Below are 108,638 nucleotides of genomic sequence, written 5' to 3' on the forward strand. Positions count from 1 at the left end.
TTTATTCGTGTAAGTTTTTCTTTTTAATTATATTACGGAGGGTAAATGTCAGAAGTAAGATTTCGGAGCATCAGTACAAGTATTAAAGTAAGAACACAGAACCTTTTGAAAGCTGATGACTCACAGTCTTGGAGACATCTAGAAACTCAATAAACACGTGCCTCAGCAGGCTTGTTGTAATACAGTTTTTGCCAAAGTAACAGATCCTAAAACTACAGATGTGTCCTATAAAATGTTTTTTCACATCTAATTATTTTTAGTTAACTACATTAACCTTGCTCTGGGGAACCCTTCCAAACAAGAACCACACTTGTTCAGCTTTTTCTGATCGGACCATAATGATCTGTAACATTTAACATGCTAACTGAGGCCTCTAGTCTCTTAGATTTCAAGTTTCTCAGAGCATTGCAGAGTCAGTCCTTGGGCAGGACCTCGTTGGGACATTTCACTACTGGGAAGATTGGTAAATGTCTTGACCGTATTCCCACTTGTGAATAATCTCTCGCTGTAAAATGACAGACTTTTTTGGGGACATTGCCTTTATGTATTTTCCCTGCTAGCTCAAATCACATAAATATCTTCTGTGTTTACCTGGTTTCAGTCATGAGAGTTGGACCATGAAGCGTATCTGAAATCGTGCTACTTTTATGCATTTTGTTTGCTGAAATGTGATGTCGTTTACAAATCTGCTTCAGTAGCTCAGATGCATTTTAGCAGCAATTTTCAAAATGTTCAAAATGCATTTTTCTGCACCTTAAGGACATCACCATTGTGGATGTTTTTCATCATTTTTAGGAATTATTTGTTATTGGGGGATGAAAAAAAACAAGAACAGCCAACGATGGCTTAAGAGTTACCAAACACCTTCCTCTGCTTACTTTACATTAATTATTAAAGAACAAGTAATGCCTCTCCTTCTGTTTATAAGATTGAGGAAACCTGCAGTCAGCTGAGACTGAAGAAGTCACTTGGATGAGTGACGAAGTGTTTCTCCCACTGAAAACGCTACGTCCACATGAACAGTATCAACTTTTGGAGATTCCTCTCCTTCTGTTCACATGGAGATGACATGTCCAATGTAACTCCTGAAATCTACACATATGCTTAAGCAGGCGCCGCAGTCAAGCTCCACAAACAAGGAGACATTTTTGACAACTTAACCAAAACAAAAATATATATACACAAAACAGACACGGACAAAACATCTGTCACACATATTTATTGTAAAAAATACATATAAAAACAATTTGAGACATACAAAAGATCGGAGCTTAGAAACAGTATATTGAACAGACAAGGACCAAGCAATTTTCTTGAATTGTATTACATATTTACAATTTAATAAATAAAACTCAATTTGTTTGTTTTATACCAGAGTAAAGGCAGATTGTCCATATCTTGGGGATGCAGATACTGCTGTGGTGACATTTTAAACATCGGTCTGTAATCACAGGGCAGGCAGGGAAATGGCGCCCTGTGATTCGAAACCAAAGACTTGAGAATATTTATACAAAATACATCCTTGGTTGGAGAGGGGCTAGTTTGCACACAGAGCATTTAGCTAGCATTGGTAAAAATTTGAGGTATTGCACCGCACAGCTTAGAGGGGGTTAAGGAAGTAAATCAAGAGTAACGTGGCGGTTTTGGATTGTCTGTAATCTTTATTGACAACCCAACTGCCACCAACACCCCTCTGAACACACACACACACACACACTCACACAAACACCCCCCCTTAAAACCCTCCCAGCCAAAGTATACAATATCATAACTTATCACCACGACAAATGTAATCTGAACATCTAAATGATCAATGCGCCTCCTCTTCTGCCCTGTCCCCCACAACAACACAGACCTAAATGCACAAACAAACTATTTTTGGCTTTATTTTTCTTTTCTCCAATACAAAATAAGAGAAACATGCACAAGGCTGCCCTCTAATGACGGGACAGGTTATAGCACCGCAGACTGCAGAACATTGGGGTGGGGGGAGACAGAAAAGACCAACAGAGGCTGGGGTGAACAAACCTGTGAGCATGGCTCACCTCTTGGCCAACCTCTAAACCGCCCCACACCACTGCAGCGCTGAAAGGTAAACACCTTTAGAGCAGGCAGCAAAAGCAATCAGTTACAATATATTTTTTGTTCTTACTGCTAGTTTCCACTGGCCTACGTACGACCTGTATCAGGCAGCATCTGTTGAGCAGCCTTACTGTTTCGGCTTCCACTTCAGCTCAGCCCCCAAAAACGACACCACAAATACCTCTTTGCACAAGAACCCCTTCACCAGGCAAAAGGCAATCAACACACACACACAAAAAGAAAGGCCAAGGATAGCCATTTAACACATTTAGCAACAAACATGAGCATTGTGATAATAAAATAGCCTAAATAAAAAAAAAACAAAAAAAAAAAAACAAGGGGAATTGGGGGGGGGGGGGGGGGGGGGGGCTGCTTATGTAATAATTAACCATCAGCTGTCCGTAGCCTCCAGTGTTATGGATCGAGGCAGATACCACATGGTGTACACTTGCTCCAAAAATACATCTGTCCCTTTATCTCCCCTCGATCTGGCATTTGTGTAACCAGATGGCGAAACTGTTGCGTGGTCCAAAAGCAGAGAGAAAGAATCCAAATTACACCCCAGAGGACAGAGGAGGCAGGGGACAAAAACTCAAAACAGCTTTCAAAGTAGAAGTTTCGACCATGTGAGCCGCCATGTTGCGTACCAAATACAACATTAAACAGGAAGGATGTTGAATGCAGTTAAGCCGGTTCACCAAGCAGACTTCTGGGCAATTTACAGTACACACACACACACACACACTTACAGTCGTGCTCAGGACATAGTCTGTCCCTGGTTGTTATCTAAACGTGCACACGCATACAAACAATCTTATCCTGGATCTTATGGTTTAAACTAAAACAAGCCTGAGGGACAAAAGTGCACAAGTTGGTGCAAACACCAGCGCTACTATGGCCCTATAAAATACCTACAAACCCTCCTCAACGCTCACCAAGTAGCAGCACATTAAACCCACCGCTATTCAACCACCTACAAGTCTGACCTACCAAAAAAAAAAAAAGACTTATTTTTCCACTCCCCAAACAGTTAGGCCCCCAAACATCCCCTGAAATGTTTACATGTAACAGGAGAGGAAAAACAAAAAACAAAACAAAAAAAACCCAACACCTAATGACGGCAGCCCCCACTCACCAAATACAAGTCCTCAACCTCCAGCTCAATCAAAATAAAGCAATGTTTACATAGTAACAGTTTGCGCTTTCAGTGTGAGGTTGGTTCATTTATGGGGTGAGCCGAGAAAAGAAAACATTCATCCGATGTATGACATGGAACGATAATCGTTCTGTTTTGGATTTTGTCTTTTTTTTTGCAAAACACTTGATAAAATAAACAATCCCGTTGGGAGGGAGAGAAAATACACAGGAGAGGATCCAGAGTCACAGTTAAGACCATTTTTTCTTTTCTTTTTTAGCACCCCCCTTCCCCCGCAGCCAGGTTTAAGTTCGTTCTAGGATGATAATATTTATACGTTCTGCAGTTTAAAGCCAAGTGCGCAGGATAGACAGATAAACGCTGTCGTTTCTGTTCCAACCGGGAGGGGATGTCTCGACCACGGATTTTTGAACTGTCGGGAGGAGTTTGGCTTGAAATGGTCAAGCTCAAAAGGGAGCGATCCCAGCAGAGAGCATCAGGTGTCTTCACGTGCAGCTTCCTCTTAGGATCGTCTGTTCTCCGCTCATGTATTTGTAGTCTGTGTCCAAGAGTGACAGTGGGCTTTCGTTTGTTCAATTACACATTTTTTATTGGGGATTTTTCGGATTCAGTGTAGTCTCCTGTGAGGGCAGAAAAAGACACGAAAGAAGAAGAAGAAGAAGAAGAAGAAAAAAAAAAAAGATTCATTAATACAGGCTGTGGGGACTGTGCTGAAAAACAGACTGCAGCAAAGACAGAAAAAATGTGAAAATTTATATCAATTCTATATCTTTTTTGTTGTTGTTTTTGGTGTTTTACAGAAACGATGTGGCCACAGGCAGAAGTTCTTTGTGCTGCCAGCATTTATTTTCTATTCAAACACTATTAAGTTCAGCACTGACGCAAAAAACTTTGAGGGTGCAGTTTCTCCCAACCCCACGCACCCACTCACACACACAGTGTTTTGTGAACACTGAGAAATCCAGAAACATCCATGTAGATGCTAAAAATGACAGCCTCAACATGGCATTTAATCTGTTAGACTCAATTGGCTTCTCTCAAACTGTAAAAGAACCCACCCACCACTTTAATCACACTCTAGATCTTGTGTTAACATGTGGTATAGAAACTGAATATTTAACAATGTTTCCTGAAAACCCTCTCCTGTCTGATCATTTCCTGATAACATTTAAATTTACAATAATTGATTACACAGCAGTGGAGAGTAGACTTTATCACAGTAGATGTCTTTCAAAAAGTGCTGTAACTAAGTTTAAGAATATAATCCACCCACTGCTATCATCTTCAATGCCCTGTACCAACATAGAGCAGAGCAGCTATCTGAACGCTGCTCCAACAGAGGTCGATTATCTTGTTAATAATTTCACCTCCTCACTACGTACGACTCTGGATACTGTAGCTCCTGTGAAAACTAAGGTCTCTAATCAGAAGTACCTGACTCCGTGGTATAATTCTCAAACACGTAGCCTAAAGCAGATGACTCGTAAGCTGGAGAGGAAATGGCGTGTCACAAATTTAGAGGATCATCATTTAGCCTGGAGAAATAGTTTGCTGCTTTATAAGAAAGCCCCCCACAAAGCCAGAACATCTTACTATTCATCACTGATTGAAGAAAATAAGAACAACCCCAGGTTTCTCTTCAGCACTGTAGCCAGGCTGACAAACAGTCAGAGCTCTGTTGAGCCAACAATCCCTTTAACGTTAACTAGTAATGACTTCATGAACTTCTTCACAAATAAAATTTTAATCATTAGAGAAAAAATTACCAATAACCATCCCACAGATGTAATATTATCTACAGCTACTCTTAGTACCATTGATGTTAAGTTAGTCTCTTTTTCTCCAATTGATCTTTCTGAGTTAACTTCAATAATTACTTCCTCCAAACCATCAACGTGTCTTTTAGACCCCATTCCTACAAAACTGCTCAAAGAAGTCCTGCCATTAATTAATTCTTTGATCTTAAATATGATCAACCTATCTCTAATGATCAGCTATGTACCACAGGCCTTCAAGGTGGCTGTAGTTAAACCTTTACTCAAAAAGCCATCTCTAGACCCAGCAGTCTTAGCTAATTATAGGCCAATCTCCAACCTTCCTTTCATATCAAAAATCCTTGAAAGAGTAGTTGTCAAACAGCTAACAGATCATCTGCAGAGGAATGGCTTATTTGAAGAGTTTCAGTCAGGTTTCAGAGCTCATCACAGCACAGAAACAGCTTTAGTGAAGGTTACAAATGATCTTCTTATGGCCTCTGACAGTGGACTCATCTCTGTGCTTGTCCTGCTAGACCTTAGTGCAGCGTTCGATACCGTCGACCATAATATTCTTTTAGCACGATTAGAGCACGCTTTAGGTATTACAGGTACTGCGCTGCAGTGGTTTGTATCATATCTATCTAATAGACTCCAATTTGTTCATGTAAATGGAGAGTCCTCTTCACACACTGAGGTTAATTATGGAGTTCCACAGGGTTCAGTGCTAGGACCAATTCTGTTTACATTATACATGCTTCCCCTAGGCAGCATCATTAGAAGACATAGCATACATTTTCACTGCTATGCAGATGACACCCAGCTCTATCTATCTATGAAGCCAGATAACACACACCAATTAGTTAAACTGCAGGAATGTCTTAAAGACATAAAGACCTGGATGGCCGCTAACTTTCTGCTTCTTAATTCAGATAAAACTGAGGTTATTGTACTCGGCCCTGAAAAGCCTAGAAATATGGTATCTAACCAGATTCTTACTCTGGATGGCATTACCTTGGCCTCCAGTAACGCTGTGAGGAACCTTGGAGTTATTTTTGACCAGGACATGTCCTTCAACGCACATATTAAACAAATATGTAAGACTGCTTTCTTCCATTTGCGCAACATCTCTAAAATTAGAAATATCCTGTCTCAGAGTGACGCTGAAAAGCTAGTTCATGCATTTATTACTTCCAGACTGGACTACTGTAATTCATTATTATCAGGATGTCCTAAAAACTCACTGAAAAGCCTTCAGCTAATCCAAAATGCTGCAGCAAGAGTACTGACAGGGACTAGAAAGAGAGAGCATATTTCTCCTGTTTTGGCTTCCCTTCATTGGCTTCCTGTTAAATCCAGAATTGAATTCAAAATCCTGCTCCTCACATACAAGGTCTTAAATAATCAGGCCCCATCTTAGCTTAATGACCTTGTAGTACCATATCACCCCATTAGAGCACTTCGCTCTCGCACTGCAGGCCTATTGTTGTTCCTAGAGTATTTAAATGTTGAATGGGAGGGAGAGCCTTCAGTTTTCAGGCTCCTCTTCTGTGGAACCAGCTTCCAGCTTGGATTTGGGAGACAGACACTCTCTCTACTTTCAAGATTAGGCTTAAAACTTTCCTTTTTGCTAAAGCATATAGTTAGGGCTGGACCAGGTGACCCTGAATCCTCCCTTAGTTATGCTGCAATAGATGTAGGCTGCTGGGGGATTCCCATGATGCATTGAGTTTTTCCTTTCCAGTCACCTTTCTCACTCACTATGTGTTAATAGACCTCTCTGCATTGAATCATATCTGTTATTAATCTCTGTCTCTTAGAAATATGGTATCTAAGCAGCATGCGTTTCATCATCACCCCAACTGGTCACAGCAGATGGCCCTGCCCCTCCCTGAGCCTGGTTCTGCCGGAGGTTTCTTCCTGTTAAAAGGGAGTTTTTCCTTCCCAAAGTGCTTGCTCATAGGGGGTCATATGATTGTTGGGTTTTTCCTCTGTATCTACTGTACAATATAAAGCGGCTTGAGGAGACTGCTGTTGTGATTTGGCGCTATATAAATAAAATTGAATTGAATAAAACAAACTGTTTCTTTCAATCTGATTATTCTGTTTTAGAAAGCAGGATTAACCAGGGTATGCTGGGCATTGTCTGATGACTTATTGAGCTCATCTTGAGGTCTCAAAATAGAACCCATAAAAAAAATGTTTTAAAAAAAAATTGTTCCTTTCATCTTTTATATTCTCTATGGCTCAGACGCTAACGCTAAACTAAAAGATTCACATTGCATTTCTTTACTTTTCTGAAAAGTACAACTAATAAATCCATCTTGAAAAACACATTTTGATGAACAGTAAATAAATCTATAACACATCCACTGGGAAATTAATGTGCATACCAGACTAGCATTTTACAGACATTGTTGGCATTTATCACACACAATAGCTAATCAAGAAAGCAATCACTGGATCCGTCAATAATGGCATAATTAACAGTCGCAGCTCTTTGTCTTGCATCAATTTCACACTCAAGGTGGGGGCCTGTTTCCCTCCAGAAAACAAATCTAACCACACATTTTATTTTTTTAAACAACTTGCCAACAACTCGTGGATACTGGTACTCTTATTTGGTGCTGGCTTTGTTGTGGCAATGTCTCACTTCCTGTTCCCGTTGCAACGCACCGCGGTGCTTATCTGTAGTTTAATCTGTAGCTTGGTTAATTACAAGCATGCACAAAGCGACTTATTTCATTGTGTAACCTACACGTGGGTTATCGGAGCACACTTTCTGCAAATTAAATTTACAGCTTAATGTGTCGTCAGGGGTTTGAAGGGCTTGTAGTTCTCCGTCTCACCAGCACTTTCCTGCTCAGTGTAGCCAATGTTTAGTTACACCTAAGCCTCCTTTAGTGCTAATAGGACTCATAATAAATGTCGTTCTTTCATAGCTTTGAAGGTCTGGTTCTTCAAAAACACAATTGCTGATGCAAAAAAATCCACCAGCTCGACTGTAGTACTGGCAACATTTTAAATGACTGTGTGACCTAAATACATTACACTTAATAATTGTAGTTATGCGTAATTTAGTGTACCACAATTGTGTCAATTTGCGTATGCATCCCCTAGGGGGGTGCAAACATTCTCCACTGCAGTCCTCCAAAATCCCAAATGCATGCTGCTGGACACGGATGACGCCGTGCATCGGTAGAAAGCTGAGTGGTTGGTAAGAGGGCCAGAACAGGGAAGGGAGCAACAGCAGAGTTAAGCACGAAAGTGAGAGGCATTGTCTTCAAATTCAAAGAGCTGAAGTGAAACAGTCTGTTATAAATTTGCTTTTCTCCACAGCTCGCTGATGGACCAACGGTAGCACAAACAGGGGAAATCCACAGACTGGTTGTGCCACATACATCACATGCTGCCCCTATTGAAACCAGGCGCTCTGTGCAAGTAGGCACTCCGGATTGCACACATGCTACCACTGCTGAACCATAATGTCACCATTACTCTTCACTGCAGGCAGTACTAGCTGCACGTTTTGGTCATTTATCAGGTCAGCAGTGCACGTACCTGAGTCAGGTTGGTCACGGCGTGGGATACATGTGACCCCATGAGTCAATCAAAGGGATGTTCAGGGCAGCAAGGCTTCACCTTTGACCAGGAATCAATGCAGCTGCAGGGAGACAGAGCACACTGAGAATGTGGAGACACCAAGACGATATACTTGAATCAACTCATGTGAATGTGGGAGAAGCTCGAAGGTCTGCCTGTGGTTGTAGCGTCTCCCACAAGGCCTAATCCACTCACAGGAGGTGTGAAACCAAAATAAAAGGGTAAACATTCAGCAGTTAATCCTTTAAGGCCTCGTTGACTCCCTGAATACAAATGGAGCAGAGATAAGACGCCTGAAGACCTCGGGGCCTCTTTTGGCTGTTTGCCTTTGTCTTTTTGTTTTGAGTTGCAAAAGTCTGTTAGGAGTTTTTTCCCCCCTTAAGTTAATGGCCTCTTTACTTTTAACTCGTGCCCTCACCTCATGTTTTTCAGATGGTAATGACTTTTATTTTTATTGGCTTTAAGTCACTAATCTGGAGCTGAGACAAGCAGTCGATACTTAATGAGCCTGGATGGGAGAAAAAAAAAAAAGAAAAAAAATGGTGTGGGGGGGAAAGCATTTACCAGCAGGAGATTTTAGGTTGTGCTCCTTTCTCTCTCCTTTTTTTGGATAATTAAACTGAATGTTTTGGGTGATGCTACTACTAAAACAAAATTAAGTAATTGCATTGAGCGTTGGGTAAACACATTGAATAATGAAAACCGGTGTAAGATTAATCAACAGTAAAAAATAAAATACTTGTATAGTCTTGTATAAACTGTTTAAAATGATTGATAAGAAACTCAATCAATACAAGTAGTTTTATATAAGACACACACGATGTATTCACATAAGTAACCGACTGACTTTCTTTATTCAGTAGAAATAGTCAATGATTTTGGGTCTGTTAGCAGTGTAGCTAGTAAAGCACAAAACAACATTATGGCAGATTGTCCTCATATACCTCAGACCCGATTAGTGATCCTATTCGTCTCCCGGCTTGTGACCGGCTCTAGCAGCGCGTTCCGTTTGAAGTTAGAAATTTTCAAACGTAGAAAGCCGGAGCAGCCTCACCGACCCAGACTTAACAATCCGAGATGGCAGCAGCAGTGCATGTAAACATTCATAAAACTGCAAAACTTGCAATCTGTACAACTAATGTACATTTGTTATTCACCAAATGAGCCACACGCAAAGCACTGACCAGACTCCATCCATGACTGTGCTTACAGTGTTTTTAGTCCTGCGCTCTACTTTTAGTGATGCATAAAGGCCTGCCTTACTAAGGAGCAAAACAAATCCCACTCAAAACGCTACGTCCAGATGAACAGAATCAACTTTTGGAGAACTAATTATGTTATCTGTAATTTTTTTAAAAGTTATAAAAAATACAGCAGGCTGGATCTTGAGTGATCGATTACCTAATCTTGGTAAATCGGCTGTACTGAGATTAAGGGGAAATCAGTGGCTTCTTGGAAGCTGGGCAAAAATCAAGTGATGAACATTACAGTTTGTTTTAAACTGTCAATGTGGGTTTTTTTTTGTTTTTTAAATAAATTGGCTGAAACATACAAAATACAGGATCACAGTAAAAAAAAAAAAAAATCTCCTAGAAATGTCATTAATTCCTTGGAAGTTACAAAAAAATAAAGCGTTGAACATTACAGCACGTTTTAAAAATGTCAAATGGGCTGAAACACATTATGAAAGTTGATAGTCATTTAGTTTTTTCCTAGAAATGTCATTGCCACTTAGAAAACACTGTGCTCACATCTGTCAAATTAAAATGCAATAATCCTGCATGTGTTTTCACAGTTGTTAAAGCTCTTACTGAAAAAATATTTAAAGTCTTCCCTTTTTTTCTGTCACATATTTATAATGGAGGATGCTCTTATTAAACGTGGCCAAAGTTTAAATGAATTAAATACATACAGCAGGAAATGAGCATAATAATAAGTCAAAATAATGTGAACACATGTTTGGCTTTAATCCATTTTATCTCAAATTTCAAAACAAGGCTTCCCAATTCCATCACTTTAGCAAAGATTACAGAGTTGAGTCTGGCACATCCTATCTGGGACATGAGCAACCGATCTGTAATTCTCAGAAAAGTGTAGCTCTATATACGATACACACTAGTACAGAACAACTTTTGCATCCTTGTTTCAGATAGATGTCAGCTCTGGAAACCACCACATTTGCCCAGTGAGTTTACTTTTAATGTCACGTTTTGTCCCAAGCGAAGAAACAAGCTTATCTGCCCTACATTTTATTTTAATTTCATTCATACCTCTTGTGGTAGACGCAGAGGCAGGCCAGTCTGGCGATGGTCTCTCCCTGTACCAAATCCTCCAAACAGATGGAACACTCTCCACTGTCTTTACTGAGCACATCCGCTGTAAATGCACAAACACACAAATCAACAATCAGGGTTTTTCCAGGCTAAAAATGGCCCTCTGGGGAATGGCAATGCATGTAACCAGTCCATATTTAGCAAAGGCAATGAGTCTACAGAAGTCTGAATGTTCCTCTTATTATGTTAAGTTTGATGAAAAAAAGTTTTTTGACTTGATTATATTAAAGCCTACTTAAAAATAAAGTGTTGCTCATATTTTTGTCAGAGACTTTGTGATCTTCTCTTCTGGAAAGTTCAAAGGGCACTTTGATGAGTGCCAGAATGTGTTTTTTTTAATGCATAGGGAAAAACCCTGACATTAAGTCACCAGCCTTTTAATAAACACAGCTGTAGGAGTATTTTAGTGGCACGATACTTACTGTTGTAAGGTAGAGGAGGAGATGTGAGGCAACTCAACAGGTGATCCTCAATCCGACCCCCCGGGAAAGGCTTTGAGCAGAAAGGACAGCGGATATCTGTAGAGGGCACAGACACAACAGACCCAAGATTAACACTGTGTGTCACAGCACGATATAAATGATAGATGATGCGCGCTGAGCACAAGTGCTGTGTTTGGACATCTAGGTTGCACAAGCTGAAACCGCAAACCAAAGAGCAGCCTGAAACACACATGCTAAATGAGGCGTTCCCATGCCTGAGATGGTGAGAAAGACGTTGCCCTGAGTGTAACTGACCTGAAATAACGTTATTTGACTGTACTCACTGCTCAAAACACTGACTCAGTCTTGAGGGATGGCCACTGCTCGAGCCATTCGTAGATAGGAGAGCCAGGCAGAAACAGTGCCTCGCTGCCCTACATTTGCCTCCTCCATCTATGATTCGCTGCCAGCAGTGAGCAGGCATGTGCAGTTGTGACCCATTTCCCTACACTTGCTAGAGGGCTGGCCTGGGAAATCCACCACACTGCTCTGTGTTGGCTCAAAATGTCACGCTTGCCGTCACATCTCCACCATCTCTATTCATCTGATTATCTAATGCAGGCCGAGACAAGTGCAAAATTTTTTTTGGCTTCCTCTGCACACTAATGTTCCAATTTTAATGCAAGTTCTTTTTTAAAAATAAAAAAAAAGGCAGTTTGTTGCTTAAGACTTTCATGCTGCAGGATTTACCACGGACAGCCACTGTCAGCAGGCCTTGTGAACTGAATGGACTTGTATATCATCACTTCCAGTTTTATGCCACAGGTCTGCTTCATACAATAGGTCCTCTGATTATTTTAGTCAGCATGCGAGCAGGAAAAAAAAAAAAGATTATCTGTCCAAGAATGTAAATTCCTCAGCAAATCCATTTAATTCCAGACTGGCTTGATTGAGGGTTGCACTGTGGCATTTATGATGTCGTTATATCCAAAAAACATGTCTTTTACTTAAGGATGCAACAGTTGCATTTTTCTCTTAGTCAAGGTTTTAATAGCCCTGTGTTATTATTTTGTCTGACTTCAGATTAACATCAGCTGTCTAATGAAAGCACAGTCAACCCCCACATTTTCCCCCCTTCTCCTCAGGTATTGCGCAATCTTTTCCCGTCATCTTCAAGCTCCAACACATCCATGGATTTTATGTAGCTTCTGTGGAAAAACGCCTAGCTGTATGCAAGCCAAACCACAATTACTGGTGCAGACCAGCCCCGTTACTAAGGAAATGTCATTTATGTGGCGCAAATGCTAAAGATTGTATTTTTAAAAATATATATACATATCTATCTGGTGCTGTTTAGATGTTAACTTACTGCCGTGGCGATTGTTCAAACGGTAAAGGCCGATCCAAGCCTCTGACACCGGCCGCTGGTGTGTGCTTCGAACACGGGCGGACCTTGCGCCAACACGGGTGGCAGAGTGCCGATTCCCGGGCAGCCGCTCGGAAAAGGTGCGGTGTGGTGTGCGGCCTGTCTCCTCAACCTGCTGGTGTTCTGCGTCGACGGGAGCCTCTGGGCTAACATTGCCGTCTTCCTCGGGTTTCCCCTCGCTGCTGTCGTCGTCCCCGGGTGACGCCTGGCCAATGCTAGAGGGGATGCTGTGGTGGTCAGCAGGGCTGCCGTCCGCGCTCGCTCCGAGCTGCCCCGGGTCCGAGTCACTACCCTCCTCCGATCGGCTTCGGTTAGCCTCAGTGTCATCGAAGCTCACCGAAAAGTCGACAACGAGGCTGGTGGGCCTCGTGCAGCGAGGTCGCCGACAGGAATCCCGCTTTGTCCCATCTTTCCCGAAAGCTGAGGAAACCGTGTCTTCGTGTAGGCGACTCGTTCTCGTCCCCATCTCTGGTAGGCTAATTGAGCTGGCTAGCCGCGCTGCTTCCTCAAAACAAACTACCACAGAACGAGGTGGACGGATTAACTTCGAAACGACCCGTAATATGGTAAAATACTCGGATGGACAGTTTAAATAATCCCAACTGCCCAGTAACGTGGCCTTGTGAAAGGAGTAGTTGAAGTTCGACGTGTCTCCTCCGGCCTCAGTTCGTCCTCACTATCCACATTTTCCTTTCTTTTTTGATGTACCCGTTCTGGCTGCTGCAGCGGAAATAGAGCGTTTGCGTTTCCTCTTTGTGCCTCAGTCCGGCATTTACGGTAACTTCATCATCCATAATGACTTTATTATTTGAACATTAAACAGCTTAGATATGTTTTATGGTGTTATATGTTTATCTAAGATTATTATCTTTTTCAAATAAATATATCTGAATTTATTGCGCGTGACAGTTGTTCTTTTCTGGTCGACACCCATATGTCCGGTATTACGGTAAAAAAAAAAAATCGTATTACGAACACAGTATTCTGACCAATCACTGGTCTTTTGATAGCCGGCTGACAGGACAGGTGTTTGTATGACAGCCGTTTACAGGAAATCAGTGGTTACTCTTGACTTGAAGGGGCTTCGAAACAGAAAATAACGTCTGACGGAAACGTTGTATATCAAACTCTCTACCCACGGAGTTGAAATTGTGGGTTTTGCGGTGAGTTTCCTGTGTCTAGCAATCGTCCTTGTAGCTAACCACGCCCATGAAAACTTGAGTCACTACAAAGAACGAAACATTTGCTCCCATATTGAATTCAGCTGCAAATGTTGTGCTGTGTTTGCATTTGGCAGTTCATTCATTGCAGCTAATGTTCTTTCCGTATAACTTATATCAGTGTTTGTTTTATTTCTGACTTTGGTGGCTGATTTTACTGCCCTTATTCTTGTTGTTTACACATGGATAATTGTCAAATCGATGACATAACATGAGTTGTTGTTTTTGTTTTGTTTTGTTTTTTTTAATCCAAAACAAACTCTGGAGATCACCGCACCAAGTTTAAACGTCGTAGTCCCAATTATGTGTCAGTTTAGCAAGTTTTACTTTAGTTTCGAGCTGCGTTTGCGGTCTGCTTCAAGGCCCATTTATATTTGTATTTATATTTGACAGATTTATATTTGTTCACATTTCTGTATGTTATTCATGCATTATTCTGTATGTTTCCCAATGACACTATCTACAGTCTGTTGGGCATCATGTTTTCAGACTTTGTTCCTGTAATATGGTTCACGCCCTTAGATACAATAAAACAGTGCTTGTTCAAACAGTAGAAGGAATCCTGCCACTCAATACTCTGTGCTCTCTAGGATTATATGGCTTGTGACTGAGAGGAGAGGAGTGGCTTTTGACATTCTGATCTCTTTTTCTGCAGATGAGTGCTCTGACTTTGCAGTCAGCAAGCCTGGCCCCAGGAGTGCAGAAGCAGCAGCAGGCAACATGTGGGAGAAGTTTGACTTCAAATTATTCTCCCCCAAGTCTGGAGAATAAGTTCTTAGCTCAAACCTCCACAATAATGCCCCAGCTTTCCTCCCCACTCATAGATTTTGCAGCACAGCCTTCCTCTTGCTCCTCTCTCCAACCCTCCAAACTATCTTCCACCTCATCCTCCCTTCTCTCCACTTCTTCCTTTGCAGCCTCCTTCACTTCTCCCCTCCTAAGCACCCAGAACAAGCTCCTAGACAGTAACTTATCTCATCATTCTTTTTCCTTGACCTCCTCAGTCCCTAATGACTCTTTGCTCCCCACATCCCTGGCCAGTGGTGCTCTACTCACTAACTTTGCTCAAACTCCTTCATTCTTCCACCATGATCTCATGAGTAAAGAAGAGAAAAGGGATGATGGAGGGGATCCAGATGAAAGATATGAGATATCTGAAGTGATGCCTTTCAGTTTTGAAGAAACAAGTGTGGTACATGAGATATTCCTCATTCCTCTTTAAACATAAAATCATAACACATCAAATTTTATTAAAACTTTTGTTGCATGTCATTTGTAATTTAATTTGTTCTGGACAAGCAGATTTCTGAGGATGAAGATAATGAGGCTGAAGAAATTGATGCTGAGAAAACTATGGACTTGCCTGTACTGGAAACAGAGTTGATGGAACAAGAATTTGAACAAACCGAGGTTGTCAGACAGGAGGAATTTGGAGAGGTCGAAAGAGGAAACGAGAAGGCCGAAGAGGAGCTGAAAGACAAAAAGGTTATAGAGAATAATTTATTTGTGTTGAACTCCTGGGTGCTGATTAAAGTGACTCCTTGTCTTTGTCTGTCCTTCAGTATTTCCTCTTGAACATTGTATGTTGCTCTCTGGTCAATGAGAGCACAGCTCCAGGCCAGAAGGACTGGGACTCAGAGGACAGTGTTTGGACCAGAATCACAAACCTGGCAAAGGATATTTCTGCCTATGACCCACAGTTTCTTCTGAAGGTATGCATGGGAACTAAATTTTTAATATTTTAACTCCACCAGGACTCCATTATCATGTCAATGTGGTAGAAAAGCAAATTAAAAAAAACAAAACAGATAAACACTCAACACCATGTGACAACGGGATAAATCTACTATGACTGCATATATCACAGGCAATATTAAATTGTTGCTCTGTTTCAGGAAAATATTGCCTGCACAAATGTGTTGTTATAAATGAGTGCATTAGTAGCTACATGCAAATTAGCTAACTCTTTTACAGTCTCCTCATGTAGGTCATGAGGAGATCTGCAAAGACTTTCCAGACCAATTAATTCCCACAAGCCTGTATTGTTGGTTGAATTTATGAATGTCTTTAGTTCAACCCAAGATAAAAAAAATAACATGGTTTATCACAAGGTCACACAGCTTCCAACATGCAAATTGTCAGTTTGCATTAAGGTGTGCCCAACATGTAACAAGAGCTTTACTTTCTTGGATGTTCAGAATATTTTCATAGACTATTTCACTGTACTCATGCTAACTATTTAGAGCCAGAAATGATCCCATTTGGACAACAGGATAGAGCATTGAAATACCAACTAAAGGTAACAACCTGGTTTGCAAACTGCATCGAAAAACTGTACAGATAAGACTATACTGTTAGCATTCAGATGCTAAAATCAGACTGATCAAAACTGAAAAAGAAATATCCTCCTCCTACACCAGATCATCTGCCTCCATCTCACCCTGTCTCTAGCATCCCCTTCAGTCACACCAGCCCATGTCCTGCTTCACGTCATTCACAAATCTTACGGCAGCTGCTTATTGCACATCCTTGGTACACTGTATCTGCTATCCTTCTTCTTCACGTCCAGACTATCTCAGCTTTGCTTCTCTAACTTTGTCTCCAAATTGCTCAGCTCAGCTGATATACTCATCTCTAATCCTGTCCATCCCGGGCACTCCTCCTGTCTTTTTGTCAGTGGCACAGACTCCAAACCATACATCATAGTGGGTCTCACTGCCATCTTATAAATCTTGCTATCCTATTGACACAAACGACTCCTAACACTCATCTCTCCACCTACTGCACACTGCCTGCACTCTCTTCTTCACCTCTCTTGTGCACTGTACATTGCTTTGGATGGTTAAAGTCAGGTATTTAAACTCATCTACCTTGACCACTTCTTCTCCTTTCAGCTTCGCTGAACAAGCTGTATTATTAGTGAGATAATGTGATTAACAATGCTCAAAGTTCCAGCAGCAAAACATGGTAGAGCAGTCCAGTTCAGTGGCTTAAGTTAGCAGAGATAAGACTTAGAAGATGGCAGTCAGCTATAGCTGTCTATGTTTGCATACCTAACTGTAAGTCTTACCAATATATCTTCAGATGAACTATGAACCCACTGAACACATGTTGTGTTTTAATCAGATAAGCCATAAAAAATTTCCCAAAGGGTCCAACAGGGTAAAAACAGTAGAAAATCCAGTTTAATCACTCATATCAGAGGTCAGGGATAGCACAATCAGTTTTAGCTGCCTGTCGATTAAATTAGCCACGTCCCTAACTCTATCAAAACGAGCGAGTTATAAAACAACAGCAACAAAAATATCACCCCTCTTAGAGTTGTTATGAAGAAGGAAATTACTCATAGAGACCAGAACCTACTTTTTAATGCTAATAGTTGAGCTTTTTTAGTGAGAGTGAATTGCTTCTGGAGCCAGGCTGAAGGGCTCATTGAGGGAACTGCAGTTTTGGGGGGGTTTTCCACTTTGGTGTTTGCTTAATTTTTCAGCCCTGATGCACACACATCAGGTATTCTCAAATAACCAATTTAAAGTGGTGCGTCATGAGAGTAAGCACAGCTAATGAATGGTACACATAATCATGTATGTCATATATTATATGGTCTGTCTGCTCCAATCTAGGTGGCACTTTACACTCGACAGAAGTTAAATATTCGGATCACTGCGAACTTCTTATTGGCTCTGGCTGCCAACCTGCCGCCCACCAAGCCACATGTCCGCAGATACTTCTGTGCTGCTGTACAGCTGCCGTCTGATTGGCTGGAAATAGTCAGAATCTACAGTACAGTAAGTCATAATGATTATCTGTTGTACGGTCTGGACGATCTGGATGTACCAAGTCTGTCTTCACACTACAATCTGATGTTTCCAGTGCTTCAGCCGCTCTCTGCCGATGTGCCTGAAGAAGGCGATGGCTGACAAGTTCAAGCAGTTCAGCGAGTATCAGCTGGCCAAATACAACACACGCAAGCACCGCTGTAAGCACAACCGCAACAAGCGCAAAGCAAAGGTACACATTCAGTGATTATGTTCTCTCCTAAACTTTTAAGGTCTCAATGTGGAAATTAAGGCCTAACCAAGTAATACTAATTTCACCACCTCTTTAGTGGGGAAAAAACTTTAGTACTAGAGATGAACACTTTGCTTTTATTGTTTTGTTTTTGTTCTGCCTCACTGACTCAACCAGAAAAAACTGCTTGTGGTTTCTGTGTTTGTGTAGCTGACTCTAAATTCACTTCTTATACATACATGCTTTAAATATCTGTATCTGACCACACATATTATGGCATCTGTGACTTCCAGAAGCCAACCGATAAACAGATCAAGGAGTGGGCGGACTTGGTCAGATCAAATGCATCAATTCTGAAGAACTTTGTAAGTCAATACACTTTACTGTTGTGTCACTAAATAAGGCGCTTCCTTTCAGTTCCTTTCTGTCTTTCTATTTTTTTTAGTTACTGTTTAATGAAGTGCTTTCTTAAAACAGACCTATTATGCTCGTTCTTATTTCCTGTCATATATACAAGGATATAACCAGGCTTTACTAATTAGTGAGGCCCAGAACTTTATTTTCTCTTAATGTTTTATATTTAAGTCATAGTGCTTGTGCTCCAGTGACTAGCAGAAAAGGCTACACTTTTGAGGAGACAACATCCTGCTTTTTCAAGAGTAACTGTATATATAGAAATATGTATATGGAGTTTTGTGTGTATAAAACAATTAATTAAAACAAAATACAGATTCATTCATTCACTGGAAAATAAACTAGCACAAGGGAAAAGTTACTTAATCCATATTTCTGTCTCTCCTGTGCCGGTGGCTCACTCTTCCTTCCTAAACCAACCAATTATCCATTCTTATGAGTCATGCTTCAACCAAACCCCCCAAACACAATCCAGTGAGAGGAACACTACGGTGGGCTGTAACTCTTTAGAATTTCCATGGAGTTATTTTAAAGTGAAAATCATCTTGAGCATCACACAATGATTCATGTTACCAACTACTGTAATAGGCATATTACTTGCTTGCTAGCACGCAGTTGTACCGCCTTTTGCCTTGAGCACAGAAGCTCCACACACCTGCTGTTCAAACCAGTTTTTGACAAACGACCAATCAGGAAAAAGTTGACTTAAAATGAGAAGAGCTAAAACAACTTGTTTCAGAGAGAGTATGAGTTGTTCTTATCATGAAAATCTGCTAACTACTAAGAAATTGCAGCTTCTAGCCTTCCAGTAGTGTGCACCTTTATGATTTTATGAGTGAAAACTAAACTAAAATGTGTGTTTCGTTTTGTCGTGTAAATAATTATATTTTGCTGTTTATGTCAATTTTCTACACGTCTTTGCTGAGCACGGTTGGATGTGCACCTGCTGCTGCAAGCTTCTGTGCAATGGGCTTAATCATAAACGTAATGGATCTCATAGATTAAGCAAAGTCTTTTCTGACCTAAAGGGAAAAGTGCTAAAATATAAAAAGAAAGGACAAGATTGTGAGATCATTTAGTGCAGATTGAGTTGAAAAAGTTCCTGCTAAACAACTGAAAAAATGAATGACTCATTCATCATTTTAATATTGCTTTTGTTCTCTTGAAGAGCCGTTTTTCTACTCTTGTTTAAACGTCGGCTATGGCTGCTTTATTTGTGTCTGTGATTGGATGCAGTTGCAGTTAAAGGTGGTGGATAAGAAGCAGAGCGAGTTCAGCATAAAGAAGATGATCAAGAGGCTTCACATCAAAGAACCGGCTGAACACGTTATGGCCATTCTGGGGAAAAAGTAAGACCTGCAGAATTGTGCTTCAGAGTTTGTTTCCTTTCACGTTGCATAAGCACATAAAAAAAAAACATGTAATTCTCATGCTGTTTAATTATGCTTCGTCCACAAGTCCTAATTTTTTTCTGGTGATTGACACCTTGTATCTGTTTAGTTGTATGTTTACAGATGCTTGTCATCATATCTGTTCGAGAACCATTTATTAAAATCTTTCTGTACTGGCTATAAATGCTGGAGATAGGAAGTTAAAGTCTCGCTAAAAATATAAATGTATGCAGTGTTTTCATTTTTTTGCACTAGAGGTGCATTATCCTTTCTAATTTATAAGATAGCTGGTATGTCTCAGAGAAATGAATTTGTACTCAATTCTTTGTAAAAATGCAGCACATTTTTGTTGGAGTTCCTGTTTTGACCCTCTTTGATATTTATTCTTTAGAGAAATGAAGGTAGAAATCAGGTGCATATAAAAATGCAGTGTTTTTTGTTGTCATCAGGTATCCAGCTGATGTGAAGGCATTCACACACAGTGGAATGAAAGGCGTGTGGGACAGGGAGAGAGCTGGGCAGCGAATGAAACTTAAGGAGCCGCAGACGTGGGAACGGCTGCTCAGTATGGAGGGCAACAAGGCCGCCACCTGGGAGAAGCTCATAGGTCTGAAAAACAAAAAGCTTAGGCTTTCTATTGAACTGAACAACGTGCACGGGCTTGTTGACCACAGCAGTGCAACCACTGAATCACTTTACCAAGCACATGATGATAGGAAAAAAAAATGCATCATCTTTCCCTCTGTGTGTTCAGTGTGTTTCAGAGGTTCATTCCTTCAAGTTAAAAGCCCTCAATCACTCTTTACAACACATCAATGAATTTTATGTTTAAATTAGTTATTTAATATTTAGTACAGCAGACTTTAAAGTAGACAGAGCATGCGTGTATACATAACCTGCAAATACTCAAAGATAAACATGATTACACACACACAGACAGATAATGTCTCCCCTTCGCAGACACCAAGTCTCTTCCATTCATGGCCATGCTGAGAAATCTGAGGAACATGATTACTAAGGGCATCAGTGAGGCTCATCACAACAAGATCCTCAGCAGACTGACCAATGAGGTGAAACGCACTATAAATCTTTATTTTAAAGCATATAAAAAGCGAGTAAAAGATGAGTGAAATTGTTTTGCTGTTGAAATTAGCTCATCAGGTTCTCTGTAACTGTTTGTAATTTGTTTACAGAAAGCAGTTGTTCAGAGCCGACAGTTTCCTTTTAGATTCCTTGCTGCCTACAAAGTCATCATGGAGCTCTACGCTATGGGTGAGATGCACTATAGTGCAAAAAACGTTCCATATTCATTATTAAATCAGTATTAGTCTATATTACATCAAATAGGCTAAAATTTAGATGATTCATTGGAATGTATAATTTGGATCAAATATTGGGTGTAATGTGAGGGGAGGCAGGGTGACCCTACAGTCACAGCTGGAATATTTGGGATTTTTTTTTTTTTTTTTTTTTTTTTTTTTTTTTTTGGCCAATTGACTGCTATTGACTCTGCCAAGATAAGATAAGATGACCTTTATTAGTCCCACAGGTGGGAAATTTGTTTTGAAATTTGTTCAATCAGGTGATTAATTGGCACCTTATATTAGGGATGGGAAACAAGAACCAGCTCTTGTAAAGAACCGGTTCCTAGTAGTCCAATTTCTTGGAACTGTTAGTCTGCTTGCCTATCAATTCCCCTGCTATCAGCTGATTTCAGTTCATGTGTCTAAGAAGGAAAAGATTGGCGCAGTCTGCAGCGTAGATATGGACCTTGCTTTTATTTTTATTGCACAAAAGGATGAGAGCACGATGGTAAAGTGGAAACTGCATTATGCTGCTAATAGAACCTCAACTTATTTCAAGCACTTGCGCTGAGAGCATGCTTACACTAAGCTATTCAAAAACCCACAGTGATGTTAAAGCTGAGTGAATGTCAACACAGGCCCAGCAGCCTGACCCTGAACTTCAACAAGTTCACTGATAAGCCGTAAGGCTTCAGCCTCCTTTTCTATTGGTTTTTGTTTCTACAGTAGAATTACTGTGGTCATCTCTGCTGGTTTTCATCATTGCTTTGTGTTCATATTTAAATACTAAGAGAAAATCATATGTGTGTCATTATTAGGATAGGGATTTGTGTTTGTATGTGGGGCTCTAGGCTAAGGTTTATGCTATTAACTGGTTATTATGTGACAGTGCGTTTCAGCATGAAAGTTGCACGAAAGTAACGGAACGAGTAGTATAATGAATTACTTAATTGCTCACAGGAGAAGGTAACACACTGCATTACTTTTAAGAAAAGTGTTCTGTGTGATATGTGTAATACATTACATTTTTAAATAATGATCACAACACCATTTACAACGAAGACAGCAAATACCTCCAACATTCACAAACATTTGACCGCAGAGCATGCAATTTATTTGCAAAAATGCAATGTCTTTGACATACTGCTTAGAGATGGTGGTGGCTCTCAAAGCAGAGCCAATGAAAATCACTAAGAAATCAAATTGATAATTGATATTGACAATGGAATTGCAATTGCTGAATTCATATCAGTTCTGATCTGGTTAGGGCCTGTGCTATAGGGCAACTTCAAGCTTTTACTCCCCAAAACCAAATTGCAGCATTATTTGAAGTGAGCCCTAGGACCATCTCCAAATTGAAGGCTAAGTTTCAACGGTGGATGTCAGAGATGGGCCATGAAGAGGGCATCCCAAGAAGACAACAACACAGGAAGACAGTTTCCTCATCCTGGCAGCACTAGGAACTGTAGGCAGTCTTCTACAGTCTTGGGGGCCAATTGGGAACAGCCAGTCTCTAGTCTGAGAGGGCTGCCATGTCTGCCCTTTACTGTTAGGCCCAATTGTACTGATGTCTGCAACATGTGGACTGTAAGTAATGAGTTTACAATCTGAATCAACTTCAGGCATCCAATCCAATAAACTACACCAAGCAAGAGTCAATAGCAGAATAAGCTGTTTGTGATTAGCAGAGAAATTTTGGGAGGTTACTCAACTCTGCTGCTCAACCCACAAATACGTTTTCCTTACAAAAATAGGACCATTTAAAGTGAAATAAACAGGCTTTCCAACAGTTTAAGATTTATTGCCAAGAGCATTGTTACAACTAAGAATTAATCGGCCACACAAATTTTCATACTTTTTCTGCTAAGTTTATGTGACCAGTTTTAAACTAAAATATGTCAGCAAAATGACACAAAACGTAACCCTCCATAGATGAGGTGTAAACATCTGTGAAAAACAAAAAAACACACATAGCACTTCTCCTTTCAATCTTTTTTTCTTTTAGCCTCTGCAGTACAGCAACAACTACCCTCTGCCAACAAGATCCTGATGGACATCCTGAAGAAGATTCCCAAAAGCCAGCGCTTAAATCGGCTGACGTGGGAAACGACTAAAAAGAGCAGGATCAGGCTGACACTCAGGGTGCCGTTTATCTCTCGAATGTATAGAATGAAGAAGGCCCAGCTCATAAAAGCCAAGTATGTGAATGTTATTTTTGAGTTGGTGATAATTACTTTTCCTTTTAGCTTTAGTTAATTTTGGAAAAAAACAAAAACATTCCTGGTTTGCTAATCTTTACACTGCATTGTTTGGATGTTTTCTATATATAATTTGCTTTTGCAGTGATGCACAGGTTACAAAAGCATCACATGAAGAAAATGTAAATATATACTGCCACAAAACTGCTTATAATGACATCGAAAATGTTTTTATGTTGCAGATCGGTTCAGATTAAAATGTATTTGGTAGTGAGAAAAAGAATCAATCTGCACAGAGTGTAAGACTAAAGTTTTCTGTATGTGTGCAGTCAGAGGAACTACACTGTTGCACTGTTGGACCGTTACCGTAAAGCTCTGGAAACTGCCGTTCAGATCTCCTGTCGTCACAACGTGCCTCCGCTCCCTGGACGGACACTTATCCTGCTCTCTCCGGGCATCTATTACGATCAGTCTGCGATCAAGAAACTGGACTTCTGCCTGCCTCCTGACCCAGAGGAACAAGAAAATGAAGAAAAAGAGGCAGAAAACCCAAAACCGAAACGCAGGAAGACGAATATCGAGGATCATGACAAACTCACTCCAAGTGTAACTCCCTATATTTTTATTTATTTATTTTTTTGTGTCTGGAAAAAGTTTGGTATATTAAAATGACGGAGCCTGTTAACCTCTCCACCCATTTATTTATCATGTATCTTGACAGAAGATAGAGGTTGCAGTTTTGCTCGCTCTGATGATCTCCAGCAGTACAGAGGATTGTGAGTTGTGCATAACTTATTCCAATCAGTGGGAAGAAGCAAAGCTGAAGTCTGATGTCCTGTTGGAAAATGTCAGAAGTGTGCTCAAGCAAATAAAGGTCCATATTCTGTTATAGCATCTTAATCTTTATTTGTTTTTGATTTGAGAAATGAAGATTATTGCTATTAGTATTGTTCTTAAACCAAGCATGGTAAACTATACTTATAGTTGTTGATAGAGGACAACTGTGCAAACTGCTATAAAGTTTGCTTTCTTTTGCAGAACATTTATGAAGACAACTCTGAAGAATGTGACACAGCTTACTTTGACAGAATATTAAAGAGCAAAAAGGTTAGTTTTTTTTATGTGTAGTTTGTGATGATGCGTTTGCATGCAGAGGTGTAACACAGGAGTTGTTTTCACCTACACTTTCAGTTTTCTGTTTCACGCTTTCACTAACATCTCTCTGAACTGTATTTTCTTACTCTCTGCCATATCGTTTTGAGCTATTTTTATAACAAAAATATTTAATATGATTAGTTTTTAAATAATCCTGCTGTATCCCTACTGTTAACTTCACTCCTTTCACTCGCAAACAGCAGCTTTAATAATAGACTTAAGTTACTGTTTTCATTGCCTGGATGGGTCATGAGCTTTACAGTTGCAGAATTTTTCGTGCCTGTACATGGCACAGATGAGTATCTACAGCTCCTGTAAGAAGGTGGCACAGTACTGTTTTTCTGCCTGCTTTTCAGGTTCACTCACATAAGTTTCTTTCTTAAATTCACTTAAATACTTTTGAAACCTCAGGTGAGCAACATCATCGTGCTGTCTGAGTCCTGGCTAAGTACAGAAGTCAGCTTTGTCATCAGGAACTACAGGACGGAAATAAACAGCAGTTCCCTTGTAGTGCACATTTGTTCAGATAGGTAATGGTGGGTTTTTTTTGTTTGTTTGTTTGTTTTTATTTATTTTTGCTGTTCTGTCAGGAACAGCAAAAACGGTCATCACTGGGATGATAAAACTCAAATATGCAATAATTTGCAATGTTTGGTTTTAGTGATGGAAACTCAGAAACCCTCGACAGGAACCACATAGTGCTGACAGGCTTCAGTGAGCAGGTGCTGAGGTAAAATGCATAATTTTTTATTATTCATATAAACGATATAAATGTTGCATCCATTGGCACAGTAAGGTGTTATAATAATATTGATAACAACAAGCGTTTATTTCACTTGATGTTTAGTCATCGTTCATCTTTTAGCCAATATGATTATTTACTTTCTTGCCACAATGAAACCATTGATGCCACTTCTATATTTTTTTGGTTGAGTGTGAAACTGGAATCAACAGCTGGTTAGCTTAGCTTAACACGAAGCTGGAGAAAAAGAGCCTCTTGAGTAAAATGTAATATCACATTTGTTTAATGTCCTGAAAAACTAATAATAATAGCAGCAGGTTACTCTGTTAAGCCATTATCTCAACACTATTATTAGAGTTACAGTGGAAAGATGCAAAATATATGGGAAGAAACATCATAAAACTCCAGCTAGGACCTGTACTGAGCACTCACTGTTGAAGATAAGAGATAAGACAAGATAAAACTTTATTAATCCCTCGGGTGGGTTCCTCTGGGAAATTCGGTTTCCAAAAGCACAGCACCGACAGAAGTTACAGTTACAGAATATTATATATATATATATATATATATATATACATATACACACACACATATAAATACAGAGACATATATAAATAAAATATACGAAGGGGATAAATAGAATAAATAGGAATAAAAATACAAGTGAATTGCACATTTCATGTATTGAGGTCTATTGCACCATTGACTATTAACAAAAGTATTGCACAAAAGGTATTGCACAGTGAGGTGAAGAGGCACTACAGCTTAGTTGTTCCCCCCTCCTTTGTCCTCCTGTTTCCCCTCCCTCTCCCCTCCAGAGAGGAGTTAAACAGTTTGATGGCGTGTGGGACAAAGGTTTTTAAGTCTGTTAGTTCTTGTCTTGGGGAGAAGCAACCTGTCACTGAACAGACTCTTCTGGTTGTTAATGGCCGTGTGCAGAGGATGCCCAGCATTGTTCATAATGTCCAGCAGTTGTTTTTAGTGTCCTTTTCTCTGCCACTGTCACCAGAGTGTCCAGCTTCATGCCGACCACAGAGCTAGCCTTGTTTGTCAATGAGGTTTGTCAATGTGCTTCTGGAAGCAGGTTTTGCCACATCACAGGCATCTGGAAACACCTCGAGGAAGCATAAGTTAAATGAACTTTTATTTTCATCCTGATGTGAAAATTGCACGTTTTCAGCAGTTAAACCAATTTAAAAGGATCCTTATAAGTTTTGGATGAGATTAACAAAGCTTATAAGGATTTTTATTGTATGTAATGACAGAATATAAGGTTTAAAAAAGGTTTTTCCACTGGAACGTCCAGTGATGAAGTGGAAGGGGCAGCTGGTCACACCGAAAGTGTGCCCCTCCCATAGACAGAACCTGCCTTTAGTGTTCCTTTGTTTCTAGTTGTCGCTAAACTAAGATGACCAGCTGCATATTATTGTATGGATACAACAAAAGTTTATAGTTATCAAGAAAGTCAATAAATATTTCCCCCCCAATCCTTTTTTTCACTATTTGACCAGGTTTGTGGCAGAGAGAGGATCTTCCAGGCTGCTCGATCACGTGGAGCATTTGGACAAATTATATAACATTCCTCCACCAGAGGGGGGTCAACACTCTCAGACCACGAGCAATCTGGTCTCAATACCAACAAGCCCAAAATTAAGGTATGTTTTACATTTTAAGATGTTTTTTTTCCTCCCTATTTCTCCTCATTAGTTTAACTGTAGTTCCTCCCTCCATCCTCAGATGGCAAGGTGTGCGGGTGTTCATCTCCTCCACATTCAGAGACATGCACTCTGAACGCGACATCTTGGTGCGGAGCGTCTTCCCAGAGCTACGCCGGCGCGCTGCACCACACTGCCTCTACTTGCAAGAGGTAGAACTGCGTTGGGGTGTGACAGAGGAGGAGTCTGAGCGGGCCTCAGAGTTATGCCTGTCAGAGGTGTGTCGCAGCCAGATGCTGGTGGGAATCCTCGGGGAGAGATACGGTCAGGTGCCCCCCAAACCTGACCTACCAGACCTCCCACAGTACAGCTGGGTAAGACTTATGGAACAGACGTAACAGGACAAGCTCTGTAAATGTGACCGGGAAAATACTGGAAAGTACAGAACAAACAGAAAAATATTCTGACCAAACCTGTCACACCGACACTAAACTTAAATGGATTAAGTTATGATCTTTTACAAGAAATCTTTGTAATAATTAAGGAAATGACAGTTGAGTCTAACAATACAAGAATAAATTATAATCCTATATTCCAGACATTAAACAACCAGACTTCTGCCTACATGAATTATAACATTTGTAGAAAATGGTACCAACTATCTTACTAACAACTTACTTTATGCCATATTTATATACATATAAAATTAGATGTTAAATTTTAGATAACAAGAGCAACATATTATAAAGGCAGTCTCTGTGAGAACCAGTTTGCCTCAAAGTGCTTTATATTGTAAAGTAAAGGCCCTAAAATATTACAAAAAAACACCAACAAGCACGGTGGCACGGGGGTTAGCACTGTTGCCTCACAGCAAGAAGGTCCTGAGTTCAATTCTACCATCAGTCAATGGTAGTCTGTGTGGAGTTTGCATGTTCTCCCCGTGTTTGCGTGGGTTCTCCCTGGGTACTCCGGCTTCCTCCCACTGTCCAAAGACATGCACTTAGTGGGGTTAGGTTAATTGAGGTCTTTGTCTATGTGTTAGCCCTGTGACAGACTGTACCCTGCCTCTTGCCCTAAGATAAGCTCCAGCTGACCCTGAAAGGGATAAGCGGAAGCAAATGGATGGATGGACCAACAAGCACCTGATCCTCTACAAGGACGAACTTAGTGACTGTGGGAGGGAAAAACTCTCTTTTAACAGGGAAAAAATCTCAAGCAGAACCAGGCTCAAGGAGATAAATTAGCACAGTAATTAACTTCATTGATGATAGATACTTCGATAGGTGTTTAATAACTTTATATAACTATTGTGAAACGCGTGAACATTCATATTAGTGATTACATGAAGGTTAAGAAACCTAAAGTGCTGTAGTAGTGCATAACATATAACATTAGAGACAAAAACATCAAGCATAACAATAAATGTGTCACATACCTGACATGTTAAGATGTACAAACTAAATTTAATGATGACTTTTGTTTTAAGTTATAAATCTGAGTTGAAATGAAAGATGAATAATGTATTCTTTGCAGCTGGCCTCAGCCCCAGCAGGTCTGTCCATCACAGAGATGGAAATCCGTCAGTTTCAGGCTCTTTATCCCGACGTAGCACACCAGCGAATGCTTTGCTACTTTAGAGATCCGAACATCATCAAGTATGTATTTTAATATTTTAATTTGATGTTTTTATACATTTTATACATGTTGGGTTTTTGTTTTTTGGGAGTTGATTTAAGTATAGCAGTCCAACAGCAGTATAGCAGAAATGCATCACATTACTTTATCCAGTATTTCTATTGGTGTTCAGTTCAGTTCCTGTGGCTTGGAGATCACATTTTGCGCCTGAATCAACGGACGCTGCACATAAAATGGCCTCTCTGAAGGGAAGACTCTTGTCCGGTGATGTCAAGGTCACAGAAAAGTGAGTCGTCTCAATCATGCTTATAGCACTAAAGCCATAATCTAAGTAGTTTAAAAGTATGCTCTTTCACTGTATGCTCTCTGCTTTTGTTTTTTGGTCTTAAATGTTATGTTTGTACCAAAGTTAAAAGCCTTAAAAGATGAGCAGGTAGGGAAAAGGTCTGCAAATTGCACCAGTTGTATTTTACTTATTTATGTGTCTCACCCCACAGACCATAATAAATAACTAATAAGTTTGATGTGTTGATGTTAATTATTGTCAAATTAGAGTCATAAAGGACATCTTTTATATGAACAGAGTCGCCTGGAAATGTCCAGGTTTCTGTTCGGATCTCTATTGGATAAATTAAATATTTAAATTTAATTAAAATAAGAAAATTAACTTGTTTTGTTCCTGCTTTTCAGTCCTGAAAAAGTCACATTTCACTAAATTTCTCTGTGGTATAGTTATTCGTGTGAGTGGGGAGGCGTTGTGGATGGGAAACCATATCTGAAAAACCTGGAGGACTTTGGCAACGCTGTGCTGGAGGACCTTTGGATGGCTGTCAAAAAGCTGTTTGTCGACGTGAGTCTGATAAGCTCTGATTTTGCTTGTAGAGGTAGAATCTTCTGATATGATCCACTTCAGTATCTTTATTCTTAGATTTTCTTCAATGCTGCACCTTACTAATCGACTCAATAAACACTTCATAATTATACATCTCACAGGAGGCTGAGGAGGCTGAGGCTGCATCAGAGGTGTTGGAGCAGGAGGTCCACCAGGAGGCGATGCAGAGGCAGTTTTTTGGCAGGTCGAAGCTTCTGTCTAACGCTGTGGATTTGGTGGAGCAGGCCCGGACCAAAGGAGGGATGATTGTGGTGGAGGGAGGACCTGGAGAAGGAAAAACTGTCTTCATGGTAAATTTCTGAAAGACTTCTAACCTGCTGCATGTGTAGGAAGTGGACATAATGAAAGAAACACCACATGAAGGCATCAAAATTGATTATGGCGTCTGAACTTTTTGAATGTTTTAGAACGAGGTAGATTTTCTGGCATTTTTGCTTGTAACTAATTGATTAATTGATTGGGAGTTTCCTCTCCAAGTTGCATAACAAGCCAACAGTCATTTATTATCTTGTGCACTTCTCAAAGACTCAAGCTCAAAATCTCTAAAAACACATAGTTAGATTTTTAACCTGTAACCTTTTAGGTAAGGAAAGGTTTCATTCTCTCTACCAGGCAATCCCAATTATCATAAGAGGCCAAACATCTTCAGATTTTCAGATGAACGGAAATGAAAAGAAATGCGTTTGAGTTCACGTACTTACTTAGTCTTTACTTTCCAGCTAATTTTCCAAGCGGGCTTTTTAGAGCAGCGGTCCCCAACCCTTTTTGTGCCAAGAACCGGTTTATGTCCGACAATATTTTCACGGACCGGCCTTTAAGGTGTTGCAGATAAATTCAACAAAATAAAACCAGTACCGGTATCAAAAAAGGAAGATTTATTCATAACACACGGGAAAAGACCCAAGGAAACCGAGTTAACGATAAAAACGATTAAAAAAATAACCATAAAACCCCCGAAAACCATAGAGTTCACACCCAACCCTCAACTCGAACTTTGTTTCTTGATATTTTTATTTTGTTTCATTATCTTTTGAGCTGGTATTCAGAGCTCATATGGTCAAATATATTCTGGCCTAAATGTAAATTTATTGTTTCCACACACAGGCTGCTCTAGCTGAGGCCCTCAGGACTGGAGTTAAGTCCAGGAAAAACCTCGTCTGCGATGTAATCTCTTACTCTACAGCCGCCAGCCAATCAGCACACTCTGTGGAAAAACTCCTTCGGTGTCTTGTTAAGTGGCTGAGAAAGATAAAGGGCACAGAGGAGGAATCGCCTTTTCCTCACTCGTATAAGTAAGTAACTTTTTGGTCATGTAATCTGTTCCCTTACAGTGGTTTCCAGCTGTCTGTTTCATGACCGATTTTTTTTTTTCCTTTTCTCAGAGATTTGCTGTCAGAGTTTCACTCCACATTAAGTAATATAAAGAGGAACAAACCTCTGGTGCTGCTAGTTGATGGGGCAGATCTTGTCCAGGATGGCAGAGGTCAGGTCAGCTCTGATTGGATCCCACAGCAGCTTCCACGGGTCACCTGGGGAGAAAAGGTGCTTCATCACACATAAAAAAATAGCAAAGATTTGCAACTCGGATACATTTATTTCAAGGGACCTGCTGCAATTTTACTTATTATAAGTTCAGATATAGCCCATGTTAATCAAATGGATCCTTTTATCCTCTGGTGTGCACAACTTTTATTTTGCATTAAAATATTTGAAAGTTGATGACCTGCAAAAACGAAATCTTATGTGCAGGCGATAAACTCTCCATAATTTTTTCATCCCTGTCTTCATAAACTTTTTTTTATATGTGTAATGTGCAGGGCTGCTCATCCATTTATTTACTTTCGTTACGGTATGTTTCAGTTTTAACTGCACTTAATCTCAAATAATCCTGGTCTTAACAGGGTGTCTGTTTGGTGGTGAGCATCACGTCTAAAGCAGCTCTGTTACAAACACTAACCAAGAAAAAAGGGACGCTCCTGTTTACGCTGGGACAGCTTACCTTGCCAGACCGAAAGGAGATCGTTCAGAAGGAACTGGATGCATTTGGCAAGAAACTCAGCGACTGTGCTTTCAACAACCAGGTTCTTCTTATGATATCTTTGAATTCAAAACATTCTCTGGATGGTTAAATTTGTCTTTTATATCCACCTTTACACTATGTCATGCTTGTGTGTGTTTGTCCAGCTCCAGACACTAATATCCAAGAAGGGAGCAGTCAGTCCTCTTTACTTGCACCTGGCTTGTGAAGACCTGAGGAATTTTGCTTCTTTTGACAAGGTTCAAACTCACTGCTTTAGCCCCCTTCTCTCTGGTATTTTAATTTATGTGACAATTTTAATCTAACACGTAACTACAATAAAGGTAATAAAGAAATGCTGAAATATTAATACAGTGTTTGGTGGAAGATTACTAAAATACTTGAATATTTATTTAATTTTACATATAGGAACATGGAGGTGGGTAGAAAAGTAATTTAACCAGTAAATCGACACATTCACACTCAGCTCTCTCTTCCACAATAAACCAGTGCAGGATCTGCTTGACTGCAAATGAACTGTTGTGCAAATTATTTTGCTTGGTATACATTTCCTCTAAACTTTAGACTTCATTGTCAGCCTCCATATCTGTTCCCACATTAAACGGTCTTCAACTTGCCGGCTCCTTATACCATGTGATGTCCAGTAGTCCATTAGAGTAACCAACTGCCAGGAGAATTTGTTGTTTACCTGTTTGCCCTTTATCCTGCCACCTCCTGTGTGCAGAGGTAGCTTCTTATGTACACACTAGTTGCATCCTATATTTAAGAAAAGGCATCTTTGTACATCATTGTCTGGAGTTCATGTGTGAAAGCGGCTTCTGTGTTTGCGTCCTAGCTGAAGGAGAGCCTGCAGGACTTGCCGCAGTCTCTGAGACAGCTGGTGCAGTACAGCCTGCAGAGACTCTGCTCACAGTACAGAGGCATGCTGGGACTCCGCTGGGCCCTGGCTACACTCACTGTCAGCACCACAGGTATGATTGATGTCCCAATATCATATGTTAACTGCACATTTATTCTTGAATAAGAATAGATAGTAGGGGTGCAACAATACACAAAATTCACGGTTCGGTTTGGTTCGATACTTTGGTGTCACGGTTCGATATTTTTTCGATTAAAAACAAACAAACGTTCATGCCTTTTTAATTTGTCATTTATTAAATTTTCACGGCACATTCCGCACCACATCTCTGTGCGTTCATCATTTGTTTGAAGCCAGCTCACCTCCTGCAACTACTTTTCCGAGAATACGTGCTTCTTTTGTGGTTCGGACTCCTTCTGACATTTCTTTGGAGGTAGAGGAACATCACAGTAATTGCTTAAAGGAGCTTGCTTCTTCGACATCTTTAAGAGTTCTAAACAAATGTCTGTCCTCCTCCTGAAAATCTTATGTATGCAAACACGCGTTGCAACTTCTTATCTTGTGCCCGTTTTTTATTTTGACAGCGAATGCGCACCTGCGGACCACTTATGTGCAGCCCTGGTTATTTCGCTTGTCATATTGCAGCCACAGAAATTATTTTGTCCATGAAACCATAAAGCTGCACTTTCTTTTTGCCTTACAGTCTGATTTGTCATAACTTTTCCGTTTTGTGGCAAGCTTTTCTTTGGCTGTCACTTCTTCACCCTGACCTGTCTTACTTGGCTCAGCAGAACTAAAATATTGTGGTGAGCTCAGACAACGAGGAGACGGAGGTATCGTTTGGTCTTGCTTCCCGTGAGCTAGCCAGGGAGCACAGCCGTTTATTGACATCTGCAGAAGAACACTGCCGCTAGCTAACTGCTCAGCGCGGCAACAGCACAGCAACAACAACACACAGGGCGCCCTCTGACCCCGGAAGAACACACCGTCGCAGCGAGAGGGCGTCACCCGTCACTATGGCAACATAAACAAAACATAACTGCACAAACAGAACCCCGAACAGCCCTGACCCGCTACATAGCCCCCACCTAAGGGGTCAGTCGTCCCCGACGACCCCATTACCCCACACAAAGTCCTGCAAATGTCCAGGTGCCTTCTTTTGGCACACCGGCCGGTCACGACCGGCGGGGGAAAAGTCACTCGGGTCAGAACATGGGGTGCCACCATCATCCCACTTCTGACACCAATGTGGCGAGCTCAGACAACGAGGAGACGGAGGTATCGTTTGGTCTTGCTTCCCGTGAGCTAGCCAGGGATCACAGCCGTTTATTGACATCTGCAGAAGAACACTGCCGCTAGCTAACTGCTCAGTGCGGCAACAGCACAGCAACAACAACAACAACACACAGGGCGCCCTCTGACCCCGGAAGGACACACCGTTGCAGCGAGAGGGCGTCACCCGTCACTATGGCAACATAAACAAAACATAACTGTACAAACAGAACCCCGAACAGCCCTGACCCGCTACAATATGTATCCTGCTGCTTTTAGCACTCACATAACGCTCAGCGATTCTCTGCGCGATCAACCTCTCACATGTTTAAGCTTGCTGCGGGAGATTTCACTTGTCATGTTTGCATAGTAAGCTAACAATTGATAAGACTATGTCAGAGGAATTGGTGCGCAAATTATCATCACTCACCAATCAGTGCTGTCGCTCTCTATACACAGTTCGCAGGATTGCAAAGTGAAAGCAAAAAACAAGCGCAAATTCAAACGCGATTTCAATATGTCACATATTGACAGTCGCTCACCAATGCCAATGACATAATTACCCAGCTACATTTCCGAAAGAATGCAAAACCATTGGATAGCCTGACGGGCAGGGCAGAGATAGATTTTGGTAGCCCGACTGGAAAAATCGGGATGTCAGCGATTTTGCGAACCCTGTATCTGATTGAGGAATCACTCATCTTTGGAAAAGAGTTTATTACAGAGAAATGGCTCTTTCCAAAATAAAAGCTATACTATACGCTTCTTCTGGGCTATATTCTCAGCAGCATATTAAACATATCAGGTCCCCATAAGAAGAATCATGTGCTAACGGCTGTCTAAATGACTCGGGTAAAGTTTGTAGCATGCGTGCTTGTTGTTTTTGTCTGCTTCCACTTGTCTTTGCACTAGGATGATGTCGGTGTAAATGTGCAGTCATATTTGTTGTGTTCCCACTAGTGCTGTCAGCGTAAATCTGGTTGAAATGACGTTAACGCCACAACACGGAAAATCTCCGTTAACGAGCTACCCGCCCATGCATGGGGCTGGACGGCCAACACCTTAACAAGCTAACTGCGCTAACACACTAGCTCCCACCCATGTAATTGAGCATTGCGTGGCACATCCAACATACTGTTTTACTTTAGTCCATGACGCGCTTACCTTCAGGGTCATACCTCACATGAAAACCAAAATAGTTCCAAACGCCAAATCTGAATGAGGGTGGGGGAGGTTCAATTTGCCATGTTGCAAGGAGAGCTTAACTTCTGTCTGGCTAGCTTGCCCTGCGCTCAGTGAATCTGCTTTCGACTACTCCGCCTAGGCTGCACTGTGGAGCGCAGATCCACTGAGCGCTCAACACAGACAGCATCGTCAGAAGGAAAGTTGATAAAATAAATATAAAATTTATTTTGTATTGTTCGATACATATGGGTACCGAACCGAAAGCACTGTATCGAACGGTTCAATATCGATACGAGTATTGTTGCACCCCTACAGAGTACATACACGGTGTAAAATACAAATTACTATCGTATCATCATGTTTTTACAACACCATAACTTTTACCTCCACTCATCAAAGTTAAATACCTCCACCTTTGGAAATTTAATTGTAAACTAAATATGAAGTAGTAACTTAGTAAACAGAGACATTCATTGAAATTCACCATTTTCCTCTTTCTATCTTATTAGTCGCCTAATAACCTCTTTTTTTGAGGTCATTTATGTTTGGATACAGCGTCAACTCCACACTTAAACTGTTTCACAGGCTCTGTCCACACACAGAAACACAAATCTTTTCCTGGCTGTATACACATTGAATGCAGTGTACCTTTTATAGTTGTTGCCTCAGACTTTTGGAAAACACTTCAAATAAGATGAAACCTTATTTAAAAACTTGTTGCTGTTGTTGTTGTTTTTAATAATAATAACTTTAATAAATCTCATCTTATATGTATAATAGCTCAATCAATGTTCATACACTCCTTCTAACCAGAAGTCTGATTTGAGGAGTGAGCGTAAACTAAAGTGACCTACTCTGCCTCAACATTTCCTCCTTTTCTTCCACAGGCCTGAAGGAGAGAGATTTATACTCTGTGTTGAACACATGCAATGATTTGTCTTTACGGGATGGACAAGTCACATGGCAGGAAGTGCTGCAGTTGTCCAGAGAGCCCAAAGGACGCATTCCTATGGCAACCTTCACCCGCATAGTGCAGAGTTTACAAAGGTATAAGCCCAGAGCATATAAGCATATTATTTAAGTTTTATGACATATTACGTTGTGTTCATGGAAAAAGAGGCAGTGGTCTGTGTGGTTTCTTGAGATTCCTTTAATAATTCATAATACTGTATTGTTATTATGTAATTATTTGCATTCTCTTTCTTTACAACTCAGATATTAATAAGAATAAACAATATCCTTTATTTTCCCTTTTCTTCCCTTTAAGTTTTTGTCTCAGGTTTCGATCAGAGTGTGTTTAGAGTTTTAAGCCATATTACAAAGTTTTAAATAAGCATTACACTTGAATCTTTTCCTGCAGTCTGATTGGTCCATCTCATTGCCACAATACTGATGACCTGCTGGCTTTAACCAATCCGGAGGTGAAGCAAGCCTTTGAGGACTTTTTTCTCCCCACAGAAAGTGACAAAACCAGAGCTCACCTCACACTGGCAGGTAAAGTACTCATAATTAGCTTTTAGTACACTGAGTGTAAACCGCTGTAAATGTATTGGTGAGTTTTTTGGGGTTTTTTCCCACAGCTCATCTGTGGACACAAGCTGACCCTCGGGGCCAAAATACCTTCCTTCATTGTGAAGCCAACTCTATCACGCACCTGCCTTCTAGCCTGGTTAGGAATCTTCCATCATTAATTCATGCTGCGCAACATGAATATTAATAAAATTCAGCAAAAAAACCAATACAGTAATTTATTATAATTACCGCAGATAAAGCACAATATATTGTATTGTATAAGTCCTAATCTTGTGGGAATCATAGCTACAGTTGATATTTCTTGAAGATTTTAACTTCTCACTGCTTTTGTTTGGCTTTGTTTAGATTCAAAGTGGACAACTGGGGGAACTTTCTTTCCTGCTTTCCAGCTATTATTTCCTTTACGCTAATGTGCGCCACGGCTTCCTGCACCACCTCCTGGAGACATACAGCTGGTATGGTGAGTAACTTTCTGAAGCCTGTTAGGTGGGTTTCCTTTTAAACTTTTACATCTCTTCTGTGTGCAGCTGTGTATATTTTAAAATGTGTTTTTTTGAGATTACACTCCTCAAAAATTCCTGATATTTATATCCTGTAATTTCTGCAGATAAGAACCAAGAGTCTGCACCATCATGTAAGTGCTTAAAAGTACTTTACCCACAAATCCTTGCCAGGTGTTTGTTTTATTCATTCCAGTTTCTTTTTGTCCTCTCAGCTTCCATCCAGGACGATTTAAAGGATTGCCGTAATTTCTTGCGGCGTCACGCCTCCACACTCTCCTCCTGGCCAGCTCTTTTCATTCAGCAGGCCCTCAATGAACCTCAAGAGACCTCTGCTCACACCTGGGGAAAAGGCATGGTGGGCAAAGGAGGAGTGCGGGTAATTGAGTGTCTGAACATTGATGGGAACAGTGATGGTGAAGAAAAAAGGTAAGGGGTTCTCCTTCAAGGTGATTTTTTTTTTTTTTTTATTGTCAGTAGAAGAGTTCTTGATGTCTCTTACTGTAATAAAAGTGGTCATGCAGCACTTTAAAAATATATTAAGACAAAGGTTTTAGCACCAACATGAACTTAAAAGTATAACAATAAGTTTCACCCGGAGAAGTCATACTTTAAAGCAGGGATGGGGAACTCCAGGCCTTGAGGGCCAGTGTCGTGCAGGATTTAGATCTCACCCTGGGTCAACACACCTGAATCAAATCATTAGTTCATTACCAGGCCTCTGAAGAACTTCAAGACATGTTGAGGAGGTAATTTAGCCATTTAAATCAGCTGTGTTGGATACAGGACACATCTAAAACCTGTAGGACACCGGCCCTTGAGGCCTGAAGTTCCCCTTCCCCTGCTTTAAAGGGATGTGCTATTTTCAGATATATTTTATACAGAAAATGAAGATAAGGTTCATAATTCTGTGTTAACTGGGGTCTAATCCTCTAAAAAGAACGGAAAGTCCATTGTGTTGTACCGCCATGTTTCTGCAGTAGCTTTGCAGAACTTGATGGTATCTCCTGACCACTAGAGGTCACCAACTGAAGTTTTTTTTTTTTTTCCTGAAGGCTTTTTGCCTGTTGTCCAAGAGTACATATTTTTGGGGCTAAAAATAAAATAATCTTTCTGCATCTTTTCTGCAATGTATACTGTAAATTGTATATGCTTATATTATAGGAAATGGTAAATGTACTTGTGGGATCAGTAATACCAGCAGAAGTACAAAACAAATAAGATATATGTGTATGTTGGATAATATAGTCCATATTGTTTTATTGTGTTGATATTCTTGTGCGTTTGAACTCCTGAACTCAGCGAGCTGCTGTCAACCTTCCCCTCGGAGCCCACCTCTCTGGTTGTGAGCCAGGATGACCAGATGATGGTGGTTGGTACTGGCGAGGGAACTCTACATTTCATCCACACGCAGACTGGGCAGGTACAAATGTGTTTGTTTTAAACACATTTTATAACGTTGTGGATCAACTCAGCAGCTTGTATTCATGCTTTGAATTTGTGAGATCAGTAGCAGACTGGATTCATTGACCATGTTTGTGTGTAGTTAATTTCCAGTTGGTATTTATTGTCATTAATGTGAACTTTATGCGTTTGCTGTTTTTATTTCTAGCTGAGACATTTTCTACCCTGATTAAACAAAAATAAATTCATACATAAATAATGTGCTGTCACACTTGCTGAGAATAAGAAGCCTTTAAAATGTCTAATATGCACTTTCTCCTGGCTGTGAGCAGGAGGTGAAGTCTCTGATCAGCAGCTGTGACGGCATCTCGAGCTGTGTCTTCCTGAAGGACTTACGACTTGCTACCACCTCCTTTGATGGGCGAATAGAAGTGTGGGACATTGAAAATGGATGCAGGTGTGAGAAGGGTTAAAAGATTGGTTTAGATTTAATTTTTTACAAATATAGCACCGAATCTTTAAAGTCATTTTACTTGTGTTTCTGTAGGACTGACGTTATTGATGGCCACACTAATATGATAACAGGAAGTGATGTCACTGCAGACAAGAAGCACCTCGCCACGGTTTCCCTCGACTGCATGATTAAAGTAACACTAAAAAGATGTTTGTGTTTTTCTGCCTCGACTTCTGTCTTGATTCAGTATCATGTGAAATAGGACCTCAGGAATGCCAGCGCATGTGGATCAAAAACAAACAGTGTTATGTAATTTAGTTTTGTAGAGTGTTCATTGAACGAAATAATCTTCAATATCAGCTAGATTGTAATTAAGGTTCACAGAAAGGTAGAATATGTCCACTATTTTTCCAGCGTCTGTGTATAATAATGTTCAACACTTATGATTATGAGTTTAGCCAAAGTTGAGCAGCCCTTATGTAGCTACAGTTGCATAAAAAAGTAACTTTGCTTTCTTTTTTTCATAATCATTGGAAGTTGAAATTGTTCTCTAGCTCTAGTCTGTCTCCCTGAGGGTGAAAGTGATGATTAAGTGATGATGTGTTGTTAGTCATTTGTTATGGTTTACAGCCTGACGCTGCACTGCCAGGTTTGACATCGTTCCTCGACTGTATTAATCAAACCTGTTTCTTCTCTTCAGGTGTGGTCTTCTGATAAAGGTACTGAAGTGTCCTCCGTGCTCAGCAGAAGCCCTATGAACTGTGTGACCTTTGACCCTAAGGGTCACCTTCTGGCTGCTGGCTGCTGGAATGGAAATGTGATCATGTGGAACTGGCTCAAGAATAAAAAACTAACAGTGAGCTCAATGCTGTGAATGTTGCAATGTTATTTCATTTTCACCATGAATGTATGTTAAAGATACATAATCAGTTCTACTAAAGATCTACAGGAGAAAAAAAATTGGACCATAAATATAACTGAAGTATGGAATATCGGAACCAATGAAAACATGTGTCTACAAAAGGGGGTGTGGTCTATTGAAACTGAGATATTTATTTTTAATTTCAGTTCTTTAGCAGAATAGGGCTTTTTTGAAAGTATTATTATTATTATTATTATTATTATTATTAGAGAACAGCTGAAAGAAGAACTACTTCAGATAATGCACTCACTGTTTTTCTCTCTCTCCATCAGTCCCTGTGCGGCCACACACGATCAGTGCGCAGCCTCTCTTTTTCTCCCTACTCCTCCATGCTCTGCTCTGGCTCTGTGTCTGGGGAGGTGAGGGTGTGGTCAGTGCCCACCTCCACCTGTGTGGGATGTTTCCAGGCTCACTGTGAAGCCACAGAGTCCCTCACCTTCCTGGAGGAAGGATCCATGCTTCTGAGCGCTGGCTCTGATCACATGGTGAGACATCAGTCAGCACATAATAAAGCTTCTGCTTTTCCCTTCAAATGTTGCTTATTTTAATAACCATTTGGTTTTGTATAAAATAACTTTTGGTTTAAAACGTCTTGATGCATTCTCAATCATCCAGGTAAGTAAATCTCCGAACGTTGATTCTGTTCATCTGGATGTAGAGTTTTCAGAAAACTCTACGTCCAGATGAACAGAATCAACGTTCGGAGATAGCCTTTTGTTGTTTTCTGATTTATCTGAGATGACTGATATGACACTGCTGTTTATTTTCTCAAAAACGACCTCAAAAAGCACCACCTCTGAAGCAGTCATAGTGCAGTTATCAGGAGAAAGTCAGTGCAGGAACAGGCACCAGTATCTTCTCACAAACAAAGATTTCAGTGATTATAAAGCTAATCATCACCACCTCCCATTTCTGTTTTTTCTGTTCAAACAGCTCAACCTCTGGTCTGGAGGACTTGGACGTTCTGTCACTGAATTAAAATGTGATGATGTAAGTTCTAATATTTTGCTGGACCCCTTTTAACTTTAATGATGCTGCACATTTACAAGGATCTTGTACTGATGATGTTAAGTGTTAAGGTGGGGCTCTATTGATGTAAAAACCTGTTCATTCATATATTCATGAATTTCAGCATCTTCATGTTCATGTTTTTTTTGTTTTTTTGTTTTTTTGTTTTTTTTTTTTCTTCTTCGTCAGTGGATGCAGGAACCACCTCTGAAAAAGCTAAAGGCTGTAACGTCTCAGCCTGCTGCTCTGTGTGTGGCTGTGAATGGAGACTATGTTGCTGTGGGATACCACGCTGATGGCATCAAACTTTTCAGCCTCAGATCAGGTGTGTTGTGAGCTACGAATGTTTCAAAAATGTTTACCAGATGGAATCACTACAAGAAAGTGTGTGTGTGTGTGTGTGTGTGTATGAAGTGGGGCCAGTGGCTCAAAAAAGACATCTCTGGCATTAAAATTCAAAGCATCTCCTCTAGGTTTTTTCCTTTCTTGCTCTTTTTAAGTGTGTGCACTATAAAAGAAACAAACTGTACCAAAATTTATTTTTCAGGTGAGAAGATTTGGGCCTCCGTGGACCTGGACGTGTCTGTACCGTGCATGCTGTGGGTCATTTTAGAAGCAGAGCAGACCGACACTGATCTGCTGGTGTCTGGAGGAAGTGACAAATTTCTGCGGGTGTGGAAGAGAAAACAAGAAGAGGAGGGAATGACGGAAGTCCTGGAAATGGTGGGAGTGTTTGGTGTGCAATCGGGCACCATCCAGGCACTCGCACAAAACTCCACGTACCTGGCGACAGCTTCAGGTAGGTGTGATTGGTGGTAGTGATTATGCTTTCTTCTCAGGGTATTATCAAAAGTTTCTCAAGTTCCAGTCAGTTTGACTTATGTCTAAAAATGTTTTACAATGTTGCTCTTTGAATTAGATGACTTCACCATTGGGCTGTGGTTATTGTCTGATCTGACCTGTGACCCTCCGATCCAGCCAAATTCAATACTGAGGGGCCACAGTGGCGGAGTCACGTGTCTGGCTTTCAGTCCAGATGGTGCACAGCTGCTGTCTGGTGGAAAAGATCAGGTACCTGTAACTCTTCCCCCCCTTATGAACCTTATGAGAGTACCTCAATAAAAGGTTACAACTGTGAAATCAGTATGAGAGGGGGAGAACGTTGTCTCATTTGAGAGGGTGAAATCATGAATTCTGGGTTATTCTTACTTAAAAAAATAAAATAATAATAATATTAATAATGATATCATGTAGTTGCAGTGCTTCATAGATTCAGATTAGGGATACTGCCTACTGAACATGTAAGATTTTTTGGTACACTTAAATTACCTTATAAGGTAACTAAAACTCCATCCATCCATCCATCCATCTTCTTCCGCTTTATCCGGGGCCGGGGATAAAGAGCTGGTCCAGTGTTTCGCGACCAGGACAAAAACTGCATTGTTCCTCCTGTATCTGAGGTTCGACTAGTGGACAAACTCTCCTTTCCAGCACCCTGGCATAGACTTTCCCAGGGAGGCTGAGGAGTCTGATCCCCCTGTAGTTGGAACACACCCTCCGGTCCCCCTTCTTAAAGATGGGGACCACCACCCCGTTCTGCCAGTCCAGAGGTACTGCCCCTGATCTCCACGCAACATTGTAGAGGCTTGTCAGCCAGGACAGCCCTACAATGTCCAGAGCCTTCAGGAACTCGGGGCGGACCTAATCCACACCAGGGGCTCTGCCACCAAGGAGTTGTTTAACTGCCTAAGTGACCTCTCCCCTGGAAATTGGCGGGTCATCCCCAGACTCTGCTTCCTCCTCGTAAGACATGTCAGTGGGATTAAGGAGGTCCTCGACGTATTCCTTCCACCGCCCGACAATTTTCTCAGTCGAAGTGAGCAGCGCTCCACCAGCACTATACACAGTGCAGGTAGAGCACCACTTTCGCCTCCTGAGTTGCCTGACTGTTTGACAGAATCTCTTCGAGGCAGTCCGAAAGTCTTTTTCCATGGCCTCTCCGAACTCCTCCCCCACCCGAGTTTTTGCTTCAGCCACTGCCCGAGCCGCATTCCGCTTGGCCTGTCGGTACCTGTCAGCTGCCTCCAAAGTCCCACAGGCTAGCCAAGCCCGATAGGACTCCTTCTTCAGCCTGGTGTCCACCATTTGGTTCGGGGGTTACCACCACGACAGGCACCAACCACTTTGCGGCCGCAGCTCAATGCAGCGGCTTCGGCAATGGAGATGCTGAACATGGTCCATTCGGACTCAATGTCCCCACTCTCCCTCGGAATGCTGTTGAAGCTCTGCCAGAGGTGTGTGTTGAAGATCTCACGGACTGGGGCCTCCGTGAATCGCTACCTTATCGTGGTGGAGGGGTTCCCATGGGCTATGTTGTCCGGGGGCTTTTGCCCCCGATAGGGTCTCCCATGGCAAATTGGTCCTGGGTGAGGGACCAGACAAAGAGCGATTCAGAAGACCCTTATGAGGAGAACATTGAAGGAACAGTTTAGCCTGACGGGATAGGGTTATCGGGCCCCGCCCTGGAGACAGGCCTGGGGAGGGTGCCCGAGGGCGAGTGTGCCCGAGGGCGAGCGTGTGGTGGCCAGGCCTTAGTCCATGGGGCCCGGCCGGGCACAGCCCGAAAAGGGGACATGGGCCCATCCTCCCGCAGGCCCACCACCCGCAGGTGGTGCCGTAGGGGTTGGGTGCATTGTGTGCTGGGTAACAGCCAGGAGCGGAGGCCCTGGCGGACTGATCCCCGGCTACCAAGACTGGCAATTGGGAACTAAAACTCATGTAGTGTAATTAAAAGTGTAGTGTTTCAGTGTGGAATGCAGAAAAATAAAGCACATAAAACATAAACACTAACAGTAGCTGATTAAATGCACTTGTTATATTCTACCTCTGGAGAGAGCTACATTGGTTTTCTCTTCATCTGTTATCATAAACATTTGATTGTTTCAGGCTCTGATGGTGTGGGATGTGACTGCTCCTGCTGTTCGTTCTAAGACTCTGCCTCATGCTCACCGAGACTGGGTCACAGGCTGCGTTTGGACTCCAGATTGTGTGGTTGGTCTTCTTTTTCTTTTTTCTTTTCATATTTTGTTTGTGTCATAAAGCAGTGGTTCTGAAAGTGGGATCTGTGGTCCACAGCCAAGAGATCAAATTAATTATATATACAAAGCTGTGATGTTATATTAAAATGGGGATAGAGGCATGTCGAGACCAACCAAACAAGCGTCCTTTGTCCTTTACTACAATCACAGTTATTGTAGGACAGTGGAAAGAAAAATACAAATAGTGGCCTTTGCCTGATCCTTGTCGGGGTTATGAGTGGTGCTTTGAAAATTTTCTCCCCTGTTTAGTGTCATTGGTGCTAAAATGTCTCACACCTGACTCCATATTGCACTGTTACCTCACAGTACAACAAGATCAAATTCAACAGGGCAACTAAGGAAAAGCAACAGGTGGCATCACAAGATTTCATATAAAAATTCTTTAGTCGTATGAACTGTATTCATGATAGTTAAACTGTTTATGGTCAACTCTTTCAATTTAAAAATAAAAAATAAAGAAACTTAGTCAAGAATTGCTGTACAGCTATATTGTAGAAAGGTTTTGTGGAAAAATTTGGCTCATTTAGTTAATAAACAGTGTATCGAAGAGGGTTGCTGTACATGTTTGGGTTGTTTTTGTTGTTGTTGTTTTTTGGGTGGGTGGGGTCTATGTGTTTGTTTGTTTGTTTGTTTTTAAACTAATTTTCTGTTTTTCCTTTTTTTTTTTTTTTTGGAGCCTAAAGTGTCCATATTTGGCTAAGAAGATGGAGTGTTAATTTATCAGCTAAGGCTAGCAAGCTTGGAAGCAATGCACAGACACGCATATCTGATAATTACATCTAAGTAACATACAAGTGCTTTCAAAAATGTGTTTTTTGTTTTTGTTCCAGTTAAGCTCTTCAAATGACGGCAGACTTTGTTCGTGGGACCTTCAGGTTGGGCAGTGTCTGAGGGAAATCTCCTGGACAAGTCCACTTACCTCTGTCTGCTGTCTGGTGAGTCACTTATGCAGCTTTAAGTAAATAAGCTCTCTATATTGTGTACAATGTAAAGAACTGTTTAACTATAGCATGAAATTGTCTTTTTCTTTGGTTTGATAAATTATTTTCTTTGTTGACCTGCTCTGTCGTGCTTTCTGTGGGCAGGGACAATATGTGATAGCCAGCTGTGCAGAGGGGGCACTGCATGTCTGGAAGTGGGAAACAAACACTGAAATCTGCCATATTTCTGCTCACATGAGACGCATACACCACTGCTCTCTCCTCCCAAATACAGGTACCTGAGAAAACATGCTGGGAAGTGATTACACACATAGTCTCCTCCTCTTTCCATCATTCAGTACGCTGTATTGAGTTAATACTGCATATTCTGAAATTAATATTTGATATTTCTAAGCCCACTCTTTGTTTTTAAGACAAAGGGAAGGAAGTGAAGTCAGAAGAAATGTCCGTTTTCACAGCGTCTGATGATGGCACAGTGAAATTTTGGAAACCCTTACAGGTCTCTCAAACAAATAAAAAAAAATCCTCTGAATTTTTAAAGTGCCCTGCTGCTTCTTCAGATGTATTTTCTCACTGACTAGATATGTCGGTTTATTTCCAGGTGGAGCACTTTAGCACCTTTCGCGGTCACAGCGGTGCGATTCATGGAGTCGTTTGCAAGGAAAGGGTCCCACAATTCTTCACTGTTTCTGAAGACCGCTCGCTGCGATGCTGGACATGGGCAAGAGGTAAAAAAAAAAATTGGTTTAAATTGAGACTTTAATTTTTTTTACCATTTATATAAATGATACAAATCATAATTATCAACTCACAAGTGTCTACAAATCTGCTGGGAAGGCACCTAAAGAAAGCTCAGCAAAAACCCGTAGTGATCCCGTATGTGTCAGGAGTATTGGAACAGTTAAACACAGTGTCTCTGTGGCTTTTAAACCCCAACTCTCTGTGAATGGTACTCATGGCTATTGATCAGTGGTCTTTGATCAGTGGTTGTTGACCAATCGTCATGACAATTTGCATGATCAAGGAACCAATCTCCCAACCCATTGTTCCTTCAGTGGTGCTAGTTTCAGTCACTGTGCAAATGTACTGTGTATAAGATTTGGGAAACCTGCAGTCAGCTGAGACTGAAGAAGTCACTTGGATGAGTGACGAAACGTTTCTCTCACTGAAAACGCTACGTCCAGATGAATAAAATCAACTTTTAGGGAGCTACAAATCTCTCATTTTCTTATTTTAGTACCAACTGTTTGGCTTCAGCTTATGTTCCATAAATTGGCACAGTAAGCCAGTAGAAAGATCTCAAATTTGAAAATGGATTTAACTCTCGTTATTTTATTTTTTTACTGTATTAAAAAGTCAATATTTATCATCTGCAATTAGGTAATGAACATTTGAAAATTGGTTAACGACGCATTATTATGTGGCCTTTTGCAGCTGTAAGTGCTTATGAGTAATGATGTTTAAAATGCTCCCCTTTTGTGCACTGATAAGGAGGACGTTATATAGAGAGATGCAAAAAGAGAGGTATTATGTTAAATATTAATGTCTTTAATTATTTTTCCATGTTCCCATTAAATTTCTCACCAATATTGTGCAAAATTAGCTACTTAAAATGTCTTTAAAACTCCTTATAATTTTCATTTCCTTTCAAGAAAAACCCTTTTTATGTTTATGCACGTCTTCTTGTGTTAGAGCCCAGACTTCATTTCAGGAAATCTTGAACCAATTAGCTGCGATGTCCATCTCAGTCATTGTGTTCAAAATGGTGTGCCCACAATCCAGCACACAAATCTATGTACTTATAATGACTGCATTTAAAGTTTACGAGAGTGCATCATTTTGGTTTCAGATGCAATTGTCAATGTCAACAAATCAATGTGTCTTTATGACTACAATATTCTTTTTTTATATTTAACAAAAAGCCTCAAAAAAACTTATTGTACCTTTTAAAACATAAATGAATGATGGTGAAAAAGATTGGGAGATATGAGTATCAATTAGAATTTCTTCAGTGTTGAATTAATCAAAGAAGATTTGTTTTAAATCTAAAAATAAAATAAGTACTACTGAACACGTGCTGGGAGCTAAACTGGTGCCCTATGTAGCCTTATCTTTAAAGTAATTACAGTGTTATTAAGGGTCCTTATACACATTTTGTTATGAAAACTGTGTTTCTTCTTTTTTCCACAGCAAGTCCTCCAAACCTGAAAGGCTCGGTCACAGCTCTGTGCTTCTGTCAAAATGATGACCTGCTCCTCGCTGGGTATGAATCTGGTTTGCTCGAGTTGTGGCAAAACAACTCAGTGGTTGGCCACAAGCAGGTGAAGAAGTGTACAAAGAAAAATAGTTTTTTTTTAACTCTTTTTAAATCTGTTTTGTTTTGTTTGTTTGTTTTTTGACCATGCCATCCATCTTTTTGTGTGTGTGTGTGTGTGTGTGTGTGTGTGTCTATGTGTGTGTGTGTCTATGTGTGTGTCTATGTGTGTGTGTGTGTGTGTGTCAGGTATTTGATGACCCCATTACAGCGGTCTGCTCCATGCCTGATAGTCAGATCGCTGTGGCGAGTGTGAAACTTATTGGTGTTTGGAAGCTGGTGTGGAATAAAAAACATGACACAGCAAGGTAAACACCAACAGCTAATACATAAGATGCCCAAGCACTCTCATCTGCATTAGTCCTATAAAGTTAAAGACAATAACTAATTTTGCCTAGTTTGCTTAATAAAAAAACAATCATATGACTGTCTAAGCGCTGTGGTAAACTGGCACGTGAAAGCTGTTTTGTGTTGATTAAGATTGTGAAGTTTAACTGATTCTGAGCTTCAGTGCATCAGCAGTGGAGGGAGACATCACATGAGGTATTATGAGTTTCAGTCTTCACACTAACTAATTCTTTAATTTTTGTCTCTTGCTTCCAGCTTGGTGAAGGTAACCACCTACACAGTCAGTGAACCAGTGGTGCGCCTCTTCTACTGCACTGCTTTATTTGGGGTGAACAAAACTGGAGAAGTATTTGATGTGGCACCCAAGAACAATGAGGGCAGCTGGCACAATAAAGTCAACAAGTAATGTATTTTTCATGCTTTTTTTTATTTTTTAAATCAGCCATTCAGCATAATAATCCTCTCATACTGGACTACATTCTAAAACAAGCTGTTTTAGCTTCTTTCCTCAAACTATAGCAGACCTTGGATCAAAATGCTTATTTGATATTTGCATGACCAAAATCCAGTTCAACAGCTCTTTGATGGATTCCTTGTTGCTTGTTTTTGGTAACTCTAAATGTGGGTTGTCTCTTGTTATCAGTTGGCACTATGAAGTTGAATTTCACTGCGTGATCCACAATGATAAGAAAAGCGTGTGGCTGGTGGGTGAATCAAAGGGAGAGATTTACATCGGCTTCCTTGTGAGTATACGAACCAGCATTACTCCACATTAAGCGTTAATTCACCATCAAAACCATTCTGAAGATGAAAAGAATTGGTATTTTAGGAAATAATCCCCTCCCTTGAACTGTGGACACTCATCATCTCTTGTGAACAGATTTAGTACATGTCTATAGGCAGAGATGGGCAGTAACGCGTTACTGAAATCCGATTACTTTTTTAAAGTACTGAGTAATGTAAGGGATTACTATTGCAAAAAAATGTAATTAGATTACTGTTACTTTCCCGTAGGCACACTGTGTTTCTAAACCCTGATTTTTGTTTGTGAGAGTGTCTCATGACAACGACGTAAGCGCGTGCAACACCCGTGGCAGCAACAGACGTGTGTATATCAACAATGGAGAGAGTACGACCATGCAGCGTTTAAAGCATGGAAGTACTGACATTGGTAAATGGCCTGTATTTGTATAGCGCTTTACTAGTCCCTAAGGACCCCAAAGCGCTTTACACATCCAGTCATCCACCCATTCATGCACACATTCACACACTTGTCATTAGGGCTGCTCAATTAATCGAATTTTAATCACGATTACGATCTGGGCTTTCAACGATCATTAAAAATGACTGAGCCGATTATTAGCCCCTCCCTCATTTATCCGCGACACCTTAAAGGCCGGTCCGTGAAAATATTGTCGGGCATAAACCGTCCGTGGCGCAAAAAAGGTTGGAGACCGCTGATTAAGAGGACCCGAGGGAAGCTCGGAAAGCTAAGCAGAAGTTATTTGGAGAGTGACTGCCGTTGGTTGAAAAGAGTTAAAAAAAAAAAAAAAAACTTCAGTGGTGTTGCACACTATTTTATATTATTTTTTTAAAGTCATTGTTAACCCTTTAAAGCCGGTCAGAGCAGCACGCTCCGTTTTGCGTAACTATTTTTAAATCCCTGTAGAACCTGAACCGTGTAAGCTAGCGCAATAATTTGTTTTGCATATGAAACCGGAGGAGTTGTACTTACATCTTATGCCATCAGCTTGTCCTCGGTCACGGTTTCGTTCCACATATAGCTTTGCAAAAATTGCATAAAAAGCGCTTGCAGGAACAAAAACATAATATTCCAGAAACACGCTTTGCCGTTCCTATCAGCTGTTCGTAACACTTCCCACAGTGAAATGATGCACATGCTGTTTTCTTTGCAAATTTGCATCATAGGATTGTTTTTTGTTTTTCCTGCAGTATATAAAAATTGCTGTATCTCCAAAATAAAACTATGAAGACACTCAAAATAAATTTCCTGTGGTGGGAAACTATTTTTTGCAACTTTATTGTATTTAAAGTTTTGAGGGATAAACCTCTTAAACTTCTCCAAGTAGAAATATATGTAAACAAAACAAAAGCGATTTTCAATTTTTTTTTTAGTTTATTGCACTTTTTTGCAATTTATGTAATTACTATGCACTTAATGCATACATATTATTAAAATATGGGCTATAACAGTTGTATTGATGTATAGCAACTTGAAATGCTCCCACAAATGGCACTACAGCATGTAAAAAAAAAATAAATAAAAATAATATAAGCTCTGGTGGACTTGGTTCTATAGTAGGTCTTAAAGGGTTAAATAAATATCGTCAAATAATCGTGATCTCAATTTCAGTGAAAATAATCGTGATTATCATTTTTGCCATAATCGAGCAGCCCTACTTGTCATGGCAAGCTACATGTAGCCACAGCCACCCTGGGGCGCACTGACAGAGGCATTACTTTGAGTTTGATTCCATAAAAAGTGACAAAAACATTAGCATCCATTGTGCACTCTTCGTGGGAAGAAAACTTCTTTCTACAGCAAAAATTTTAACTTCAAATCTGAGCAACCACCTAGCACACTGCCACAGGAATGTGAAAATCACAGAGAAAACCCCGGATCCCCCCACTGACATGACCGTTGAGGCACCGGTGATAACACTGAGTAATAAGACACCGATGAAAAGACAGCTGACAATCATATCCTCTTAATTTTCAGTTTCCCATGAGTCGGGAAACATCCCTTCAAAGAGCTTTCAGTGAACTGAACATGAAATGTGACGAGGAGGAGGGGAAGAAGAAGAGGACCCTGATAACAGCTGTGATAATGGATAACGGTAAACATCAGACCTGGAAGTAAAAGATGTTTACTTCAGTTGATTTTTCATGCTAATTTGGTCTCAGAAAAATAGTCAAGATATTCACTTTTCTGCAGCATATGACTAAAACATTGTATTCCTATGCATCACTGCCTAGATTTTGCACCCTTGCTTTAAAATAATGGTCAAGATGATGCAGGGTATTCAAATATTGTAAATAAGAAGACTGTTAAGTAGAATTCCACCACACTGTTTTGCTTCCTGTTGGTTAAATTCATAAGGTAACTAAGCAAATAAGGTAACTAGGCAACACCTCTGCTCTCCCATACCATATATACACATATAGAAAATGTCCCAATGATCCCAACAGCCAATCAGAGGACTACTGAGGTTAATCTGATTAATGAGTATCTTGGACACGTGCATTAGGAGTCAGACATCATTAGAAAATCCATATAACTTCCAAACTCTGAAAAGTTCAGAGCACAAAACGAAACTTGTTTACACATGAAAACATTGCAATATCAAGCATGTTCTATGTGTATATGGAGATTCTGTCACACCTGAAATGTTTGTCTGTTTTAGATTTTGTGGTGTGTGGAGATGCGGAGGGCAACATGTGGTTCAATCGCCCACCAGAGCTGTCCTCATGGAGCAAAAGAAAGCCTGTAAGAGTTCAAGAGTGAGAGAAGAGAGTGACTGACATGAACATGTAAAACTGAACATTTCAAGCAGTATGAAACCTGAGTTTTTGGCTCACATTGATTATTTGGGCAAATGGTGACCATACACTTAATATCAAGCTTCACTATTGTAAAAACATTTTCTTACTTTCTTCCTGTCTGACAGAGAAAAAAAAAGAAAAAAGCTTAATAAGTTCCCAGTAATGTCTGAGGTCTTTTAACAAAGCAGAAAGAGAGAAAACTGCCAAAAAAAAGCTGAAAATTCTCATATTTCAGCAGGTAAAATTACAAATCTGGCAATTTTTCCTCTGAATTTTTAAAATTTATTTATAGACAAATCAAATTTGGTCATCTTGATTTAAATGTACAGAGAAAAGAAAGCAGACAGCAGACATGATATACAACTTTCCTCCTTGTAATTGTGATACTTTATCTGCAGGCTCACAGTGACAGGATCAGTGTGCTGAGACTCACTGACAGCACCATCATCTCAGCCTCCTATGACCGGACAGTGAAGCTGTGGGACAGAGACACCAAGAATCAGGTACTCTACAAACTCCACAAAACAATCTGGTCATAGATTATGTTTGTCTCCTTATCACATTCTTGCTAACTTACTGTGTTTACAGTGTTTTTGCAGCTGAAAACAGTACCCAGCAAATACATTTTACAGTTATCTCTACTAGTAAATTACAGTCTCTACTTGTGAGGTGTGTTAAATCTTTTAACTTAATTTCCTGAATAGGAATAAATTGTTTTATGCCTCAGCTTTCCCCTATAAATACAACATTTGATATTTTCCCCTATACCAATGATGCGTTTTGACATTTGATTATATATATGAATTAAGACCTGGTTTGACAACCATTAGAATAGTTTCTGGGTTTTTCCAAGAGTAGCAGCAAAGTTGTAAGATTCCTGGCTTTATATTGTAAAAATTGTGAGATTAATTGTCAAATTATTTTAACTTCTCTTAAAGCAAGGATGATTTTCTTCACCCTGTCTCCTTTTCTTTCTGCAGGTGGGCTTGTTTGTGTGTGGAGGTCCTGTTCTGATCTTGGAGGTGAATCCACAAAGACCCACTGAGCTGGTCTGCAGTGACGGAGAAAGAAAGCTCTACTTCCTCTCTTGGAGAGAGTAATTCTCTCTGCGTTACACTCTAAGCTTTAGGAATTCAGGATAGTGTTGTGACTTGTTACAAACTAAGCAAAGACCAATAGGAATGCTTTCATTTTGGTGTCGTATGTACAATAAATTCATGTGAAGAAAAAAGAAAGTGAAATGTTTACCTAGCCACATTTGACCTACCTTTAATTTAGATGGAGAAACTTGCAAACATGACAAGCAAGGTTAATAAAAAAAAAAAAAAAAGCTTCAAATGTTAGAAAGATCTCTTTAATTAAAAATTCAAGCAGAAGAAGAGAAAAATGTGTTTGTGTCTTTTTTAAATTCTTCCCATTGTGTTATTTTGGGTGTATTTTATTAAATATTTTTACATATTTTTCAAGTGTTTACATGATTTCCCCTTGACAGTTCTTCAAGCGTTAGATGACAGCAGATATTGGTTGTTTGTTTTGATTTTAATTACTCGTTATTTCAGTTGTTTTACCTATTTAAAAAAACACATTTTATTTACTCACGTTTTAATGAAAGTTCTAGCAGAGACCCCCGGATATTTTTAATTAATGTTTGTACAGTGACTTCTTTTGACCTCCTTAAAGAGTCAGTATATAGAGGGATCAAAAGTGGTGTCGGTATTAATGATTTTCAACACAGACTATTCTTTTTGAAGGGATTTTCTCTAAATGTATCTAAGTTTTAAGTTTGGAAAAAACGCACCGTATTTAATGAGCTATATTTTGTGTAAATTTACACAAATTCTAAAACGCCAAACATTGTTTGAAGTAGCTTTAAATGTCACATATTGATTAAGAAAAAGGTTAAAAGGTACAGTAAGCGTGCTTGCCACAGCTGATGATAGTATAATAGGTGCTTTTATTTTTAGTACACAGACAATTTTTTACAATTATTTGAGAGACATTAACTTAAGTACTTAACCTGCTGATATCCTTCTAGTTGTATTTTTATACCCTAAGGCTGTAAAGGGAATTTCCGAACTGCTCCCGAATGCAGCAGAATCGGGTTGACCGCTCCCAGATGAGACGATCACTCACCTGGACCACGGGGTGAAGCGGACAACCTCCGCCAGTTTCAAGCGATAACCCAGATCTGGGGGAAGTATTCCCAGCCAGTTTCTTTTTCCTTCTGTTTTGTAATTTTTTTTCCTACAAAGGAGGGAGAATCCTGAACTGGTGTCAAGCCAGCCTCCAATTCGAGACTTGCAGTCAAGCCAGCCTCCAGTTTGTTTTACGTTCCCTGTGTATTCAAAGTATTACGGGAATGGATGTGGAAACCGGATTTCAAAATAAAAGCCAACTTCGAGTGAATTAACAGATATGTTAAGAACATAATAACATATAATTTAGGCTTTTTTTTTTTTTTTTTACAAACTCTAATGTTAGATCTATATGACACAGCCTTGTACCCTAATTGTGCCCTGTCACTATCAAGGCCATCTTATTTTGGATTTCAAAGTAAAAGCCCTGTGAATCTTCATTTTTGAACTACTCTTTCAATGACTTAATAATGCTCTTAAAAGCAAAAGTCGTATTTCCAAATACTATTTGAACTTTATATCAACACTTTCCAACCACAGTCTTTTTACAGTGATACCATATCAATATCAAGTCAGTCTGATTTTGCCTTTCATAGTAATGGCCCTTTGAAATTGTCCATAATTGACTTAATCTTCTAACGATTCAAAATGTTTTAAAATGGAAATTTCCTGTTTCCACAGGGTAATTCCACTTTAGATCAACAGTATACAGCCCCACAGTGATACCATATCAATGTCAAGTCATTCTGATTTTGCCTTCCAAAGTAAAAGCCTTTTCAAATTGTCCACAATTGACCTAACTTTCAGTGATTTCAAAATGCTCTAAAATGGAAATTTCCTGTTTCCACAGGGTAATTCCACTTTAGATCAACAGTATACAGCCCCACAGTGATACCATATCAATGTCAAGTCATTCTGATTTTGCCTTCCAAAGTAAAAGCCTTTTCAAATTGTCCACAATTGACCTAACTTTCAGTGATTTCAAAATGCTCTAAAATGGAAAATTCCTGTTTCCACAGGGTAATTCCACCTTAGATCAACAGTATACAGCCCCACAGTGATACCATATCAATATCAAGTCATTCTGATTATGCCTTCCAAAATAAATGCCCTTTCAAATTGAGCATATACGGCCTACTTTTTTGACGATTTCAAAATGTTCTTAAACAGAATTTTGCTGTTTCCACAGGATAATTTCACTTTAGTTCAACAGTATACAACCTCACGATGTTACCATATCAATATCAAGTCATTCTGATTTTGCTTTCAAAAATAAAAGCATTTTCAAACTGCCCATATCTGACTTGATCCTGGAACAATTTCAAAATGCTCTAAAATGGAAATTTCCTGTTTCCACAGGGTAATTCCACTTTAGATCAACAGTATACAGCCCCACAGTGATACCATATTAATATCAAGTCATTCTGATTTTGCCTTCCAAAGTAAAAGCCTTTTCAAATTGTCCACAATTGACCTAACTTTCAGTGATTTCAAAATGCTCTAAAATGGAAATTTCGTGTTTCCACAGGATAATTCTACTCCAGATCAACAGTATACAGCCCCACAGTGATACCATATTAATATCAAGTCATTCTGATTTTGCCTTCCAAAGTAAAAGCCTTTTCAAATTGTCCACAAAGATGTCATTCTAAATAAAGAAATTACAAAACAGCTTGCAAACCAACCATGACATCTTTCCACAGACTTAAAATATAAACGTACTATCAATTACAACCTAGTGGCAATTTCAGCTTCCTTTTACATCATCTTTATGATTCAATTCTGTCATAATCAATTGAGTCTGATTTTGCTTTTCAAAATGAAAACCCAATATGTGTTGAAACAGCAATTTTCATTTTTAAAACATTCTGAAATAATTGAAAGAGTATATCACATATGGACAAATTCGACGGGCCATTAATTTGAAAGGCGAAATCAGACCAACATGAAATTTACATGGTTTTACTGTCGGGTTGGATACTGTTGATCTAAAGTGGAATTATCCTGTGGAAACAGCATCTTTCAATTTAAGAGCATTTTGAAATCGTTAAACGAGTAGGTCGTCTACGGGCAATTTGAAAATACTTTTATTTTGGAAGGCAAAATCAGAGTGACTTGATCTTAACATCGTATCTCTGTGGGGCTGTATACTGTTGATCTAAGGTGGAATTACCCTGTGGAAACAGGAATTTTCCTTTTTAGAGCATTTTGAAATCACTGAAAGTTAGGTCAATTATGGACAATTTAAAAAGGCTTTTATTTTGGAAGGCATAATCAGAATGACTTGATATTGATATGGTATCACTGTGGGGCTGTATACTGTTGATCTAAGGTGGAATTACCCTGTGGAAACAAGAATTTTTCATTTTAGAACATTTTGAATCGTTAGAAGATTAAGTCAATTATGGACAATTTCAAAGGGCCATTACTATGAAAGGCAAAATCAGACTGACTTGATATTGATATGGTATCACTGTAAAAAGACTGTGGTTGGAAAGTGTTGATATAAAGTTCAAATAGTATTTGGAAATACGACTTTTGCTTTTAAGAGCATTATTAAGTCATTGAAAGAGTAGTTCAAAAATGAAGATTCACAGGGCTTTTACTTTGAAATCCAAAATAAGATGGCCTTGATAGTGACAGGGCACAATTAGGGTACAAGGCTGTGTCATATAGATCTAACATTAGAGTTTGTAAAAAAAAAAAAAAAAGCCTAAATTATATGTTATTATGTTCTTAACATATCTGTTAATTCACTCGAAGTTGGCTTTTATTTTGAAATCCGGTTTCCACATCCATTCCCGTAATACTTTGAATACACAGGGAACGTAAAACAAACTGGAGGCTGGCTTGACTGCAAGTCTCGAATTGGAGGCTGGCTTGACACCAGTAATCCAGACCTGCGCAGCTCGCTGAGTGAAAACAACCGACAGTATCAACAAGCAGAGGACACAAAGTCCTTCTGAGGAGCGGGACTTTTATATTTATATCCGTTAACCTCTGACAACAAACGGGACAAGTTCACCTAAGGGAGACAGCAGTTCCCTGTAATTGTACGTTAATGGTACGGTGGCCGTTACACGTCTCGCCCTTTATGGTGAACGCCTTTATAAAAATAGCGTTGATACAGTAAATATGTAACCTGTCTGTTACAGGAGCGGTACGGTAACCTTGATTTGGACCTGGAGTGTGACGGAGGAGCTGTCTCTGTGAGTACAACTTTAGTTTGTTGATGTTTGTTTTGTTTCTTCCTGAAGTCAGCTCGGTAAGCATGTTCAACACTTTACTGACCTTTACCACAAACTGCGACCACAAACAGACGCATAAGTGTGCGGAGAGTTCACGTTGGCTCTTCATCGCAAAGTAACGCCTGCGAGGTTACTTTAAGGGTTTATTTTTAAGGGACTGTAACTTACTCGGGTTGATCGAAGGCGAAAATAACCCTCCGGGTCCCTCGTTAACTCTGCCTTTCACTGTTAAACTTCCATACTTTTAAGGTTTGTCCGTTAGGACAAACTCATAAAACTCATTAAAAATAGTGAGTAATGGTAAAAGAAAATCTGCTTAGGTTGCTCAAAGCTCATGATTTTTTTTTAATTCAAAAGTTTTCTCACTTTTTTACATGAGAGATTGTTAAGCACACCAACACCAAGACGCAGTAGTCTGCTATCAGTCTGCAACTGAACAGGGTCAAGTTGGCAATTGCATACAATCTGTTTCTGATAATTTAGATATAAACTATTTGTTGAAAATCATATCTTGCTACGTGGACATAAATTTGCATTTAACAGAAATTCACGTGAATTGTCGTATTTGTACACAGCAACCTTTCTGTTCTATGGGAATATGACCATAATACAACCAGTTGTCTGTCAGCCAAAATGAGCCCTCTTGTTCGTAGTATCCACAGAGTACTATTTTAATATATTTAATAAAATATTGATGTTTGGTCTCCCTGCGTCAATACCATATCTCCATGCAAGATATCGTGATACTGTTCTAAATCAATTCTTTGCCCTGATCCTACAATTATGAGACGTTGGTTTAAATGTCCTCTAACATTACCCCAGTGAGTATGTACCATTCACTAAACTAGTGATGTTTAACTGAAAGAATAGCAGTCCAAATCTATGGTGACTATCACAAAAGGTGGCACTTGTATGATACATGATCCTGCGTCATGCCCAATAAAGCGAGTTTCTTACAACAGCTGACCTTGGAATAATATCCTCCCTCTGGAATAAATAACTGCCTGAATGTGTCACCAAGACGGCATGACTTGCCCAGAAGGACCTTGCCCCAACTAATCTACAAAGAGCACATTCACAATAATGAACAAACATGTTTTTTCTTTTTTCCTGTGACGCAGAAGAATATTTCCAGGCCTGCTGTTTTCTTCAGCCAGAACATTCGAGTAGATCCACTGGGCTCATATCCAGCACTATATTTGTTTTCGGACTCTAGCGTTTTATTGTGTAAAATAATGCCCATTTTCCTTATCGGACTTTTTCAAAACTCCAAGTTGGGGCAGTGACTGTGCATGTTCCCACGATTGGTTGAGATATAGTTGTAGTACATTCACATTCTAGTCTTTAATATACTAGCACATGTGTGTCCATAATATTTGATATAGATACATACAAATTACTTAATAAAGATTTTAAGTTAAAATAAATTAAACTTATAACAAAAACTGTTAGTAATTATTCATTCTTTTGTTTATTATTACTTTTTTCTTTCAAAATCAAAGCCTTCTTTATAGTATATTTGATTTTTGACGCTTTTATGGTTTTATGTGCTACTAGTGTAATGCACAACTTGGACAGTAGGAAGTTCTGTACTAAACAAAGTAGTTCAAAACACGGAAAATGAATAACTTTTCTCTGACATGTCACCTGTAATATACTGGAATAAATATTAAACAATCTGATTATGTCTGAGCTGCTCGGCAAATTTACCATGAGGCCCAAAGGAAGACTTTGCTTCACTTAAGTGGTCGGAAGCCAGAAGCATTGTGGTCCACTTTTAACTTGTACGTACACATGCTGTAAATACAAAAATCACTCATGATGTTTTCCAAGTCCAGACATGAAATCAGCTTCAATTCCAGATTTTAAATTCAAACATGAGATTGGAGTGAGATCTTTAAAATGTGTAAGTGCATTAGTAACAATTGCATTAGTTAAAATCTTTTCAGTTTTGAGTCCTGAGAGCAGAGCTGTAATCAGCGAGGCATTTTTTTAACTGCAGATTTACATCTTTTAATGGCAATGTTTCTTTGAGATGGATTTCAGTAAATGAATGTCTCTCTTTTTAATTTTCAATCAGCAAAAAGCCTCATTATTCAGTGGGATATTCAAAAAATCCTCCAAGTCTAAAGAACTGCTTCCATCTGCACAGGTAATGTTGCGGCTTTAATTATCCTTATTATGCTTATTTGTTTATTTTATTAATTTTGTTGTCTTTTCAAAAGCTTGGATCGAGGACTGACTTCCAACAGATTGCAGCAATTAGCTGTAACTAATTTTAATTAATTAACTTGAAACAGTCAAATTTATGTATTTGTAATCAAATTTAAAGCAACTTTTTTTTTTTTTTATAATTTACATACTTGTATCTCCAATTAATGATATATTTGTGGTTGTAATTATGCTGGAATGCTTAAAGGAATGCCTAAAATCTGCCAAAGAGGATCAGACATGACATTATACTACAAATGCAAATCCTGTCAAGTCAAAACCTTATGTTATGAATGTCCCAAACAAGTAATGAAAATTATCCCACAGGAATTTTCTCTAAACCAAAAGTAGTTCTTAAGTTTGTATACAGATGAAAAAAAAATGATTAAGCCCTAACAGTAAGTTTGGATAATCAGTACCACATGCATTGATAAAAGTAATATTTTCCTGTTTGTTTCCTCTTTTGCTTCAGGTTTTGTTTTGTTTTGTTGGTCATGTTTTTAAATATTTATAAGATAACAGGGAATAACAGTTTTCTGCCTTTGTGGCTTTAATTTCCTTAGTTTCCTATAACCAAAAACACCTTTTTTTTGTTTTTGCAGGCTGCCTTGACATTACAAAATCCTGAACTGTCTGCCAGCAATGACAGTTTAACCAGCAAGTCAAAGGTAAATTTGCTCTCTTTCTGTGATATACATATTTTTTAATTCAAATTTTGCTTGTATTTTAACATAAGCATAGAAATGATGATGTGCAGAATTTATAGCAATTGCTAGTTTTCAATCCTGTCCCTATTTAACTATCTGCAGATCTTATATATGTATAAACTATAACTACAAAACTCCACTAAATGCTTGTAACTGGGGAAAATCTTCAAAGCTACAATGCAACAGAGTAAAAAAAAATACATTATTTAAAAATAATTGCAATGTGGTTCATTAAAATAGCTGCTGCTATGATTTGCTTTTAGCCAATCATTAAGCTGGACTGTTAAATATTTAATACCTATAAATGATTTGGTTTTAGTTGGACTTCACAGAGAAAAACAAAATTCATGTAATCGCTGTGGATTTCCTACCTAGTGTTATGTTTTGAAATTCTTTTCTGTACATTTCTCTTCAGGATAAATCAGGTGAGCTGGGTGGATTACGGAAACTATCTCCCAAACCAAGACATGTGCGGAGGCCTTCGCAGGTTAAACACAATCTTTTATTACATGTCCTCCACTCACTGGAGGTTCATGCAGGAAATGCTACTAATGACTAACTGGCTAAACTGTGTATTATTATGTTATTTGTTATTTACTGTGCATTCTTGTGTGCTTCAGGATCTAAAGGCCATCTCAGCCAGTAATGACAATCTGTCTGAGGACACCAATGCAAAGGTAGGTCTAATCAGCAAACAGCAATTTGAGATTCTCTTTTAAAGTTACCATTTATGTCTTAACAAAACTACATAACATCGACAAGAGGTCCATGCTAACATCAAAAGGCATTAGTCAAAATCTCTACAACATAAGAAATGCAACAAAGAAATACATCTTAATAAAAATGGTAATATTATCATTTAAATAACAGTATAGGGAATGACAATGCCTCCTTCTACTGACTACTTCTCCAGTTAACTAACCGCCTCTGTCGCTTGTTATTAAAAGTGCATTTACCACTTCATAATACAAAAAAGTACCCAAACTGAATGAATGAATTTATTTGATTGAATCTTAATGGTAACTTCAAACACCAAAGGAAAAAAGGGGACCTGATAAATGTCACTTCAAGCACAGATAAATATACTGGGCAAAAGCATGTTTTTCAGAGATTTATGAAATGGTTATCTGTTAAAACCTTTATGTGTGATTTTTCTAGTATCATCCCCTGGAAAATCCAAATGTGCTTTATTAGTGACTTACAATACGTTGGTGATTTTGAGCTACAGTAGCAATGTGCCTAAGTGGACAGGTTTTTGTTGTGTGTGTTTGTACGAGAGGGAAAAACCTGCATCAGCTATCTGGAAAAAGTGCTGGCAAATGTTTGGGGCACTGAACCCTCCCTGTCCATGTGACTGATGCGCCAGTTTAAACAAAGGAACTGCTACTTTATTCATTTAAAACTAAAAAAGGTGTTTTTATACATCTCTTTATGTATCTTTGCACATCTCTTTTTGTTACTTTTAGGAGTCAGGTGGATGACAAGTAGAATTTTAATTTTTTTTTAAAAAAAGGACTCCAAAATGGGTCTGACTCCTCTTAGTTTCACCCGTGTTGAAATACATATTAAGTGGTCAAAAGGTTTTGCTTCTCTTGTTAGGAGGATTTGTCCACAACCGTTAAGATCTTAGGCAGCAACGACAATCTGCCAGTGAACAGCAACACTAAGGTGAGTTTTTTAAAAGCTGCTTCCTCCATCTGCAGCAACTAGTTTTAAAGTTCGCTTTCACCCTATAAGCAGCTAGAAATAAAAATAGTGATGGTAAATGGACTGATTCTTATATAGAGCTTTTCTACTCTCCCAGAGTACCACATTCACCCAATCACACAATTCTCACAAGCACTTTCTGTATACATAGTGCTTTCTAAGTACATTCACACTCCGATGGATGCATCAGAGAGGAACTTGGGGTTAGTATCTTGCCCAAGGATACTTGACATGCAAACTGGAGGAGCTAGGGATCGAACCACCAACCTTCCGATCAGTAGATGACCTACTCCACCTCCTGAGCTACAGCCACCCCAAAGCTCACAGCACCTGGTATTCCCAGGCGGTCTCCCATTCAAGTACTAACCAAGCCCAACCCTGCTTAGCTTCCGAGATCAGACGAGATCGGGCGTGCTCAGGGTGGTATGGCCGTAAGCCATACCACGCCGTGATCCTTCCGAGTGATTCTTGTTAAGGTAGCGCACGGCGTCAAATCCTTGCCAAACACCAATTTTAATGTGATTTGATTTTTTTCTTTAGGAGACAGGTGGGATGTTTAGCAGTATGTTTAAAAAATCCCCACACCCTCAGGTAAGAGATTAATAACAATGTTACAGTCCATTTTCTGGACTATTATGAGTATTGTAGTTGATGTTTTTTCTGACCTTCAGGAGGATTCTGCTGCACCAGATGATCTCTCTGGCAGCAATGACAAGAACCACGCAAAGGTAAGTTGTTTTTTTCCCCTGTTTGAAAAAACCAAAACCAAACAAAAGTCAACTATCAAAAGTAAATAAGGTAACACAAGTGTCACTAATTGTCACTAAAGTCATGTTTAAGACTATATATAGTCGACCCCCAAATGCTCTTTTTTTATGCCAGACACAAAGTATGGCATAAAAAAAAAAGATTGATCGCTTTTGTTTTATTTTCAAAAGTGATTTGTTGCAGGGCTCAAATGTAAGGACATTGCTTGTATGACTTTAACAATGAATCTTTTTGATACTGGGTTGTTTTGGAGTTAACACTGCTGTTTTTGTCTGACTGACTTTTTTGTTTGATTACCCTTTTGTTAAGGATGATTTGTCTGTCGATGATGAACTCCTTGCTGGTAATGACAGTGCCGTGGAGAAGTCTTCAAAAGTAAGTGATAAGGTTACTGTTACAATATACAGGAAATACGATCAGTTTCTAACCTTAACTGCTCTGAATTCTGTCAGGGTGGCGTTGCAAAGGTCTTGAGGAGTCCCTTCACCTCCTCCTCTCAGGTTATTTCCTTTTTCAGTAATATCACGTCATATCACGTCCTCTACCTGCCTGTGCGATGCACATGTGATTATGCTTTCTGGTTTGTGATATACGGTACATACTTTGTATGTTACCAGGATAAGGAAAAGACTGACCACTCAGGAGACTCACAGGAGAACAGTTCTGCCACAGGGAAGCCCAAAACCAAGGAGGTTGGTTGTTTCACCAAGCTGAATTTCAGCTCTCTTTAAAGGAGATTTTGCCTCACAGTGATTGATGATATTGATGACCCGTGCTTAATCAGAGGATGCACGAATATAACAGTGTTTTAATTTTTTTGAAGAAAGAAAAACAACAGTTTGGCTTGATGATTTACTCTAAATGGTAGCTGTTTTTGTTTTACCTCATAATGGTTTCAGTCAAATGATGAAGAGCACGCTCTGCAGTGATAAACAAGTGAGAGGTCGCTTAAAATATATGAGGGACGGAGAGAGCGAATGCCTCAAAAGCATTTTAAAAATGATTATTGAAGACATCCAAGGACACTTAACAATAGAATAAAACGCATAATAGAGATGACAAAATGAAGAACAATAAAAACAAAAGAACAAGATCAAATTAACAAACAGTGGGTTCACAGTGAACAGATGGGTTTTGAGTTGAGATTTAAACTGGGAGAGAGAACCAATGTTTCTTACATCTGAGGGTAGAGAGTTCCACAGCTTGGGAGCAGAGCAGCCAAAAGTTCTGCTTCCCATGGTGCTGACGTGGAAAGAAGCCACAGCAAATTGGATAGCAGAAGAAGATCGAAGTGAGCGGGGTATTGTGACATTAACTCAATCAAAATTGGCATCATCCACAGGAGAAAAGCTCCAACAACGATGACGAGAAGAAAGTGGACCATGGAGATAACCAGCCCACTCAAAAACAGGTTTGTGTTAATGTTTGGGTCTTCTTCTTCTTCTAAACCCAACTTTTGACTGAATGAACAGGAAGCAGGATCTTCTTCTTCTTCTTCATTTAAAATTCTGTTTTACCTCATATTCAGAATAAACTGGCTGGGGGAATGACAAAGCTGAATCCATTTCGATATGCAAACAAAGTAAGGATGCTCTTGATTATCCCTTGGGGGAAAAAAATCTGAGGATTGTACAGCCACATTCATCCGTTGATTTCTGTCTGTTCTGTACAGAATGAAAAGGAGGCAGGCTCAATAGAAGAAGATTTAACTGTCAGCAACAAGAAGTCATCAGGCCATAAGCAGGTACGGCTATAGATATTTTTCCCTGTTTAAAGTACATTTGTTTGACATTTCTCAGTTTATTTAATTCAAGTTACGTTTGACAGACACTGAGGGGAAGTCTTATTTAGTAGGAAGCTTGCTGCTTCCTGTTCATTCAGTTAAAAGTTGGGTTTAGTTTCACCACCATTGAAAGTCTTTAAGATGCATCCCTGAGGCCATTTACTACATGTCTTTCCCCTGCCCTCTCTCTACTTATTCCCTGTCTTCTCTCCACTGTCCTGTCTCAACAAAGGCTTAAAAGTCCCCCTCAAAAAATCATTTTAAAAAAGGACTAAGACAAAACAAAACCAGGAATGCCACCCCGCTGTGGCCATAAGGCTTCCACAGAATTTAAATCTGGAGATCTACAGTGGCTTGCAAAAGTATTCGTATTTGAACTTTCCCACATTTTGTCACATTACAGCCACAAACATGAATCAATTTTATTGGAATTCCACGTGAAAGACCAACACAAAGTGGTGTACACGTGAGAAGTGGAACGAAAATCATACATGATTACAAACATTTTATACAAATAAAAAACTGCAAAGTGGGGTGTGTGGAATTATTCAGCCCCCTTTGGTCTGAGTGCAGTCAGTTGCCCATAGACATGCTTCATGAGTGCTAATGACTAAATAGAGTGCACCTGTGTGTAATCTAATGTCAGTACAAATACAGCTGCTATGTGTCGGCCTCAGAGGTTGTCCAAGAGAATATTGGGAGCAACAACACCATGAAGTCCAAAGAACACACCAGACAGGTCAGAGATAAAGTTATTGAGAAATTTAAAGCAGGCTTAGGCTACAAAAAGATTTCCCAAGCCTTGAACATCCCACGGAGCACTGTTCAAGTGAACATTCAGAAATGGAAGGAGTATGGCACAACTGTAAACCTACCAAGACAAGGGCGTCCACCTAAACTCACAGGCTGAACAAGGAGAGCGCTGATCAGAAATGCAGCCAAGAGGCCCATGGTGACTCTGGACGAGCTGCAGAGATCTACAGCTCAGGTGGGGGAATCTGTCCATAGGACAACTATTAGTGGTGTGCTGCACAAAGTTGGCCTTTATGGAAGAGTGGCAAGAAGAAAGCCATTGTTAACAGAAAACCATAAGAAGTCCCGTTTGCAGTTTGCCACAAGCCATGTGGGGGACACAGCAAACGTGAAGAAGGTGCTCTGGTCAGATGAGACCAAAATGGAAATTTTTGGCCAAAATGCAAAACGCTATGTGTGGCAGAAAACTAACACTGCACATCACTCTGAACACACCAACCCCACTGTCAAATATGGTGGTGGCAGCATCATGCTCTGGGGCTGCTTCTCTTCAGCAGGGAAGCTGGTCAGAGTTGATGGGAAGATGGATGGAGCCAAATACAGGGCAATCTTGGAAGAAAACCTCTTGGAGTCTGCAAAAGACTTGAGACTGGGGCGGAGGTTCATGTTTGTGGCTGTAATGTGACAAAATGTGGGAAAGTTCAAGGGGGCCGAATACTTTTGCAAGCCACTGTAAATATAGACTCGGACACCACACGAATAAAAGCTTTATTAACTTTAAGCTTCAATATTCTCCTGATGTTTTCTCCCTCCCAGAATGCCGTGGTTGGAGCCATGTCCAAACTGATATCTTTCCGCCAAAAAGTAACTACACTGCTAAATATGTTTGATGTTGGTCAAGGTGTTACTGAGGCACTTGTAATCGTGGCTGTTTTTTGGTGATGGTGGTGATTGTTCATTTTTTAGCAGTAACGATGTTTTGCACACATTAGGGATGGTGGCAGTGGTGTAGATGGTACTATTTATCCCACAGATTTTGCAGACTACATAAAGTGCTGGTGTGGGGTGTATTTTTTCCGTTTGGTTCCCTAATTTCATGAAAGTGCCACCTCATTTTTATATTCACAAGCCCAATATTTATTTTCCTTTTGTTCAGAAAGACACAGAAGATGCAGAAACACTCAAGGAGAATGAAAAAGAAGTGGGAGAAAAATCAAAACCAGTAAGTCTATTTAATGCGTCACTACCCACCCACATACATGCAGTCAAAAATACTCACACTTCTTATTCCATACCTTTCACCACTTCCTCCTTCTCCTCTCTGCATGACTTCCTCTTATCAAACCTCCCTGTCGTCATGCGCTAGTGCCTTCAGTTACACTGCGTTTGTTTTTGGGTTTGTGTGTGTATGTGCGCCCTTGTGAGGTCAAAAGTAACATGAACCAGTACGAAAGAAGGGAAAGGAGTGCAGCTATCTTGGTCCCATCCAGACCAACTCAGGAGGTTCACATGCAGTCACATGACAAAGTAAAACCAAGAAGTGAGGATAACAACGTATGGTTTGCATTTCTCAGGTTTTGCTTTAATTGCCCAGAGTTTTATTATATTTGAGGGAAGCTGTTAGAATACAGATTAGATCATTTGAGTGGCTTTAAAAGAATCAAAATGTTTAAAATGCACTGCTTTGTATAAATAGAAAGCCAGTACTTGGCATTAACTGACTGTTTCACATTCAGTTTCAGCTTTGGAACAAGTATTTTATTTTTGTCCTGTACAGGAAGGCAAAGACATGACCTCCAGAGAGAAGAAAGAAAAACCTGCTAAGCCTCCTGCAGTTCCTGCCCGACCATCAGAAGAGGTGAGCTCCCTGAGTTTAGGGAATAGTTTGTCTGTGATGATGTGTATTAAAGCACTACTTTAAACCCTTATCGTTTAGAAAACTGTTGTGGTTTAATTTCAGGAGCTGAACAGAATAATTGGACACAGTCGACAAGAACAGAACAACCAACAGGTATTAACATTTTCATACAGTACAACGATTAGACTCTAAAAAAGGGTTTAATGTTATTTTAGACAAGTATTGATTATCAACTGATTATCAGAAGTTGACTATGACGGCTGGTTCTTTCTGACCGCCGCTACAAAAAAATATGAAAAACTTAGATGAAATTAGTCAGAAATGTCTTTATTCTTCTCTCCTGGATAAGCGGAAGAAAATGGATGGATGGATGGACGGACGTCTTTATTCTTGTGAAGAATTGAAGTTTCTCCTTACATTTCATTTTAGCATGTGAGCAAACCTGTGGGATCAGATATAACTGATCAAATGTTTGCCTAACCTGATTCATAATATCATTATCTGCTACTTCAGTACGTTCCTGCACAATACAAAAAAACCATTGCAATTAACTGATTAGTTTAATTTGCGGCAGAGACCATCAGGTAAAGAAGGTGTAAAAGGAGATGAATCTGCTGTAGCCAAAGATGGCGATGATGAGAAGAACCCTCCGAAGGGCAAAATGTTACGTTTGTCTTGTCATCATTGTGGGTCAGACTAGACCCTCTGCATATGCCAGTTTTTTGGGTTTTCAAAATAATACATATCTATATAGATGGACCGATCTCAATAGAATGACTTCCGTGAGCCTGTGGTTGTTGTTGTTTTTTGTTTTTATACTGTGTGGTATAAAAGAGCCGATGAAAACAAACCTGAATTATTTGTGGTGGCTAATCCTAACTTTTCAAGTTCTTGCTTCCTTCTTATCGAGTGTTTCATGTCTTCATGTTTTAACCCCTTCACTACCTTGTCGTATGCTCATACTAATACTGTTTCATTGCCTGCTCATGTTATACCAGATGTGTCATGTCAATCATTTATCAAATTTAATAAAAGCAACTTAATTACTTTTTCACCTTTCCACCTAAAACAAAGTCGCCTGTGGCAGAATTTACAACAGTAGCAATATTGAAACATTTGAAAATACATAAAATGAGTAAGAAAAACAACAGCATGCGCAGACGCGTTGCTATGACAACAAGCAGGCAAACAAGAACTGTGTCCCAATTCCTAGGCCGCATCCTTCGAAGGACCCGACATTTGCGGTCTACGTGGGCTGGAGTAGAGTAATATTAAAACAAAGTAGCTGCTGCCATTGTTGGAAACTGGAATTGGCTGGGCCGCGCTATGAATTCTGGGATAGGTTGGGCCACGAAGGATACTACAGACCCATCCTTCAAATCCGGGGAAATGAAGGACACAGCCGCATTTGGAGCAGCCTTTGAATTGGGACAGCCTTCATTACGTCGCTGTAACATAAATGGCCTTCAGTTGCAGCCTCTGATGGATGCGGCCTAGTAATTGAGACACAGCTAAGGCGCTACTGGGTTGTAATGGAAAACCAGTCAGAGTCGAACCCAGTAGGTACTAATGGAAAAGGGGCTATAGTGTTGGGACAAAAAAACCCTGGAGGCACCTCTCAGCCCCTCCTTTATTTTAAGCCTTGGTGGGGGGGACCTCTAAAAAGATGCACTTTAAGTTTCCAACTCAGGAGTCATGACTTTATTCAGATATTATACTTTATTTGCATATATCCAAACTGCTTGATAGTTTGGATAGATTATTTTTTTATAGGATAAAATGATTTGACCTTTTTATTTGTGTTTTCTTTTTAGACTAAAGACAAGAAAACAAAGAAACACATGGCACATATCTATTTTTATATCTATACTCATCAGTGGAGAAATAGAAAGGTCTGGGGTTGTGACTAACAAAAACCAGGACGTGTTGATTATTATTTCATGCTCATGTTGACCTTTTTATTGTTTTGTTTTTCTTATTTACTTCAGGCTGCATCGGATGATGTGGGGCTGAATGCAGATGAGGAATCTGCATCCAAGGAGGAAAAGAATAAAGAAGAGGTTAAGGAAAAAATGGAGGTCGTTAAGCTACATTCCTTCTGTTCATGAACAACTTTTTTTTTAAGTTGGCACAAACATTTATTCATTTTACTGCAGGAGTATTTCAGTGTTTGACCTTTACAATAATTCTGAGATCTTTTTATGTTTTTATTTTATTTTTTTCTTTTAGACCAACGTCAAGAAAAAAAAGAGGCACAACCCGTTCATGCCTGATGTAAAGGTAACATTCAAACATGCAACATGTACAAACCGTTCTCTTCCATTTTGGTTTACACAACACAACTGAAGCTTTCCCCGACATTCTCATAAAAATAATCAGTCAGTTTTTGTTGGATTTTCTTTTTTTGGGGGGGCGGGGTCATCACGAGAATGGCTCTGTACCTTTTGTGGAGCTGACACTGAGCTGGAGAAACCAAAATTTGAGCAGACAGATCCAACCTGACATCATGCTACATGCCACTTTTACGAAACGCGTATCCACCCATTTATTCTGTGCTAATTATCATTAGAGAAGTCTAATGATCAGAATGGCAATCCTCCTGGCACTTAACAGCGAATACTATATTGCTCTGTGTTGAGGGACGCAATCTTTGGGGTGGATCACTTTTTGGCGCAGCATGTTTTGGTGTTTAACCCTGTCATGCATGAAGTATGACAACCTCAATCAGGATTTTTTTCTTAAGTATTTTTATTCCTCTTTAGGCATGAGAAAAGATTTTCGAACTTCATTTTTTTAAACATGTACTTTTCAAAGAGTTTTTTACGTGTCCACTTAGGTGGACGATAGGAATAGTAATTAGTTAGATTACTCGTTACTGAAAAAAGTAACGCCATTACTTGTAACGCCGTTATTCCCATCACTGGTCCTGTCACATTAACACCTTGGTTAAGAAAGCCCGCCAGCGTCTCTTCTTCCTCACAAGACTTAGAGACTTCCATCTGCCACTGAGGGTGCTTAAAACCTATTAATCCTGCACCATTGAGAGCGTCCTGACGGGAAACATCTGCACCTGGTTTAGGAACAGCACCAAGCAGGACAGACGAGATCTGCAATGAATGGTGCATTCGGCCAAACGCATCATTCGATCAGAGCTTCCTGACCTGCTGTCCATCTACACCAAGCCGTGCAAGACCAAAGCCAGGAAGATTTTGATGGACCTCTCCCATCCCAACAATGGACTCTGCTCACTGTTGAGTTCTGGGAAGCGCTTCCGCTCCTTTAAGGCCAAAACAGAGAGAATGAGCAGGAGCTTCTTCTCCCAGGCTATTCGGGTACCGAACCAGGTGTAGGACTGAACTCTTTCACACACATCTCATCTCCACACGCACTCTGGTTTTTCCTTTTGCACACTTCTTACAATTTATAATTTCCTTTTATTTTATGACACCAAGTTTGTGCTCCAGTGGTTGCTGTGATTGCAGCCATTCCCCAACTCTCTGTGAATGATACTCATGGCCATTGCTCAATGGTCTTTGATCAATGATCAATGGTCTTTGATTGGTGGTTGTTGATCAATGGTCATGACAATTTGCATATTAATGATCAAGGAACTGTCCTCACAGCCCATTGTTCATTCAGTGGGCTAGTTGCAGTCATTGTGCAAATGTACTGTTTATAAGGTTGGGGAAACCTGCAGTCAGTTGAGACTGAAGAAGTCACTTGGATGAGTAACGAAACGTTTCTCCCACTGAAAGAGCTACCTTTTGAGATTTACTTAAATAGATAATTGAGCATGCATCAAGATGGCTGAAAATATGCTTGACTTTGTGCCAGGGACTGACTGTTCTCAGCTCTCCCAAAGATCTAAATGGCTGTAACAACAGACCTGAAACCATATACTGCCAAGAATTCCACAGGTTCCCGAGACGAACCCAGCCATAAACTTTCTCCAGGTCTACAAAGCACATATAGACTCTAAGTCAAACTCCCACAATCCCTCTAGAAGTTGTCCGATAGTAAAGATCTGGTCTACTGTTCCATGTCCAGGACAGAATAAGCATTCCTCCTCCTAAATCCAAGGTTTGGCAGTTAGCCTGTGTAGCATTCTGACATCAACTGTCCTATGGTGGATGAACAGTGTGATACCCCAATAAATAGACCATACCCTCCAAACCCCTTTTTGAAAACCACAACAGCACTGTGACACAAAATTAAAGAAGCATGTCAACTAAGACAGCCCTACATTGTCCAGAGCAGGGGTCTCCAACTCCAGTCCTGGAGAGCTACTGTCCTGCAGCTTTTAGATGCATCCTTGTTCCAATAAACCTGAATCAAATGAATGGCTTGTTACCAGGCTATTGCCAAACTTGATGGCATGCTGAAGAGGTAATGCGACCATTTTCAACCGTGTTGGAGTAGGGATACATCTGAAAGCTGCAGGACAATAGCTGGGCTACTCCAGTAGGATTGGAGTTGGAGATGCCTGGTCCAGAGCCTGTATCTGGTGGCCGATCAGGGAGCTTTTCAACTACCCCAGTGACCTCTGCTATTAACAAATGGTGAAGCTTCCCCCAAGCTTTCAATCTTGCATGAGCTTTGAATGGCATAAAAATTATCCAAAGACCGAAATAGAACAGTGTAACTTGGCTCTAACTACGATGTCTCCAAAATTGCTTCTCCCTTAAAATCTTGAGCACTGAACTCTGTTTGAGCTCATAAAGAATTTTGATTAAGGTGGTAAAAAGACCTTCTGATATACTGTTACACAAACAGAATTTGTTTATTTATTTATTTGAGAAATGAATAAACAAACTAGCTCCAAATTTCTCTGTGGTTCTTAAGCAAAGCAGTATTTCTGTGTTGTTTTGGCAGGTAAGCTTACATAAATGAATTACATGGCCTGCCTTTTTGAGCAATTCACTGACCCAGTCTTAAACCTGAATACCAAAGAAAGTGAAAAGGAAGAAATTGTATGTTTTTTCCTTCTTCAGCTATTTTTTTCCTTGAAGAAAAATTACTTATTTAAATTATTTATTTATTTTATGTCTAAGATCATAAAACATTCAGATAAGTCCTGTGTTGGTATTACAAACGATTGAACTGTGTGTCTGTGTTTGTTTATTTCAGGCCAAAGTGATACAGAGACGTGCACAAGAAACAGCCCAAGCAGAGGTAGACAATATAATCAAAATAATATATCAAGAAACTTTCTTTCTTTTCTTTCCTTCTCCCTCTCACCCCTCGCACATCAAACTTTAAAACCAAAAGTAACTTTTTAACCTCTTTTGTTTTTTTATCTCAGAGTCTCACTGTATTTGCCCACATTTTGCTGGTTTAACCACTGTTGTTCAGGACTTACAAATTACCATTACAAAAAGCCTGTTTTTGTCACCTAATGCCTCCTTCCACTCTGAAAACAAAGACTTACAGTCTTTGCAGAACTTGTCTCTTGAGTGTTTGCTCACCTTCCAACAGACTCAGTTGTGGTCTACATGTTTTTCCCCTTTCCAGTGCTGACATGAAACCCACACACAACAGCCGCACAGTGTTTGTGCATGTCTATGCCATGGATGATGAGACGAGATTAGGCTACAATATGCCCAGACGTCTTTCTCTGCTTCCTTTTTCCCCTGTTGAGTCCTTTAACTTCTGCAAAAACAGCAGAAATAAGTCACTATTCCCAGAATCCCTTTCACCAAAACTTCCTCCTCTTTAGATGCGCAACAGCCATGTAAAAAATGAAACTGACCAAATGTGTTGCATGATAATGTCATTCATGCTCAAGTACTGTGTATTTTTTTTTTCAGTTTCACTGCAGACACAATCTTTTGTTGAAGTAATTATGATTAAAATGGTGGTTTTGATATGTAATTTTATTATTTACTATTTCTTTCATCTCAGAGTGAAGGTGCGAACAGGTCTGTGTTTGACCAGCTAGAGGACTACCGTATTGGCACTGCCTCAGCTGAACATAGTAATGTAGGTTTTTGACATTTTAATGCAGTCTTCAGTCATTATTTGGAAAGCAAAAATAACAAACATGGAACCTAATGATGTCTTTCAGGATGTGGATCTTATGGAATGGTGGGAAACTGTGGAGCGTAAGTTGAAAATGAAATGGGGTTTTTTTTTTTTTTGGTTTTTTTTTTAAGTAATTCTTATCCCTCAGCATTAGAAACTAACTTCACTCATGTTCTTGTGGTGAAATGGAACCAAATTCTTTCAGCCAGATGTTAAAATCAGGTAGAAGGCCTTTTTTTTTTTTTTTTTTTTTTTTTTTAAGAGTTGATGCTGTTATCGCAGCAGATTAATATCATGCATGAGTGTAATAGTTTTGCATTTACATACTTTTGGGCTGCTAAGATGCACAAAACGATGATAAATCATTCTTTTGTCATTTTTTTTTCAGAATGGAAAGACCCACCTCAACATAAAGACATGACAGAAAAAGAAGAGGCCAAGTAAGCTTTAATATGCTTTAATATAGGTGTTTATGTTTCATTAAATGCTGTTTTTGGTCTTTCAGGGGTCCGTTCTGCTATACTTATTTTTACAATATAATATAATAAATGCATCAATTTAGGGAGGCAGCACATTAAAATGTCTTTGCTGTGTCTCTTAAGAAGATGGTAGCATTTTATGTTGATTTCCTTATTAACCATTAAATCGAGGCTGCTAATTCCTTGTCGCCTGCTATCTTTGCCAGAAGGTTTAGTCTGCTCTGATGGCTAAGATTCAAGAATTGAATATAAAATATTGCTTTGGTATCTTCCTTTGTTGCCATATTGTTATCATATTGTGATGTGAATAAAATGTAAAAGGTTATTCTGGAGCTGCTCAAATATTGCTATGCCCACCGTTGGACAACACAAAATTTATAATATATCTGCATCATAAACATCCACCATGGAGAACTGAAGAAGCTCATACCCCGAAACAACAACACTTAACTTTTCTCCTGAGGAAGGATAATCAATAATCAATTCCAATGAAAACAGTGGTGTGAATAATCTTTAAAAAAAGGTTTGTTTTGTCATGCTTTGAGAAACAAGATATTCTGCTTTCCTCAAAATCACTAGTTAAATAAATATCAAATATATATTTTGGTTAATTAACACTTATTCTGTTGGTGTAAATGAGACAAAATGGCCTTTTTGATGGAGTTACTTATAAAATGTATAATAGGACTCAAATTTCTTTTCTCAGGGCCTTTGCTTTGACCGCTGAGAAGCTGCAGAAGGGCATCAGAGTCTTCAACAAACTGTTCACGGACCGGGCAGAGAGCCTCTGGCAGCATGTCATCGACCTCAACGGCATCGCTGATGGGCTCGACAAGTTCAGCAAGAACACAAAGATCGCTCAAATCACAGGCGGCTCCACCAGCGCCGTTGGGGGCGTCGCCACTGTTGCTGGCCTCGCCCTGGCTCCCTTCACCATGGGAACTTCCTTGATTGTGACTGCAGTGGGACTGGGCATTGCTGCGGCAGGCGGTCTGACATCAGCAGGTGCTGGCATCTCCAACCAGGTCAACAACACCATGGACCGCAAGAAGGTGGAGAAGATCGTGCAGGACTACCAGGAGAAGATGGAAGACATCAACAAGTGCCTGACGTTCATCAAACAGGGTATTGAGAACCTGCGCAGGTTCGATCTGATCAAGATGAAGAATAGCGCATACAATCAGGACTTTCCTTCACTTACTAGCAAATTCTATGAAGATGGCGCCATGGCAGGAAAGGCGATCCTCGTCAATGCCAATGAGATCATGCGTTTTGTCCAGTTTGCCCATGTAGCAGGTAGCACCGCAGCCAGAGCAGTCCAGATTGCTAGTATGGCAACCGGTGTGCTTACTGGACTCTTTGTAGTTATGGATATCTACTTTGTGTCCAAAGACTCAAAAGAACTCAAGAAAGGGGCAAAATCAGAGTTTGCTGCCAAAATCAGGGAGGTGGCGCAACAGCTGCACGATGGTCTGGTGGAGCTGAACTCAATACATCAAGAGCTGCAGTTCAACTCACCAGAAAAAGACTCTGAGAAGACCACCAAAGATCTGGACAGTGAAAAAAAAGAGAAAGACAACAAAGAAAAGAAGGAGAAGGATGGAAAAGATTTGAACAGTGAAAAGAAGGACAATGACAGCTCAGACGAAGATGAAATCGACCGCATTAAAAAAGCCATCAAAAAGGACCTTGAGAACAGAGAATATGTTTGACACATAACTAGGAAGTTCTTTCAGCTTTGCTTCCTAGTTAAGGGTTAAAGGAAAACTCAGTCCGATTCCCAAAAGACAAGCAAATGTTTTGTATTTTACTATCTATGAGGTGGTTGGTGCCAGATTTTTTTTTAAGTAAAATTGCAATCAGGCGTATTTTAATTGTCCAAAAGGAGCCCTTAAAGGTTAAAATATTAAGTTAAATATCTAAACCTGAAATAAAGGATCCGACTTCTTTAAAGATGCATTTGCCTTGATGATATTGGTGTGTTTCAGATAACATCAAGAATGGCTGATTAGTTTTGTATATTTTAATGAAAAGAGCAAATTTAAAAAAAGGTAACTGGATTTTGTACTGCTGCAGCAGCTGTTTGGAAACCCTAGTTTGGACTTTGCTTAAGTTTATAGCTTGTTTCCATCTAGTGGGTCATTCCATAAAAAATGGCTGCCCCATTTACCTTCAGGAATGACTTAGCTGCTCGCAGTGTTTTAAAACAGTCGAACCTCTGTAGAGCTAGAAGCTACTGAGCGTGTACACAGGGACTTACAATCTATAACATGACTTCCAAAGAGAACAATTTTAGAGGTTGTGGTGTTATGTTAACTGCCTTTTGTAAATGTGTTGCAGTTACCGTATTTTTCGGACTATAAGGCGCACTTAAAATCCTTTAATTTTCTCAAAAATGCGCCTTATAATCTGGTGCGCCTTATGTATGAATTCTGGTTGATCTTACTGATCTCGAACCGAATTTATGTGGTACACGACGCTCAAAAATGTGTCAAGAAATGTTTTGGTACGACTTTGCTAAGCTACAAAGCCCCACCGCTTGATGGATTGTCGGAGCATTATGGCTACCGTAGTCAGGAGCCTCGCGGAGTGATACGTACTGTGCTTCAACATAATATTGCCGTATTGTGTGTGTGTATAAGGATTTCAAACTCAAGGCTACCAGTCACGCAGTACAACATGGGAATAGAGCAGCTGCAAGAGAATTCAACATTAATGAATCAATAGTAGGGAAGTGGAGGAAGCAAGAAGAATGAGTTGAGTAAAGTTTGACTTATCTGACTGTTTTGTTTGCTTAATGCGCCTTATAATCCGCTCTGCCTTATGGTCCAAAAAATACGGTATACATATATTAAGAAATGCATTTCCTTCAGTTGGTATTATGGAGTTTAGCACTGATGGAAAACTTTTATTTTAATTTTCTATTTAGCTTTTTGTTGTTGTTGTATTTTGTTTTCCTTCCCAGTATACATAATTGGTAAATAATATATTTCAAATCATGTTTTCATGCAAAACTATATTAACATTAACATAGTTTAGATAGTTAATTAGCAGGTAATTTTATTTGGTTGTCAGTAAACTTCAAGGCTTTAACCAAGCTAAGTTTGAACTTATTAACAGTTGTCCACTTAAACAGTATCAGAAAAGGACTAATCTGAATTAAACTAATTGGTTTGTAGTCATGTTTCCTCTCAGATGATTTCATTTTGTCCAGGAGTAAAACAAACATGAGGGTAAAAACCAAAGTCTGAGTTGCTTTTTCCGGAGAAGATTCGTTTTTATTATCTTTATTATTTCAGGGTTGAGGGTTAATTAGCTGTCTGCACTGGAAGCTCTGATGGTAAAAGCTCTGTGGGCTGTTTTATAACCATTAAATAAATGTATATTTTCTGTGCTGGGTGAAGTTGATCGTTTAGTGATGCCTTCTTTGTGCAATATTCTGTTCAATATATGTCCATCCATCCATTAGCTTCCGCTTATCCTTTCTAGGGTCGTGGGGGCGCTGGAGCCTATCCCAGCTGTCTTGGGCGAGAGGCAGGGTACACTCTGGACAGGTCGCCAGTCTGTCAACAATGGCAATGATTATTCTGTTACCTTCAAATAAATTGTTACTTGATGTTTATGCTTTTTGTAATTAATCACAGATTTGTCATGGCTGCAACACACACACACACACACACACACAGAGAGAGAGAGCAGATAAATCCATCCCTTAGGTCCTGTGTCAAGTCTTTACTGGATTTTTTAAAAACTAATTATTGACTTTTAATTACTTCCAAAACATATTTTCTGGTGGCTGTTTTAAATCTAGAAAGTTACCTTTAATTGAATTAAATGATCTAAAAGGACAAAGGCTGCAGCCAGTGAATTTCCACTGTTTATTGTTATTATTGTCTCTCTTAATGTATCAGTGTTTGTTTTTCCACGAACAATGATTTTTACTATTTTCTAATTTGCATCTCGTTTAGGATTTCAAATACTTACATGACTTCAGTGACGTCATATAAAACTGACCAAGGCTCCCACAGAGGTAGGTAACCCTCTAACTGAACACACCCCTTTCCAGGTGACTTTACATCACTGAAACCAGAAAGGAAACAAAGAAATTGCATCATCTACAACAGGGAAAACCAGGTGAAATACAGGAACAGTTACTTCATAAATATTTACTGACTGCAAGAACTCCCCAGATTGAATAACGTTTTATTTTCCTGTGAGGATTTAAAGCACAGAAGCTGCTTAGGGCGTGTTTTGGTTTGTCCATCCATTCTCTTCCGCTTATCCTTGTCAGGGTCACGGGAGGGATGGAGCCTATCCCAGCTACCATCGGGTGAGAGCCAGGGTACACCCTGGACAGGTCACCAGTCTATTGTATGGATGGATGGATGGATGGATGGATGGCCTGGCTGGCTCCAGCAGATCCCGGGAATAACATCGGAGATCTCTGTCCAGAAGAGCGCAGTCCTGGGAACAGCTAAGATACTGCGCAGGACCCTCAAGCTCCCAGGCCTCTGGTAGAGGACCCGAGCTTGAAGGATAAAACCGCCCGCAGGGGCGTGCTGGGTGTTTTATATATATATAAATTTTTCTCAATCAGCGAACAATCTTATCTTTGGGTGGTGTCGAAATACTTGGGCTTACTGAATGAGACAGGCAGATAGCATGCATGAGCACATACTCAGCACAAGCTGAGGCTAGATCCACCGCACCAGGCAAGACCCAAGGTGCAGGCTGTGTAAAGATGTCTGTCAGACTATCCAGCACATAACAGCAGGGTGCAAGATGCCCGCAGGCAGGACATAGATGGAACGCCATAACCAGGTACAGAATACAGAAAAATGTGTGCTGAGTATGACCTGAAAGTCCCGAGGTCAAAATGGGAGATGCCCGAGCAAGATCCTGTGGGACTTCCAGATATAGACGGACAAAATGGTGATGGCTAACCAACTGCACATAGTAAGTGGTGGACAAGCAGGGGAAGACTGCAGTAGTGATAGACCTAGCGATACTGAATGACAGCAACATCAGGAAGAAGGAACACGAAAAGCTTGAGAAATACCAAGGGCTCAGAGAAGAGCTCAAGAAGATGTGGCGGGTGAAGGTAACAGTGGTCCCAGTGGTAATCAGAGCACTAGGTGGTGACTCTCAAGCTAGGCGGAGTGGCTCCAGCAGATCCCGGGAACAACATCTGAGATCTCTGTCCAGAATAGCGCAGTCTTAGGAACAGCTAACATACTGCACAGGACCCTCAAACTCACAGGCCTCTGGTAGGGGACCTGAGCTTGAAGGATAAAGACTGCCCGCAGGGGTGAGCGGGGAATTTTTATATTTAATTTATATATCAAATACAATATATATGTAACACACACACACACACACATATATATATATATATATATATATATATATATATATATATATATATATAGTGCTTAACAAATTTATTAGAATAACACCTAGTGTAAGGTTTACCTGCACTACATTAACAGCATTGGCAATTACCAAAATATTTTTTATGCTTAATCAGTTCCTTACTTGGATGATTCTGAAAATTCCACGTGCAGATGAGCAGAATCAGCTTTCTGGTGTTTTTGCAATAGTTAACGAACCACTATGGACAAGCTCTCAAATCCAAATTTCATTTTAATGCTAAAACATAATTATTATTATTTTTGACCATGAGTTTTCAAATGTACAGTTTTACAAAAAAACAGCATGTTATCTTTTGAACAAGTTTCCAAATTACAGATGTTTATTTGAATTCATTAACAAAAATGTAGTTTTAGTGAAAGTAGAGTGTTATGCTTGAGTCATAAAGCATTATATTACAAAGATTGTTGAAATCAAGGAGAGTTTTGTAACACTTTTTATGTTATAACACACATAGACAGTAAAGTAAAATAGACAAACATGGCAAAATAAATGTTAAAGTAGCTGTAAAATACAGTAACCTGTTTAATGAATAAAGTAAGCAAGACAAAGAATTAGATTTTTTTTGCTTTGTTCTGTTTTGTGCTCAGCAGTAGGCATATATGTTTTTACATGATATCAGTTTTATTCTTTTTTGATAAACAAAAAAATAATAATCTAAAAATTATAAAAAAAAAAGTTCTTTACATAAAATAAAATGAAATAAAGTAAATGGGGCTTCTACAGTGGGGCAATCTAGAAAAAGTTTGCTCTACAAGGTGTCTTATTTGTCTAATCCACTGTATTAGTCTGTCAGTAGTTGCCTGTATGTGCTACATCTCACTGGAAAATGAAGCAGCTAGATCTTTTTCATGTTGTTTTTCATTCTGGTAAGGATAAGTAAAGTTCATTTCAGTTCAGAATTGTACTTAAAATTACAAAAACAAAATAAAACCGCTGCGTTCCACTCGAAGATGTGATTTCGCAGCTTTTCGCGGAACTCCTGAACGCACCAGTGTGCAGATGTGCGGATTTGGAGAAGTTTTAAAAACTCCTGAGAATGCCCTGACCGTGAAGGAGTCGTCGGTTTGCTCCGCACTGATTTTGTTTATTACAAATTAGATGTCCACGAGTGTCTGCGGCGTCTTCAAACCTCCGGTAGGTGAAACTGCTCAGTGAGACATCGACGGGACTTTCTGTCTGTGTACAAGCTTCTTGTTTATCATTTACAGTTAAATATACGCACAGTGGAAGCTAACCTGCGTTATTTTTGGTTTCCAGTGTTGACACTGTAGTTGGTCAGGTCCTGTAAGCTTACGGTTTATTATTGACTTAAATACATTTCTTCAGTTTTGAGAAGCACTGTGAGTATAAATTGCATGGTTGTATTTGTAATCGGTAGCGTGAAAACAATTCAGTCAGAATATTTGTGATTAATTCCTTAATCGCAACGCCTGGAGCAACTAAAAACTAAACAGTAAGAGCAAATGTTTGTGAGTCAACCCTCGAAAAGTTAAACTTAAAAGCTGCAATAGGAAATGGGGAGCGGGCGTTCAATGAACCGTTAATTTTTTTTTTAGTTTGAACCCTTTTAGAGTAGCTTTGCGTGATTCACAGTTTAGCCTTACTTTACTTTAGCCTTGGTGCAGACCCTCGGTTCATCCTGTATCTGAAACGAGCTCTTTCAGCTCCTCTCCTTTTGAGCTTTCTTTCTTCTGATTGGCTGCCCTTCATGGTCATAAGGTTTGAACAGCAGGTGGGTGGCTTCTGTTCACACAGCCAGAGCTAACACGGCCATATTATTTTTTCAAAAACACTATCTAATATTGAGCACTGAGAACAGTCTTAAGCCTGAGCTTTTGATTCAGAGGATTCTACATATGCTGACCTCATCATTTGAAATAAATATGTTTAATAGAAGCATGCACCACTGTAACAGTATGTACATATGGCTGAAAATATTACTTTTCGTGTTTATTTAAAATTTATATATAGCTGAAATCAAATGCTCTGGAAGAGAGTCAGAGATTAATAACAGATATGATTCAATGCAGAGAGGTCTATTAACACATAGTGAGTGAGAAGGTGACTGGAAAGGAAAAACTCAATGCATCATGGGAATCCCCCGGCAGCCTACATCTATTGCAGCATAACTAAGGGAGGATTCAGGATCACCTGGTCCAGCCCTAACTATATGCTTTAGCAAAAAGGAAAGTTTTAAGCCTAATCTTGAATGTAGAGATAGTGTCTGTCTCCCAAATCCAAGCTGGAAGCTGGTTCCACAGAAGAGGGGCCTGAAAACTGAAGGCTCTCCCTCCCATTCAACTTTTAAATACTCTAGGAACAACAAGGAAGGCACCAGTGTGAGAGCGAAGTGTTCTGATAGGGTGATATGGTACTACAAGGTCATTAAGATAAGATGGGGCCTGATTATTTAAGACCTTGTATGTGAGGAGCAGGATTTTGAATTCAATTCTGGATTTAACAGGAAGCCAATGAAGGGAAGCCAAAACAGGAGAAATATGCTCTCTCTTTCTAGTCCCTGTCAGGACTCTTGCTGCAGCATTTTGGATTAGCTGAAGGCTTTTCAGGGAGTTTTTAGGACATCCTGATAATAATGAATTACAGTAGTTCAGCCTGGAAGTAATAAATGCATGAACTAGTGAATGCAATAAACTGTGGACAAGTCGATATTTGCTGTGCTGAATGGTGGAAGGTGGTCTCTTACTGCTGCTGCTGCTCCCGTTGGCATACAAATGGTGATGCTGCCATCACAAAGAAGTTAAACCCTTTATCTCTCTCTGCAGGCAGGATGGAGGTGTGTATGATGAAACCAGAAGTCAAGAAGAAACCAAAGTCGGTGAGAACATTTACAGTTAACACAGAACAAACACAAGCAATGCACAACCCCAACACATCACCCATACGGTGCTGTAAATGTATATACAGCCTGCAGTGCAGATGTTTTAAGTGTTGAAGTAAATTGAGAGTACTTGCACAAATTAGTCAGTGTACAAGCTGCATTTTACACTGAACAAGTTTTTCTGTAGAATCTTTCAAGCACTTTGCAGGAACGATGCTGGAGGAGTTATTTTGTCTGTGTTTTCAGGTCATCTTAGTGTTTACTGTGTCTTCTAATCCTGGACTGACTTCATCACAAAAAGCTGCACAATATCTTGTTCTTGTTATGGCTGCAAATTGTTATTTATGTATGCTGTATGTCTGAGCTGCTGCAGAGAATATTAGAGACTAATCGCACATCTTGTTAATATTTGCCTAATAGATTACAAGCTAAACCTTTAAACGCCCAAAGCCCAAACAGTACTTAGCATAGCTAACAGCTTCTCTTTTTTTCTCTCTCTTCTCCATTTATAGCCCAAACCTCCTCCGAAGCCCACAGAGGTAGAGTGATAAACACATAAATAAATAATTAAGCTGGTGTTTAAAATAATCACATGCTGTAAATATATTATAAACATATTTTCAGATAAAAAGAAATGAACCACAGAGACCTGAGAAACCCCCTCCTGCTGTTCCTCAGAGACCGACAGATTCTGTAAGTCCTGCGTGTGCACAGAAAATAAAAGATTTCAAATGTTTTGACATCAAATGGTTAATGATAATAATACATGCTGACTTATTTGATTTTTCATTGAAATGATGAAGCTAACAGGAGCTGAACTGTTCAAAAACGGCTTCTTCCCGTATGGACGTTAGGTGTGAGATTGTTTTTGAATGGGATGACCTCTGAGTACAAAAGAAATATCTGCTTTATAATTTTGGTCATTTATTAAAAGCCAATAAAGCTTCTTCTGTAATAAAAGAAAAATGTGTCACCTGTATCAATTAGACTTTTACTAACTGATCATTTGATCACATCTGATTTGTTTTAGTCATTTTTAAGATCTTAAATTTTATTATATTTTTTCCTTTGTGTTAATTTTTTTTTTGTGTACATTGTTAATTTTTACCTTATATCGTTTTACTTTATGGGCCATTCTTATTTATTTAAACTATTATGTTATTTTTTTGTTTTTTGGGAAATCTTATCTTATTCAGCCTAAACATTTTTCTTAAGCTGTTTTCACACATGCCTGCCAGCCTTGAACACTGACACAAGTGATGTGAGAACGCAGTCAGATCGTTCATCAGCCGGTCTGTAACCTGCCAGCGCTTGAGCAGAGTCTTTGTGATGTCAGCGATTTGTACCAGTGTGAGATTAGAACAAATAAGTGTCAGGTGAATTCACAGGTAGTGAGTGTCTGCCTGTGAAAAGCACGCAGAGCATTTCCAGTAATCAAAGTTACTCCTGCTTTGCCCTGAATGTGAGAAAGATGAACTTTGAATAATGTTCTGACAGGATTCTCTACAGTTTTGTGTGAAAGTGGCTCTTCAGTCTAAAAAACTGTGTGGTTTCTAAAAATCTGTTTTAAATTGTTCTACTGTACTCATTTATTTCAAACCAGATTTGTATTTTCTCCACAGGAACTGAGTCACACACAATACAGACTGAAAAAAGTCACAGCAGCATACAATGGGGTGTGTACACATTGTGTTGCTTCTCCACTACTGCTGTTTACCACTTACATCATTACAGCTTTCCTTCATTTTCCTACTTCAGATATCTCGCTCATTTGTGTGACCTTTAAAAACAAGTTTACAACTTTTTTTTTTCTTTATCAGAACGATGGAAATGTGAAGCAACAACAGACAAAAGATAAACCACCCGAGACGCCCGTGGTCCCACCCAGACCCACAGAGAAGGTACAGCACATTTTCTCAGGGTCAATGTAAAACTATTGTTTTACTGTTTTCTGTTTTCATGTTGAAATGAACATGAGTTTGGAGCTTCTCAGGGTTTCATGTTTCTTTCCTGTTCCATATGTCTTTTGTTATTGTTCCATGTGGGGCGTTTTGTGTTTGCAGGAACTGAACGCCCCAACCAGATACAGCCAACGCAGGCCGAGCGCACAGACCAAGGTCACAGAGGTACAAACGCAGCAAAGTACCATCTTCCTCCTCGCTTCTTTTCATAAACTCCCAGATCAAAACCTTCCTCTTTCTTTCCAGAGTGCCAAAGAAACTGAGCAACTTGAAGCTGCTGCGGTTCCCAAAGATGATGCAGACTTCAAACAGGTATTTGAACTGCACCCAATAATGCTCAGCTCAGGCTTAGTTCATGCACAGTACATACAATGTCTTGCTCTTTCTCTACACGTGTGCTTTGTTGTAGGGTAATAACTCAATGCTGACTGGAATATTTCAGTGGAGCCAAAAAGGGAGAGCGCCCACTTTCACTATTAGCAAAGCACCTCCAGCTGTTCAGTGTAAATGCACAGCAGGGCTTTAGACAAGCTTTAACATTTTGTGTTAGCATATCAGGGTGTGTGTGTGTGTGTGTACTTTTGCACTGTTTCAGGCTAATGTATCTACTTGTTGTTTATACTGTTCTGTAAGCAGTGATGCACAACAAGTTGTTTCAAAATTAGTTAATGATGGATGTGGAAGTGGCGAAATCCTATTTTTCATTATATAAATGAATATTTCTTTTAAATTATGATGCCTGTTCCTCCCTAGAAACAATTTCCCCTCCATTTTAATAATCTTGACTCACCCCTCGTCCTGTCTTCTTGCCAGTCTGGAAACCCTCAAGCAGAGGAATCAGTGTTAGGACTAATAAGGGATGTTTGTTCTGCGTTGAATCTGTGGTAGGTACATTGTAATCGAAACTTTCCCGAAACCCTGTGCAGTAGGGCAAACTAATGTTCATCCACCTGCACAGGTGTGAATGCTGTCTTTGGATAGTCTTGTGGGCTACATTGTAAGGTCTACATAGATTCAACGCAGATGTATAAATGAAACATAAAGCGGCGTCCAGACAAAAAGCGCACATTGTCACACATTGCTTTGTTGTTGATGGTCACTTGCTAGAAAATGTGCCAATTGCCTAAGTAACAATCTTGTGTATTTACCACCTTGCCACAAATGAATCACCAGTGTCCTTCACTCTCATTGGTAGTCGCTTCAGTCGCTCACATCAAAGTTGGGAAAATTTTGAAAATATGAGAATTTGAAGCATTAACAAAAAATAAAAACATAGTATCTGTATAAACAAAGTACATCACATCATGAGATTAAAAAGTTAAAGATCTCTGCAGCATTTAAATAAATAAGAATAATAATCCAGCCCATTTTGCCAGGTCTCTCCACATATGAGAGCTGCTGTTTGTGACTCTTTCTGAGCCTTTCTGGTCAGCTGAGTAGTCAGAGTTTAGTTTTAATGTGGATTGGTGTGCTGAGCTTTCTTTTTTTCCTACTCAGGGTTACATGACGAATGGAGAGAAAAAAACTGATGACGTCCCAGTCAAACAGGCTCCCGACAGCAAACCGGTATGTGTCATGCGTGTTACCAAGCGCTCCACTGTCAGTGATCTCAGCTGTTTTTGTGACATGTGACTGTGGTTGGCAGGGCGTTCTGAAAGCAGTAATGAAAGGGTTGCAATTCAAGTCATCGCCAAAGGTACGAAGCCCAGCCTGAGCTTTCTGTTAGTGGTGGCTGCTGCGCGTTACTGTCTCTCAAACACTTTGACTGATGGTCGCGGTGGTGTTAACTGCACTGTGTGGGTTTTCTTCACTTTGCCTTGATGTTGCTTTACTTTCAAAAATGATCGAATATTTAATAAGACGATAACACAAAATATATCTTTGGCTGCACAAATTGAAAACAACTTGTTGGTTTAATTTAGCTCTGGTGTTTATAAACACTTTCCTATTTTAACAATCCACCAAGATGTGCAAGCACGTGAAAGTTGGTGCATGAACAGTGTTGGCAAGGTTACTTTTAAAATGTATTCCACTACAGATTACAGAATACATGCCCCAAAATGTATTTAGTAACGTATTCCGTTACGTAGGTATTCTGAATACTTTGGATTACTTAATATATTATCGTGCTTTTTACAACTACATGAATGTACTATTGCTGTGTGATTTATTACTTTTACTGAAGGTTGCTCGCCATACCAATACTAACTAGATTTTTAAATCTTAATATAAAATGAGTAACAGTAGGGTGGACATTAGGTAAGGCTGCACTTTTAGCAGCGATCTCGTATAGAAAACTATTCCCCGCGTATATAAAACAGGTCTGCGGCTCCGAACCGTAGTAAAGGGACCTCTGGCTAATACGTCGGGTTCCGTGTTGGGCTCGTAGCCGAAAACTAGCTTTACTTTGTTGTCTGGGTCAAGTTTGCTAGCGAGAGACAAAGAGCGGCGTTGAAAGGCTGCTCCAACGGAACCTTCGAGTCTTAATAGATTACTTACAACTGGGCTCATCAGGCACTCTTTTTGGCTGCAGTGGTTATTATTATATTTACATGCTCCCATCTCCCGTTTCTGGTCGGTCACAACTCTTACTGTTCGACTCTCCTTTTTCTCCCTCCTCGCGCTCACAGACACATAATGGGTATGGCAGTCCATTCTCCCTGCAGCACTACACTGCCCATGAGGCTACATTCTTTAGGGCTATGCCTGTAAAACTCTGCCTATTGCCTTCATATTAAATCATTTTTTAAATAATAATTTTAAAAAATATTTCTTCATGTGATTATGCGGGCTGCAAGTCGAGGTGACATGGGCCCTGAGATTGAGACACAGGCATTAGAGCCTCTTAATGCGTGTTTTGTTCGGGTTTCCACTGGCGTGGAATTACCAAAAAGGGCACAGCCTAACATATGAAACAGGAAAATAATCCATTTATTTCAACAAAGTAACTGTATTCTGAATACTACCTTTTTAAACGGTAACTGTAACGGAATACAGTCACTCATATTTTGTATTTTAAATACGTAACAGTTGTACATGTATACTCCCCAACACTGTGCATAAAATCACACTTCCTGTCTTTAACATGTTTTTTGGGGTCTACTTTGTTTACTGCCTACTAAGTTTTCACATGACGTCACTTCATTTGTAACTTTGTTGAGAGCCGCATTTGCCTGTTACAATACTTTGTTTTGGTTAATGACCAACTTGTTTCATATGTAAAGAAATTGTAGATGTTGGCGCCCGTGCTTTAGGGTATAGCCACATTTGTTTTTGTGGGGGGGGGGTTTTTTGCGTCTTGTTTTTTGTTTATCAATCACATTGTTGACTCTTTTTTCAGGCCAGCAGAAAGCAGAGTCCAGATTCTAGCACAGAAGAAGTGGCCTCAGAAAACCAACAATCTGTAGAGAAAATCAAGCAAGAAAAAACCGCAGAACCCAAACAGGTACAAACTGATAAAAGAATATTAAAAGTAAAGTTCTGCTTTTCCATTTAAAACGCACACATTATATGATTAGTGTGTAGACTTAATGTTGGATAATTTTTTTTGACTCTTTTTTTCTTGTTTGCTCTCAGGTCAGTAAAGCCGTCAGTGATGCTGAAGAAGGAGAAGAAGAGGCGAAAACATCAGAAACGTCCCATGTAAGTTTTGTTGCAGTGGCATTAGCATTGGGGAGAAACTCCACAGGAGGAAAGAGGCAAAGATGCCATCATTTAAACACAAAGCTCTAATTCTGTGTATGTATTTAGATCCTGTTCATAAGCCGTACAGCAGCAGTCTGGAGTAACTTTGAATTAATTTTGCTGCTGTGTTTATGCCAAAAGAAAACAAACAAACATTCCTTTCCAGGGAAAGAGAGGTTTCTTCTCTGGTATCCTTAAAAACAAACAAAAAAAATCACCAAATGAGATGTCAGCACAAGTGAGTGTGCACTATTTCTTAAATAATAAAATGATGTAAAATGTAGAAATAAAAATGTTCTTCTGCTTCCCTGGCCACTGTGTCTGTGGGGATGGTGTTTGCTCTGTGTTCTAGCATCCTGATGATACCAGGTTTGTGCTCCAGTGGATGATGAGAGTCAAACCTTAAATACTGATCCATATGTGTAGGTTTACGGTATACGTCAACTTTTAAATGTCCCCCATTACTGATAGAAATCTCACAGTCTAAGAGGCTAACCTGCCACTTTTCATATCCTCCCTGGTGAATTTGATGTGTTGGTCCACCGAGTCAATGTGATCCGTGAATTGTGGTACATCCTGAGATTTGATTTTCACCCAGACAATCAAATCTCAGGATCAGGAGGGGTATAGGACTCACACAAATGCACTCTTTATTAAGACGCAAGCTATAAAATTCCAGGATCTGGTAAAGTTTAAAACAGTGCAAATAATATATAAAGCAAGGAAAGGGATGCTCCCAGTCGAAATAAGTAAATGGTTCTTAGAGAGAGAAGGGAGGTATAATTTTAGAGGGAAGTGGAATTTAAAAATACAAAGAGTAAGAACAACTTTTAAAAGGATGTCTATTTCAATAGCGGGAGTTAAATTCTGGAATGAGTTAAAAGAAGAAATGAAGGTCAGTAGTAGAGATGGCACGATACCACTTTTTAATGTCCGATACCGATTCCGATATCATAAATTTGGATATCTGCCGATACCGATATGAATCCGATATAGCGTATTTTGTAATCAATAAAACTGTTTTTTTATAAATATATTGCTGCATTTTGTATAAGTTCATACTCAAGTTTTAAAAAACAAGAGATTGAAGCTATTCTGTTATACCTGTATGCAAAAAATGCACTCCATTTTATAGTTCAGCAACACTGATCAATCTAATAAATTTAAACCTACACCATCCTCCCTATTCTGGTATTTTAAAGAGTACTTAGTGGATATATTAAGCAACCTAACTAATAGGGTTGCCAACTCCCAGCAAAAATATTAGGGAACCACCCCCCGCCCTTAATCGATGTAATCAACTTTAATTTAATGCAAGTGTAAAACAAATGCACAGAAATCAATTATTTTTCTTCAATATTTAAATAGATTCAACATCTTGCTTCAACAGAATTGCAGACTGCACAGATAGTACCTTTCCAAAGGAAAAAGTACTATAGCTTACTAGGGTGTATATTAGACTTATTAGTTACTATATACAATAATGGATTTCTATACATTTAATCAGATGACCACTTTTGTTGTAAGATTCAGATAATTATTTATTCAAAGTTTTTAAATGACATAACAAAGAAAAGTATTTCTTTGTGCCCCCCTCTCCCTGTTAGTGCCCTACCTGGCCCCTGACAAAGCTTTGCTAGACCCGCCCCTGCACAGTTACCAGCCGTCAGCTACTTAGAAAAGGATCTTGGTGTTATTTGTCTCTCAGAAACAGTTCATAACTTCCCTTCAACTCATTCATGTCACCTAAAAGGTAAACCTGTTTCTCCATCACCTGCTCAGCTCTGATGATTCAGTAAGGACATCTCCTGGATTCATCTTCATGTTTCCCTCTCACCACATATCCAAACAGATATCATGACCAGCAGCTTTTACAGCTGTGGCCCCAGCAAACCTCAGCTGATACTAGAAAGTAATGTTAAATACATTCTAACAACAGCTTTTCACGCTTAAACGTGCCGCTGGTCTCCTCTTTCTAGCGCAAAGTGGGCGATAAACAAACAAGAAAGACGGGACTTGCGGCAGAAAAGCCGATCAGCTGATGATTGATCAGTTTCATGTTTGAAGTAATAACAGGAGAGGAAGGGGGAGGGAATGAGAGAAGTAGATGCAACTGCGCAGCAAAGACAGAATAACTCCAGCTTTGTGTCTATTTTTTAATTCTAGCTGAAGTATGGGACAAATCGCTTCCTTTTCACCTCAATATGGAACTCCGATGGCCAGTCCAGCTGTGGCTCAATATATCAGTTGTTAAGCTTAACGTGGAAATACTATGCAAACATTCAGGGATGAACTTACACACTTGCTTTACTTCTCTGGGATAGTTTTCGCCGAGATGAAATGCCGCAGTTAGGAAGCACGTACGAGGCTCCAAATGCTCCAACAGACCGCCAAACAGCCGCTCTATCACGTGACACATACTGCTCCGATGCGCCGATCTGGGTTACGCCAAGTAGCGCGTTTTGTGAGGTGATTTTGTGATACTTCGGATCGGATTACATTTTTTATTTCTCTCCGATATCCGATCCAGTAATTTAGGTCCGTATCGGACCGATACCGATACGTAATATCGGATCGGTCCATCTCTAGTCAGTAGTGATATAAACCAGTTTAAAATAAAACTCAAAAAATAAATTTTAAATAAGTAAAAGAATGAAGAAAATGCAATTAACCCAAGACAGCAGTCAAAGTGATGTTTATTTTCCTTTGCAAAATAGTAAATCTAAACATAGTTTTAGTCGAATGTGAGAAAAGTTGAAACCATTGTATACGTTTTTCTTGTTTAAATTTAGATGACGAGGAAATGATTAAGATGTAAACCTGAGGGGGTCGGGCTAAATAAATACATACTTCTGCCTAGTCCTTTTCAAACAACTGCATGGAATGATATTATGAAATGTTGGTGAATGTATATGTTTGAAATAAAAATGAACTGAACTGAACAGGTGTCATCCACATACCTAAACTAATGACTTGGTGATGTTCCAGGGTAGGATAACAAAGCCCTCTTTTCCATTTTTTCCATGTACAAGTTGGCCACAATGGGTGAAACTGGGGAACCCATGGCACACCCATTTTTCTGTCTGTAGTACTGACCCTTGCATGTGAAATAGGTGGAATGAAGACACAAACACATTTGGTCGGTCCTGAGAGTGGTCCTGTTGCTGAGGTTGGGGTCCTGTAATCTCCTATGAACCACCTCCAACGTTTTAGTGACTGTTTCCCCAGATGAAACAATCAGACCATTGTTTCATCTGGGAAAACAGGCAGTTAGCCGAGACTGAAGAAGTCATTTGGATGAGTGGCGAAATGTTTCTCCCACTGAAAATGCTGAGTCCAGAATCAACTTTTTGGATAATATTAGTGTTATTATCTTTTTTAAAATCTGAAATCATTTTGGTGTTTCAGGAGAATCTGAGTTCTCACAGTGACCTTTCTGCCAGCAGCGACAGCCTGTCTGAAAACAAGGTGAGGCCCTGTAGCTGCTGTAGTGGCAGCAGAGATAATGTTATCTGGAATTACAGTGTACACATACAGCTCAGTGGTATATTTACCTGCAAAATTAGTTGTCTGACTTTGGGTAGAATAACCGAGCATGAGCATGCTGTTCGTGTCTGTTTCAGGAAAAAAAACAATGGTACAGTGGGATGTTAAAGAAGAGGTGGAAACCAACAGAAAGTCTTCAAACTGATCAGGTAGAATCATCAAAAATACACATAAAACATACCAGATTATATGCACATGTATTGCGTAACTAGTCACACAAAAGACATAAGCTCGCATGATTAGGTTACTGCTTCCATCACCTGATAATCAAATTGCACGCTCTTATTTTTTGGGCAGGACAATAAAGCAGACAGTAATTCTGAAGACCTAGAAGAAGAGGAGAAAACATCAGAGATGTCTCATGTAAGTTTTCTTATCTTTAGCAAATGAGGAAATTCTCTTGCACAAGAGGATAGAGGCCGAGGGAGGGCGTTAGACAAGCTGCCATGGAGTTGTTTTTGTTCGGAAGCTCTAATTTTGTACATGCGTTTAGATCATCAATATCAATTCTCTTGTGTTTGTGGAAAGATGGAGATGTGTGGTCATCATCATGTTTTATCTAATCTATCTTAGGAAAAGGGAAGCTACTTGTTTGGTTTCCTTAAAAAGCCAAAAAAACCAGCCGCTGAGACGCCAACGCAGGTGAGCTTGCAACAGAACTGTTCAAAATAACAATTTAAATTGTTAAAATAATGGTTTAACTTTTAGGAGAACTTATTTGCCTTAGAAATACGTGGACAGAAACATTAATTTTAGTTTATCGGTATATTTTTTTTCCCTCTGAAATGACTTTGGTGTTTCAGGAGAATCTGAGTGCCCACAGTGAGCTTTCTGCCAGCAGCGACAGCCTGTCTAAAAACAAGGTGAGGTCCAGCAGCTGCTGTAGTGGCAGCAGAGATAACGTCACGTGGAATTTTAATGTACACACAGAGATCTGTGATAAATGAGCACGAGCATACTGTTCCTGTTTGTCTCAGGGAAAAAAAACTACGATACGCTGGGATGTTAAAGAAGTTGCCGAAACAAGCCAAAGCTGAAAGTGATCAGTTAGAAAATCTGATAAAACATTCCCTGACTCCCATGATGTTTTTCATAACTACTCAAACAAAAAATTTTGTTTCAGGACCAGCAGTCCCTGCATGGTGACTTACCCAACTCCAATGATGATCTGACTGTAGCCCAGTCAAAGGTGAGGATCATTTAATATTATCTTGATATAATTCCAATTAATTGTTCTGATGTCACCAAGAAAAGATAATTTTTTTTCCCAAAACTCCTGGAGAAGGGATGCCCGGCAGGGGTTGTGTAAACCGCTGAAATTATTAAATGACAGGCTCTCAATAACTAGTGTGCATTTGGGGAGGCCACCCAGATACATTTGCGGACTTATTTTTATCTATTTCTAGTCTGTATTAGAAAATAAAAAGTGCGGAACAGTCGTCCATCTCTAATTTTAAAAGTTCAGTCACTACTTACTTTTCCAACCTACCCCCATCTCTTATGTTCCAGACTAGTTTTTACTGTGGCAGTGCAAATATCATTCAGCTTCTTCTCCATAGAGGACCTCATTCCACCATTAAATAGACTCCAGTTCGACCATCTTGGACACGCGGCATGTCCTCATACTGCTCTAGATGTTCGCTGAGAGCTGCAGCACCCATGCAGTCCAAGTTCACCCACGTGACATGAGACTCGCAGGCGAGGCAGCTGAATTACATCATTCTGCTACATCATGAAATACACAACAGTTAAAATGTTTGCAGAGGAGAAACTTAAAAGTGGCTTTTTAAAAATGTATTTCAGAGTCAGTCTTTTGCAGCACTCAAATCCATTCATATGCACATGCAGAAATACTTTTTTTGCACCTTTGGTACATGCACACGCACAAACATCTTAAATCTTACGTCTGTAGGAAAAACGTGAACTACTGCAAATATTGGTTTAAGCTGAAGGAAACTCAGGTAGGGTTCATGTGGTGGTCAGTAAAATACTAAAAGGTGTAAAGTGGAGAACATGGGGGGGAAATGGAGTTTATAGTGTATGTGTTAAGATAAGTTAAAAGAGTAAACAGCTCAGTGAAGATAATGGAGGCAAAAGTGTCAACAAAAAAGAGTTTTTAACAAACGTTGGAGGACTTTGTGTTATTATAATATTCATATCTGAAGCCAGAAATCTGAGGGTGATTGAACCAGACACTGCTAACTGACTGATGAAAACGCCAGTTGGTGGTGAAAACCTTTTTCTACTGTGTATAGGAGAAAGGAGCTGGAGCCTAACAGACAGCTACAAGCTACATCTGCCAAGGTTGGCACCAACCTTTAATCAAAGCAGACACACACCCAATAATGCAAACTAGAAGGATTATAAAAGATTTCACACCAGGACTGCTGAGGAGCTCATCCTGTGGTCACACTCAACCATCTCGGACAACAGCAGTCTTTTTTTCTGCTCTGGACAACCGCTGCAAGGTGGAGGGCCACTCTAATCAGACCAGCACCAGCTGTGATCCAAGATGATGGAGCTGGGGTTTGTTAGGATGATAAGAGATTCACAGGCCAGCAGGAGGTTATATTCAGGGGTGCACATAAGTGGTCCACAGGTGCGCATTCGCTGGCAAAATAAAAGACGCGCATCAGATAAGAAGTTGCAACGCGCGTTTGCGTACATAAGATTTTCTGGAGGAGGACAGACATTTGTTTAGAACTCTTAAAGATGTCGAAGAAGCTCCTTTAAGCAATTACTTTGGTGTTCCTCCACCTCCAAAGAAATGTCAGAAGGAGTCCGAACCACAAAAGAAGCGCGTATTCTCAGAAAAGTGGTTGCAGGAGGTGAGCTGGCTTCAAACAAATGATGAACGCACAGAGATGTGGTGCAAAATATGCCGTGAAAATCCCACTCTAGCGGACAAAAACAGTGCCTTTTATATGTACACAAACGCGCCTTACAACTTCTTATCTGGTGCGCGTCTTTTATTTTGACAGCGAATGCGCACCTGCAGACCACTTATGTGCACCCCTGGTTATATTGGAGTAGAAAATAAAGGTTTTACAGAAGAAAGGTTTATGAATGTTAGTGATTATTTAAAGATGCTCCCCACATTTAGAATATAAACTGGTTGAAAACAATGTAAATTAAAGTGAAGTTTATATTTATTACTAAAGAATATAAATTCAGGTACTAGTGTTGCTCACTGGTTGAGCAGGTGCCTATATGCCTGATGGCTGAAATGCAGTGACCTGGGCTCGAGTCCCCTTCCCCGGCTCTCTCTCACCCTGTCAAAAAAGGCAAAAAGCCCCCAAATAAATATTTACAAAAGAGTATAAATGCAGTGCACAGGAATAAAAAATTGGATCGTGAGAGTGTGCTTCAAGGTAAATTAAAGGATTAGAGAGCAGGCAAAGTGAAGGTAATGGTGGGAAGGTGATAAATGAGAACAATCACTATCTAAACGTCAACACTTTGAAAGGGAGGTGTTTTCTTAAGTTGCAGTGCATTTGACCTCTCAGGTCTACTATAGATAGGCCTTACAGTTTAAGAATTGGTGCCCTGCATTACAGATATGCTATTGGCTAAACGTACCAGAGAAAGCAAAACAGAAATGACAAAGACGCGTTTATTATATTCAGGGACAAGCAGAACTTGACATAGGCAGACTAAAAAAAGCTAAATGTACAGGAAACAATTTTTCTCTTATTTTTCATATTCAGTCATAGTGATACTTTCCTGGTTATACGTATGCATATTTTGGAAGATTTTCTTTTTTGTTTTGTCACTGTGGTGGTATTGCCTAAATACTCTACAACTTCCAGAAGTGCTTTGCTTTGGTCTTTCTGATGAATGCACACATTGGTTAAGCATCACCATGTCAGACACTCCCTTCTGTCTGTCCTCTATTGCTCATCTAATTTACAGTCGTAGGGGGCTGAAGCCTACCCTGGTTGTCACAGGGTGAAAGGAAGGGTGCCATAGACAAATCAAGTCTGTCACCAAGCCAACACACAGAGTTCATGATTTCATGATGAGCTGTTGGCTCAAACAAAAACAAACAAACAAACAAACAAAAAAACCCAACTTCTATGGCAAATCTCTTCATCCGCAACTTTTACTGAAACCGCTAACGAACCAGGTCTTATAATCAAACACCAAGCTACAGAGGAGACGTTGGTTTTTATTGTTCTTTGCTTTTAATTCAGGAGTTGGTGGTAAATACTGAGGCTCAGTTATCTGCCAGCTGTGAGAATGTGAATGACACAACCGTCACAAAGGTACTCGATTTAAAAAAACAAAAAAAACCTTCTTCTCCTTTAAAAACAAAACAAAAATCAACTGTAGCTGCGTTAGTCATGTGAACATGAACTGAAACCTGGCCACACACATTAGATCTGATGCAGTGAGTGCAATGAGTCATTTACTGCTTTCAAATATGTGTCATGAAATATTGATACTTATATAATAATCTACATAATTAAAACCTCTGCAGATGTGTCAAAATCTTTATTACAAGTAAAATCTTACAAAGAAAAGACTCTAAAGTACTTACAGTTGAAGTAGTAATTAAGCAGAGAAGGTCCCTTTTTATTTTATTGTGTTTTTTAAATATTAAAGTAAGTCCTAAATACTGTATTTACATATAATTCTTTGGTTTGTTTTACACTTTTTGCAAGAATTCTTTGGACACATCACATCTTATCTTGACAACTGCACATTGAATTGAAATAAAAATCGATTTGACATGTTGACATCCTCGTGGATCCATATTAGTCCACTTCTAAGCAGCCAGTTTCTCAAACTCTCCACCTACCTGCTTGTAGTATACGCTTATGTGAAACTTAACTGAAGGAGTAAAATATTCGGGTGAGGACATTTTGCACACAATGTGTGAACGGTGCTTTTTTTATTTTTTATTTTACTAACTTAAGTGTGTTTTTAAGAAAATTAAGCAATAACTTTAGATGTCAAATAACTGTAAGGGAGTAGAAGTATAAGAGGAAATTAAAATACTATGCAAGTACACTTCAGTGAGGGTTAAACTTCCGTACAGTGCTAGAATAAATCACTGTGACATTGAGGCTTACTGATATCGAAAGTCGGCGTGTTGTCAAGTTCCTGTTTTATTTTCCCTGAGACAGTTTTTGCTACTGAATGTTTTAATGAATTTTAAAAAGTAACTTAAATGTGTTTGTTTTAGCAGAAAAAAGGAGGCCTGGCTAAAATTTTAAAAAGATCCGGCAGCATTGACAACCTGTTGGATGAGGTCAGTGTCAGCCCTGCGCAGAGCGATTACATGTTCAGCTTTTTACGTTCAGTGTTTATGCTAAATCAGTAATATTCCTCTTTCACACACGGCATCCCGTGTAATCTTGAAACTGTGTATAAAAGCAGACCTCATACTGAGTTGCTTCATTCTTGTCTTGTTTTTTTTATTTGTTTGTCAGATCGTTTCCTTTGTGGGATTTCATGTCGTCACACTTTAACCACTTCCACATCAACATTTTAACTTTGTCTTGGTGCTTGAGTTACCCTTCGTTTTTGTTTTCTCTCTTCTGGATTCCTCAGTTCAACACACTGTTTTATCTCCAATCAATGTTTGGAGATATTGATCCTAATAAAAAGAAAAAGAAGAAGTCATTGTTAGCCATGTTACTTTTCAGACAGACCTTATGAAACTGATGTAGTCTGTACTGTCTGTTAGCAAGATTGTTAATTGTCTGATTTCAGGGGGAAAAACATTTCAGTGAGATGTTCAAGAGAGCTCCAAAACCAGCAGATGAGGTGCAGTGTTGCCCTTTAAATAACTATAATACACTCAAAGATATTCAGTTGTACTTGTGTTGGTCTTTTTTATGCTTTATGTTGTGTTTGTTCAGGAAACAAACGCAGATGAAGAACAGAAATTATCAACCAGCGATGAAAACCTGTCAGAAGCAAACACAGCAACGGTACAGATGTGGACCAGAACATTTGGACAGTCACAGTCATGACCTGTTTCACCCTCATTTATGTCTTTGATTATTTACTGTTCATATATTTCAGGAAAAAACAGGAGGATTGGCAGGATTCTTCAAAAAGTCTCCCAAACCAGCTCCACGCTCTGTCGCTACTCAGGTGCCAAATACATTTGGATTTTTCATGTATTTTTATGCTTTTCAGAGTTAGATGTAGTACATTATCAGAAAATGACTCTTTAAGGCCAAAACTGTACTTCTTCCTTCGCATTTGTCATTACTTCTTACTTCAAAACAAGAATCAAAATGTCATTTATATTTATTTCACTTCTGAAAATATTCCACAGCAGCTCAAACAAGGATGCAAATAATGAAAAATTTAAACAAACACACAAACAAAAGCAGATGTGACACAGCTAATAAAATCTTATTGTCATGTCATCACGCTCAACCAGACCAAAGTTTTGAAAGCACCATCAATCAAAAGACTGTTTTCATCATTTAATACAATAATTTTGACTTTTTTCCTGAATTCACTGCATTTCTTTTCCAGGATCCCCTCTCGAGGCAGCTGTCAGCCAGCTGTGACAGCCTCACAGATGCAGGAAAGGTGAGATTACTACTGAAACTACTGTCAGGATAATCAGGTCGGGAAGTTATCCTTTCTCAGTGTTGTGGAGTTCTACTTGTGGAAATGCAGTGTCTGGTTTAGGCTATTTGTGCTGCTGCATGTAAGACGCAGCACACAGAAATAATATTCTGCTCTGTATTAATAATGTGATGCCAGCAAATCTAAATATAAGTTTAGATGAGAGACTCTGCATCAAAGGTTTTAAACATTATAGTGTAATCTTTACATTTTTGTCCCTGTTTGGTGCACAAAATAAGTGCTAATAGTTTATATAAGACTGTATTTGTCTTTTTAAAGGAGGCGGCTTTGGCAAACAGTCAGCTGTCTGCCAGTAATGACAATCTTTTAGAAGCTTCAAGCACCCCAAAGGTCAGACTTTTGATTTTAACACTGTTTCTGAGGTTTAGCAAATAAATAAATAAATGCCTCATGGTTTTATTTTGTTAACAGGAGAAAAAAGTCGTCTTCTCCGGGATCACTGGGATGTTCAGAAGGACGCCCAAAACTGAGGAGCAACAGGTAGAAATGACATCAATCACATAAAAATCCCAATTTTTTAAGCTTTTTAAGCTAATAATTTGGGCAAGTAACATTTTAGGAAATTTAGCCGATCTCTCTTGAAAATAAATTATTCCTGTTGTCTGCTGCAGGAAGATGAGGACATGGAGGCTCCAGCAGGAGGCGGGCTGAGACGCAAGAGGACCATCAAAAAGAAAAGACGAGTAAGAGCGCATACGAGGAGGAATAAGCACAATCAGTGCGACGTATGCTTTTTACTTCCAGTGTCAGCTGCTGTAGTTGGAGTTCATCAACAATAATCAATGCATATCCAGACGTTTTCTTACATCATTTGAGTTCTCAGTTTTGATGTCAAAGCTCCACTTAAATAAATAAAACATTACTCTTGTTTATTTCTTTCAGGTTGTGTCATTCCGAGTTAAGAAAACTTTTCCTAACATTCCCAAATTTGGCCTGGCTTCTCAGGTACCTGCATCTGTCTGTTGTTATTTTTGTTTTGTTGGCGTTTTTTTTTTTTTTTTTACCTTATTTTTCCACCAGATTTTCCAAAGTTATATTTATTAATAATTAACTTGCAGTCAGTCTGTAAAATGTAAAGTCTTTCAGTGTAGATTATTGTGGTCTATGACAACCATCATCATTTTTCCTCCACAGACTTCAGATGAAATGCCTTGCATTGAGGAAACTCTTGAGTTGCAGGAGATGAGCCCAGCACAGGTCAGCATGATGGCATTAAAGATTTTAAGTTAAAATATTCATTGTGGTTCATGAATGAAATTTTTAAAATTCTCCACTTGATGTTCATATTGTTTAATTTAACCTCCAACCAGAACTATGATTTTCAACTGTCTTTAATTTTCATTTTTCTAAATTTTCACACAAGAAATGTTTGTATAGGATAACCTCTGACTTTTGATGTGGACCTGTCACGTATGTGTTATTATATGTATATCGTAATTTACAATGTGTACACCACCGCAGTGGATTTTAAGCAGAATGTAATATGTGGCTGGAGTTCAGATTATCAGCTTTAATTCACAGGGTTTAACAAAAGTGTTGCATTAACTCACTGAGACTGAGGGGGGAAAAATTAGGAGTGACCGAATCAACAGTCTGGTGGATTCGACTACAATGATCAGCTCAGCAACACCACTGAAGAAAACTGAAGTGCATAATGACAGAATATTTTTCATGGTTTTAAAAAACCCAATATCATAGCATCGAGCCAAGTCGAGAACACTATCAAAGGAAGTAGACACATCACTTTCAAAGACTGCAATCAAGAGACGCCTTCATGAATTCAGTTCAGTTTTATTTATGTACCGCCAGTGCACAACAAAAGCGTCTCAAGGTGCTTAAATTGACAGGAAACTCGCAACAGTGCGACTAACAGCTGTTTTATTATTTGTTTTCCAGGAGAGCACAGTGGAGGTTCAGCCGGTGGAGATGGCTGCTTATCCGACTGAGGAAAACCCAGTCGAAACTGAGCCGGTGAGCCTCAGAGTTTGTGAGTGTTAGTCATTTATGGTATTTGACAGATGAGTTGTCTCTTCATTCAAGCTTCTTGTTTTCAGGAAGAGGATGAGCTTTTGGAGTGGTGGAACACAGTCAAAGGTTAGTGTGGTTTCAACTAGGGCTGTTCGATATAACGATATATATCGGATGATGATATAAAAACGTCTATCGTTTCATTTTACGCTATCGTTTGTTTCGCGGTGTCGCAAAATAAACTGTTTACGGCAATATTTTTTTCATCGTTTTTGATGGTCACTGTAGTGGCTATATTAATTTCTTAAAGTTCTCTCTTTCTCTTATATTTAATATAACCACACTACAGACGGACAAGCGCCTGTTTTTATGCGTTATGGTTAGCAACAACAACGGTAACAGCATCGCGTGTCCGCTTGTTTATTTTCCACAAACCTTTCACAATAAAGCTCAAGATCCCGTTGAGACTTTTCAAAATAAACTGAGTCACGTGAAAGAGCAGATGAGAATTAAAAAAGAGCCGCCAGGTGCTAAAAAATAAACCTTGGACTCAAACGTTAGAACAGGCTTTTCCCTGCAGCACAGAAAAGAAAAGAAAACGGCGGCCTTTACAACTTATGTCTAAAAATGTATCGTTTCATGCATCGGTTAAAACACTCAACTCCAGCTACATGGCGCGCAGCTGGAAACACTTCCCGCAAGTCAAGCTGCCCGAGATTCACAGAATTTACACAAAATGTTACATTTTTGTGATTTATATTGTTATCGGACGATAGAATATCGTCCGATAACGTCTCATCTCATAAATCTCATATCGTCGGGATATGAGATTTTGGTCATATCGCACAGCCCTAGTTTCAACATTTAGGAGAACTATTATATATTTTTTATGTTTTCTGTCTACTCGTTGTATTATTTCTGCTGCTGTTTGCCAGGTTGGAAGGAGTGGAATGAGACTTCTGATTTCCGGGCAGAGGATGAGGAAATGTGAATACAGTTTCTGTTTTTTAATAACTTTACCTTCATGTTTCCAGTAAACATAATATTTGAGATTTTTGCATTTGTTTTTAGGGTATAATTCTTTTTTGATTTGTTGACAACTTTAAGGCTTAAATTTAGCAGTAAATCTAGTCTTAATAATAATAATTACAACTTTATGTGTCAGATTGATAAGCATAATGTTTCTGTTTGTGTCTGTTTCTGCAGGGCGATGGAGCAGGCAGCCGACCGCGTCTACATGGCAGCCCGTCTTTTCGTGCGTCTTTTCAACCAGCGCGGGGCGTCCTTACAGCATCGCATCCTGGAGCTTTTGGCTATGGCGGACGCTGCGGATGAGTTCCATAAGAAGACTGTGTCGGCCGCTGTGGGCGGAGGCGTGGCCAGCGTCGCGGGTAGCGTCACCACAATCACAGGCCTCATTCTGGCGCCTTTCACTTTTGGCGCCTCTATTATTGTGACAGCAGTGGGGATCGGTGTGGCGACGGCAGGCAGCATCACGTCAGCGACGGCTAAAATCACAGATACGGTCCACTCCAACATGGACCGTAAGAAGATGGAGAAAATGATCCAGGGCTACCAGGAGGAGATCAAAGTCCTCAGAGAGTGCATGGAGTTTGTGCAGGTGAGGGGATTTTTTCTAAAAGGTTAAGAACAAAGTATTTAAAGCACACTCTCTGAGATCAGAATACATTCCTGAGCCTACTAAAATATGATGGATTTTTTTTGTTTTGTTTTGAAATGCAAAGAAACATGTTGCCTGCCCAAGCTGAAATCTCTTAAGCTTTGCAGTAGTATCACAGATCCCTCAGCAGGTGGCATCATACAGCTCCAAGCTGTGTTGACTTGCAGCACCTGTTATTTCTATGGAGGCAGTAAGCATGTACTTAAATTTCACTGGACTGCAAAGCATCCAATGAAAACCTTATTTTGTATGTGCTATTTATTCACAAGATTATTTACGAGTTTTGTTAAGGTATTAAAATATACTTAAAAGTATTGATTTGGGCTTTTTCAAAGAGGATAAAGTGGCAGCCTTTCTTTCTCAAAGGTTAACGCCTGTGCATGGGTACGCGCTGCTCTGGTCAAGTGCTTATATGGCAGTTTACTACATTACAGCACTGCAACAATGACTGCAGTGTTTTAAATTCCTAGGACTGTAAATCCAGAGTTTTGTATCCCTGAACTTAGACACTCTGAGATGTAATCTAGCCTAGATTCAGTCAGTTAAGTCCATGTTTAACTGATTGTGTATGGTTGGTACTTTATACCCCTTGGCTGTAAAAGGCTGATGGAGTATTGTCGTCACTCTGCTGGTTGGGCAGGAGGGCGGGCAGCGTGGACACCCAACTTTAACACCTAACTTTGGTGAACTCGACCTTTTAAGAAGAAAATAATAATTCTTTTAATAAATGTTAAAAAATGATATCTCAATAATATTTTATCAACAGGTTTGACTTTAAAATCAAATATATCCATCTCTTTATTGTCTCTCTTTTCTGCTGTAGAAAGGTCTTGACACCCTGCAGGAGTGGGATTTTGAGAAATACGCTCAAAGTGCTGCCAAAAAAGCTATGAACCACAACATTAAACACGTGATGAAAGAGGGAGGCCGCGCGGGAAAAGCCCTGATGATCAACACCAACCAGCTCGTCAGCACCGTGCAGGTTTTAGGTAGGGCAGGCGGCATAGCCAAGGCCGCTCAGGCCATCAGCGTCACCACAGGCGTCATGTCGGCACTCTTTTTGGCTTTGGATGTTTTCTTCCTCGCTAAAGACTCTCATGAGCTTCGCAAGGGTGCCAAAACCAAATTTGCCACCAAGATCAGAGAGGTATGTAAAGACCTTCAAGATGGCCTCCTGGAGCTCAACAGGGTGAAGACGCAGCTGCAGAAGACGATGGACGGCATTGAGGTAGAGGAGTTTGAGGAGGTTGAGGAGGTGGAAGTAGAGGTTGAGGACGACTTGGTGTCTGATCCAAAGAAGCTGGCTGAGCTGGAGCAGGAGCTGGACCTCCTGGAGGAGAAAGTGGACAAGAAGGTTGTAGAGGTTGAGAAGAAGGGTAAAGAAATGGAGAAGGAAAATTCAAAAATTAAAAAGGTGAAGAAAGAGGAGAAGAGCATAAAAGAAAAAGATGAGAAGGAGAAAAAGGAGAAGAGCTTGAAAGGAAAAGATGAAGAAAAGGAGAAAAAACAGGAGGACAGTAACGACAAAGACAAAGAGAAATGCAAGTCCAAAGAAAAGATGCCCGATGAGGAAAAAGAGGAGAAAATCAAGGCAAGTGGCAAAACTGCCAAAGAAGTCCTGAAACAACAGTCTCAGAAAGAAAGCAAACAAGACAAAAACACCAAAAACAGAATAACAGCTGGAAATGACAACTGTAATGGTAAGGTCAGCAAGATAAACGATGATATTGGTACAAATAAAACAACAGAGAAAGAGAAACATAAAAGTAGAAAAGAGCAGGAGGAAGTGAAGAGCAGATCAGAGGGCAGCAAAAGTGAGCGAGTGAAACCAGAGAGAGGAAGTGAAAGGAGAAGAAGCAGCAGGGATGATGAAGGAGAAAGGAAGCCACCTGAAAGTACATCTGTAAAAACAGGGGACCGCAGTAAGAGGAGACATAGCAGCAGCAGTGAGAAAGGGGTAGAAAGAGGAGGTGAACATCTAAATAGAGGAACTGGCGAAGAAAGGCAAAGCAGGAAAGGGAGCGAGGAGGATAGAGGAGTGAAGGACTGGAGAACTGAAATGGCAAAAAATAGAGAAGAAAAGAGACAATGTCAGGAGACTGAGAACAGGAAGGAGTCGCACCAAGATCACGAAATATCATCAACGAAGAGGAGAGGGTCAGAAAGAGAGTTAGGAGGCAGCAGAGAGTATTCAAAGAGGAGCCACCACAAGAGGGAGCACAGGGAGAGGGGAGATGAGAAGCATGGGAGCAGGGTGGAGAGTGCAAGGAGGCAGTTTGAGAGGGCAGGAGGTGAGGGAGGTGACACAAAGGCAAAAAGAAAAGACGATGGAGAGAGTCAGAGGAGTAACAGAGAGAGGAGAGGAAGTGAAAGAGGGAGAGAGCATGAACACAGCCAACCAGGACAACGAGCTCGTGCCAAAGCTCTCCTGCGAGACGGACTGGACATTTAATTCTAACATCTACCGCCTTACCAACAAAAACATACAGTGTGTTACTTCAACAAGAAAATCCACTGCATCTACGGTTTCTCACAGTACTGCAGTAAACCAGTGGTAGCTGTGTGTACATGGAGGTGTACATTACAAACAGGAGCAGCAGAAGGCTAACTGAACTCCTTTTAATGACGCAGATACAAGGATGAAACAGTAGCACTACTGGGGTGGGGGGTAGGGGTTGTCCCACTTCTGACCTGATGCTCTGTGAGGAGCTTCAAGTTGAAAGTCAGGACAGTTTGAAAAAGAAGCTGATTTTTGTCATTTGACAATAAGACAGTGATGTAGGAACGCCAGCAGCAGTGTTGTGAGCTGTCCAGAGATGCATTAGAATATCGTCTTGAAATTTTTTAGCATGTTTGGTTTTTGATTTTTGACTCCCAGAACGTCTTGATTACACCTCTTACAAATGTGATGAGTACGGGTGTCTTCATGGGATTTGTGTGATCCACAGATGATAACTCTAATGACTTTGATGCCTTCAGCACGACTGTTGGGTCAAAGGTAAAACTTTATTGTATCAGAGGAAAATTTACCTTCTGCTACTGTGCAGTGCTAAAAATAACTCGACATACAACATATAAATACCCCAATAAAACATGGCAAATGCAAAAACAATAAATAAATAAATAAAATCAACACTAACATCACTTCACATGGAATCAAATCAATTATGACACCTGAGAATACAAGTAAATCTGCTAAATTAGAATTCCAAGTTATCATTAGACAGTTATCAGTAAAAATAATAATAACCAACCGCTGCTAAGCCTTTGGCATACTCACACACTACATAATACAGTGACGATTAGCGTGCTAATGTTTGCAATAGGTTCAAACTCTGAATTTAGTCTCTCTGTTTCACTCATTTGCTTCTCCCTTTGAGTGGGAAAATGTAAGGGGGTCTATCTGCAAACACTGTGAGACACGACACTAAGACTTCCTATGAATCATTGCATTTGGAGGGGCAGATGTTTTAAGGTCCTGCCATACAGTCAACCTGCAGAATGACTCTTGCAAAAGCTTTCAGTGCGTTGTGGCATGGTGGCATGATTAGCAGAAAGTAGTCTACAGGCCATCGGCACTTTCTAGTCGACTAACTAATGCACTAAAATGGATAATAGTAAAAATAAGTAAGGGGAGGTTAATACATTTAAGATGTGGCTGAAGTCACTCTGTAACATTTCTGCAGCTGAATAATAAGCGAATTGTGAATGTGAATGGCTGAATTTGGTGAGTCGGGATGATTTGCAGCCCGTGCTATACCTACCCGTTTTATTTTCCACAGCTTCAGAGACACTACATTTAGATGTTTTATGTATGTTTTGCAATTGCAGTATTTGTATGTGATGGGTTTGTAGCTTAAACCTATTCGCTGGAACGTTCAAGACAATTTAACTACACAGCAAAGCAAGACACGAGTAGGCAAAGTTCTTTATGTTTCTCGTGCACGGGAGAGAACTGGACAAACGCCGTTCCTTCGCTTGACCCCAGTTGCTCTCGTCCGCTCCCCCCGTAACGCTGCTCTTTATTGAGGTTACATGAGTATGCATAGGTTCATTAACATATGACATATGCATACAAACAAAGAGTACCTTGTCTGTGCGTTGTGTGTGTGTGTGTGTGTGTGTGTGTGTGGTCAGAATGTGACCCCATAAACGACTTCCCTAAACCTGCTGGTCTGGGAGTCCAGCAGTTCATCTAAACAAAAGGCACTTAGACTAAAACAGATATAGATGTGTTTATCCTGCCATGAAACAGTAAGAAGGTATGACCTCTTAATGACCTCTCCCATGCTCTCAGGATGTGGGTGTGAATGCCAGAACAGTCTGGAAGGCACACAGAGTCTTTGCAGACTACTAAGGATCAGACCCCTATCAATATGACATCGATTCTAAACTCTAAGCATATATGAGTAAATATTTCTAAGCATAAATGACAATCAACCATATAAACCTGACAGTATGTAATTGCAGCATTTGTTTAGGCAGATTTAGGTGGGTTAGGTTTAGATGCTCCCTCCTTCCTCTGTTGAACACAATCAACCAAAGTCGGTGATTAAACACAGGATAAATGACAAAAAAACCAGTCATGATTATTACTGACTTCTAACATCATATAACCTTTTTTACATTTATTTAAAATATGTTACACAGTGTCTGTGTTTTTTTTATTCGTGTATGAAAGTAAAACTTGTATGACTTGTATGTTTTAACAAGGTTTTCTTACAGAAATGCTCCAAATTGTTTTTTATATGACAAAAAAGCCAGTTTGACTTTGAGTCATTAAATTACAAAAGTAAAACACACCCTGGAACTGCGCCAGGCTGATAGATTAATCATGTGATACCTGTTCGTGTTCTTAAAGCTCACCTGTTACAGAGATTTTTCAAACAGAGCACTTTAACCAGGTGTCGCTTCCTCCATGCCCATGCTCTCAGGTTTAATGCCGCTACATTTTAGTGATGGTACTTTGTTTCTGTGTTTTCATCACTGGTGTCTCAGTCTGTGTATAGTCATTGTATGTGTTTTTACATGGGTCTTTTCTACTCCTCTGGGCTTTTCATGAGTAAACAAAAAGAGAAAATGTCTGTTTTGTGTCCTTTCTGCTACACCTAATAACCTTGAAGCAGATGTCATGGATCTCACTTCCACAGTTAAAGTACAAGAGTTTCTAAGCTCACCGATGAGCTCTCATGGTGTATACCATAGCTACAGTGTTGATCAGATGGTTCAAAATAAAATGATCGAAGTCGTTGCAGTTTACCAAAACCAAATTAAGAGATACTCTGTCGTCTTTAAAAGCTACATTTCCATTATACAAAGCAGTGTTGTTACCGCCAAAAGCACTCTACATTTCCGTACAAATTTTACACACTCTTTCATACCTGAACAATTTAATGTGTAGACTGGAGGAACTGGGACCTATTGGGGGTGTTTAAAATGCCATCCTATAACATCACCACTTTTAATAGATTGCATTATTTATGTTATAAACAGATCACAGTGGTTTGCACATTTGCCTAACAAAGAAAAGAGCCTTGGCTCGGCTCTGGGAGGAGATACAAATGCTTTTGGGGTTGTGTCAGGAAGGACATCTGATGTTGAAACAAGAAAAGAAAAATCTGCCAAATCAATCTATCCCCTAAAAATGTTGTGAGATGAATGTGATGGGTCAATTAAAAATGATTTGTTAGTTAACTGTTAAATTATATATAGTTTAAATTAACTATCTGTTCACCAGCCTTTAATAAAGTGTCACGCTTCTGGGTCTTTGTGACCCAGCATTTTGAGTCTCTTGTGTTTTGGTATTTTATATTATGGTTTATGTTCTGAGTCCTTTGTTGGGCTGTTTTGATTATTGAAGTTATTATTATTACTCTAGGTTCAGTTATGGCTGTTAAAGTTTTCGTTCTTCGGTTTTGTTATGGCTTCCCTGTGTTCCGTGTCTACTCTGTGCCGTTCTGTCCCACGCTTCAGGCCTCTGTTCTGTCTCCCCAGTCTCTGTTAAGTTTACGTGTTTAGAGTTCAATCGGTGCTTTTCATGTTTTACTTTGAAGGTCCGTGTCTCATATCAGTCTTTCTAGTTTTCTTTCCCTTGTCTCGTCCGGCCTAATCACTCCCAGCTGTGCTCTCCTTCTGTGTCGCATTCCCCTCGTTATTCCTCGGTGTAGTTAAGCCCCGTGTTTCTCTTTGCCAATGTCGCAATCTCCGCATCCACGGCTGTGTGTTTCCTTGTGTGCCTCTCCTTGTGTTTAGTTTATATTTTCCCAGTTTAGTTTTGTACTGTTTTCCACTTGTGTCAGCAATAAAGCTGCCTTTTGAGTTCACTTTCTCACCTCTTGTGTCGTGTGCGCACAGCCGCATTATGACATAAAACCGTAAATTAAACATAAGGGAAAAGTGTTTACAAAGCACAATACTTATCACATGGTTTGTAACCATGTGATAAGCCTGCATTAACACCATGATGATCTCAGCTATTTTCTGCGGCACATTAAAAGCAACTCAGTGATCAAGCTGCTTGTGTTACTGTAGACCAGCTGAGTCCTTGAGAGGTCAAGTTAATAAGTAGAAGGCTAAATATGAACAGGGTAAAACTTTTTACTATCTTGTAAATTGTGGCTGTGTTTACTAAAGGAGAAACCAGTATGTTCTTATCTCAGTCGTTTATTTTATTATCGCAAAGGATTTGGGATCATTTCAGGGGTTGTTTTTTTTTTATTTAAACGTGGTGTGCTGCTCTACAATGAAACAGAAGGTGTTACAGCAATTCCTGCTTCCTCTCTGGGAGGAACTGATTATTTTAATCAATTAAATGTCAAGCAGGTAGGAAGGCTATATTTAGTCATATGGAAAAGCACCAGTGTGTTTACTGAAGACAGCAGCAGCCTAACTCAAAACAGATCTGATTGCAGGAAAACTGGTCAAACATGATGAAGAAAAGGGAACAGCGTGATATTTTTCCTCAAAGACTAAACGTTCTTACGCTTCATACTTCGTGTTATTACACATAACAAGTGATCATTATCTCAAAATGAGGAAGAGTTTCAACATCATGACAAATGGAAAGAGTTTATGACAAAACAGTAAACAATGTGCCTATTGTTTCTCTGCTGCTAGTATTGTATAACATACAGTGTGAGTGTGTGTGTTAATGTTTTCTTTAGCCTCGACAAGATCAACGTGTTGCTAATAATGTGACTGAAGTGGATGTAGTATGTGATCTCCTTCATTTCTATTTCTATTGTAGAATAAAAGTTGGGGGCGTTTTTTCAGGCGTATATACACTCACCAGCCACTTTGTAAGGTACATCTTAGGCTGTGGGGTTTAAATGATGCCCTGTTAGTACAAAGGGGCCAAGAAAATATCCCCTACACCATCACACCTTGCTTACCAGCCCGAGCCATTGATACAAGGCAGAATGGATCTAGGCTTTCATGATGTTTGTGTCAAATTCTAACCCTACCATCTGAGGGTCACACCGGAAATCAAGATTCATCGACCAGGGACCTTTTTTTTCAGCCTTTTGTCATCAAATTCTGGTAAAACTGTGCAAATTGTTGCCTCAGTTTCCTGTTCTTAGCTCAAAGGATTAGCAACTGGTGTGATCTTCAGCTGCTGCACGCCATCTGCTTAAAGGAGTGACATGTGCATTCAGAGAGATGCTCTGCAGAGCTTGGTTATATCAAGTGTTTATTTGAGTTACTGTTACCTTCCTACCTTCTCAACTTAAAGCCATCTGTCCATTTTCCTCCAACTTTTGGCATCAATAAGTTTTGTTTTTTTTACCGAGAGACCTGCCGCTCATTGGAGATGTTTTCTTTTTTAGACTGTTCTCTGTAGACTTAAGCCATGGTTGACTGAGAAAATCCCAGCAGATCAGCAAGCAATAGGGTTAGGTTTGTTATGTGTAAGGGTTAAAGGAGTTAATTAAAAACAAAAAAGCTCATAAAAGATGTAGTTTTTGGTTTATGTTAAACTTTTATTACTTACATACTCCTTTTACATTGTGGGCCACAGACAGCCCACTGTGATTCAAAAAACCCCAACAACAACAAAACAGACGTTTCTATAGTTCACATTTTTTAAAGCTGTCCAGTTGAGCAGATAAGAGTCTTTGCTAGACCCATTTTGGTCCCTGGGCCTTTTGTTTGACGCCCCCTGACTTGAACCACAAATTATTTAAGTAAGATATGTGCATCTGTGGTATTGACTATATAATGGAAACATTATTGTTTTTTAAACAAAAGATAAATGAGTTTAACTTTGTAAAAGTAAACTAGAGGAAGAACAAGCAGACCAACAAAATCTATTACTCATCTTTAGGAGCCATCTGTCCAGTATTTCAGGTCAGTCCTTTCAGTATTATGACACTACAGGCTGAATCAGAGATGTGACGTGACCAACAATG

General features: G+C 39.6%; 4 protein-coding genes and 1 non-coding gene across 15 annotated transcripts; 3 read left to right on the forward strand and 2 right to left on the reverse strand.

The window, feature by feature from the left end:
* Positions 1-1,204: 1,204 nt before the first annotated feature.
* On the reverse strand, positions 1,205-13,242 carry LOC146553252 (uncharacterized). The gene is made up of 5 exons (XM_085254498.1): positions 12,720-13,242; positions 11,351-11,446; positions 10,866-10,971; positions 8,554-8,656; positions 1,205-3,858 (listed from the first exon to the last, which is right to left on the reverse strand). Exons 1-4 carry the CDS (start codon positions 13,240-13,242, stop codon positions 8,599-8,601), a joined length of 783 nt encoding a protein of 260 aa, XP_085110624.1. The 3' UTR covers positions 1,205-3,858; positions 8,554-8,598.
* Positions 13,243-13,416: 174 nt separating this feature from the next.
* On the forward strand, positions 13,417-52,220 carry tep1 (telomerase-associated protein 1). 2 transcript variants are annotated; one of them, XM_085254489.1, is made up of 56 exons: positions 13,417-13,553; positions 14,652-15,188; positions 15,299-15,481; positions 15,559-15,708; positions 17,620-17,784; positions 17,870-18,007; positions 18,301-18,372; positions 19,658-19,770; positions 20,262-20,419; positions 20,773-20,882; positions 21,006-21,084; positions 23,122-23,314; positions 23,644-23,920; positions 24,036-24,188; positions 24,353-24,421; positions 24,881-24,999; positions 25,131-25,199; positions 26,723-26,866; positions 26,949-27,240; positions 28,400-28,521; positions 28,674-28,787; positions 29,234-29,351; positions 29,495-29,683; positions 30,498-30,685; positions 30,776-30,935; positions 31,295-31,474; positions 31,578-31,670; positions 32,267-32,402; positions 35,635-35,794; positions 36,108-36,241; positions 36,328-36,416; positions 36,626-36,740; positions 36,888-36,914; positions 36,996-37,209; positions 38,083-38,203; positions 38,517-38,641; positions 38,732-38,831; positions 39,339-39,494; positions 39,833-40,045; positions 40,494-40,550; positions 40,758-40,893; positions 41,116-41,367; positions 41,488-41,639; positions 43,515-43,619; positions 44,497-44,601; positions 44,752-44,881; positions 45,021-45,106; positions 45,209-45,335; positions 46,798-46,928; positions 47,111-47,229; positions 47,525-47,671; positions 47,913-48,012; positions 50,010-50,127; positions 50,695-50,777; positions 51,232-51,336; positions 51,814-52,220. In XM_085254489.1, exons 2-56 carry the CDS (start codon positions 14,652-14,654, stop codon positions 51,931-51,933), a joined length of 7,848 nt encoding a protein of 2,615 aa, XP_085110615.1. In that variant the 5' UTR covers positions 13,417-13,553; the 3' UTR covers positions 51,934-52,220. The 2 variants fall into 2 exon arrangements, with proteins under 2 accessions (XP_085110615.1, XP_085110614.1); XM_085254488.1 differs by lacking the exon at positions 13,417-13,553 and adding an exon at positions 13,674-13,939.
* A 3,258-nt stretch (positions 52,221-55,478) lies between these two features.
* On the forward strand, positions 55,479-76,125 carry apol1 (apolipoprotein L, 1). Of its 4 annotated transcripts, XM_085254594.1 has the most exons (26): positions 55,479-56,032; positions 56,124-56,177; positions 58,297-58,368; positions 59,030-59,095; positions 59,550-59,621; positions 59,755-59,811; positions 60,734-60,802; positions 61,382-61,432; positions 61,513-61,569; positions 61,919-61,984; positions 62,062-62,109; positions 62,227-62,301; positions 62,952-63,020; positions 63,138-63,191; positions 63,282-63,353; positions 64,962-65,009; positions 65,302-65,367; positions 65,923-66,003; positions 66,106-66,156; positions 67,992-68,081; positions 68,233-68,283; positions 71,131-71,175; positions 71,905-71,982; positions 72,068-72,104; positions 72,413-72,464; positions 73,210-76,125. In XM_085254594.1, exons 1-26 carry the CDS (start codon positions 56,030-56,032, stop codon positions 74,213-74,215), a joined length of 2,490 nt encoding a protein of 829 aa, XP_085110720.1. In that variant the 5' UTR covers positions 55,479-56,029; the 3' UTR covers positions 74,216-76,125. The 4 variants fall into 4 exon arrangements, with proteins under 4 accessions (XP_085110720.1, XP_085110722.1, XP_085110723.1 ...); XM_085254596.1 differs by lacking the exon at positions 64,962-65,009 and having other exon boundaries at positions 55,480-56,032; XM_085254597.1 differs by lacking the exons at positions 64,962-65,009; positions 65,302-65,367; positions 65,923-66,003 and having other exon boundaries at positions 55,480-56,032.
* On the reverse strand, positions 61,160-61,278 carry LOC146553255 (5S ribosomal RNA). Its single transcript, XR_014889722.1, has one exon. It is a non-coding gene; the product is annotated as a 5S ribosomal RNA (ribosomal RNA).
* A 2,852-nt stretch (positions 76,126-78,977) lies between the features above and the next one.
* Positions 78,978-106,536, forward strand: LOC146553256 (uncharacterized). 7 transcript variants are annotated; one of them, XM_085254698.1, is made up of 33 exons: positions 78,978-79,070; positions 80,720-80,772; positions 81,288-81,314; positions 81,400-81,468; positions 82,398-82,451; positions 82,596-82,676; positions 82,839-82,901; positions 82,983-83,048; positions 84,234-84,302; positions 84,382-84,432; positions 86,077-86,181; positions 86,313-86,378; positions 89,829-89,888; positions 90,044-90,115; positions 90,264-90,329; positions 90,540-90,608; positions 90,770-90,829; positions 91,090-91,155; positions 95,155-95,220; positions 95,685-95,738; positions 95,834-95,905; positions 96,000-96,071; positions 96,465-96,521; positions 96,840-96,911; positions 96,993-97,061; positions 97,193-97,264; positions 97,464-97,526; positions 97,716-97,778; positions 98,478-98,552; positions 98,636-98,675; positions 99,485-99,536; positions 99,756-100,170; positions 101,054-106,536. In XM_085254698.1, exons 2-33 carry the CDS (start codon positions 80,725-80,727, stop codon positions 102,680-102,682), a joined length of 3,963 nt encoding a protein of 1,320 aa, XP_085110824.1. In that variant the 5' UTR covers positions 78,978-79,070; positions 80,720-80,724; the 3' UTR covers positions 102,683-106,536. The 7 variants fall into 7 exon arrangements, with proteins under 7 accessions (XP_085110824.1, XP_085110827.1, XP_085110825.1 ...); XM_085254701.1 differs by having other exon boundaries at positions 96,843-96,911; XM_085254699.1 differs by having other exon boundaries at positions 95,158-95,220.
* Positions 106,537-108,638: the final 2,102 nt, after the last annotated feature.

Source organism: Mchenga conophoros, linkage group LG18 (assembly GCF_057382185.1).
Source record: "Mchenga conophoros isolate Kocher_MC1m ecotype Shallow Benthic linkage group LG18, M_conophoros_male_GT1.1, whole genome shotgun sequence".
Lineage (NCBI taxonomy): Eukaryota > Metazoa > Chordata > Actinopteri > Cichliformes > Cichlidae > Mchenga > Mchenga conophoros.

Bases quoted from the DNA above. Each gene is read 5' to 3' on its own strand.
- LOC146553252 (XM_085254498.1), bottom strand. From the start codon at position 13,242: ATGGGGACGAGAACGAGTCGCCTACACGAAGACACGGTTTCCTCAGCT. The intron at 11,447-12,719 runs GTAAGTTAACAT...TGCCCTCTACAG, and splicing joins TTTGAACAATCGCCACGGCA to ATATCCGCTGTCCTTTCTGC. The intron at 10,972-11,350 runs GTAAGTATCGTG...GTGCATTTACAG, and splicing joins TCCTCCTCTACCTTACAACA to CGGATGTGCTCAGTAAAGAC.
- apol1 (XM_085254594.1), top strand. The intron at 56,178-58,296 runs GTGAGTACAACT...ATTTTCAATCAG, and splicing joins GTGACGGAGGAGCTGTCTCT to CAAAAAGCCTCATTATTCAG. The intron at 68,284-71,130 runs GTAACATTCAAA...TGTTTATTTCAG, and splicing joins CGTTCATGCCTGATGTAAAG to GCCAAAGTGATACAGAGACG.
- tep1 (XM_085254489.1), top strand. From the start codon at position 14,652: ATGAGTGCTCTGACTTTGCAGTCAGCAAGCCTGGCCCCAGGAGTGCAG. The intron at 41,640-43,514 runs GTACCTGTAACT...TGATTGTTTCAG, and splicing joins TGTCTGGTGGAAAAGATCAG to GCTCTGATGGTGTGGGATGT. The intron at 46,929-47,110 runs GTGAAGAAGTGT...TGTGTGTGTCAG, and splicing joins CAGTGGTTGGCCACAAGCAG to GTATTTGATGACCCCATTAC.
- LOC146553256 (XM_085254698.1), top strand. From the start codon at position 80,725: ATGGAGGTGTGTATGATGAAACCAGAAGTCAAGAAGAAACCAAAGTCG. The intron at 95,906-95,999 runs GTACAGATGTGG...CATATATTTCAG, and splicing joins CAGAAGCAAACACAGCAACG to GAAAAAACAGGAGGATTGGC. The intron at 99,537-99,755 runs GTGAATACAGTT...CTGTTTCTGCAG, and splicing joins CGGGCAGAGGATGAGGAAAT to GGCGATGGAGCAGGCAGCCG.